The sequence below is a fragment of the Thunnus maccoyii genome, chromosome 1 (genome assembly GCF_910596095.1).
Source record: "Thunnus maccoyii chromosome 1, fThuMac1.1, whole genome shotgun sequence".
In the NCBI taxonomy this organism is placed as follows: domain Eukaryota; kingdom Metazoa; phylum Chordata; class Actinopteri; order Scombriformes; family Scombridae; genus Thunnus; species Thunnus maccoyii.
Window position 1 is genome coordinate 19,505,532 of NC_056533.1, and position 105,831 is coordinate 19,611,362.

The 105,831-nt window shown below is 39.0% G+C and overlaps 5 protein-coding genes and 1 long non-coding RNA gene across 8 annotated transcripts; 2 read left to right on the top strand and 4 right to left on the bottom strand.

The window, feature by feature from the left end:
* Positions 1–9,679: 9,679 nt before the first annotated feature.
* Positions 9,680–16,920, bottom strand: LOC121897974. Its single transcript, XR_006096316.1, has 3 exons — positions 16,697–16,920; positions 16,022–16,213; positions 9,680–12,684 (listed from the first exon to the last, which is right to left on the bottom strand). It is a non-coding gene; the product is annotated as an uncharacterized LOC121897974 (long non-coding RNA).
* An 8,215-nt stretch (positions 16,921–25,135) lies between these two features.
* foxf1 (forkhead box F1) lies at positions 25,136–28,188 on the top strand. The gene is made up of 2 exons (XM_042412805.1): positions 25,136–26,522; positions 27,963–28,188. The coding sequence occupies exons 1-2, from the start codon at positions 25,544–25,546 to the stop codon at positions 28,127–28,129; spliced, it is 1,146 nt and encodes a 381-aa protein (XP_042268739.1). The 5' UTR covers positions 25,136–25,543; the 3' UTR covers positions 28,130–28,188.
* Positions 28,189–32,694: 4,506 nt separating this feature from the next.
* mthfsd (methenyltetrahydrofolate synthetase domain containing) lies at positions 32,695–39,088 on the bottom strand. Of its 3 annotated transcripts, XM_042412774.1 has the most exons (9): positions 38,917–39,088; positions 38,693–38,796; positions 37,829–37,894; positions 37,603–37,716; positions 37,134–37,247; positions 36,922–37,012; positions 35,535–35,647; positions 35,036–35,161; positions 32,695–33,620 (listed from the first exon to the last, which is right to left on the bottom strand). In XM_042412774.1, the coding sequence occupies exons 1-9, from the start codon at positions 38,942–38,944 to the stop codon at positions 32,874–32,876; spliced, it is 1,503 nt and encodes a 500-aa protein (XP_042268708.1). In that variant the 5' UTR covers positions 38,945–39,088; the 3' UTR covers positions 32,695–32,873. The 3 variants fall into 3 exon arrangements, with proteins under 3 accessions (XP_042268708.1, XP_042268724.1, XP_042268716.1); XM_042412790.1 differs by lacking the exon at positions 37,829–37,894; XM_042412782.1 differs by lacking the exon at positions 37,603–37,716 and having other exon boundaries at positions 37,781–37,894.
* A 4,014-nt stretch (positions 39,089–43,102) lies between these two features.
* On the top strand, positions 43,103–61,590 carry dbndd1 (dysbindin domain containing 1). Its single transcript, XM_042406612.1, has 4 exons — positions 43,103–44,097; positions 47,575–47,718; positions 52,878–53,015; positions 60,179–61,590. The coding sequence occupies exons 1-4, from the start codon at positions 44,067–44,069 to the stop codon at positions 60,331–60,333; spliced, it is 468 nt and encodes a 155-aa protein (XP_042262546.1). The 5' UTR covers positions 43,103–44,066; the 3' UTR covers positions 60,334–61,590.
* Positions 61,591–61,844: 254 nt separating this feature from the next.
* LOC121894172 (AFG3-like protein 1) lies at positions 61,845–73,612 on the bottom strand. The gene is made up of 17 exons (XM_042406588.1): positions 73,388–73,612; positions 71,609–71,699; positions 71,416–71,475; positions 71,216–71,334; positions 70,428–70,577; positions 70,241–70,315; positions 69,704–69,828; positions 69,335–69,608; positions 69,073–69,210; positions 68,652–68,805; positions 68,443–68,550; positions 65,475–65,600; positions 65,233–65,343; positions 64,841–64,956; positions 64,507–64,707; positions 64,180–64,374; positions 61,845–63,766 (listed from the first exon to the last, which is right to left on the bottom strand). The coding sequence occupies exons 1-17, from the start codon at positions 73,595–73,597 to the stop codon at positions 63,539–63,541; spliced, it is 2,481 nt and encodes an 826-aa protein (XP_042262522.1). The 5' UTR covers positions 73,598–73,612; the 3' UTR covers positions 61,845–63,538.
* Positions 73,613–75,184: 1,572 nt separating this feature from the next.
* def8 (differentially expressed in FDCP 8 homolog) lies at positions 75,185–92,975 on the bottom strand. Its single transcript, XM_042406600.1, has 12 exons — positions 92,817–92,975; positions 88,444–88,566; positions 81,812–81,906; positions 81,539–81,688; positions 79,859–80,000; positions 79,317–79,481; positions 79,021–79,148; positions 78,292–78,405; positions 78,027–78,107; positions 77,407–77,547; positions 77,084–77,193; positions 75,185–76,831 (listed from the first exon to the last, which is right to left on the bottom strand). Exons 2-12 carry the CDS (start codon positions 88,550–88,552, stop codon positions 76,738–76,740), a joined length of 1,329 nt encoding a protein of 442 aa, XP_042262534.1. The 5' UTR covers positions 88,553–88,566; positions 92,817–92,975; the 3' UTR covers positions 75,185–76,737.
* Positions 92,976–105,831: the final 12,856 nt, after the last annotated feature.

A 105,831-nucleotide genomic window follows, 5' to 3' on the forward strand; every position in this document is an offset into this window, starting at 1 on the left:
GAGTGCACATCAATGTGTGGGTGGGTGGGTGGGTGGGTTGGATGGTTGGTGTAAGCTTGTGTGTGTATACGTTTGCACCCAGACGTTACCATGAGAGTTTGCAATGCCCTTAAAAGTCGTGTTATCCCTCTGAATTAAAGGCTTTCATTGAGCAGCTTGAAATCTGTCATTGTGCTAAATTACATGCTTCCTATAGTCATGTAATATACAGTATACCATAGCTGCTGCAGAGAGTGGAAAATAAATACATTTGAATCTTAGAAAATAGTGGAAAAATGAAATGGTCGACAGAGCGGAGCCTCATTGCGCTATTGTCTTCCTCTTCTCTACATTCACTTTTTCCACATTTAGCATTGGCTGCTTTGATGCATGCTGAAGGAATGCAGGGTGAGTAATCACAGGGGGGAGAGGGAGGAGGGAGCAGAGAAGAGAGAGGTGGATTACACTGATGAACTGAAGAGGTGATGGAGACAATTAAAGAGGCCACAGGGTGAGAAAAGATGGACATTTAAGAAGAAAGAAATAGAGGATAGAGAGAGAGGGAGAGAGAGAGAGAGAGAGAGAGAGACAGAGAGAGAGAGAGAGAGCAGCAAAGAGAAGTGGAAAGAGAGTAAGAGGGGCCTCCCTGGTCGTCGTTACGCCGTGTGCGATCATTTGGGTTGATTTGGATTAATGCTTTAATTGGGAAACAGACACAGACCGTTAACATCTGTATCCCATAGCAGTGGAGGGGCTGCCAAGACAAACCAGTGCTGCGTCACACTGACAGATTCCCCCGGTAACAAGAGCACTAGAGCAAGGGCTGTGTGTGAGAGAGACAGGGGTTTAATGGCAAAATTGTGTGGGCTTAAGACTGCGGAGCTTTAGGTCATTAAACTGGCACTACCAACCCAGAGCTAAGATCACACACACACGCACACATGCACACACGCACACACACACACACACACGCACACACACACACACACACACACACACACACACACACACACACACACACACACACACATGCATTTCTGTAGAAGAGCAGTGAGCAAGAGAATTACAGAATTGCATCTGGTTATTTCCATACTTCCTACCTTTTCCTTTGCATACGAAAGGGAAGTGACTCACTGGAATTCTCTGAAATGTTGATAGTTGATTGAACAGATTAAAGTTCAGTGTTTTCAAACGAACACTGTCCAATTTCACATATCCTGTGAAAAACTAGCTGCAACTCTTAATGGTGAGAGTGACGCTGATGAAAAATATGGCATCTCAAAGCTAAGCTAACTGTGCTATCCTGTATCCTAAGTAGAAGTGAAAGTAGACGCTTTGATAGCTTAACTGAAGTAAGACCTGAGGAGCAACATTTTTCTATCTTCATGTTGCCCACCATGGAAGGGAATGAAGAAAAATTTCTGTTTGATGTTTGCATGTGGTTGGTCATCTACTAACAGAAGAAGAAGATACAGTATGCGTATGACAGTTCACTCACACAATTTATTTCATTCTGCAGCTCCATTATGCCTATAAAGAAGAAGCAGTAGAGCCCTAAAAGCTTCATTAGACAGTTTTAGGCCTCTCCCAAAATGCATCTGTTTGAAATGTTACTTTGCAAGTAGTCAAGACTGTATATAGCCCAAAAATCAAAACTCATTGCCTCAAAGTGCTTCCTTTAAAAGCTGTACAGCATACAACACACTCTATCCTTAGACCCTCAGAGGAAAAAACCCTCAGAAGAAGCCTGAGGCAAAGCAACAGCCAAAAGCAAAATATCAAAGTTTCAGAAACAGAATGACACTATGAAGTATATTGCAAACATACAGTATGGGAGGAAAGTACTATTATTTGTTCTTTTCTTTACTGCAAGATGATTTAATGACATTATGTGACAGATCTGTACTTGTCTTTCTGTCTGTAGTCTCATATTGATGTTAAGTTCTAAATATAGTCTACATACACAGTATATCTTTTGTTGGTCCACGTCTAGCTATGTGTTACGACAGAGCTGTAGCACTGTGGCATACATAAGCATAAAATTCATGAGCACACACAGTCTTACAGACAATTGTGAGAAAGTGTTTTCATCGTGACACACCGTCATTCATACGGCCAGGCTGCCTCAGAACAATGTAAGGCTACACACCCTGTCTGTGTGACTCAGTGACCTCTGGGACCCCTGTGCCCCTGAGTGCCTCTCCTACCCAGACTGGATCCCTACAACACCACTCCAGCCCTGACCCCCATTCATTTGGACCGACCCCTCTTATCAGGTCTGCCAGTTTTGGCTGTTGCACAGAGATGCATGTAACCAACCCCTTCTCTCCACCTCCTCCCCCTCTGCTCCGCACTCTCTCTCTCAACCATACACATGTCAAATATCTCTAGTTTTCTTCTCATGCATTCACACACATCTGAAACCGCGTGCTGTGGGAAACCATGCTGACTCGATACACACAGACAGCGCAACGAGCAGATTCGAGTGTCAAGGCCTCAGTTTCAGAGTGCAATTCCAAGAAATCAGACCTTGCGGAGGGTGATTAATACACCAGAAAGCTCCAGCTTAGTAAAAGGCCACAGCATCCAGAGAGCATTCCAGTCAGGCTCGGAGCGACGGTGCTCACACACACAACGACTGCCAAGACGGCTTTCGTGACTGCTTCCTCTGGTCCTTGTACGGTTTCACATTCAACCCACTGCGTTTGATCATGCAAGCCTGCAACATACTCACATCACCATACCTAATTAACAACGAATGGTGAGGCGAGACACATACACGCATGCACACACACACAATACCAAGTACAGTACATTCTCCCCTTCCACAAAAAACACACACACACTCCTGCGCAATCTGACTCTTACTGGTGTATGGATTAACAGTGCTGCCTGTCAGAAACAAACAGTTGCTCTTTGGCTGGGTACCACACACAGTCACCATATTGGCTCAGTAGCACACACTCTCTGCAGGAGAAGATAAGTCCCACAGCACAGTCAAAATTATCAGAGGAAGTGACACATAAACAGAAATGAAAAGAAAAATGAGGGAACTCCAACAAGTTGTGCTTTATACACTGTTTGTGCACTGGAAGAAGATGTTTACAACACATATAATAACTACTGTATACTCAGCCTCTGATTTCATTTCAGGAAACGTTTTGCACCTAATGATCAGTTTCTGTCAAAACAGCAATCTGACTTTGGAAAGAAAAAAATTCCACAGGGTGCGAAAGACAGACGCAGAGCTCTGGCTTCTTCCTGACACTTTAATGACCGCCTGTCTTCACTGTAGCATGTTGTCACATTTCACCTCATCAGACTGTACCTCACTCTGTCTCTAGGCCTCAGGGTTTTTTGGGGTTTTAGCCAACTTCACCTCACTAGTGTGAAAATATAACATGCCTTCACCAAGAGAGCCTTGATCTAATCAGACATCAGAGCACCATGACAGATTTGGCATCATTAGCTCCAATATGTGGAAACTGCCACCACCTCCACCACTGTTCTGAAAGACACAGTCAGAAACTAAAATCCTTCAATTCAACATGTATTGCTCAGGGCCAAGGGCGTGGCTTCTGTTCCCTCTGCGACAACTGGTACTGTCTGATTAGCTCCGTCATCCATCCTCCATTCCTGCATCATCCATTCCCGCCTCACTGCAGGAAATGGAGAAAATATGACGTTGGAGGAGGTCGTAGGAGGATATCTAGCCTCTATGAGTCTGTCAAGCTATCATGACCCCCTCATCATTTCACAGCTGAAAAATAGAGAGACCAGGCAGGACCCAGGGAAGATAAACAAGGGGTGGGCCAAATTATGGGTGCTAAAATGCGGCAGAGAAAGGTGGTTTCTCTGTGCCTATTTACTGTCTAAAAATATGGCAATGCCAACCAAAAGGACTGTGTGCCCACAGTGGTATCCATGCCAGCACATCTTCTCTTAACTTGTGAAGTGTAATGAGCATCCTCAAACATTCAATTACTGATTTTCTACTAACGAGGTAAACATCTTCACAAAAACAAAGCATCAAACGCAGCTCAAAACAAAGCTCTTAATGAGGAGTTTATAGTCAGGTAATAGCGAATGTCTCTGAAGTTACGGGGGTGGAAGGTGTTGACAGTGTTAGTGTTTTCCCTGAGACAGCAGTGCTAGTGTTTTCCAATATTTACGCCAGTATTTATGCATGTGTGTACAGGTCCTTTGAGAGGTTTACATATTGAGGGTAATAGGATAACTCTACTCTACGAGCAGAGAAACAGGTGCTTATCTTGTCAGAGCTGTTGTGCTAAGCCAACCTTTGACCCCTGGTTAAGAGCCAATTGAGAAATTAAAACAAAAAATTTGCACGCCTCCGCCTCTACCCCCTCTGTGCTCTATGCTCTCCTCTCTTACATTTGCGCTCACAGGCACAAAAAACGCATGCATGTGGGAAAGGTCAACAAGAAGATGAATCATTTCACAGCTATTTCCCATTATCCCTCATTGGTGTTCGGCAATCCAGCTTGCTGGAAAGTGCAAGACATAGAGTGCAAAAAAAAGTAAAAGAGGGGTGTACGGAGGGGGTTTTGCCCAGCACTGGACATTCTGCAGTGAGTTTGGGGTTTCTGGCGTAATGTGGAGGAAGGGAAGATCGAGGGGTGTGAGGGGGAGTGGACAGGAAAAGCTCACCGCTGTGTGGGGTCTGTCTCGCGTGCGTTTACCACCGGGGTCTGGGTTATTGATTTTCAGGCATGAAACAGGAATATTGTCCAGGGTTTTACTTTGCTCTGCTTTACCTGCCAAGCTCTTTCTAGCAAGCCTCCTCCAGTTACACATCTCTCTCTGACAGATAGACTGACACTGTCTCTTCAAAAATATAACTGTAAACTGTAATATGACTGATTCCTAAGACTTGGCAACTGTGTTATTTACATCAGTGAGTCTATTTGTTTTACTTTCACAATAAAAAAGTACACTTTAAACCCTATGCAATATGTATCTTCATTAATTGATAATTTTAATTAAGCTACAATAGCTTGCAACATCTCCGTAATGGTTGACAAGTCAGCTGTTTCTCTTTAACTTGTAACTTAAGAAATACATTTTTGACTCAGTTTCAAAACTCTGAGTCACTAGTGAAATAACTTCAGTATGTCTCTACATTACTAATTCTTCCACTAATCATTTGGATGTCCATAACAAATAAATAACATATAACATATTTCAGAACAAGGAAAAGGATAAGGAAAACTGAGTTTTCATAGCATTTTGTTATAGTTTTGGTGAGATCTTAAATAATCAGATTACAGACTCTGCAATCAGATCCAGAATCAATCCATAAATATGGATGCAGTTAACAGGCTGAGAATATGCAAGTGACACAACTGCATCAAAGTTAATCTAGACTATCGCACACACAGACATGCAAACATATAAATACTCTTTGACACATGCACACATGGATGGAAAACAAGCACAGTAGCTTTAAAGAAGTGCTTACACAGTCCAAAAACACAGAAACATGACTGCACTGTAAGATGATAAAATTATATGTGCTTTACTTGGATACCATTTACTTTGGAAATGAAAGCGTTTTAAGATTCATCCTGTATACAATCCAAGAACTGTATATAAAGGAAACACATACACTAGTGCATCAAAATCAAGTGAAATCCAATTAAAATGATTTTATTTAGACAAGTGGCACAGGGTGATTGTTTGGTTGGTGAAAGACATCAATCATGTGCCACCGGTGGGACAGCGGTTCACTTTTTAAGAACCCTCTTATAACGACATGAAAGTTAAATGAAAATAGTCCAGTGTTTTGCCACTCAAAGAGCATGATGAAAAATATGTGGCCATGCGGCAGATACTGGGGGCCAGGAATAACAGCATGAGGTCAAAAAAAAAGCTCTGATATTCATTTATTAACACATCTCCTTGGCCTCAGCTACTGACTGCTTTAAGTTTCCCCTCTAAAAAGCCAGAGTGAGTGAGAGTAACAGCCTGGCTGACAACCTGACAGCTTCAGTAGCCCTGTTGGTCAGGACTCAGTCCAGATCTGTGGCCCCGAAAATGATTCAGCCTTTCACAATTAAGAGATAAATGACAGCGGTACTGATTTGAGGATCTGTTCTCTGCTCTAGTGGTACATAATTCATGATGAGAATAGATATAGGCTGTGTTTACCACATCAGGACAACATACAGATATGAAGCACAAAGAAAATATAGCAAATAAATTTACCCTGAAACCATCTGATCTCAGTGGAACTAAATATAAGTTTAACCCCAAACTACAAATAAAATACCAATTAGATGATGTAAATGTGTTTTTTTTTAATGATCTCAATAAATTATCCCTTTGCCAATTATGTGTCCATACCTCAACTATTCTTCCTTTTGCAGCTGAGTCCTTCCAAACCTCACAGAAAGAAGCTGTCAAGTGTTTGGGTTCATTAAACTGAGCCTGTGTGTTTCCCCAGTAATCTCCAGGCTGCGGAGAGCCGCGGATGGTAGAGAGCAGGCAGCCCTGCTGCGGCCCGAGGGCTCAGGGCAGATCTGGGATTGAGGTTGATAATGAGCAGGGGGATAAACTAGAGTTATGGAGGTCTTATCACCCTGAGCCCCTGGGTCACACGGCACTGCTGGTGGTCACAGACTCCTTAATCATCACAAAAACTCACTCAGCAACCAGGTACTGTATGTTAAAAGAATTTCTTCATAATGACCATTAAAACAATAGAGACCGGAGCCGAAGTATCAAAATTTAACAGATTTTATTTTCTTGTACAACAAGGAGCATTTCGCAGTGCAACACACAGGATGAGGTTACAAAGAAAAAGGCTCCTCGAGGAGCGCCTACAACGAGTTTTTATACAGTATAGGTGAGCATTTCAGTTCTTTTCTTAATATATTAAATACAGACTTATAGATAACGTCATGTCTGTTTTCAGTTCTCCTGTTCAGGAGCCATCCTGCCCAACTAACCCCCAGATGACATGTCTCACCCTGTCTCCAAAGAATTTTATTTTCTACATCTTCCTCTTTACAAATATAATGCTGAACTTCCTTTAATTTCAGCTGATGAATCTGCTGATGTTGCAGAGTTGCAGTACAAGACAGGAACAATTCATCACGATCTATGTAAAATAGTAACGCTTACACAGTGTAATCATAATTACACTGTATTTGTTGTGTCTGAAAGTGTGAGTCTGCTGAGTGCGTTATTAGACTCATTGAAAAGGGTAATAAATCTGTGAGGATTCAAAACAGACAAGCTACAAAACCTTTCACTGAACTGTAAATTTTATATTTTATCCTATCTATTAATTTTACACTATTTGTTTGAAATGTGATTATCTATCTATCTACCTAATTCAGTTTGCAGAGAGTTCTGAGGACAGTCCTGGTCAGTTGCACCCAGAAACAGCCCCGGGGTGATATCTTTGCTGGGTGTTACATCCAGTCACAGTGAGTTGCGTGGAGGTCAGAGAGGGAGACAGAGATGAGTGTGGTGTGTTGTGGGTATAGCCAGACCTCAGGCTGTGATTTGTTGAAGTGCATCAGACGGGAGTCGACCAGAATCTGAATAAATCACCTCTGTGGCACCAGTGACAAAATCTTGATAATGCCCCTATTTTAAGTGCATGTTTGCACTACCAGACAGGCATCAATTATTGGGAGTCAATAAGTGGGCCAATTGTTTAACCACTTCAAGAGAGAAGAAAGTTACACGTTTTATTCTAAGCCAGCCTCTTCATCAAAAAGATACAGAGAAAATTAGAAGAGCCTTCCAGAAAACTTGCAATGTAACACAATAGAAAGCTGAATTTGTGCTGGCACAGCAGGGAATAGGAGGTCAGTTTAACTTGTAGCAGTATCATGCATGATCCCAGCCAGGATGAGACAAGCCAGTATTGTCTTACCATTACTATTCTTACTCCAGGCCGACCGCAGACACAGCAGCTGATGAAAAGATTGATTGGAGGAGGTTAAAAAGCTATTTGATACTGCTGAGTTTAATTTAATGACGTGTTTTAGAATTAAAACAGTATCAGCAGCAACAGGCCAGCAAGCTATCAGAACAGCAGTGGGTGACAAGGAACAGAGCTGCTCTCTGCTAATCACTATTATTCCACTTGTTAGGTAACTGTCTACTTTCTTAAATAAAAAAAACAGTTAATATTTTACACAACAAATGTCCGCACAGATATTTAAGACTAGCAGCAGTAGTTCATCAGCATTTCCATGGCAACAGCGGTGAAAACAGGAGCAGGCCTCCACTTCTTCCCTCATGTCAGTATGTATCCCATTATGGTTGTACTGTGTGGACAGAGGAGCTCTGCCTGCTCGCCACAGCTTTATTTATTTTACTGTCTTTCATCTGCAAACCACTACCAATCTGCATCAGAGGGAAATCCACTCTGTGTATTCCATAGGTGTCATTTAGGATTGATTCCCTGGAATTAGCAGACGTCAAAGTGGAACCATGTGGCTGTCTGTCTGTCCATCTGTCTGTCCTTCCCAACACCTGCGATAAAGCTCTTTGGACGCTAAGAATCTCACTTCTCATCTCACATTAATTATGGTCACCAGGGATGCACTGCAGTTTATCTATTCGATGTTCAGATAAATGCTTCAGGGGCTCTCAAGTTTAAGCCAGATTAACAATTTTCCCCTCGCTAAAACATTCTCTAATGAAGCTTATCCACTTACCAAAAAGACACAACATTTGAGAATACTATATTGCCTTGATTCAGTTTTAATTTTTTTTCCATCTCAGTGGTACAAAACCAATAAAATGTCCAGATGCTGCCATAAGAGACAGCAGTGTAAACACACTGATCAGCTTCACTCTGGGAAAATTCAGAAGGAGATTTTTTTAAGCATATTTGAGCCACACTGGTTCATATGACCCCTCCAAAAGAACTGATAAACCAACGTGATCCCAGGTCAAACAGAGATAATGGGGGCTCCAGCATTTAAGACCATCATAGATCACCCACTGTGATCATTGCTGATTAAGTAAAACATCATTCAGAAGTAGGGTCTACTTATTTAGATAAGTAAACTGTATGAACGATCCATAATGGTTTGATTGGTGCAGTAAACTAATAACGCTGCAGTAAACAACAGGACCACCAACCGCTTCAATATTGCAGAATTTTTTCCATGTTTACCTTATGAGTCTCAGCCCCACTACAGAAAAACAGGGAATTTATCATAACGTCCTTCAGTGTTTTTTACTTAAATTTGGCAAAGAGCAAGACTCTGAAGCTAAATTTAACTCTAACAAAGTGGTTTCACGCGTAAAAGAATTTGTATAAAGAACATTGATGAAAAAAGACTTTTAATTCAGTCCTTTTCCTCCGCATATTATTTTTAGTCTGCTTGTTTAGCGTCATCTTCATTTTTACCCAAAAAGTCTATTTGATATTGTCCTGTTTAAAGTTGTTATTTTTTCAGTGTTCATCTGTTAGAGCCTTGTGCCACATATTCATTTCTTACTTTTAGATCTGACAAAACTGTTGAGGAAATGGAATCAGCATGCCAAGTGACCACCACATCAAACTGTATAAAACATGTTAGAATGAGTGCAGAAGACATGTGGGTTACATAAACAGGCGCCACCAACAGTTTCAACTTGTATTAAGTGGAATTTTATTGATGAAAATGTGAAAACAAACACTAAATTCAAGATTACCATTTGGCAAAAATAGCAGCAGAACTTAATAACTTAAAACAATGTGAAATATGTTATGAACAAGGTAAAAGTCATTCAAAAAACTAAATGTACAGTATGCAATATATAACAAGGAATGGAAGGGATACAGTATGATAGTAATATACCTTTTACAATTATTGCACTTCAACAGGTGGCTTTAATAACATACAAATATCTGGATGTGATATGAAAATCTGTACATTTTTCCATGTCACATATTTTTGTATTTATGTTTGTGGATAGAAATTAATTTATTTGAATGTAAAGAACACAAACATTTATGTAATTGTGTTACTCAAAGTCTTGCCTGTGTGAACACAATAAGTGCAGATTATTACAGGCACAGGTGGATTGTTTATATGTACAGAAAAGTACAGCAACATCCTCTCTGGCTGACACTCTGGAAGGACATACAGTCTGGAGGTACAAAGGACAGCCTACAGTACACAGTGCTAAAAATAAAGTATGATGATGAATTATGATTGATTTGGGATCAATTAGTTTGTTTATACAGTTCCTAAAACTGTCCATTTTTGTCAGTGTAAGGTTTTAGCACAGTGTGGCATCACTGATGTTTTTGACTGCACAGAGTTACATTTGATTGCTACAAGCAGTTTTACAAGCAACTCTTCCTTCATTTGGTTCAGAAAGAAACAGCAAGACAGAGTTGACTGATCCAACATGAAACATCTGCCACCTGATTGATTCCTGAATTAAATTGTCCATAGCAACAGCTCGAGCTCGGGCTTTTAGAAGAGCTATTTCACCCTAATACATGGCCCATTACCAAATGGCCATTCATCACATTAACCCTACCTCTAGAGAGCTGACAGTGTCTCAGTCAGTACAGTGCCACAGTGCTCTCTGTCTCCAGTCAGGACACACTCAGCAGCATGTCCACTTTGCCATGACTGTGTTTACCTCACGAATACACAAACGCAGCCTGCCGCAGGCTCTATTAACGAAGCGAGAAGAAACCTCTGCTGATACAAAGAACATAGACTGATTGGCTCTCTCATTTTATATACACAGAAACTGTATATAGGCCTACTTTAATGGTCATTTTGCAGGTTTTTGCCATAATGTAAAACATACAGTATCTACAGAATCTTCATGTAATAAGAGGAAAGATTTTTACAGTCTGCATACAGACGATGCATCTTTCTGATGAAGATACATGCCACTAAAAGTTGCTACTAAATGTTCCAGAGAGGATACAAATGCAACAATCAGCACACTCTCATAAAAACACAGACAACTATATTTTAAAAATTCACAAAAATAAACACTTTCACCAAACCTTTAATTAGCATGAAGCCGTGTGCTTTAGCTGGAATTAAGGAGCTTCAGGCCCAGCTGCGGTGAGCCTGATTACTTAATAATATGGTGATAAACACAACTATCAATCAAAGCCCCTGACAGGACTTACAATTCAGGAGAGATCAGCCAAAATAAGAGCTGCTGACTCTCTCATTGTGGCTGTGCGTGTGTGTGTACGGGGGTGTGTAACAGGATACTCGCTACAGTCAGCGATGAAGTTACTTGCACCAATGTAATGACGGAAAGAAATAAAGTGTCACTTATATTTACAGAGCATAGCTGCAGTAACTACAGCTGTCTCTTGAAAACAACAGTTGTGCAATCGTAAATCTAAAGTCACTCAGCACGGAGGACAACAATGACACTGTGTTTGAAACACTGGTCTTAGCCACAGTAAACACACCTCACTGTACTGAACATAAAGTCCTCCAGAGCACAACGCAATACATGTCCAGCGTGGTTCATATATCAATGATAAGTTCAGCCATTCACACATATCATATCAAACATACTGTTGCACCTTAATTTTCATATAAAAAGACTGGAAAAGACAGCATGATCCAAGTGCCATATCTACCTCTTTAAATATGGACTCAGTTCAAAATCAACCAAAATTACAGTGAATTTGAGATTTCTAAAAACTTTCACTTTTATAAAATATTTGTAATGAACACAGAGATCACTGGGGATGTTAGGTGACTTGCTTTCTTAAAATTACTTGAATTTTATATAATGTAATATATAAATATTACACATAATTCAGATAAAATATCATGGCCTTTGAGCTTTGAGGCAGACATTAAAAGGTTGTGCAATAATTTGTTAGGCTTTAGTTAGGCATTTAAATTGAATGATGATAATTTGGCATTTTTTTGTGGAAAGTCACTGTCAGGAAAATTAATTTTGTGATTAAATTGAAATTATTTTATCTTGTATATTACATATGTATATCTTTTCTGAGAAAAACTAATTTCTGTAACACTGACAAAACAAATCTACATCAAAATGCATAATTATTAAGCTGAGAAAAAAATATGTTTTGGTACAGTTTTGGGGAGATGTGTGTGTTTTACCTGTCTGGATGTGATCAACACTGTTGATGATGTGAAAATCAAAATTTATGGTATGTTTTTTAAATTCAGTTTATACATGTCCTCTCAGTTGATGAATCCTACTGCTTACTTTTGGTGTTTATCTCTTCATATTATCAGTATGGAGGCAATTAAAGCAGTTCTCAGTAACTACCACTTGTTTTGGCCTCAGCTGCAATCACAGTCGCCTTTTCCTCGACAACAGTCTACTGCGCTGCTAATGTTGCTGTTTTCTGTTGGTTGAAAGTCTTTGCGGCAGAGATGACGTGAAATAAATTCTGGCTTTGAGAGGTAAATCTCTGCAGCGCTGGGGGACTGCAGCTATTCTCTCTCACCTCGCCACTTTTAGCAGACCGTGGCTGATTTCCTTCCTTGCGTGACTCCGGAGTGTAAACACACAGCCAGAGTGACTCATCACTATTTCTCACTTCCATGGTCTGATATAAACACATGAATGGGTCAGGGGTCATTTTGGGGTGGTGAGTGGGTGGGTGGGGGGCCAGTATGTCTCCCCATAAGACATCTTCCATTCTCCAAAGAATTCACAGCTTCCTGTGGCCAAAGCCACACGCCTGCCCACTCCAGCCTAGAGGAAGGAGAAAGAGAAACACAGTTAGAAATAGAGAAAGAGAAGGACAGACAATTTGGGTGATAGATGACCTTCTTTGCTAAATGGAAAGAATGCAGTCGTGATGAGCCTGTATCTCTTTTCATCCAACAGAGCACCCAGACATGACAAGAAAAATAGTGATGGCTGGAGACAAGACGGAGGGGATAATGTTGTGTTCAATTGTGTGACATAAATTCACTTCATTCAGTGGCAAATTGATTTATAAGTCATGAAAACTCTGTTTATATGTGCCTGCCAACTTGTCTTTGGGGCTGATTGGCACTATGTTAAAATGGGATGTCTAAGAAAGTCCTGATCAGCACTTTGCCCTCTTGAGCCCTCCGTTATTGCAGGGTAGTGGAGGTGGAAGGGAGGGATAGCTACTTCCTTTCAGGCCCCAATCTGAAAAAGGGCCAAATACAGTCCAACATCAATCACTGTGCACTCCACAGCTTTCCCAGTACCATTGTTATAGAGCAGACCAACGGAAAGAGGCCGGTAGCAGGTGGAAATAAAAAGCCCTTTGACAACTATAGGGTAAGATTCCTCCCAGGATCATCACAACATTTACACAAGCCAAAGAGAGCAACGTCTGGCTGCCAGCACCAGTCTGGACACACACACACACACAAATACACACACAAATATTTAGTCAGCAACATTTTCATGTGCACTGATACATGATAACATGCAGCCATGGAGAGTCATAACAGGCACACAATGCTAAAGATAGAGACACAATATTTTAATCTGCGCACACACATGATGCAGTCATTGACATAAATATGGAGACATGCACAGAAAAGCAAAGACAGACAGATGGACACACACTCTCACATCAATATAATATCCCTCCTTCTGATATCATCACAAACACACAAAATTAGAAGTATGGTGTTGAGATAAAAAAGTACACAATAATATTTGCAGGATTACTATTATTGAAATTACAAAATGACAAATTGTGGATTATTGCAATCAAATCTGCAACATTCCTTTGCAGACTGAAACATATAATACTTTTAAATATAAATAGAAAATATAACATAGTATATAATACATTTTTTTCATCAGGGATATAAAAAAATATCAATATAAACAGATTATGCGCTCTGAATAGATACAAACAGCATCCAAATTTCCAGCATCCACCATCAACTCACAATAATAAAAAGTCATTCCTTATCACTCCTGACCTTAGCTCTTAGTGTGAACAGGAACTACTACTAGCTAAAGCAGCATGACTTTTCATTCTCAATAACTTTTTCTCATTTTTCACCATATTTTTTTTGTGCAGTGCAGGAAGAGCTTGTTGCTCAGGTGTTATTTTTACCTCATGATCCATATGATTCCATATTGAAGCCTGGCACCTTGCACGACTTAAAAAAGACAAACTGAGGTTACTGATTGTCTTAAAAGTCAAGAGAGCCTTTTGTCGATAGATTTCTCATTTTTCAATCACAGAAACTTCAAACCAACTTTATTTTGTTCTGAGCCTCCTCCCATAATCACCAGTTTTAAAGAAAAATCATGCAATATGGCCCAGTGAAATTATGACTTATATTTTCCCACTGTTAAAACCTCCTGTTCTATTTCCCATATCCGGACCAGACCGTTAACAGTCAACCGACCATTAACAGTTACACAGCTTTTATCTAGACTCAGTTTAGACTTACATGAACCAAATATGAATCATGCTTTATTGTTTGATTAATTTAACTACGTGTTTAAGATATTGTTATTTTGTATATTTTGTGAGCAGCTAAACTTATTCATAAGGGGTATAAATGGCCATGTAAAAACAATTTAAAACAGAAAATGAAGCTGTGTAGATACAGATACAGATTTGTGCTTTGTGTTACATTGCAATTTTTTATTTTTCCTCTTCTTCATCCTTTGACTAGCCCTTCTTTCAAAGGTTGCATTGTAAATACTAGATGAGTACACTCAGTAGAGTGCAGATCTCTGCCAGGTGTGTACAGTCAAGATGGTGGAGAACTGGGTGATTTAACACATACGGGAATTTATTCATGTTGTATTGCGCCAAACTTTAGTGGATCATAACGCATCAGGTGTGGAATTATGTGCTCCTCTGGTTAAAGGTGAGACGAAATTTTTCCATGGATGTCAGTTTTTGAGCCACGAAGGCCAAAATGTGGCCTGCAACAGAATATGTAAGCCTTGTTTTTAGCCTAGCCGATTGCCGGAAATACCTTTTGCTGTGTCATAACATATATCGTAAAATGGCGGGGACTGCTGAAAAGATGCAAGTCTAAGCTTTACAACAAGCTTATAAGGAATGGCTTTATAAAATAGATTTTTCAAAAATTGTGAATCACCGCAACCACGAGAGGTCCTTGAGCACACTGTCATAAATGTGCACAAAAAATATTAGCTGCAGACAGATATAAAGACACAAGGATACACACACACATTGACACGCACACACATGACCAAATGCATGATATCCTCCAGACTAACGCCTGGAGAGAGATCATAACAGCTACAGTATTTGTACCTCACTCATCTTCATCCCTGTCTTCTCCTTTCTTTCTCTGGCACTGCCCGCCGCACCCACCACACCTCCCCCTCAGCTGCACTCCTCCCCACTCTTCTCTCCACTTGGGATCGTAGGCTGAAACCTGGCAGAATAACTGTCACATGATGCCCATGCATGTGATGCTTCGCTGGGACCCCCCTCCACTCAGGAAATGCTCTCGGCCTTTTTCCCACCCTAGTGTTCCGCTGTGGAGAGCCGGGCATTACAACCGAATCCAGTTACCATCCCAAAGCATTCCTGACTGATTCCAACCACTGCTTGGCTATGGGTTCCCACAGACAACGAGAATATGCCCTAATTTCAAACCGGCTGAAGCACTGGGTATCAAGTTGTGAACTACCAAAGCTGTTTATGGCAGAACAGAGGAGTTTGAGCTCCACAATAGGCAATTACAATGCCCACTCATCCCCCTCCCCTTCATTCAATTTGTGGTTTGTCTGTAGGTGGGTTTGGTTGTGCGCAGATTAAAAATAGCCAACCCATTCCAGACAAAAACTGCGAGGGACATGGAACACACATTGCACAAATGATATCTCCCATTGTGGTGTACTGTTTGGGAATTCTTAATTGCTTTTTCCGAAGCAGCTTGCCACAGGAAAATCCCCCTTCAGAGTAAAGAAAAAAAGAGTTGGTGGGCTATGCGTAAACACCATAGATATTATGTAAACACGCATGTAAACACGTATGTATAAACCCATGTCGCCCCATCTGCACCCATCAAACTGCCATCAAGTCAGTATCAAAGGAGCTAACCTGCAGCAGAGCCAGTTGTGGCCTGCGCCTGCCCTCCCTCTCTCTTTTGTGTTCTCGACTGTGGTTTCTGCTTCAGCTCTTATTATTGATGTCTCTCCCTGCATCAGACAGACCATGATGGACTGGCCCTGGGAGGTGTTCAGGGTTGCAGGGTGGGGCACCAAACAGGCTCCCACTCACTGTGTGGGATGTCTGAAATCTCCCAAGAAAGGCAAAAGTAGAGCAGAGAGGAGTGGTGAAGCACAGTGCCAAGAAATCGTCTAAAGAAAAGTTTTTTGATATGTGTTTTCCAGTCTGTTTGTGTAAATAAAGGAGTGGATAGGAATATGCGCTGTTTTTGATTGTTATTAGTGAATGATAAAAGGTGGTCAGAGGTGTAGAAACCATGCCTGCTTTATACAATAATACAAAAACTGAATTCTCTATGAAACAGAAATGTACAGGATTCATTTGATTTAGAGTATTATCAGAGAATTTTACAATAAACTCGTGTGGAGAAATAAAAATATATGGAAAGAGTTCAAAATGATCCAAAATTAAAACATTAGTAACACAGTAATTTAACAATTCAATAGTCTCAGCTCAGTATCACAGCAGTATGTGAAATAGTCATGAAATTTAATCTATAGATTCGTATACATGGACACGAATTTTCCATTTTTTCGTGACACTCACGACTTTCAAAGAACCAAATTTCCATATTCAGAGGTGGCGGGTTGGGCGGTTGGTTAGATCCTAACTTGCAAAGAGCGGACGCAGTAGACTTGGAGACTGCTGTTCACTTCCTGCTTCCAACCACTGACTGTATACAAATATGGACAACGTGTGTCCACTTCCTACTGCTGTGCAAAACTGAAGTCAAAATGTCTCATTCTGAGAGCTGCCATCTTGTTTGTGTGACGTCATTTGGAGCCAGAATCTGCGCAGTAGATTCAGGCGGCAGGATGATGGACCAACGGGACACGCCCCCTCAGCCGTCCCGCAGCCTGATGGAGGTTTGAGAATGGCTGTCACAGCTGTCAATCATGATGTCACACCCCCTTTTTTATACTGTCAAATAACTAATTAAAAACAAACATCAGCGTGATAAGAACGACATAAAATGACAGGAATCATCTTCATGAAAAATTTATTTGATGTGTACTTTGATTTTTTAGTTTGGCTCATGTCCCATCTGCTAACATTGAGGGGGCCAGTCAGCCATCAGGGGGCGATCAAGATGTTTTGGCTTCCTCTTTCGGGAGATGTCACGACATCCATTTTTATATACAGTCAATGCTTCTGACGCAAGTGTCACGTCTCCAACCGTGAGTCAGGACAGTTTTATTAAGAACTGTAACTACGATTGTCGTGGTGTTTACTGTTGACATGACTACGAAGGTTGTCTAACTTTAAGGAAATAGTAACCCACACCACGTTTCAAGTGATTACTTTAACCCAAACCATGACCTTTCCCAAGTGGTTTTTGTATCTAAACCTAAAAAACATGGTGCAAGCACTAAAGATACTCCCAGTTGAAATACATTAGTTTGAAAGTCGTGCTGAGTGTCAAGAACAAAATGGAAAATTCGTGTCCATGTAGGGTTAATTCAGGTTTCTGGGACATCAGGTAAATTGGGACAGCATAAAAAGACAGCATTGTACTTCTGACCGGTAAGTGTAAGTCAAATCAACTGGTGCTGAGACCTTGCTGTGGAAACATATGACCAAAGTCACATGACATAATTCCTGTGACATCACGTAGGGGTGTGTGGTCAGCATCAAACAGAAAGTTGAAAAATTTGAATGACTATTACAAAGAATATTGTAGATGTAAATGATATACGAACATATATGATGTAATAGTGAACTAAAATAAATATATATTGTTTTGAAATTATGTTTACAATGTTTAAATCAGGACATTTTCTTGGCAGCATGTTTCAGATAAATTGGGACAATGTTAAAAGGCTATTGAAATGAAGTGTAGCACTAGTGTATTCATATAACCTGATAAAAATAGAGACCCACATCTATGTCAACACAGAACCACAGAGATGTAGCCTACAGCCAACTTTTAAGCAGATGGAGTAAGACTTTTAATGATTTATGAATGGACTTCAAATTGATGCTAATCCCCCAAACTGTTTGTAATAGTAGGCCTTATAATTTGGTCAAATTAGCCTTTCCCAATAATTTTCTCTGACAATGGCGAGCAATAAAGCTTAATCCAAATGTTGCTTAGTATGTTTAGTGTGCAAGTTGTGGCGTAACAAGGAATTTAGTCTAATCAAGCAGCAATGTGGGAGCCTGCAGATAAAGGTGTAGCCTACAGAGCTCTTGATCACTTTGTTTAATCCATGATGAATTTAAGGCCTATTGCAGAATAGAACAACACCCAGGAAACAGGCAGCCAGATCGAGGGAGGGAGTGCAAGGAACTGATGAACTGATGAAAAGATTATTTACTTCTACAAAATTATATTTTAAATAAATGTTTTTGAAAACGTTGGATTCTTTAATCACTTTAACACATTAGCCTAGCCTGTGGGGCCTAAGCCTATCTGTTGATTTAACAATCCATTAAGCTATCATGACGCATCATAATAGGCTAATGCATAATATCAAGTAACCTTAGACATACAGTATATTTAAGGTTAAGAAAAACAAGAAATCAGTTTAAAATATTCTTTGAAATATGTCATTAGGGTTGAAAGCAAAGGCCTACACTAATGAAACTGTGTCCCAAATGACCAAACATGTCACTGAAAAATAATTTTGTGTCAACTACAAGAAAATGGTGAGCCATGCTTTGTAAAAATATTATACACACTCCATTTCTTCACATAAAGAAAGTAATTCAGAAATGTATCATATGTTGGGTTATTTTTAAATTGCTGACAAGAGAATTACAAAACTGTCCCAATACAGCTGAATTCACCAACACAAATCTATAGATTGAATTTTGTGACTATTTCATGAACTGCGTGATACTGAGCTAATGTTCAATGTTAAGCTTAAATTAATTGAACTTTAAAAAAGAGATTTGCTCTGTGCTTTTTTCAATTATTTTGAAAACTACATACTAACACAAAATTGGGACAAACAGAAGCCTAAAAATTACTTGGTATCAATTAACTTGATGATCAAACACCTGGGACAGCAATGAAAATAAGTCCAGGACTTTATTGTTCTGTCTCTGACAAAGTCTGATATGTTCTATTTTTACAGATATTTTAATAAACCAAATATCCTAAAAATCCATTTGCAGCCATGCCATTGTAAAACTTAAAAATATTCAAAAAGATTGTTGTAATTTCTAATCTAAGATAATGAATATTTTTGTTAAATTGAGGTTGAATACAAAGACAAACCCTCTATGACCACATTTATAACAACCTGCACTAACCTCACATTCAAGTCTGAACCTTAAAGTTCAAAGACACAATTTGCTCATATTTTTGTTGTTTTAACATTTGTCTCCTTTGGGTGTATTTTGTCCTATTTTATACAGAAAACAGTTTGCCAACTTGCTGAAATACCAATTTGCTACGAACAGGTATTTAAAATTATGGAACATTTCCCTGTAAGTGCTAACCACATTTGGACAGTTTGGTATTTGTGAAACCTCTGGACCTGCCAAATCCTCCCCACTGCTGTCCTTCAAGTCAAATTATGTGGTACTGCCTATGATCACAAAATAAACCAGAAAGAATTTAACATATGCCTTTATTCTCTTTTTTAATTTCTTTATTATTTTTTCATTGTCTGAAAGGCACGTTTTCTTTTCAATAACAGAACAAGAACCCAATCTACTATAACATGTAACAAATAAGTGAACACTGAAATAAGAATATGGCAATCTGACGATTTGAGTGGGCTATCTTTAATTTGACAATACAACACACAGGGGACTGTTGCGGGAAGGCATGTGAAGTTTTACGGAGGAGGCCAGGGTTCTCACAATAACGTCTACAGCAATGACTCATGTATTTTGGCAAGACGCTGGTTGTTTTTTAACAAAAATTAAACACTTTGTGTCAAATGATTCCAGATACAAACGGATGTAACTGCAGTGGATCTGGAGGATTTAAAGCAGAGATTTTCTGAGTGGCAAGTTAGACACTGTTATCTCACTAAATATTCGATTAAAGTCACTATCAAATCAGCCAAGGCACCACCATGAATTCATTATTATTAATAGTCTGCAATATCCAAACATCACTGAAGACTCTCAGTTGTAATTTTATATTGTCCCAGTTAACGCAGGTGTGCAGGTGAGCCAAACAGGTGGGCGTACCTCCTTAATATATTACGACACGTGTAACCAACCAATGACAAACACCAACGTAACTCCAGCCAACTATTTACTTATTATACTTACATCTGTGTCAACATTATCAATATCAAAGTAAAGATACAGCAACGTATGAAAGAGTGTTCGGCTACATGTAGTAAATAAATAAAAACCTTGGTCCAATTTTGTTTCTGGAAAACCAAACCTAAAAAAACATAATTATGAGAGGTTGTTGAGGCTGTGTAACGAAGGTCCTGATTAAACTTGGATCATGTCATGTGAGGCTTTTTAAACCCACGCGTCCAACGATAACAGCACTGGAGTGAATGTCTGAGATCAGATTAATAAACGCCTTGCACAGATCAGCGGATCAGTACTTTCGATCTGTAATATGATTCGTTTCGGTGAATTAAAGTCTGTTGAGTCAGACAACATGGTCCATAGTGCTCATATAGCTGCAGCGTCAGGCTCAAGGACACTTCGGCAGGACGTGCGCTTGCAGACACTCGACTTGTCAGGGTATTCAATTTGAAGATGTTCTCATATTTCCACAGTGAGCATGGACATCGCTTTGAAATTGTTGTGAAAAGTAGCATTTACATATAAACATTACTGTAAGGGATGCTGTGCAGAGGAACTACTTTCCTTTGCGCCTTTACGCACAACAAGGCACGGGGCTGATATCTCGCCAAGAAATTAAAAAGCCATAGAGCGCACTTCTCCTGCAGCTGATTACTTGAGAGGGTGGTGCCCATCAAATACACTTCAAATCCATGCAGCGACTCAATGCGCGCAATCAGCGGTCTGCTAGCAATCCCGTCCTTTCTCGTTCACATAAACACCACTTAAACGAAAATATACACGGCCACCTACAGCGCAGGGAAAGTGATGAGGGGGTGCCCACCTCGACATCACACTGTTTTCAATTAAAGCGACAATGCTAAGTGAAATATAGGCGACACTGCAGAGACAAAGAGCCAGAAAACCAATTAAGATGTTCCTGTAATATGACAAAAAACTGTCTCCAAACTTGTTTACTCTCAAAATTTGTAATCATTTTGATTTAATAGTCTGTGCGGATGAGATCAATATTTTTCATCATTAAATTTGTAATAAATAGCTTTATTAAAACCAGAGTAAAAATATATCCCTTCTTGTCTAGAATCCAATTAATATAAAGATAAACCAGCAGGTTTTCTTTTCTACTTTATTTTTTCCTGCGCAATATTGACGGTAAATCTGTGCATCAAAGAGTTGTTTAGGTTGCTTGCATGGTTGCTATCCACGCTTTCAATCCTACATAACAAAGACAATACATAAATAAAATAAAATCTTTGTATTATTATTTAAAAACTATATTTCTATCAAAATCCAAACCTTTGCATTGCAGGCCCTTTGATTAAGACCATTTGCAATTCCTTAATCCGCAATGTCTTAGAGTTTAAAAAAGTTACTCCTACTCACTAATAATAATAATAATAATAATAATAATAATAATAATAATTAAACTTTCAATCTAGACTTTCTCTCTCCATATTATCAGTTTAAGTTAAAGGTTTTAACAAATGGCGTTAAATAATAAAAAGGAATTATAATTGTGAAAAAAGGGGAAGCTGATTGCTCTACTTTAAATTACTCTTTTCATATAATATAATAATCTTATCATTAAGATACAAGACTTGTATAAGATATAAGACTTGATAAAAGACTTGACGGAGAGTTTACTTCAAAACCTGATTCAAGTTCAAGTGGGATCGTCTCAGGGCCAGTTGATCGATAACTCTGTCCCACTGTCCTCTAAACAAAGTCCCTGCGGCCTTTAGGTGACCCTCTGCGGCCCTCTCTCAGCACCAGTGAGGGAAAATAGTTTATTTCACAGAGATGTTCGTTTGTAACGAAAACTTAATCCAAGTTTAATATCATTAAAATTCTCTACAACATTTTGTACGGAACATTTTGTATCTCTCTAACAGTTTAATCTGCTGTGTGGCTAAATCAGATACTACTGACCGCTGTTGGATCTATATTACGCAGGGTGTAGCTACTATTTGCCTATAATTGATCGTGACGTGACTTGTATTGTGCAAATATGTAACTAAATAACCCTAGAATAGAATTAGCTACAAGGCTGAAGGCTGAAGTTAAAACTCCAGATTCAAATAGTCTGTCTGACAATAATGTCCAGTTGGCCTAAATTTTTGGATTTCTTGGCCTTGTGATGTAATGTGTCATTGTACAAGAGTTCAAGTTCACTGAAGTGTGAATGTAACCAATAAGAAAACACATTCTGTGTACAGCTCTCCAAAACTTTGCTGCAACATGATTTGAGGGAGCAAAAATTGGTTTCAGCTCACTAAATAACGGTAAGACAGTCCGGAAAGCCTGTCAGGGCTGTTGCACTCTGCAGTGTACCTCCACCTAAGTGGCCGAGCATTCCTGAGGATGCAGCGCTGTCAAATATTTCATGATGGGACGTCATGGAAAAGTGCATGACTTCGTCTGCGATGGAGCAACTGGGAAGCTCTGACCTCGGGACTCAAGCCTCAGTAATGACGAACATAATCTGCCAACGACACTCTCATGGCAACTATTTCCTGCTTTTACGTAGGACTAAAATATTTTTAAAATCTGGAATAATCAATTTAAAGGGACTTTAGATAATGCAGGTAGTTTATGATGTTATGGGAACAGTTGTATTTCCGTATATTTCGTATAATGTTGATCATGAAAACTTCCATTTTATGTGTTGTAATAAAATATAACTGATTTTACTCCTTATTGGGGACAGAAGAATGCAGCAGGGAGTAGCGCATCACCATCCAGCACCGATGGTTTGCGTAAACATTAACCACGGGTGGACTTTGGATGGACTTGTAAGTGAAATATATATAGGCCTATATTATAACAAAGAAAGAATAACATGACATGGGGCGAATGAGTGTGTGAGAAAAAAAAAGCGCCTTAATGGAATGAAGTCATCAGCCGTAATTAAATGCAGTGGGCAGAGAGACGACGGGAGCGCGCCTGCCCCTGGTGCGCGCTGGGTGGTCTGCTCCGCTGATAAATGTGTGGCCCTCACTCCAGGCGAGTGGCCGAGCAGGCACCGGTTAAAACAATACTTACATTCATTTATCCATGGGTTTAAATCTTCACTGCAACAGCAAAAACTAACAGTGGCACGTCTGTCACCTTTGGGTTGACAATGAAAATTTGACAATGAATTGTTTTCTCGTTTCCAGCCTGAAACAAAAAAAGTTGTTTTGGACTGAACAGTTATGGTAAACATCAATAATCCATTCTATATTTGAGTTATAGTTAATATAATTAATTATAATTGAATTTAAATACTCCTCCTAAAATTGAACACAAACATGCTGCCACATTGTTTTGCAGAAAATAATATCATAAGAGTTACTGACAACCTTTACGCACAGGCAAGAAAGTCGCCATTCTCTAGTTTTACGCACAAGCATAAGCTGTGAAATTACAAAAAAATGTCCATCCACTACCTTCTCCAGTATTATATTCCATTATGTCAAAACTACGAGTGATCATAAGCATCTACTAGAAACAGTAACACCGGTAGAGATCAGAAGCACAACAGGCTTAACTAACTGAGCCCACGGAGAGGCAAAAGGTTGCAGGCTGCAGCTATCGAGATCTCCAGGGAACAATAAGAAACCTACTGTCAACAGTTTCAGGTTATGGACTGATCGTCTTTCAGTAGCCCTACACGGCTGTATAAAAGGAAGTAAATCTAACTATAATTAAGCCCTTCGACTTAGAAAACACAGACAGATAAACAAACTGATGCGCATCTTCTTTTGACTGAATTACAACTCATGAAAAACGTCCTGTAAAGCTTAAGGCATAATTCATTCTTCGTTTTTCTAATTATCCTGTAAGGTCCCATAACAGAAACTAAACATGCCAGGTTTTCCAATATGGCACTAAATTAAAGTACCGACAATTCTGCTGATAATATTCTGACTGTAAACTGAAAGTCTTACTTTCATTCTTGGATCATTCTGATGGTAAACTGCTGGCAGGAGTCGATCTCAAGTCCCCGTCCGAGTTTCTGTGCTCACAGCTCGGCAGAGCCTCCACCTCACTCCTCCAGCGTCCCTGCGTAAATATTATGACTGCATTACACAAACAATATTCTTGTGTAAAAACGTCCAACATCCACACAAGACGCCGCGAACACACGGGCATATCGCATCAGATTGAGTATTAGCTGATCTAACGGGGCTTTTGCTTGATTTTTTATTTAAAGAAGGCCAGGGAAAATGTTTACATTTTGCTGTATAAACATCCTGCCCATGTTCCTGTCTATCTTTTACAGAAATCAGGAGGGTGGTTTTGAATATGAGGGCATGTTCTTTGGCAAATGCTTTTCACACACTAAAATGTTTTATAAAATATTTCACAAGTTTAATAACAATGGACACATTGCCTAAGCTGTTTGTCGTGGTGGTGCACCCACCATATGGCTTGAAATGGAGAAATATTGCATTGCATTGAAGGTTTATGAATCTACACAGTTTATAACTCAGGCTCTAACACTTTATTCTCTGTTACATGTTCTAAAATAGAATAAAGTCATAGCCTATTTGAAAACAAAGTTATGAAAATCTAAAGGCTCAAGGCCCTGACCTGGATCAGTGGCGTGTGATCACATTTTCAGCTATTTGATTTTTACTGTGAAGCACATAATAAAGCTTTACATGTTATTACAGGCTATATGGGAGATATATTCCCTATTTCAATGTAAAGAAGAGAAAAAAACATTTCCCTGAAAAGTGAACGCACACAGATGTGCATGCTTACAGCCCACCACTGGAGTAGGAGGGAACTGGGCGGGTCCCAACATTAGGATGGCCAAGACATCCAGCTTCCAATGCGCTGATGGCAACAGATAAGTAAAAAGTGAGCTCCTCGGACGCACGACAACACACCAACTGAAGTGGAAAGCGGCTCCTGTTCTGCTCCTCATCCCATTTCGGACGCTGCGTACAAGGCGACCCGGCTTCACACTGCTGCAGGACTCAATCAGAAGGAAGAAGTCAAGAGTTAGGACTGTCTCGCCTTTGGCTTGTGCGTTAAGTTTGCCGACAGAAATAACGGGTAATTTTTTTTTGGCTCTTTTATGTCAGTGAGTTACTATCGTCCCTTGTACTAGTCTTTATAAGTGGAAAGGTGGAAAGCAACATTTTTATTTGCCATTACGAAGACTAAATTTAACTAATGACGGCAGAGGTCCAGCAGCCCCCAGCGCAGACTCCTGCCCAGAGCAGCCCGATGTCTGCTCCGGAGAAGCCGCACGGACAGACGGCGGTGATGGAAACCGCCTCATCCACTACGAAAACCAAAAAGACAAACGCAGGGATCCGTCGACCAGAGAAACCCCCTTATTCATACATAGCTCTGATAGTCATGGCTATCCAGAGCTCTCCAACGAAGCGCCTGACGCTCAGTGAAATATACCAGTTCCTGCAGAGCCGCTTCCCGTTTTTCAGGGGTTCATACCAGGGATGGAAGAACTCCGTGCGTCACAACTTGTCCCTGAACGAGTGCTTCATCAAGCTGCCCAAGGGCCTGGGCCGGCCAGGGAAGGGCCATTACTGGACTATCGACCCAGCTAGTGAGTTCATGTTTGAGGAAGGCTCCTTCAGAAGGAGACCCAGAGGTTTCAGGCGCAAGTGCCAGGCGCTGAAGCCCATGTACAGCATGATGAACGGCTTGGGATTCAACCACATCCCCGAGTCCTACAACTTCCAGGGGAGCGGCGGGGGTCTATCCTGTCCGCCCAACAGCTTGTCTCTGGACAGTGGGATTGGGATGATGAATGGACACTTGGCAGGTAACATGGAGGGGATGGGTCTGTCCGGGCACTCCATGTCACACTTGTCGGCCAACAGTGGACATTCCTACATGGGAAGTTGTACAGGATCCACTGGGGGTGATTATCCCCACCACGACAATTCCGCATCCCCTCTGCTCGCCAGCGGGGGAGTAATGGAACCTCACCCCGTGTACTCGAGTCCAGCCTCGGCGTGGGCTCCGGCCCCCTCGGCCTCGCTGAATAACGGTGCATCCTACATAAAGCAGCAGCCTCTGTCTCCTTGCAATCCGGGAGCCAACCCGCTGCAGCCGAGTTTGCCCACGCATTCACTAGACCAACCTTACCTGCACCAGAACGGCCACAGTACCACAGATTTACAAGGTAGGCTCAATACTTTACAAAACTGTAACATGTTGAGTAAAACTGCACCAGTAGAAAAAGTGAAATCAGAGGGGGGAAATATCATACAAGAATATTTACAACATTTAATTATCAGAAGATCTAAACTATATTTTCTACGGGCTCACGTTTAGTGGTTGACAGGTTTTATGGATTAATGCCAAGCGTGGGCCTAATGGAAATACTGAGCAGCCTCAGAGTAGCTACATAACCTTATTTGAATTATGATGCTGTCACTAAACACATGCTTATCTCTCTTTTACGAAACGGAAGAAGAATTCAAATGTTGGCTATTGGTGAAAATGATGCAACTAAAAGAAACCACGTAGCATATTTTCTCCCACGAATATTCAGCTTCGTCACAGCCCTGCTCCCAATTAAATTGAAAACAATGCGCCAAATGAAACCAAGATATCAGGGGTATTAAACTCGCACGAGTTCAGGGTCTGAAAGTGGTAAAGGGAGGCACGAGAGGACGCGTCTGCCGGGACAGTTTAGAGCCGTGCCAATCTCAGGGCAAGAAAAAAAAAACAGAAAAAAAACAGAAAAACAAGAGCGGTTATGGCCAGCATGCCTGCCTTGCCCCGAGGCCCTGAGTCCTCCGGGACTGGCGTGCAAGAGGGCCACTGTCAATTAGCCCTGCAAGCCCGCCTCCCATTTTGACTATCTTAATCGTGCTTGCTAAATGGACTTCAGGTCTATGAGGAATACACGCATCCATTCGAGTTAGTAGAGCAGAGTGAAGCGCTATATCCGGCCCCTAGAATTTAATTTATCTTAAAGTTTGGTAAATTATAAAATTCAATTTTCCAGAAAATGTTTGTTGTAGGGGCCTCATGCTACAAAAATATGCTGCAGGTGTGAGGAAAACAGGAGCATTTATTTAATTGTATTTTTTAACTATTATTATTATTATTATTATTATTATTATCGTCAATATTATGATGATTATTATTATGATGATGCTTATTATTATTATTGTTATCATCATCATCATCGTTGTTGTTGTTATTGTTATTATTATTGTTATTGTTATTATTATTATTATTATTATTATTATTATTATTATTATTATTAGTTGTAGTAGTAGTGGTACATGTTCAGGTGTATTTTAGGGCGACTGTTATTACGCATGGACCCAAAAAATCAAACCAAAGTCAAGACTATGGCTGCTTTAAGAGGAAATGTCTAAATATTAAATATAAATCATATTAAAACATATGTAATATATATTAAATATTTAAACATATATGATATTTAAAGCATTTAAATTTGTTTATTAAATCACTACACAACAATCGTAGACTATAAATAAAAAAATAGGGCCATATTTATTGCTGAATTTCTTTATGTCCTCCATCCTGCCTGTATATGACACAACCGACTTTAACTCTAGCTATATTTTTTCATACCTTGTTGCAGGTACTATTCCTCGGTACCATTCCCAGTCTCCCAGCATGTGTGACCGAAAGGAGTTCGTCTTCTCGTTCAACGCCATGACGTCCTCGGCGATGCACTCACCGAGCAGCGGCTCATACTACCACCACCAACAGGTCTCCTACCAGGACATCAAGCCCTGCGTCATGTGATGCCACCGCGGAACAAGCTGCAGGCAAGAGGACGCTGTCACAGACTTGAGCCGATTGAACTGAAATGCAATGAGAACAAAATAAGTAAATAAATAACCACTGAGAGACATGAAGGCTTGCCGCGGCCCTGGAGAGCGCTCACTGCTTCAAGTAGACCGGACTACTTCTATACTGTTTTACGCACGGAGACTGACAGGCCAATCACAAAGCAACCACATAATAATAATATATAATAATACAAACTTTTTTCATGCCGTCAACATCGACCAGCGGGGTAAAGACTGGGTGTATGAAACCCTGCTGCTGTTTGGTACTTAGTCCTGCAGAGCGGATGACTACCACTTCACACTTTTGTTAATGTTTATTCTTCTTGTTAATGTAGGCCAATGTAAAAATGCACACTTCCATTTTCTCCGTCTGAAGTTTTTTCTTTTCTTTGACAAATTAGACTGAGGCTCTTTTTTTTTTTTGGACTTACATACCAGCGTTGATTTTTGAATTGAACAATTATGGACATTACATATATATGTCCATATATACTGTATAAAAATGATGAAGGCACTTTTTGAATAGCCTATAAGCGCAACTTGTTTATTTATTCATTAGGCCTACATATTTTAATTTCAGGCGAATTGGCCAAGGAGGTATATGCTTTATTGGCAATATTTGTCAGATCGCTTATTATTTGTTTTAAAATGAAATTTTAGGATATATTATAAGCACTGTTATGTCGTTTGTGTTAGATATGTAGACCATTAATTTCAGCACTGTATACTTATATATTGTTAGGAAATTTAGGGTCCATCAGTGAGGGCTATAGGCTATCACAACAAGTCATTTGTAAGAAATAAAATATATCTGTTGGGCTGTTGAAGCCTAAATCCTCAAAAAAGAGAGACCTATTTCATTTTCATCACACACTCATCATTTCTGGTAAAATATTTGGGAAACTACAAACAAATAAGCCACCAAAACTTTTTTTTTTTTTTTAAATTTTTAAGTCGGTAATAATTACTACACAGTCATGTGTACTTTTTCCTGAAACATCAGGATATTTTCAACAACAACAGGATTTTGAACAGTTGCTTAGTTACTGCCTAATTGTACAGACTTGCAATTACGTAATTAATTACTTAACCAAATTGATCAAACTGAAACGGTGGGTGAAGTGAGTTCACTTGGGTTTGATATACTAAATGTCTGGTGATACTGAAGCCAAACAAAAAGCTCAACGCGCACATAAGGTCCACAGTATTACTACCACAGTAGTACTACCACAGTATCTTACAGTAATATCATAGTGGTGTCTTAGTTGAGGCCAGACTATGATCATTTACCCAACCAGTCTGTTGTTTTCGCTACAGGTCTACAGGTCATGCCTGGTAAATTGGCATTAAATGGACAAATACGATTTTCTATGAAACAACGATTAATTGATATCAATTTAAAATAAATTATTTTAAAAGTCAGTCGCCGCCCACCCTCTATAAGAGTGTGCGCAGAATGAAAACAAATCAAAGGCAGAGATCTCACACGCGTTTGGCTACATTGTGAAACCTGCAGCATTATCACTGCTCTGTAAGATTAACATTTTTTTTTGTCCTAATAAGCATTTTGTCCAAAGCGTATTTCTGCACAATATAGTAGGTGGATATAAAATAAGCGGTGCTGGACAAAATTAATATTTAACCTCTGACATGCATATACATTTGACAATCTAAAGTAGTAAAAATATTACAAAATTTAAGCTTAAATCTTGTAAAGAAGAGAGAAAAGGTTTTCGATAAATGGGTTTGAGATTAAAGTGTGTTGTAGCTTTGTTTCTCCTCTTGAAGTCTCTCTTACAAAAGACATCTTGATCTCAATGAGCCATGAGACTACTTGATTAAATGAAGGCCATAATAAAAAAAATTCAGAATTATCAAACTCAACATGTGTAGAGGCACAGTGGAATACGTGCCACTAGTTATAGCAAGACATAAAAGGCACATCAGCCAATTTTCCTTAATGATCTGTATTGGAATCTTTATTACTAATTGATTGTGGCAGTTGCAAGATTCACAATTTTGTGTTTTTATCAGCTTCCTAAATGGCAGAATATACTATGGCCTACTGTAAAAGGCTACAGAAAATTATATTAATTTGCACAAATGAGAAAAAAGTAACTTGTCTTAGAGGATTTGAAATTCTTTCAGTTTCAGCCTATAGTTTCAAAAGTAAAACCAGGGGTTCCTACTGTAGAAAAACACGCCAGCAGTTTGTGTTGTCAGCATCAAATGATTCACTCAGAATAATCACTGTGCTTCTGATCATAAATGACAAAATATTTAGTTAAGTAACCAAACTGTAATTCAAAATGTGCTCTCCTTAATTCTATTTTGTATGTCATGCCGTTGAGGCTTGTGCGCATACATACATACATCTGTACATCAGTCTGTAACATGGTGTGTTTAGATATTTGTGTAGCTTTGCAATCTCGCAACATGACCACTGACTGAACTCCAGAGAAATGAGCATGCCATCGAGCACAGGGGTAGCAAGCTCAACAGCAGTGGATCCACGCATTAACAAACTGATGACATTTGCCGAGCTTCAGTGCTCTGGCAGGGCTGAGGGAGTGAGACAGGGCTCCACAGCTGTTCCCTCGCCAGGCCTGGATGACAGCTCCATAAAAAGCCTGAAGCCTGCTCTGTGCAGACAGACATGCTGTGTGCTTGTTTCTTAACACAAGCAAGACTTCAAGGAAAACAGGACACTTCTTTGGCACTGCAGTCTAACATGAGAGTAAGTTACCAGGTAATGCCTGTGTAGAAACACAGAAACATTAAGTGGGGAGGGGGGCGTACAGGTTATTAAGATACAGGTTATTGGGTGCTGAAGTGTGGATAAGTGGAGTGCATGTGTATGATGTGATGTGGTATTTCTGTATGTTTAACTCATCAGTTTGGGTTAAGTTTGAATACCACTGCACATAGTCACTTTCATAACAAGGCAACACTACTAATGTTGCCCTCCCTGAATGATGTGTGAGGAAAATTGAGAAAACAGTAGCTGGATGCATAATCGATTCATTTTACTCAAAATCTATTGTGTAGAAGTTATGGCAAGTCAAAGTTTAAAAATCAATCTTCACTTAGTGTATATTACATCTATAAGTGTGTGAGATGCATCATCCCTCTGAGTTTTGTGAAAATCCTACCAGTGGTCTGAGATATCTTGTTGAACTTTTAACATAACTTTAACCACTGAATCTGTTTTTATTTGTGAGGACAGTTTGATGAGTAACAGCTTTTCTGTCAACTGAAGTTGAAGTGTATGAGTTGGATTTTCAAAGTTTGCAACTTCAGTTCCAAAAGCACAATCAGTGTAAATTCTTAAATGCTGCAAAACAATGTGAAGATGGATCATTCCTGAAATATCTGCCAGAAACAAAGTAACATACTGCACACATTTGTCGAAAAAGAAGAAACTGAACCAGTTCAGTCAAACGCTTTAGTAGAGAATGTTATAATGCATTACAAACAGATGCTTTAACACTAGAGCAGTTCACTCAGGCATGGTAACGTCGCTCATTTGCTGAATGGTGAGGCTGGCATCATACTTGAACCTGAACTAACGAACAACAGAATGCCATGAATAAGTCATTTTAATCAATAAGAGTACAATATTAGTGTTTAAAGATGCAATGTCTATTTCTAAAATATATTTCTAAAAGGAGCATAGCTTCAACAAGGTTTAACAAACAAAAGAATACTGTAATACATTCTGCATCTCTAGATCCAAATCTTTATCAAAATGCACTGACAGACAATCATGCTGATATTTGGAGAATGCTTAAATTGGAGGAATTGTACAAGTAGGAATTTAACAAATTTTCAACTAAGTCAGACTCACACACAGCCTCTTAATTGTGGCAATTCAAATGCATCATGCTGCTGTAGTCTGTAATCAAATTGCCATTAAATTTAGCTAATTTGTTTATATATCTTATAAATTTGGTTGAAACTGCATCTTATGAAAACTTGATAAGATATCAGTTCAATAATTATGGCAATATTGTCAAACAGGCCACTCATATTTGACAATTTGGAAAAGTTGCATAAAATCGATAAAAGGATTCTTTGCAGAAAAAAACCCAAAACAAATGAAAAACAACAACAACAAACCAAAAAAAGGAAAACGGATACGTACATGTTGGACCAAGGCATTTTGAACTTGAACACCTCGCAGTTCAGGAGTTTTATAAATGGCCACATGGCGGCGTTATCTGCACCAAAAACTAACCAGTTTTTCTTTGGCCCATGGCCTTTGTAAAATGTTTTTGAGATAAGCATCAAGCAGACAAATACAGCTGAACACATAACTTTTTTTGGAGGAGGTTAAAATGATTGCTGGCTGTGGAAATAAAATGTGATGAACATTTTTAGTTTACTTAACACTCAAAGTTTAAAAAATAGACTGTAAATACTGTGTGGTTTGAAAGAGAAACAGAAACAACACTCAACTATTTCTAAGAATCACTCAAAAGGAAGGAATGAAGACTGAGGAACACTCAGGACACAGACCAGGAGATGTGTGCATACTTTATTTGTATTTTGTTACGCTCATTAGCATCAACTATCACTTTAGATGTCTGAGGTCCTTTTGTAATAAATCCAAATATATTAAAAAGAAGAAAAAAAAGTAAGGCATTCCAGGTTGTTCCACAAGTAACACTTCTTGGGACTTTTACTGCTTATTGCTATTACTGCTCAGTCTTTTCATGGGTGTCATCCTTATTATCTGATGGTGCTATTTTAGATTTTGGAGCTGTTGAGGGTCTTGGTCTCCTATTAGACATACCAGACCTCTTGCCTCCCCGCTGACTCTTGGCCAGCTCAGCCTGCAGATTGTGATCATTCAGACAGAGACCCTGCAGAGCCTCCAGGGCCTGCTCTGCCGCCTGTGGGTCACTGTAGTCCAGGAAGGCCCTGTGCTGAGCTCCCTGCCAGGTGAGCCTCAGTGGCACAGCCTCCCTCTCTCGTAGGGCCATTTTCAGCTCGCTAACGCGCAGCCCGGCGGGGATTCCACCCAAGTAAACTGTGGTGACACTCTGAGGGAGCTTACGCTGAGACATAACTTCAGCTCTACTCTCCTCTAGGCTCTTCTCCTGCATGTGCCTTTCACTTTTTCCTCTCTCACTGATTTCTCCCTCACTGCCTCCCCTGCCATCTCCTCTGCTTTCCTTCCTTACTCTAGCTGGGCGCTGTCTAGCTCTCTGTTCTGTCTCTGCCCTTTTATCCTGTTTGGAGTCCTGTTTGGATTCTCCCTCAGCATCCCGCTGTGTGTTCTGTCTCGGCCTCCGGCTGGTTTGCCTTTTGGGTTGACCAGACTGCAAAACAGGCTCTGCTGCAGCAGGCGCCGCCCCCAGTGTAACATCCTTTCCTGCCTGCTCCTCCAGAGCACGCAGCTTCTTCAGGATGGGGATCTTCTCCAGCTTTTCTGTGTCCAGCTGAGGACACAAAACTGGGCAATCTCAGTGAGACTGAAAGGGGAGGAGTATCACACACAGCAAACAAATAGCTCTGCTTTGAGCCAATGCAAGCGTACCTACGGATGAATTATGTTAATACCAAGGTGAAAGCTGACAAATTAATTGGTGTTAGTCCATCCTGCCAGAGCCCATGCTATAGTAATAAGTATCTTTATAGCGGCACGACATTTCACTTCCCAAGCAGTTAAAAATAAAGGCTGTTCTGTTGATTTGTTGGTACTTCAAGTGTCTTGGCAGCCTTTGATGCTAACCAGTCCTGTAAAGGATATACAGGGCTATTGTTTTTACAGTGGCCTGTTTGACCCGTCGTTCCCCTGCCCCTGCAGAGCCAAGCTGGCTGGGCAGAGGAGCCTTTGATGATCAGACATGGCCTTCCTGCCTGAGAGGTCACTGGGTCCTGTTTACTTATATGCGTGTCTTAAGGAACCCAGGGGTTACACACAAACTCTCCACACGTTAAGAAAAATGTCCCTATCGTGTCTAATCATAAACAAATTATCAGGTGGGAAAAAAAGAACACAACATCTGCTAGAAGCAGTTTAAAGTCCGTACACACACATTTAAATATAGGCAAAAAAAGTATATGGGCACAGTTTATTAATTTTTTTCTTTTTTCTTTTTCTGAAGAACAAAATATTTTGTTCGGTTCTCAGGATAAATCATCTCTGTACAAGCCTACTGTACAAGATTATATCTGATGTAGTTAAAGGGTCATAAAGATATGTAGCCCTTCATCAGCTTGGGTGTGCAAGAAGTAGGTTACAGCAAACACTTACATCATAGAAGGAGTGCAGTCTATAAACAAAATGGTCTGGTGTTTGTAACCAATGTTGGTTTAATTGGGATGACTTTTGTTTCACTGTTCAATGCAAAATTGTGTTAATTATAAATACATTTAACATTAAAATTTGAAATTATGTTAAAAAGTAACAAAAATGCACGTTGTCCTATAGAAGAGTGAAGCTCTAATATTTTTGTGTAATGTAAATCTGAGTGCTGGTCTTATTATTTACATCACTTTTTACCTCATGCGCTGGTTAAGCAACAATTTGAACTATCATATCATGTATGCCAAATGCTTATTTCCTCATTCTGACATATATACGTATCATATGTACCTTCCTGCCTCTGGACTGTTTTTCTCATCAAGATTATGCAAATTCTAAAACAGATCAATTTTAAGAATAAAACATTAAATTGCTGAATCAATAATAGGTTGCCTTTACTAACTTTATTTTACGAAAATAGTTGCAGTGATGTTGCCCCACCACTTTCTCTTGTTTCAAATACACCTGAAACTTAACTGAAGTGTTACTATTTTGTGGATTTGCAGTGACAACACAGACAGCAAAGAAGAGTTCTTTTAATTTTACCTTCGTCCAGATGATTCCCTGTGGCTTCGGGGATTGGCAATTTGTTTTAATAACTCTGGTAGGAGTGAGGACGTAGTCCACAGTCAGGTCATGACTTTCAATGAGCTCCTCTGGAATGTCTACCACCTGAAAGAAAAATACCTCAATTAGCAATGAAACAACTATTATTTGATGATGATTTAAAATCATTTTAATAATTGATTAATAATTAATTTAGTAATTGCTTTTAAAAGCAAAAAATAGGTAGTGTGGTAGTTATAGCCTCTACATAATACGAGGACATGACTGTTGCTTTTCACAAGTGTAAATCGAAAGCCTTTTGGAATTTGACATTACTTTTGACATTTTAAAGACTACGTGACATATAGCAGGCCTCACTTTTTACTGTGGTGTGTCAGATTATTATTTGAACAGTAATTTCAACTATACTGGTCAAGAAAGAGAGTAAATAACCCATTTCCATGAGAAAAACGTGGCTCTGATAAATAAATAAACTAACCTGGCAGTCATGGACAACAGTAACCACCACAGTAGACTCATTCACAGCTCCCATTGAGGCCATCATGCCATACTCCATGTCAGCAAACCCCTCTCCTTTTCCAATACGCAAGCCTGCAGGAGGAGGCAGAAGCCATGAGACATGAGAATATCTTTAAATGGTAGGTTTTTCACAGGAATATAACATAACAGATCCACTGTGTATACATCAGAAATAACTAACATTTGCACTACATTCAAGATTTTAAAAAATAGTGCAAAAACAGAAGATCTCAATCTCAAAAATTGAAAAAAAAAAAAAAACCTAAATTATAAACACACTGACTTACATGTTGAGGCTGTGGCTGTGTTTTCATTTCATAAAAATAACTTAATTGACTGTAGTCTGATGGGAACCTGGATGAACCCTGTACAACAAACGCTTTATGAAAACCATGTGGCTGTGTACACTTAGAGCCATTTGGACTTGTATGCATTATGGTAAGCATGTCAGTTTCACCGCAGCACTGCAACAGTTATCACAGGCGTTTGGAAAATGAGAATCAAAATGCATTGTGAGTGATGGGACAATTTACATGGAGGGCAGAACGCAGCAGAACCCACAGTGAGCGAAATGGATTTGATTACACACATCTGCCCCCCTTCTCATTTCTGTTCTTCTTCAAACCTCCCTGACAGGGTGTCCTGGTACCTCAGTGGGCTACAACATGTGCAATGATCACAGCACATTATTTTGTAAGACTCAAGGCCTTTGTCACATGACATGTTGTCTCTTTCTCCTGTAATTTTCCACAGCATATTAAACCTTTAAGGAATATCATTCCTAATCTTCAAAGTAACAAGTTAGCAGTGTCAGTATTAAATAAATTGACTTAGCCTTTGGTCACTGAAAGAGTCCAGCTTTTGCAAAACAAAATTAAATTCTTCCCCGATAGACAGCGATGTTTTTACACTGCACAATACACAAGTGTTGGATCCAATAACATACTGATGGTTTTGCTGTTTTAGAGCCTTACAAGTCATTAGTACTTGAATTAGAATAAATAAAGTGGGAGTTCTCTAAACCAGCAACAGCACAGCCCACACACGTAGCTTTAACTATTTATTTTTGGAGTGCTGAGTTTTTTTTAACTGGTTATATTAGATTTGATATGATTTGATATACTTTATTGTGCTTGTGAAAGAACTGGCCTTAGGCACCTCCCAGCACTGATCTACTGTAATTATAAAACACCATAAAGCTCGAGAGATTCATAGATAAGTGATTAGGCATATGTTTAAACTAATTAATCACCTGTTAGTAGGGTACATTTGCAATATCTTAAGACTCCCAGTATTTAACAAAGCTGGACTGGTGAAGTGGTGGCACCTTGTGGGAAGTGTCTCACCTTTCTCTGACACTGCCACAGAGCCAACCACAACCAGGTCCACCTTCACTTTGGCGTCCAGGCCAACAGGCACACTGAACTCCTTCACACCCTGAAAGACGAAAGAGGAGAAAACAAATAAGGAAGAGGTTAAATGTTGGCTTTAAGTATGAATGGAAGGAAATTATGGGTGAAAATGTCTATGACAATATATGAAATCAGTAAGTTCAAACCTGAGAGGAAGAGCATATGCGTAGCTGTTCTTTGGTGGCCCCCTGGGGGGGAGTGATCTTATTGAAAAGACCAGTGCGAAGACGAGGAGTTGGGACCAATAAAGTTTTTTGTGCCTGTAAAGATCCAGAAATTATCCATCTGGCATTTGTAGTTAATTTAACATGGTTGCAGGTAAATATTGTATTGTAACAAAGTCAATGAGTGATGAAGAAAATAACATATTGTATCAATTTTAATTCAGCTTGTGAATGCACTGATATGTCTGAAATGTCAATTTATTCAGAAGTGAACCAGAGGTTGTAGAAACTCACAGTCTTCAGTAAAGTCTTAAAATCTCTTAAGATCTAATTCTTAAATGTCTACATTTCTGACATTTTGAATTTCAAAATCAAGCCCTAGCTCACTTTGCCATAGTTACATGACACATAAGAGATATCCATTTGTGCTTTTTCCACAGTGCAGTGCTACCTGAAGCACCCCCAGCCGGGCACCCTCCAGAGGTTTATCAGGATCCACCTTCACCTCAGCTGTCTGGGTGAACACCTGCAGCTCAGACACCTTGGCACAGGCTGTGAAAGCACCCTGGTTGGAAAACAGAGGAGGGCACAAAAGGCTGTAGAAAGGGTTTTTTTCAGTACCAACTTACTTCCAATGTGATAAAGCGGGCCTGCTGCTGGGGTCTGTCTGGGTTTACTTTGACTGTCTGGCTGGAGTTGAACTCCTGCAGGACTGCAAGCCTGTCGCACGCTTGAATTGCACCCTGACCAGTAAATACACAGTAAAAGAGATGCAAGCAAGCACAAACAGAACATCAATTAATCTTTCAAAGTTCAAGAACATCAGCTAAAAGCTGCTATGCAAATCTGATGCCATCACTTTAGCAATGATTTTTCCTATACAGGCATAAACTTAGATGATTGGTATCTACAATTACATAAACATGTTCACTAACTTTCCTAACATAAACAACACATCACAGTAACTTGTACGAATGTAAAGGTTGCCCTCAGTGTCAGAGGAGACTGCCACAGTTTTCTATTTTTAAACTGCAAATGTCATACATATATTATTCTTCAAGATTGATTTGTTCTGGGGGATCCTAATGTAAAAAAGCTTTATAATTTTGCTTACTGTTAATGAAAGTGGATCCCTTTTACTAACAAGTCTTCCACATGCTGTACTGCACCTGTATACAAGTGATTTCACACCATATAAGCCCTGTAATTTTATAACTTTTTGCTATGAATACGCATTTATAATTTGGCTTATTATTATTATCTCTGTTCTGCATGTCTGTTTTCTTATCTTGTTTGTTCTCAGATTTGTCATAGAAATATCCCTGCCATTACTGTCCTGTCCTCCATAAAAAGGGAGTAAACCACTTATGGATAAAATGAATGAATAAAAAAGTAGACAAATGATAGAGACCAGAACAGCTTATGCAACCTTGTAACGACATTAGTTGACACAGTATGTTTAGAGTAAACAGTTAAGATGCAAATGCAAACTGAGAGGATTATACAATAGCTGCTTTTATAGTTAAATTGGTTTAACCTGCCTTGAAATTGGGGATTCTGTTGTGAACAGGCCTCGGGAAGTTGGCCAGATTGTTTTCTTCGATGTAGTCCCAAACTTTTTGACGAATGTCCCATTTTGTTGCTCCTGGTGAGACAAAACAGACCCAAAGTGAAGTAAGACAATATTAGCCTCTTTACAGCTGCTCCACATGGCCATGCGTCGAGATTCATTTTAGCTAGAAACCGTCATGAACATTTAACCTACCTGGGTTTATTTTTAGAACAGGCTCCATTATGTTATCGGTGATACTAGTCTCTTCTACAGCACTCGGCTTTAAACAGTAAAATTTTACACGTGAGCTCTGTAATATAATACTATGTGAACAGCTGCTTGTCAATGTTTATCATTTCTACGGCGAGCCTGGAGGGTCAAACTTCACAAAACGCGAAACCGCAAGTGACACCATTTGTACCAACCACACACGTACAGAAGTACACGTTTGAAATACTTGTACTTTAAGTGAATATTAATTAGTTTTCTTAAACACATACTTTTAGGCTGCATGCATATTTTTCAGAAGTTAGTCCTTACTTGTTGCTAAATATTTGGACCAAGCTAACAGTACAAAACAGTAGCAGTCTATATATCTGGCCAATTTACAACATAAAAATCATGCAAGTTAACGCATGTTTACCACAGAAACTACTGGATACAGAACTTTTACTTTCCTTAAGCACAGCTTGACCTGATAAATTCAACTATATTCTTATATCAACATTCATTCGCATAAAAATGAAAAACAATGCATTTGTTAAAACAGACACAAGCAGTACTTATTTACTGAAGCTGAAGCCAACTTACGATGGTCTTAAGATAGATAGTCTGTAACAGTCAAATCTGATAGCTTACAAGTCAAACTGGTTTAGCCAAGTGGCCAGGTGTTTGTGGGTGCAAGATTTTCTGTTCAGCTGAGGCAGCGCCAAGCAGCTATAGTGATGGGATGACATGTGAAGGACAAAGACAGAGTTGCCAAAGTGGTGTGTCGGCCAAAATCCTTCTATATCTGGGCATCCAGCCATTGAACTTTTTATATTTATATGAAGTTATTATTTAGGCTTCTCAGTGACGACTGTAAATTGAAAGCAACATTAGAATCTGAATATTTGGATTAATAAAAGTCCCAGTTATGTTTAATGGTTTTAGATGAAGATTTGACATCCATCTTCAGGTTTTAATGCTCAGTCCAGTTGCATTTGTAGTCATTATACACAACCTCAACTATATATTGTTGCATTTAGAAACAGCCATTTAAAATTTCTGTTCAGTGTCATAACACACTGGTGTCATCCTTTATTTGAGGAAGTAGATAGAAGGAAGGCAGTGCATGTACTAGTTTACTAGTACTGGATTATTTGACAACGTCTGCTTAGAATTAAGATAATTTTCTATTTATCAGGATCACTAAGCTATACAGACATGCACACACACACACTTCAGTCTCTTTCTTAAATTTTGCATTTAAACTGGAGCACCACCTGCAGGCCTTCAGGTATCGTGTGCTGTTCAGCCCCGTATTGAAGTGAAGAGAATTACCATAAAAATGATGTCTGCTCATTTTCTGTTATCTGTATATCAACCATCTTAGACCTCGATGGCTTCCATCTTCACCCGAGTGTTTCAGGCTGTCCACAGGTATGAATTATGAATATCTTCATCATGCTGTGTGTATGATTTTGACATTGCATTCCCATAGTTTCATGAGCGAACATGCCATTTCTACACAGTGTACATTACCTCCCTGAAATAACCACATCAAAACTCTGTATATGAGCCCTCATGATGCTCGAGTTGTGTTTCCCACAGCCGTACTGGTCAGGACCTTGTGGTGAAATTCCAGTGGATGGTTGTGTTTGAGGCGGTTTTGAAGTAGTTGCAGATGGCCTGAAATATTCCAGTGAAGACAGAGGGCTTGGAGAACAAGAACTGTTTGACATTCTTCCTCTGGTGATGAGAAAAGAAGTCTTCCTCTGCTTCTATACAAGGAGCTATCAGAAGGGAAGAGATGAGGGGAAAATATACTTGTCAACTTATAAGGATCTTTGTAACACTAACACTTTAATACATAACCCTCTACCCTCACAAGCCTGCCAAGGCCTGCTGCAGAGAAGCATCCCTACAGCATGATGCTGCCACCACCATTGCTTCACACTGGGGATGCTATGTTTATGATGATGTGCAGTGTTTGGCATCCACCCAATTTTATGTTCAGGCTGATGACCAAGAAGCTCAATTTTGGTCTAATCAGACCATAAAAACGTCCTCCAGCTGACTTCAGAGTCTTCCACACTTCACTTGTCTGCTTCTTGCACGCTCACTCAGTTCTTGAGAACAACCTGCTCTTGGCAGATTTACAGCTTTGCCATAATCCTTCTGTCGTAATGATTTATTTTACTCTACCCTGAGGGATGTTTGGTGACTTGGAAATGTTCTTGTATCCATCTTTACCATCACGTTTTTGCTGAGTTGCTTGGAGTGTACCTTTTGTCTTCATGGTCTATGTTTTACCATAATATTGATTCATCAAAAGTCTGATCCTCCTGATACAGGTGTATTTATACTACAATCAAATGAAAATCCATGACTACACACAGGTGATCTACATTTAACTAACTATGTGACTTCTAAAACCAACTGGCAGCACCAGTTTTGGTTTAGGTGTTAAATGAGATGCATATTTATGTAAAAAAAAAAAAAAAAAAAGTGTATTGTAGTTCCTATTTATAATTAAATTAGATCACTTTGTATAAATCTGCTTTCATTTAGGTGCTTTTTACTGTTGATCAGAGTCAACAACTCAGATTAAGTCCTTTTTATTTCCATTTTTTTATTTCACTAGTTTCTATCTTTCTGGCCAGCAAATCTAATCAACATCAATTGTGAGTAAGTGATTTGATTATAGTTATAATCTATTTGTGGTTATAATCAAATTTTAGTTTATTTCATTACAGGAAGCTTTTAGCTTTTAAGAGAAATTACACAATGAAACATTTGTTTTGATTCTACTGCCATTATTTCTTGCTTTTTCGAGGTAATAGTCAAGTAAATAGAACCAATTTGGAGCTCATGCAGTAGCCCATACAGTTCAATTGAATCTTTCCAGTGTCAGTGTTTCTTTTCTTTTCTTTTGATGAAGGCTCCAGGAAGTCGAAGTCTGCATTTTAAACCATTATCCCCAACTAAATAAAGGCTTTTATTATAACTTGTCTTGCTTCATTGTTCTGCCTGAGAGTGCTTGAAGAATGTTTTCTTTATTTTTTATATTTATTTGCATTGTCTTATTTCATTATAAACTCCTCTGCTGTTTGGGTCATGGGAGAGGATAACTTGTTTTGAGTAATACTATAGGGCTGTATTTCAAAGTTAGCCGAAATGATACCAAGACTTGTATATTTTGTACATGTTCAATAAAACGTCATTATTATTACTGATGGTAGTTTACAGCATTAACCAACCATAACCTGGTGTAATGTGTAAAATATCACAACACCCTTCTGTCTTTACCATCTTTGAAACAAAATCTATGTTTCAGTCCTAACTATGATGAGCACATGGGCAAAGCACCACACATGAACATGATTCAGGGCTCTGGGATCTCTCCGTTTTAAAAGAAACCCATAAACCCACGATCAACCTCTAAAAACTAGTTTTAAATGTATAAACTGTGAATGAATAGGCAATTTTGGAGGAAAGAATTCAAACCATAATTAAGTTCGAAGGTCATCCCCTGTTTAGTGTTTTAGTTGTTTAAAAAGTGCGTTGAGTGAAGTCTTACTGATCCAAGACGCTTCACAGTACAATAAACTTTTTTGTGGCCACAGCTGTAAATGTTTTACAGCTATTCAGTTATTCAGCTATTCATTTTTAAAGTTTCATCTCATACTTATTTCCTATTTTATAGCTCCCCCTTTTTTAGGTGCATCACATGTATTTGGCCTTTTAAGCCTATTTATTAACTGACTGATTGTATTTTGTTTTTTAGTTTAGTTACTTGGCTGCCTCCTGAGCGACACTAATGTCCTCTTGGAATATGTGTTAATTTGTGTTACTGTTCGGCTACTACTAAGCTACAACTTACTACCACTGGCTCATGTCATTTGTATGTTGTCTGCTGTGACCTGTCTGACCAAACTATTTTTCCCTCTGGAGATTAATAAAGTTATCTAATTAATCTATAGCATTTATTTCAAGGGCTTTTGATAATATTTTCAAACTAGAAAATAATTTTTGTTATAGTTGTTTCTGTTTTCTTGTACAGCTATTAGTAGTGGACTCTCATTAAAGTGGACAGTGTGCTGTGAGTCCACTCAGCTGATGGAGTTTAATTTTGTGTTTTTACATGATTACCTGAAGAGTCAGATCCTGCCACCAGAGGGCGAGCTCTACTAACAGATTCTCCTCAGAAGAAAGAGGCACCATTTCCTGCTTTTCTGAACGGGTGGGATTCAGAGTTTTATCAAATATCATAGGCAAGTAAGTCCATGATACGTATATTCCTGACCTGTCATGACTTTTCAAAATAGCACACACCAATGTAAGTCCTTGAGGAGCAAAACTGTGTAAACTGACACAAATCCCTTCATCATGAACCTAGACATGAGCTGTGTATATTTGACATGAACTGACCCATCATCTAGTTCAATAACTTGCCTACAAGTATATCCACACATTGTTATGCTACACGCATGCACACACACATTACTCTCTCTCTCTCTCTCTCTCTCACACACACACACACACACACACAAACGAACACACAATTTCCTCCCTCCAGTGATCCATAACCCTCCCTGATACCCCATTCTCTGTCTCTCAGTCTGGGCAGGGTGCCAGCTGCCTCCCTCCCTTTCTGTCTCTCTCTCTCCCTCTTTTGCTGTGGATCTCTCTCTGTGTGTATTCTGTACATACCAAGCCAAGTCACAATGCTGCGCTTACTAAACCAAGTGGCTTAGACATATTCAGTGATGCCGCTATTCCCAGACCTCCCTCTCTGTGGTGGACTCGCTCTGTGAGGCAGTGCAGCTCTCAGACAGCTCTGATGGCAGAGCAGGGCAGGTGGACGGTTCGAGCTGAGAAATCAACATCACTTGGTTTGGAAATCTAGAACAACGAAGGACAAAAAGAGAAGGAGGAGCAGAGTCTTTGGAGAGCTGAGGTCTCGCTCTGTCTACCCACTCCCCCTCCCTTCTTCTCTCTCTCTCTCTCTCTCTCTCTCTCTTTCTCTGCACACACCCCACACACACAGTCTCACACACAGACACACTCTCCCTTTGCCTCTCCCTTCTTCCCTCCCTGTTTGTCTCCTCCACTCTCCGATGCTGGTGTGGTGAACAGCAGGACACTCTCGGCTGAGCTGCATGGAGGCACAGGGAGGGGCAGGGAGCCCAGGTAAGACCCATTTATTGTTCTGTCTTTTCTCTTTGCTATGGTGTATGTTACATTACATGGGCATGGCTTTTGTAGAGTACCTTTGTCTTGTGCTGTGAATTTCCTGTCTTTTTTAATATATTCATGGTGTGAATAACTGGATAGACACTTTCTATATGGCTGGACTACAGCTTCCCTGAATACTGTTTGTCAGAGGAGCTTTTGATTCATGTCACTACCTTTTTATAAAGGTCTAGTCAAGAGTTAGTCACTGATATATGTTTGGATTACATATAGCAGTGCACCAGTACACTATCTGTGATCATTGTCCTCATTCTGGATCCAGTTGCTGAGGTTTCATTCCCAAAGATGCAAGTTTCTTGTTTAATCTATTGCTTAGCAGTACAAGTCTTTTTATGTCCACACATAATAGGTCAGTCATGTAAAATCTGAACTGATGAAATACAAATTGCAGTACAATAGTGGACACATGGCCTTTGTGTAAAGGCCATCCAGAGAAGCCTGCAGTATGGTGGCATCACACAATGCCACCATTGCACTGCAACATCTAAACATTATTGAGATCACAGGGGTGATACACAAAGTATTGTTAGGTTTCATGCCGATATAGGAGAGATTATAAAAGCATCTGTGATTTATAAAAATAATATGCATTACGTAAAGTGAGATAAAGTAGTAAAGTGTACTTTAGTATGTATATTAACATTAGTTTCCTCTACATCTACAGTCAACCCACTATTAAAACAGTTTTTTTACTGCATAGTACACTGGGGTAAAACAATGGCTCTGCAGCCTCTGCAAGCTGCGCTGTCAGCAAATACTCAGACTAATAGTCTTTTTTAATGGGGAAATTTTTATCTTGCCCATGACAAATTGAGATATTATTTGTTTCCCAAGATGAAATTAAATTAGACCAAACATCATTATCTATCATGGGACTGAGTCAAAAAGTGTGACTTTGAGATAGCAGTGTTGGCACTGTGGCAGAAACAGCAACCAGTCTTAATCAACAGACATCCTGAAATAAGAAACTAGCAGTAGATGGATCATTTCCAGCTGTACCTGTGGCCATTGTAATTAATACTGATAGAGAATGCAGCAAAAACACTGTAAACATATGGGAAAGTTAATTCAGGGGTCAACATGGGGTCTTGACTGAACCTTATTTTCATAATTTTTGATGCTGTTTCTGGAGAACTACATATATAAACCTCTCATAGCAGAGAAACTGTAAAATAAAACAAAAACATTGCTATTAAGGACACAAGACATAGAGAAATGATCTAGCACAATGACCTGATGAAAAGGGTGTTGAGAGAGCATATTAATTCCTCCTGCCTGCACTAGATAGTCAAACGATGATTGATTTATTCAACTGAGACACTTAGTTTGAGTCCACTTTTAGTATAGTCCTTCATTTTCAGACACCCCCCCCCCCCCCCCCCCCCCCCCGCCCCCTCCCTCCTCGCTTTATCTCTCTCCATCTGTCTTCTAGGTTTAGTTGATTCACAGAAAGTCATGGCTGACAGCTCCAGACAGGGTCAGCCATCACCTGAAATTGCCATATTTGTGATAGCTGACTGTCTTTTACCAGCAGTAACTCACATTCTAGTTGTTTACTCATGCTTCTTCACCGCTGTTTTGGCAGGTGGTGGCTACATCATCCCATCTGTGTAAACTTGTCTCCCTTTACATGCAGATAATACTGTGACTTTTTTGGAAAGCTCTTCTCTTCTGTCACTGATTAACATCCTGACTGAGAGCCAGACTCATCTTCCACCAAAATACTAAACATATGAACATACATGATTGCACAAAATAGTCAGAGCAGCAAAAATCAGTATAGCAGATGATCCTGAGAGATGCATTTTAGGTTTATGTCTGACTCAAGTCTAGTATCATGAACATGTCTTGGACGGTACATACAGTATATCTGTTTATGAGTCACTGAAACCAGTCATTTCTTTATATGACATACAGTAAAGCCCTTACCCATAGAACAAAAATAGCTCATTAAAAAACGTGGAAAATCTGTTTGATGAATCTGAACATAGTGCAACTCCAACAGCCAACTCTTGTGTAGAGATTAGGCTGGAAAAAAACTAATTGGGATAAGAATAGAGCTTGAATGGATGGATGCATATGCTGTTATGTTAAACTGCTTCATAGTGATGGTGGAAAGATCAGGAACAGTTATTCAGGATGATTTCCAGAATGAGGGTTTGCCGATGGAAATGGAAACCAAAGCTGCTGGCAGACAGTCTAAATATTGAACAAACATTTCATTATAACAGCAGAGGTAACGCTATAGTCTTTCCGTTTGTGCGGCTTCTCTGTGGAGCAATCAGTCAATAGTCAGCAATGAACACTTGGCTTCTCGTGGTGAAATCAGAATCCATCATGTTCTGGCCTGGCCTTTGCTGTAACACACATTTCATCTGATAGGAGAAATTCAACTGTCTAGGAGCATACTGCGAGTAGAAATGGTACCAGCCATCTGGTGAGGCCCATCAGGAAGCTGCCACTCCCACACTCCCTATCTATCAGCTCCGCATGCTGTCATTAAAAAGCCATCCTGCTGTAATTTTTGATAAATGTTGCTCAGATAACACAAGTGTGGTTTTTGCATGGATTTTCTTTTTTCTGTGATTTTTCCCTGGAAAAAAAAGTATCATTTTTTTTTGGGAGGGGGGAGTTTGTACTAGTCCACAACATCCCTGATGTATAGCAACAGAATAGTTTGTAATCATATCACTTCAGCCTCATGCAATTTGGAAATTAGTGTTCGGAAAGTAATTTATATTGCAATTTATATTTTTCTATATTCTTTCAACTAAATTTTGTACTTCTTGTACTCTTGTCCTTTCCACTCAGCCTCATCACATACTCAGGCAGACATTTAACCTTCATCAGGTTTAACCAATTTAGAGTTTGTGCAAACTGTATTTGAGGGTGTGCTATTTTAAGTATCTTCTATTTCCAGAGTTGTTAACAGCCTGTGTGAACTTGTTTTCTATTTTGAATGGATGTTTGAGATGTATTTCAGCTAGCTTGAATAAGGAGCATGACCAGGCTGTAACACATTGAATTAGATGTCTTCACATGGCCAAGTAGACTAATTTCAAGGAATCACAAATCTGTAATACTTTTCAATCCTATTTCTAACAGACAGAAGACTGGCTGTGAAGACATGTATAGCCTTATCAGTGGTGTACAGAATGTGTAGTAGACAGTTGAGTTATTAAAACATTACAGTGGACAGGTGATGCAGTTACCTACTGTAGGGAAAACACAGTTGTGGTTATACATGGAGTATAATCACTGTACATAACTGTAGACTTGTTATTTTGCACTGTTTTGATGCCTTTAACTGTCTTGTGTTAATCTTTCAATAAAAATACAAAAACCTATTATAAATAAATCTATCTTTTTATCCTTTTACTCCCTTTAACTCTCTGTGTCTGTATGTGTTAATAGAGCCCAATAAAGATATCCAGAAGCTGCTGAAGCCCTCCAGCTCAACCGACCTATCCAAGGAGTTGTTCCAGCACACAGCAGGGGAGGAGGAGGGCGGCCTGTCAGGGCACACAGCTAGTCTGCTGCACATCACTGAGAAGAGACGTAAGTATCGGGTGGGGGAGGAAGTAAAGAAAAGAAAGCTATTAAGAATGTGAAGTAGTGATGAATATTAATTGGTGGTGAAAAGGGGATACAGGTTAATAATAGTTGGAAAATGCCATAAGAAAGATGCCTGATCAATAGTAAGTGCCTCTAAAGGACCATTAATATCTTACTTACACACACACATTGCACACATATAATTCTGGACCAGACAGTATCTGGTACAGTTCAGGTTTATCTGCAGATTCTACACTGAATGATCATCGCCTATTTTAGGTATTCTGATCCCACATTCTCAAAGATCGCTGCACCACAGCCTCGGCTGAAAGGACTCTTTGTGCATCAGTCCCATACAGAGGCTTCCCTGTACGTGCCAGACTCAGAGCCCAGGGCACATAAACACACAGAGACGGATACTGGGGCTACATGAGTGACAAGGCCGCCTTTATCTGCTTCACTAACTAAACAGTTTTTCAGAGAGACAGCTCATCCAGAGGCTAATGTCTGTGTTTCTGTGCTTTAATGTGAACCGCTAACTAGTCATGCCACCTGGCTAGAGCTATAAAGGTAGATGAATAGAGAGCAAGACCAACACACAGAAAGAGAGTTAAAGTTGTAAATATTTACAACATGCTTTTAAAATCCCATCCTGAAAAAACATGATTTCAACATAATGATCAATGCTCTTTTTTACATTAATTGTCAGCCATATCATCAAGAAATCAGGGGTCATATTCAATACTCTACCTGTTTTTTGCATTTTATGGAGACTATTTATTTAAGGTTTTATCTCAGAGCCACGCTGCAGCTTTATCCTTAATGGCACAGCAACAAACTTCCTTCCTAGTGCTGCAGTTTTATCTCCTAAAGGTGGACCATAATGGCTCCTGAGTCATCTGCAACATTTATTTTTTAGAAGCCTGGAGCCAACAGCCTACTCTAAAAAACAAAAATCTTATCCCAGAAAAGAGCAGGTTGTCAGTTTTGTCATGGAAGATGAATCACTTAAAAAAAAGAACATGCAGTACAGATATGCGCACATATACAGTATACAAACTCATATCTACTGCAGTACAAACCCATATCTACTGCAGTGTAGAGAAATTTAATTTGTTATTCTGATAGGGTGGATCTTCAGGAATTTAAGATAAGAAATGTGGGGTAAAATGTAGAGTAGTGTGAAAAAGTGTGAAATCTGTTTGTATTGATCTTGAATTGCAGAAACCAGGAAGAAAAGAGAAATTAGGGATGCAAAAAAACTTAAGTATGGCTCATTTCCTGTCAGCTGTTTGGTGATTAGTAAAGAATGCAACAGGAAATAATTGCACCCAATTAGAATGTTTATGATTAAAACTGTGAAATGGTGTGTGAAGTGCCTGTGTGCTTAATCACTGTGGGGAAAAAAACACTTACAGAGAGTTAATTTTATAGTTTAGTTGAGATATTTTTTTGGCATTACGTGTTTAACATCCTACCTCAATGGCTTAGCCTTGTCTCACCCATCCTCATTCAACCACAGCTCACTCATCATTGCCAGCTGTTCAGGCCGGACTGATGACCTCAGGGTAGAGAAGAAAGGGGATTACCCAGATCCAGCATGCAAGGCACATCCCCTCTCCTCTCTTATCCCTTCTCCCAAATGTGAACTCCTCCCTTATACCCATCCTCCCTATTCTACTCTTTTTGTTCCTCCAGTTGAATCCGTCTTTCTCACATGCTGAGAGAGGAAAGGAAAGAAAAAAATAACAGGATTTTTTCAATAGAACATAAAATTTACAATATGCAAACAATTATTTTTCTCACTGTAATTTTCTGAATGAAAGGAAACATCACATTACTTTCAGTGAATTAAAGGGAGCTTTATTTCACACACATTAACTACAAAGGCATGAATATAAAGTGTGAGATTAAGGGCATGTTGACAAAAATTAGAATATGTCAAGAAGGAGTCAAATGGATCAACACACACAAATTACACTTTACAGGCTGTCAAGCTGCATGCTTCTGCAAGAAGAGGTAGTGGTCTTTTACATCATCTTTCTGCTTTAGGCGCAAAATCCTCTGGTTTTTCTTTTCTTTTTGAGAGTCTCAGTGTGAATTCTCTATTGCCAGCCCTCCCTACCAGCGTCTCGCAGCTCCTGTGATTGGCCTTTGAGATGGAGGCAGTTGTTTCAGTCTGTCTGCCTGGGAGAGAAAACGCACTGATCAATTATTCAAGGAGAAAGGGTGTGGGAGAGAAAAAAAAAGAGATGGGGGGAAGGTGGATTAAAAAACAAGCACAGCAGAATGGGAAACCAGTTGAAAATAATGGCAGAATATAATGTAGAGAGTGTTTTGTTTTACACAATGCGCTTATGTCATTCCTCAATCTTACATTGTTTCATTTCTTCTATTTTCTTTTCTTTCATCCTCATCTCCTTCTCCATTATTTCCAACGTCGCTGTTTCACTTTCTCGAGTTTTTTTCACTCCCCCTAAAAAGGGATTTTAAAAATACTGAAAGGCTCTAAGGAAGCACCTTCCAGACTGTGGGATATGTTAACTGTATTTACAAGCAAAGAAACAATCTGAAGTGATGGGAAATATGAAATTAATTTTTTTTTAAACTATTTCTATTTTCTCTTGCCAAGCAATGTTTGCATATTGCAGTATTTACTTTTTCCAACAAATATAAACAACCACAGTCACTATCAGACAGCAGACATTGGCCAAAGCTTTGGGTGTGAAATAGTTCTCACTGCTTACTGCTGATCCTGCCCATTTCCTGTGCTGCCGTTTAATTACATGTGGTGAAGTGGTCAATGATGTGAGGATGGAACCTGGTTAGCTAGTTTAACCCTTTATTGAAGCTATGTGTAGCTCTAGAGTCTCCAATGATATAATACTATACATCCTTTGTGATTTAAACAGTGATATTATGTCATTTTCCAAGGCAGATCTTTCCATATACAGAACTTGGATATCTGCAATGTATCAGGGTGACAAAATTAACTGTGACTGATCAGTAAAATCACAAAATCATTCTATATCAAACTGGTGACTAGAGTTGAACCTGGAAGATTTGGTTTCTTTGTTTCAAAAAATGGTTCAAATCTTGTTTAACTGCTGGACTCTAAATCACATGTGACTGAAACAGTGATAGATTGGTAGAGATAGATAGATAAAGAGTCCAAATCCCCAAATTTAAACAAGAACATGTAATAACATGGATGATGACATAAAAAAACATCTTTTGGTTTCATGCCAACAGCTTTATGTTGAAGAACAGACAATCAAGATTCCAGGACCTGAAGGAGAAATAGAGTAAATACTGATTTGTTTTCAAGATGTTCTTAGACATCCAACATTTGATGTCTGCAAGGCAATTCTTAAATGTACATGGTTTCATTTTAATGTGGAATTTAGCGGAAAACAACATATATACAAGTGTATATTTGTTTGCAATAACATTTCCAAGTTGGAACATCTAGGGGCACAAAAGGATGGGACCTGAAGTAGAGCCCTGAGGAATCCCACAGTTCAGTTACCTGCAATCTTTTCATTTTTGCCTCCTCAGTTTTCTTGGTCTTCTTTCACATCTTTGCTGTCATCTCTGTCACTATGTTTCTCTCTTTCCATATGAATGACAATATATGTAAATTTAATAGCCTGTCCATTATATTTGTAACTTTTATGCTGGGCCACTGTCTTTGTAAATATTCATGCTTGTCACGGGTCAGGGCGAGTGTGTGACCCAGTCTTGGTTTTGAACATGACAGTAAAAATAAACAGTAGGTTTTTAGTAGAGCAGATGGTTTTGGGGTGAAATAGAGGAGAGGTGAAATGAATCTTTTTGTTTTTCCTGATCACTTTCATCTAAAGGTGGTTCATCAGGACATCAAGCTACAGCAACACTTTGGTCCAGTTTTAATGGTTCTTATCTGTATTCTCACATAGTCACTGCTTCCTTATTTCTCATTCCTTGTGTCTCCCGGCATTCCTGGTGTTGAATCTATCTATCTTAAACATAGCACCATTACCAGCCGCTGATGATTACTCTTCTTTAAATCAATGATGCAGACAATTAAATGTAACAGCAGACAAAGAGCAGTAAGGGAGTGAGCTCTACTTCAGCCTGAAGCTTTGTCTTAAACAGCCTGGAAACTGGCACGCAAATGGGGTAATAATAGCCTTCAACATGTCTTGCAACCCACTGTTTTTTTCACAAAGTCACGCCCACAAACAGCAAGTGAAGTGTTTCTTTCAGACTTGACGTTGCATGGCAGGAAGACATCCACTGATTCATAAGGAAATACAAACACACTTCTGTCTGCCTCGGTACGGTCTCTAAACATTTTTCTCACTGTAATGGTAGATTAGTTCAGCTCTATTACACAGAATCGGTTCCTAACTTGCATGATGCTGAGTCAAGCAGATATACTTGGATTCTAGTTTTTGAATAAATTTCACTTTACATATATTACATAAAACATTTCAGATTTGGAGGCAGCCTGACTAGAATGCTGAACCTGGCACGTTGATGCCCAGCGCATGTGAACGTGACCCTGTGCAGCAGTAGTGACTCCTGCTGAGGAATCAGAGGCTTGTGCAGAAATGAACAGGTGCTACACACTCAGGAGAAAAATGGGGATCACAATGTATCAGGGAACTCGCTATATATCCTATTTTCATCCTCACACTTGAGCTCTTGTTTCATTTTTTCAGTCACTGCCCGTGTTAACACACATGTGTCACGTGAAAAAGAGACACTCAGTGACTACAGCGTCAAGCTTAGAGGGAGATTAAAGAAACCCACCGTGTCTGAAATATTTCTGAAGTAGACAGCACTTGGATTTACAAGAGATGTACAGATAAAACTGGATAAAAGAGTAAATTGGTTCTTCGTTGAAATCGATTTTACAATAGAACTGCAAGAGCCAGCTATTGATCTGCTTGAGTACAATGGAGATTCAAGAGCAGCATTACACGATGGGCTGAGGAGCTTTGTGTTCACACCATATGCAGTTTATCCTTCACTTCTTTTAAAAGAGCAACTGCTCTTCTGCAATGTCAGCAAATATGAGTGGATCATTTTAATCTCTCAACTTCTCCCCCAGACTGAAAAGCATGCTCTCTCTCTCTCTCTCTCTCTCTCTCTCTCTCTCTCTCTCTGCCACCTAGAACCCCTGAGTAGTGTGTCTTCTTTGGAAGTGCACTTTGACCTCCTGGATCTGACTGAGCTGACTGACATGTCTGACCAGGAGCTCGCTGAGGTTTTTGCTGACTCTGATGAGGAGAACCACAACGAGTCCCCAGCAGGTAAGTTCTGCTAAAAATGAAATGCATATGTTTACAATAAGCAAGAATAACTGGAAAATAAAGGAAAGGGGGACGTCTTTCATTGCAAAAACAACATCTAGATTCACTTGAGGTTTGTGCAAAAAATATAACATTGAAACTTTAAGATAAAATTGTATTTTACATTCTTAGTGACTTTGGACTTGTACAGTAAGCCATCAGTCACAAAGATATAAACAATGTGTACGCATAGACCAGTAAACTTCACATGTAAAGTGTGTTGTAAAAAGAGTACACCACTGATTTAGAATTGCACTCCTATAACATTCAATGGTCAGATTTTATTCCATGCATCCTTCTTCCTTGTCAAAACCTGGCTCCTACATTATTCACAATGCAATTTGACTTGACTCACCCAACTGCACAGATTCGGGTGTGTTATGCTAGTAACAGCTAATGGAACCTAGAACCACTGGCCTCAAGCACAGATGAGGAACGGGTTACAGAGGTCTGGTAAACCTCACTTCTTACTAACTTCACACCCCCAGATTTTTTTCATTTTCAAACTTGTAGTCTTAAGCATCAACTGATGTTGCCTCAAGTGACATCAATTGATTGATTCATTCATTTTCATAAAATTCATTTATCAGACTTCACACATCTTCCTCTGGAGCAACAAAACATATACAACTTTCCTCAAATATGCAGTATGATGTGTAAAATTGGAGGAGTTCCCCTTTTAAGATGTGCAGACAGATGTGCTGTTCCATGGCCCATGTGTAGATTTTCATTTATCTGACTGCAAACAGGAATAATAAGAAACAATTTCTTTTTCTTGCATGATATTTTCTTGGCAATCCTCTGCCCTTTAGCTTCATTTGAATAAGCCTGGCAGAGTCAGTATGTTACACAAACTATTCGGTTGTTGAGGGATGCATTTCTCAAATTTAATTTTGCCCCTGCCGCCCATCAACTCAACTCAGTGATTTTTTTAGAAATTAAAATGTCTTGTCTGCAAATGAAAACATGTAACAATAATTCTGAATTTGGTAACGCTCATTATCCTGAGGGGAGTAGAATATTTCTCCCAGTCTGTATCTACATACAGTACACTGTATAAACTCAAGGTTCACATGATGCTTTTCTTGTTTACTGTATTTGTTTTTAAGTGTGTGTGTACATTTAGGAGAGAGTTTCGAATCATTGTAACCCAGCAGGGTTCTTAGAGGGCCTGCTGAACCATAATGATATGATACATCATGTGACTCCTTTAGAGATTCATCAAAGACATATTTCAGTGTCAGTGTTAAACTGCCCTTTTCATTTTCATACTGCTCAAATTTGACACTGTTAAGATTCTTATGAGAAACTATCTTATATACATAAAAGTACTAACTCTGAGAACTGGGAATTCTTTCAATCTGAAAAGTAGAAATGAAAGGAAACAATGTTGTGTTCATCTGATAGCACTGGACTAGTCGCATGCAATCCAAATTAATCAAATGCAGTTGCATATATGCATATTAAAAGGTGAGACAGTTCACCCTGCATGTGTGTCACAGCAGAGGTACAGGATAAAGGCCAGTCCATCTTTCTCCCTGTTTGCTAAAGGAAGCAAGAAATCTTTCCCATGTTTTATTTATGACCTGGGTGCCTCATCCTGCATGCAGACAGTGAACTCTCTCCTGCAACAATCCTGCCTCTCAGCAGGCACACAGGGTTTCATGCCAGCTCACAGTTTAGATAATGTCTTACAAATAATAGTAAATTCTGTGCATTGGTAGTGCTGGTCGAAATATTTAAAACATCAATTTTTTTCTTGACAAAAATGTCAGACTTTCAGTTGTGATACTTTTGTTAACTGGGGGTTTAACCAATTCACATAATTGTTTAGCTGAGAATACGTAATAGGTTCAAAACAGATGTAGTGGTACCATGGTGACAGTGACTTCACAGAGATACAAATGGTGAAGGTTGACGTGTATATGCAGGCATGAAAAACAGACTCCACTGTTTAAATCCATTGAAACAGACCATGCTGGACAAAGCAGATTTTGTGTAGTCAGACATACTTACAACTCCAATGAGAGACAGCCAGGACCTCCGTTTAAAACATTATAAAACAGGGTTTTTCCTCTTTCTTTCTACATGTTGCTTTCACTCTTTTTCTCCCAGATTTCATATTATATCATTACCCTGTTCTTCAACAACATCTTTCCCCTCCCTTCCTTCTTTTTACTGTCTATTACTAATGTTTCATATCATGGCACAGCCTGTTAAGTGTGAGTTATTGTCCCAGTGGGCCATCTGTGCTACAGCTGCTGTCTGCAACTCTACAGCCAATTCTTTAAATTGAAGATGTTGTGCAGCATTTACTGCAGAGGACAATCATGTGTGCAAAAAATTAAACTTTTTCTTTGTTTCTTAGTGAAAAGAGGTGCATTGTCTAGAGCACCAACTGAGCTACACCAAGGCACTAGCACAAAGACTTTTTCAAGGCAAAACCTACGCCTTCAAACAACAGATCAGAAAATGTCTCTATTGTACAACATCACCTTAGTCTGTGTCTTTTTACCTCTTCACTCTCACTCTACTCCCCCTCATAATATAAATCCATCTTCCCACAACTGTGCAGAATAGTCAACTTGTCCCCCTCTTCCATTCTCATCAACACCAAAACACCAAGTTTTTCCAGCCTTTATCAATCACAGGCCACAGCTGCATTTCAGTAGCCAGAAAGTACAGGTGCAGGAGATGCAACAGCCAAGAGACTTCCAGTCCAACATCTCACATCCGCTGCTCTGCTCTCTTCCAATCAAGATAAAGTCCTGCTGTCAAGGAATGGACAGCTGTATAACACTCTTATGATATTCAATGATTTAATTTGCACAGCCGAAGATCTGTGAGAAAAATAAAAACCAAACAATGATTAAATGTTTGTTTATTCAGAATGACATATTCAGATGAGTGATCTGTTTTTATTGTTAATTTATGCAATTGGCAACCTCACAAAGATCAGTGTGTCATTCACTCTTGTATTCTTATCTGTATGTATATAAATCATGAATAAAAATAGATCAGCCATCTGAGAATGCGGCAAACATTTTTTCTTTGTTGAAAGTCCTTAACCGTTAGACTTAAGATGTATAACTTTGTGCAGTATCTTTCTTCATCTTGCCTCCAAATACCTCTCATTTTACCACACAGAACCATTAAGCACCTCTCCTTCTATCTGCATCTCTCTGCTTGCCTTTATCCTTTATTGCCAATGTCTGCCTCAGATATGGTGTGTACAAAAAAAGGATAATATTCCAAGATAGATGCAGTCACAGATGGCTGAAGGTGCTTTTAAGCAGAAGCATGCAGACACTAAAACAACTGCAAAGTGTTCTGCATGTAAAGCTGCACAGGATTTTACAGAAAATAGACTGAAAGACTAGAAACTTAGCTGTCTGTACATGTTTCCTAGTGCTTATAATTATTGAGGCTGAGCAGGAAGGGCAAGCTGTTTTTGTTGTGAGACCCAGCAAAAACAGTGCAGCTAAGGTGGTGTCAACACATACTGTGAACTTGACAGATGCCAAATGTTCGTGAATGTCGCCAGGACTGCCTGCAAGACTGCCAGGGTCAGTGCTTTGAATACCGCTGGGGCTGAATGTGCAAACAATGCATGGAGTTTTAGTGCTGTAAGTCATTTCTGGATAAAAGAGTCTATCAGACATCATTTTAATAGTGTGCAGATGAGACAGTAACATCTGTTTACTTAATTTGTTTTCCACCTTACGGCCCTTTTTGGTTGCCAGATTTGTGTCTCCAGCACATCTTTCTTTTTGTCATTTGTGAATGACAGTGGTGTGTGTGTGTGTGTGTGTGTGTGTGTGTGTGTGTGTGTGTGTGTGTGTGTGTGTGCAAAAAAGGATTTATGCAAACATCGACTTATTGCACAAATCTCAGCTGTGAGGACCAGCTGTTCTGTTGCATCTGGATTCCCTAAAACCTTCCTCATCATTCAACCCTCAGATTTCATGCAGGGCAATTATTGATAACTCTTAAACAACTCTGATAAAGCTATTAGCTATACTGACATACTGCAAACTGTGTGACAAAGGCAATATAAAGACAGTAAGCTGGTAACAGAACAAAGATGGGAAGGGTTGGGTGTGTTCATAAAGTCATCAGTGAGTTCAGGGTGAGGGAGAAAGAGAAGGACAGAAATATAATTAATTTGTGCCAAAGTTAGCATAGCAAATGTGGGTCAGCTAGTATTGAGCTGTGTGAGCATAAGACTTGGTGGGAAACTGCTGAGTGTGTGCCAGTGTGTGGAGGGCATGTAAGAGTTGAGGGAGAGGTTAAAGCAAGCAAAGAGGAGAGAGGAGAGGGGAGAAGAAGGTGGGTGAGTGAGTTCATGCTAAATGTAGGTTTCTGAATAATTCAGTTTTCCCTGCTGGAAACAAGGCCTGTTCTTTCAAAAGCCATTTAAACAGTTATCATAATCTGAGTAACTACACTAACACATTATTTATAGATCCTTATGTCTCGTTTGTTTTGTTTACTCTGCTGTCTCTCTTTTCCCGTTTCCATTCTTCTATTCCCATGTTCTTCTTTTTCACTTCCTGCTCTTCGGTAGCTTAAAGCCATATTTACACGGATAGTTCTACCAAAATTAGCGAACGTTGTTCAATTGTTCTTCATAGCTTTAATCCAGAGAGCCGAGAACATACAGCAATTAGTGTTTCGTCATGCGTCTCTTTCTAGAGCAGCTACAGAGATACAGAACAAAAGGCTGACTTTGTCGAATTGGTTTGCTCTTTGTTTTACTCTCAAATGAGCTTGATGAACCATAAAGTTTACCCACATCCCTGAAAAACTACCACAGGCATAGCTTTGGCCTTCTATTCTTTCATTGGAGTCAGTAACAGGATTTTAACTGATGACATTGCAGTACAACCTATCGTGTTTTTTTCTTGTTTACTTTTTTCATGTCCATGTAATATGAGTCGTGTTTTAGAGAAGATATTTGTTAGATTTGTTGACTTGGCTAAAGATTTCTTTAGTAGACGTATGGAGGGATGAAGTGACACAGAAAATAGGAAGCAGGAATAGACAGAACAATTACATTTTAAAGAAAGCTCATTAAATTAATTGTCCGTCCATAGTTTTTTCCCCATAGCATTATATTTGTCACTCTCAAATCATTTGATGATATTGTTTAATTGCCTTATATAGACCCGTGAGACATGTAGGTCCCATCTCTGACAAGTTATGTTTCATGTCACAAACTGCAACAAAACTTCACAACAAACAAGTAAAAATGCAGAGGGCTACCCTCAACAGTGATGTCTAAGCAGGTGTTTCCTGTTTGCTGTCATTGATACAACACCTGCAGTGACATCACTGCTTGGGATGTGGCTGTACTTGAAACATGATGTAAAATTTCAGCCCATAGAGAGCAGTGCTGCAAGAACTTCATGATTTACCCCTTAGGAACAGGAGAACACATTCATATATCCACTATAAAAGCTCTGTTGAATGTAAAAGGTCAGATTCCAGCTCAATTCAGTTCCTTCAGGGCAGCTCCAGACTCTGCATCACACTACAGGTTATCTTTAAAAAATACTCACCCCAGTTCACAGTGACTGATTGAGCTGTGCTAGGATTATCATGCATAGATGAACTGGGTATTGTTTCCCTTGAATGGAGTGAAAGAAAAGGGTGTCATCACATATGTGTTTGCCTTTACAGTACATGTGCACATATAAACACACATTTGGTGTTCTGCAACAGTTTTCCTTGTGCCTTCACAGGTTTTCTGTAGGAGAGTTTTGTGTTTCAGGAGCAGTAAGTTATGCAGCAACACGCTGACTGAAGAATCTAATGGCTGCTAGCCAGCAGCACAGAAGGACTACTGCACAATACCCCATAGCTCAGGGTATGCTATGTGACAGCAAGAGAGAGGGAGACAAAGGGGAGGAGAAAGAAAGAAAGGGGAAAATCTATTTATGTTGTGCAGAGGTATGTAATTACTTTATGTGACCTCTCAGGTGTGCAGACATTCCTATGAGTGTGTTTCAATTCATGTTCATCAGTCTTTTAATCAGATATCAGGGCAGAAACAGGTCAACAGACATCTGAACAATGCACACAAGGAATGGAAAAAAAGATGCCCATTATGCACACACTCACACATTCATGTAAATGGAGTATGTACACATTGCGGGTACACATTTATATAACTACATTTAAAGCAGTTGGGTGTTTGTGGCGCTTTCTGCAGCAGACTCTTCCCAGCATATTGCCGTCCTACTCATTAAAATCCAGCAGAGACACCATCAATCTTCTGAGATCAATATGTCTTTTCTCCCACCGCCATTTCTCTCTCTCTCTCTGTCTCTAATGTGTCTGAGAAAATGGATGTAGCTTTGGGGAGATTTATAAGCCAGGTACTGAGTATGACGTTCACTTAAGAGCCCTAACATGAGAGTGATATGGGCAGTGAAAGGTCAGAGTGAGTTGTCAGCTCTCTATCAGTCATTCCTTCTGCTGCCTTGTTGTCTTCCTGATAGGTTGGACATCACCACCAAGTGGTGTGAAGCGGCAGTGGCTACAAAACTGGAAAACTCTTTCTCTGTATGGCTAAAATATAACAGAAGAAAGAGTTGATGTTGGCAAAGTTGCGGCAGTGAGAGTATTTATGAATGGATGTTTACTGGTTTAAACAAAGAGGTTTGTGTGAGGAATATTCCTTCTGTGGATCATTTCAGATGCCTAAAATAAGACTTATCAAATAAGATAAGACAGTTTCTTACCCCACCCAAGCAGATCACTTTCCCTCTTCCATTCTTCAAAAAATACCTAAAAGTGTGAGTAAATGGTCTTAATGGACAGAATAAAGGCAGGCAGCAACTGCCTCTGTTGCATTTTAACAGCTGAGTGAGTTCTGGAGATTTAAATAGTATAGAATAGTTTATAAACTATAAACTATAAATAGTTTAGAATTGTGCATACCGAAGCCAATAAACATTAAGACATTTGTATTTCCAAGCCCTAGTTCTGCGTGTGACAGGGATGCAAAGTGATTCTTCTGGGTCTGTTTCCTTATGACATAAAAACACTGCATCTGTACTCATATCTGCAAAAACTTTGGACTCCTGTGGATCATAAATCATTGTGTTTCTGGTGCCTAGGTTCCCATCAGCCTGTGCTGCCCAGAGGTGGGTACATGCGCTCCCCCTCCTGGACACGCTGCAGCAAGGTTGAGCCCCCACGAGAGAGAAAGCACCACAGCGATTCAGACACCGCAGAGCCCTTAATGAAGCTGGAAAGGCCGAAGCAGCCATGATATCTGATGTGAAACAGCCAGACCGCAGAGAGAGAAAACCCAGAGCCGACAGACACAGCCAGAGTGAGAACACAAAGCGGACCAAGAGGCCCCAATTTGCCACCTTGCACGCACATAATGTTTCATGGTGCTGAATAGACGAGTTCAGGTTGAACTCTGGACACTGTGCTTTAACTTAAGATGTGCAATACACACACCCTCCTTCTCTCTCCCTCTCCTCTCTTTCTCTCTCTCTCTCTCTCTCTCTCTCACACACACAAACACACACACAATGATTGTGTTTTTCAAGCAAGGGGTTCTTAATGCACTCTGGGCTGCCAGAAGATTTTAAGCTTTGTTTTTGAATGACAGACAGGGTATGAGGTCAGCAGAATAACAGCACCTCCATCTGTACAGCCTCTCAGGGTGGGAAATAGCCTGGAAAGTAAGATTAGCACTAAAAATTGTGTCCACTGCGCGTGAGCAGAACTTCCACATGAAGTTCAGACACTGAGATTTACATCAAAATGCCGGGACATGACGTGAAACATAAATCAATGGAGCGGTTCAAAACAAAATATCACGCTGAGGCTATTACTTAATGTGTTGCTTGAAAATGTGACAGGGTTTTCCATTGCTTGCAAATAACTTCAGCAGTGGAAGTGGGTTTTGGTGAGGCGATGCTCCATCCATCACACATTCTCCATCCCAATGAAGAATGTGTGGTGTAATGACAATTGCCTAAATAAAAATACTGCACTTCTCTCACTGAATATTTACGGTGCCCTCCAGAATTATTGGCATTGGGTGAGATGACTGGAAAGATAAATAGACCAAGTAGCAAGCTAGATACAACACACTTTTCTATTCTTAAATACTTTGCTTTTTCAAAATTTGTTTCAATAGATGTTTATTTTCCATTTTCCTTATCATTCTGAAAATGATGACTGCCACAATTTCTGCTGCTAAGATAATTAAAGTTGATAATCCAAAGTCAGTTCAAATTCCATTCACAGAGATGCATTAACTAGATGGGTACTGACAGTAGAAAATTACACCATAGTCTGGTGTTTGCATGAATACCAAAAATACAATGAAGTGCCAACAATTTTGTAACCATCTTATAAAAGATGAATTTAACTACTGATTTTCAAGCAAAATAGCTCATTACTTGATTTATTTATCTCATGTTTAGCTTGTCTGTACCAGGAGAGCCAATGATTCTGAATGCTGTGATGATCAAAAGTGACACTGGGATGGTAGGAGAATAAATAAGTCTTGAAAAGGTGTTTTATTGTGTGGTTTGTTTACTTTTTTAGAAAAGGGGCCTTCTTTAATTTTCAGTGGTGATTTCATTCAACTTTGGTGATACCCTGATGTTTCTTCTTTTCAATAACTAAAACAAAGATTGACAGTAGAGAATTCTGACATTCACAGAAATGATATTATCCCTTAAGAGAAGCTGGGATGACGCACCAAAATGAAAATACAGGAAATAAAATGACAGACAAGTGGGATATAAAATCTGTTTAATGTGTGTGTGAGCCACAACAGCCTCACATTTTAGATGTTTCTTTTGTCTTCATATCACAATGTAAAATCAATAATCCTCACTGACATGTACAAAGAAATATTCATTAAGCAAAAACAGCTTTCATCCACACTGACATAGCATCAGTCTGCTCATTATTTATTTGTTTTTCTGAAATTTGGATGATTGTGTCATGCTGGTTGGTATCCTGGTGGAAAATCTGATAAAAATGTTAAAAAGGGCACACACTGCTCATAATGCAAGCCAGGAATTCAGGTATTTTTTTATAGAGTAAACCTGTAAAGCTGTTTACTCTGTGCAGAAGCAACTGGCTTTATTATTAAGACACTTAACGTCATGATAACAGTGTGTAAGGAGTTGTTCTCAAATAGACTGTATGACAATTATAACTTGTGTCTTCTAAAATAAGCCACAAATGACTGAAATAATTATTACCTGAATAACAGCAATTTGTTGTCATGTTAATAGATGCTGGAGGAGGGTATATGTGTATTGAGAGGGAGAAAACCCCCCCAAATCCATCCATGGAAAAACCAATTTGTCCTCACTTTAGATTACTATCTAGACTTACTATCTTGTTTTAATCACACCGACTAAACATTAACAAGACATGAGAAGCATAACCTCACTGTAGTATGACTATTGTGACCAATGAATTATCCAGAGTATAATGTTATTTTTAGAGGCCGCTACAAATACGGAGACTGTGAGGTAGTGTGAGCGCTGAAGAGTTAAACATCTGTTTTAGAGAAAAAAAAATTGCAGCATCTTACTCAGCTCAGCTGTTCCCGGTGCTAAAGTGACCATCAACCAAGAGTCATCGAGGTCTACATTAGAGCTGACTCCCTGAGGACACCACTGAAGAGGAGAAAACAACCTACAGTACTTGCGATCCAATAACATTTGTAACATCTGTCAGAAGTGCAAAAAGTAAAACCTGCAAATACTGAGTCCTAACAGCTGCTTTGACTGATAAATGAATGAAAAAAATCTGCCAATATAGTGAAGTGGTGGATGAGACAATACTCTACCCACCCTCATACAGATTCATGGGAATCATTACCATTATTTATCAGTAAGAAATAAACACCCGTTATGCTGAAACGGAGTAAGGTTAATTAAGAGTAATGAGCCTCAGAGTAAAATTTAATTCCAGCACAGATATGTCAGATATGTTAATGTACCCACCACCATGTCAACTCATTCTGAATTTTAAACACAAAATCCCGTTTGAATTCTGTTTTAACTGTAGCGCAATAACTTTCCTGACCTAACTGCAAATTATTTTGTGGTATGTTTGTCAGTGTGAGTGCATCCGAGTGTGGGAGGAAATGTGTAGAAGGTACCTCCAGTGGAAGGTAAGCTACAAATGGGCTTTTTCACAAATGCCTTAGCTTATTGACTTTAAACCGTCGTAACATTAAAATGATATGTATTTTTGGAATTCCTGCTGGAATATAAAAACTACAAAATAATTGCACATTGCATAATCTAGGTCATTAAAGACCTGTGCATCACATCAGCTTCCCTCCCTTTGCAGTTGTCAGTGAGATGAAACAGGTTTTTTTTTCAGAGTCCTGACAGGTTGCAGTCTAGAGGAGATGTTGTTGCACTTATATTCACTAATATTCACCCGAATCCAGTGGAATATTTGCCCTGAGCCTGCGTGTCCAACTACAAGTAAACAGCTGATTTGTTTTGCCCACTCTGCAGGTGTTTTTCATCCCCTTTGTTTCTGTTCCAGTGCTTCAGCCCTTCAGGGAGGGAAGTGTCCTCCTCAAGTTCCCCAAGCCCTTCTACAAACTCCTCATATGATGACTTCTCTTGAAAGGGACGAGGTCCCAACAGTTCCACCATGTCGGCTTTGTCTAGAATCTCTCTTTCTAGAAGACGTTTCGCCACCTGCAACACATGTTCAATAATAGTAAGCAACAAACAGCTTAAACAATATCAGTTAAGGTTAATTCCACCATCAATAAAGGTGATAGAAATAGATTTTCATCTACACTACACACACAACAGGCAGTGGAGCAGCAGTAGTAGCAGTATTTAATACTTATAGTAGTAATAATGGTAATAATAATGATAGTATCATATCACAACTAGCTATTTAACTTGATATAGTTAAAGTTGGCCATCTTACTCACAATTCTTCCAAACTGTTTTTGAAAATGCTAATTTAAGCAAACCACAAAGCTATCAGTTGCTGCATTGTACTGTTCACTGAGCTGCTTTAGAAGAAGACACTTTATCTTTATCTCTTTCTATCCTTTCCAATCTTTCATATCAGTCTACACAGTGAAAAGACTTCTCACCTTTTCCACCAGTCCTTTTTTATCGGTGACAAGCTGAAGTGTCCGCTGGAAGGCAGCATCTATGAGTAAGCGGACCTCCTGGTCTATAAGCTGGGCTGTAGGTTCACTGAAGGGCTTCTCAGTTATGAAGTTACCCTGCTGAGGGAGGTCAAAAGACACCTGACCCACCGCCTCACTCATTCCAAACTGTACAACCTAAAATATGAAGGGAAATAAGAGCTTTGAGATATATTGATTAAACTAAACCTCTTTGTATGCAGGATCACATACCATAGTTTACATTCTTGTCCAGCTGTGGACATGCTTGTTGTAAAATGTGGAGATTACCTGTGCATAGGCAGACTGTGTGACTTTCCTGAGGTCATCCTGTGCCCCGGTGGTGACTCGACTAAAAAAAACCTGCTCAGCCACTCGACCCCCCAGCATCATGCACATTCTGTCAAACAGCTGCTCCCGGGTGAACAGGTACTGTTCCTTAGGAAGATACTGAGCATAACCTAAACCTTTTCCTCTGGGAACGATGGACACCTGGGTGAGGAGAGTTGACAATGTGATCATTTGGTCAAAGTTTGTTTGACTGTAGAGGACAAAAAGAAGTAATATCATGCAAAGGATGCACAAGAATTCAGAAAAAGAAGTAGTGGTGCAACAGTCTGTTTACCTTAAGTAGGGGGTCTGCATGTTCTAGGAACCAGCCGGCCACAGCATGTCCGGCCTCATGATACGCCACAGTAGTCCTCTCTGGAAGCTGCAGTACCTGTGTTTTTTTTTCAAGACCTGAGAGCAAAGTTAATGTTTTATTAAACTGAACTGCATGTTTTTTGTGCAAGCAGTAATGTTGTGTAGCAGAACATGAGCAAGGAAATGTATAATTCGAAATTTGAGTAATGTATAAATTCACATTGAAAGCACTGCAGGATCAAATCCATGCAGTGACGTCTCACTTAGATAAATTAAGATATATGTTACTACATTAACAACCTGAAAAAATATCTCAAAATACAAGTTAAATATAAAAGATGCATAAGTGCATAAATGTGGTTGTTAACTTACCTCCAATGACTCTCTCGACTGCCTGTTCAAAGTGCTTGGTATCAACATGCTGGTTCATGTGACGTGCTGCTATTAGAGCAGCCTCGTTACACACGTTAGCAATATCAGCCCCTGAGACACAAAAGACACTGTAACCCGTTTACACTGTGACAAAAAAAATTACAGATACAAAAGACAAAAGGTTTGACTCTTAATCGAGAGACTGAGCTGTGTGCACATGTGGACACATTTCCTGTTCTTACCAGTAAAACCTGGAGTTAGTGCAGCTAGCTTCCTGGCTAAAGCCTCTACTTCTATACTGGAGTCCAACTTCAAAGGTCTCAAATGCACCTTAAAGATGGATGCCCTGCCTTTTATATCTGGTGGGCCTGGAGAAAAAGAAAACAAACACATCATGAATTTTATAAATCACATGCTTTTCAGACATCCTGTTTTTTGGGGGGGCAAAACAATGATAAAACCCTTAACAAAATGAGATAAAAATGTCATTGCAGAGGTCACATCAACACATGTTTATGTCACTGATGCAGAGGCAGCACAATTCTTCTCTTTAACTATTCAGCATGGGAACACAACTGTAAGAGATAATGCATCAAACTTTGTCAAAGTGTTTTGAATACATGGGTGTGTTGACTCTGCCTTAGATTTTGCATCCCATAACTATGTAACATTTACAGACATTACAGAATCCCCTTCAACTGGTCCTCACAACTAATTTGCTCTTTTCCTGTATTATAGGTGCACATGTCATACGGGTCATTCTGTGTCGAATCAGATAAGGTAAGATTTTGTTCCAACCTTGTCTATATCATGAATGGGTCCCAAAACCAAGGCCTGGAAAATATTTCTGTTCAAATCCTATGTTTTCTTATTTTTAAGCCCTTGATATTTCATTTTTATAGCCTCAAAAATGCCTTATCTGGGAAGCCATGTTTGGGCATTAATATCTTGATAAGTGTTGTTCCTAGCCTCACCAAACTTCGGAAGATGGAAGACAAACACGTGTTCTGTTTGCCAAAACCATAAAAAAGTCTGTACTGCATGCCAGTTTATTTTTATAAGGCACTAGATTTGGAAGAAAGTGCAAAATTCCTAAACAAGAGTGATAGATATTATATGAGGATATTATAAACCCATTTTTTGGACCCATATGGTATCAAACATTATTTTTTCTTCAAATGGTCTTTTAATGGTTACTCAGAACGTGTCTGTCTTCCATCTTACAAAGTTTGGCGAGGCTAGGAATAATACTTTTCAAGATATTAATGCCCAAACATGGCTTCCCAGATAAGGCTTTTTGAGGGTGTAAAACTTAAAAAATATCAAAAAAAAAACACATTAGAATTTAACAAAAATATTTTACAGGCCTTAGTTTTGAGACCCAAACATTTTATAGACAAACTCTGAACAAAATCTGAGACGGTACTCCAACCACTTTCCTGGATCCTGTCTGATTTGACACAGAATGACCCATACAGCTCATTCTCAATATATCACTGACAAATGTTTAACAACCAACACACAGCTTTAGACACCGAGCTTGTCTATGCAGTTTGGACAACTTCAAGTCAAACTATAGCAGCATAAAAGAGGTCGAAAAGGATGTCAGCTGCAAACAACCGCAAGGTGAAACCAATTCTGTTGAGCTGTGCATCAAGCTGAGCAGCTAAGTTCAACATCGAAGGACTCAGAAAATACTATGACAGCAATGTATTGCTGTGAAGCTCCCTGTACAGCTGCAGCGGCAAATAGCTCTTACTAAGGGAGAACTATTTTCCTTTATTCAAGCAAAGTCATGAGGTCAATGGCACTCATCTTGAAGACAGCCTCTCTAAAATGTGAATATACTGGAGCTTATAAGTCTATTCTTAAACTAACAGCTGAGAGTGACACAAGGATTGGAGAGAAGTTGTGAAGGAGTATTTAAAGGGCACTTACTACTAATGGTTTAAAGGACCATTAGATCTGAGTCTTGAATCAATGGCTAAACTTGGGGCCTAATAGCATTATTCAAGTAGGCTTAGCCCACACTTATTTTTGTTTTGTGTGACATAATGATGTAACAAGTTAGTCAGATGTCAATTAGTAACTTGACCTTTTTTTAAACTTCATCTGACCAACACTGTTTAAATGTAGCAACAGAAAGACTAAAGGGAAAGGGAACAGAGCAACTCAATAACACAGAGAGGAGTGGTGTGTCCCTTCCCTCACGTTGGCCTCCAATTTTCTAATCCTTCTTTTATAGAAAGCCAGCTCTCTCATTTTGACCCAGTTTTCTTTGTCAGAGAGAAAAATGCCCTGCCCACCATTGTCCAGCACTGTTGGCGTAGAGTAAATTACATCTTAGCAGGCAGAAAAAGATCAACCATTTTAACCTCAAAGATAAAAGCACACAGAATGCAGCATGCACTTTCAATGACATAACAAGTGAACAGGCGCAAAAAAAGAGCTCTGGCAAATCTAATAGGCTTGACACTAATTTTTTATGGAAACCATGAATGCATACCATGAACGTCAGTAAGGTCACGCTTAGTACCTCATTTGAAGGAGACAACTAGAGGCGAAATCTTGGTTTGCATTAGTACCAATGACTTGCATTTGTTGCATAGTGCCCAGTGTGCAGCAGTAGATTACTGAGATGGTGTGGTAAAACATTCCTGCATGCACAGAAAATTATTAAATACCTTACTAGTAACAGAACAAGAGGAAAGAAGAATAAAACTACAAGTTTTTGTCTAAATCTAGAAGACTTTCCAAGGACTAAAAACCACATCAGGGCACACAGCATTATTTCTTAAAAGTCATTTTATGGGCAAAATGTGCAAATCAAAAACCTGCAGATTACTTTTCAACTGCAATAAATGGTCAGATATAAGCAAATGGAGGGTCAATGAGGCTAGGAGATCAGTTGGTCAAGGAAAGCAACAAAGGAAATAATCAAGCTGTTCAGCTGATTGTGAAAAGGAATGATACTTTCTCTCAAGTAATTTGGAAATGACAGATTTACAAGAACTGTTGAAAACGAACTACACAAACTGAACGGGGAGAAATCACAATGCAGAGAAAGAGTTTAGACTATGTGTAAAAAAAATGAATATCATTAATTGAAACCAGTTCTCATAGGAAATTTAGGTGAGTGCATGAAATTATACAACTAGAGAGGATGCAGCTAAAATGGAACTGAGACATTAGACATGTACGATAATTTACCTATATATATGTGTCGATCAAAGCGTCCAGGCCTCATCAGAGCTGGATCCAGGATATCAACTCTATTGGTGCCAGCCAAAACAACCACATTGGTGCTACTATTGAACCCTGTAATGAAAAAAACATATATCATACAAAGATGTCATGAAATATTGCACAGACGATGGAAGAAACTTCCAAACACTGAGAAAGGTAATTTAACTGCTTACCATCCATTTCCACAAGTAACTGGTTGAGCGTGTTTTCTTGCTCGCTCTGGTCACCGAAGTTCCCTCTGCCTCTCTTCCTGCCCACTGCGTCAATCTCGTCAATGAAAAGGATGCAAGGGGCATTTTTTCGAGCCATGGCAAACATATCCCTTATCTAATATAGGACAGAGCAAAGAGACATTTGTTAAGTCCTGCAGTGATTGATAAATTGGAACTGATTTACTAATCAGAATTCATTACAACACAAGTTTCCCACAGTGCAATTATTCAATGATAAAGAGCAAAGCAAAGACTGTCATATATAATTGTATCTTTGACATAGCAATGAAAGGAAATATTGAGTTTACAGATGATGCAGCCAAGTGGAAGCAAAACCTCAGATGACTCCTTGGCAGAGTCTAGCTTTCGGCCCAGTACTGACCCTTGCTGGGCCCACGCCAACAAACATTTCCTGGAACTCTGAGCCACTGACAGTGATGAAGGGGACGTTAGCCTCTCCTGCAGTGGCCTTAGCTAGCAAGGTCTTCCCTGTTCCTGGTGGACCGGATAGCACTGCACCCTGAGGAATAATACTTGATGATCAATGTGAATGACTTGCAGACAGTTCTCACTTTAAAATGTATCTTTTAGCCCATACTCTTATACTCTCCAATACAGCTATCAGTTATGGACCAATGGCATACCTTAGGGATCTTAGCTCCCAGATCCTTGTACTGCCGAGGGTTCTTCAGGAAGTTGACAAACTCCAAAATCTCCAGTTTGGCTTCCTCACAGCCTGCAACATCCGTGAATCGAACACTGATGTTGTCCTTTATGATCTTGGCTTTGGATTTACTCATACTGAAGGGGTTTCCTCGCCCCCTGTTTCCACGAGATTGTGCCATCGGTCCGTGCCGTGTGGCAAAAACTAAGAAGCCAACCAGAAGTAAGGCTGGGAGAATGCTAAATAGTAATGTCCTACAGATAAAGAGAAAGCAGCTCAATTAGGTTGGCACGAGCACATCCGAAATGCTTAAAAGTCACATAAATATTTAGGAGACCAAATTTCTCACCCATCACTTTCACTGCTGTAGTAAACAGGGACTTTGTGTGTGGAGTCAAAACCCATATCCTGCTGAGCTAACTCCAGGTTGTGCTCAAATGAGTCGACACTGCCTATGTTGAACCACAAATAGCTCTGAAATACATAGACAACAGAAAACATTTAACATATAGTATACTGTATGCTTATATACTTTAATATATATGGTATACTATAAGCTATTATGACTATGTGAGAGAGAGGAAGAGACAATTCAGTTTATTGAGTCAGTTTCCATGCATTGGTATTAATCTATTTTTATGGTGATCAGTGCCCATCAACAGGTGGGCATTTCATAAACTACAGGTTTTTGGGGAAGCCATGACAACAGATAAGAATCAATTAGAATCTGGTCTCTGACATAGAAGTCAAGTTTTTTAGCCCACAACCACATTGAGAACATTTTTAAAAACGTATGGGACCCACCATTTAAGGACTGACCGAGAGACTGGCCAATTCAAGCTGCTCTTGTCTCGACAAAAGGACATAACATTTTCATGCTACTAACCACTTCGGATGTGTTCACTCCATGGACAGGAATTACTTTGACGTATTGTTTGTTGACAACTTCCAGGTGATCCACCTGCGTAGAAAGCACAACATACCTATTAGCTCACAGGTTTGCGAACACAAACATGGAGATAAGAGACATCCTCATCAGGAGGAAACCAAAACTAAAATTTTCTCCCTCTTACCAAGCCTCTGTTCAAGTAGTGATGCACAAAGTCCTTCCAGGAGATCTGGACCCCCGTCTCTCGGAAGTAGAAGTACAGAAAAGCTGAGGCCATGCCTGCTGCAGCAAATGCAAGGTAACGTAATGCTTTTTCATCCAAGGGAAAATCATCCTGTTAGTTAAGGAAATGTTGTAAGAGAGAAGAGATGGAAGGATTAATTGATTATAGGAGACATTGTCAGCATGCCAATGAAAAATAAAATACTATTCTCACCCTGTAGCTACACCATGCTGCCTCACAAAACAACTACAAGCACTCTTTTAATGGGAGAGCTCGATTGGTGCCATATTATATATCAATAATATTGATTTAAACTTTTGAAAATCTGATAAACAATATATCGGCCAATATTAATTTTTAACATAAACATTTCTGACAAGGACCCCTTGAATTAAGAATGATTAGAATTATACCCAAGATATGAAGGGAGTGGGGCATTTTACAGTGGAAAGGAGTGAAAAGAGAACTAGATTTAATGTTTGCAGCCATAAGTATAGTTGTATAAGAATATCACACACTTAACTAGCCATTTATGTGACAAGGATGTCAAATTATGGCAAATGCAACTTAAAACTTGTATCAGTGAGTAAAATGTTTATAAAATCAGGGTTGGATTTGACTTTTTAAGATCTCAGATGCCAGCATTTTAGTATAAATCTTCCATGTTATGTTTAAACACATACTGATAAAATGAATCATCAACCTGAAGAGAAGACGGTTATCGATCAAAACAGGACAAAGATCCACACCTGAAGACGCGTCCACCAGTGTGATTCTTCCTTTTTTCCTCCTCTTTGTCCATCATCCCCTTCTTCATTTGCGTCCCGTCCCTCCCTCTCAAGAGATTCTTCCTCTTTGGTATTTTCATCTTAAGAATAACAGAGAGCTAATCACAGACTGCACAAGACACACAAATACTGCTTCACATTAGGATTCACTCCTCACTCACTTTCATTGGATTTGTTGACACCGGGATTCTCCTCACTCTTTGGGAAAAACTTTTCAAAACCTAAATCAATAGCAAACACCAAAAACAAAATAATTAACTGCAAATATCTCACACTGACCTAAAAGCATTTACGTCATTCTGTGCATTCACTTAGGTTCATTATGCAATATAACAGCATTAGGAGGTACGTTACCTCTTGGCGGTTTGTTTGAGCTAAGTAACCGAGCAAGTGGGAAACTGTGTTGATATAATCTTCCACATTTCCTTTGGATCAGTGGCGTCTTCTGAAATAAAGATAGTGTATGATGAATATGTTAGCAGTGAAGGCAGGGCCACAAAAAGGCCCGTGGAAAAGAAATGTACAGCAGAGGCATTGATTCAACATGCTATATACACAGCATGTAACAGATGTTGTAACAGATGTAAAATGGTAGACAGAAAATGAAACATGATCTTCCACACTGATATCAGCTGTTATGACCCGGCTATGCAGGCTAGCTTCGTGTTAATAGGAGAAATCTACTCTGCTATAAGGTTTTGTTTGCCAAACAACCACAAACAACATTGTTTAAAGGATTACAGAAATCTCATTGTGACCAGGCTATACTGGACTGCGTCACCTAATTTAATTAAGTTGTTACCACACTGTGACATTGAACAGTTGCTACGAAGCTCACACGATGTGTACTCAGGTATCTGTCAACTGTGCATATCACACAGATTTATTAATTGCATATGGTTAAAATAGGTGCTTCTTCCACACAACTGCAAAATGTTTCAATGATTTGCTATTAGAGCTCGACGGACGATTACTGATACTTAAGAATAATAAAAATACAACAAAACAGCTATTTTTTGGCTGATATTCTTTTTTTCCACATACACACATGACATAGACTGTTTGTTTAGACATGAAGATGTCTCAGTAAAGCCATTTAAGCTGTTTTACAGTTAAGCAATAAAGTTAATTATCACAGATGACAGTAACAGTAAATTTAATATAAGAGTAAACTTCAAATTTCTTTTTAATAATACCTATAAATTAAAACACATAAAAGAAAACTTCATTTAACTCACACTGAGAAAACCTAATGACAAATATAAATAGAATTGCTGGCAATAAGACATTTATTGTTCAGTTTAGAGCCTCATGGAAAATATTCACTTCATCACCTCATGTAACACCAACAAGGCAATTTACTGTATCTCAACATCTCCATTTAGGAAACATGGAGAGGAACACAATGTTCAGTTGTGTTGACACTCTTCATCTGATAAGAATTAAAAAAAAAAAAAAAAAAAAACAGTCTGAGCTTTACCTTTCTTTGGTCAGGTTGTGCTACTGACTTCAATAGAGAAACGTTGTAAGATTATAAGATCCTCATTTTGCAGGAGAGGCAATGAAAAACTTCAGTCATTAAGAAATTCAACTTCCCATTCAATCAATTTCACCACTTTTAGGTGCTGAGCTGATTTGTGCAACTGCAAAACTGGTTTGCATGTGTGAAATATTTGCTTTACCCATAAAAAAAGCAAATTCAACTGGCTGAATAACTGACTGTTTTTTTTTTTTTAAAGAAAATTTAGCATGGGCAAAACGCGCCCCCTCCACACGCCCCCGTCAAACAAAATATTACGTGACTGAGGAAATAGACTTATACACAAAAACATTATCACACAGCAATTTCGTGTGAGCACAAACAAAAGAGGAATGATACATAAACACTGCTACAGTGTGTTTGTTTAGAGGTTTTTGGGGTGTGCACGGAGGAACATTATGTTCTTTCCCACCACAGCCCTCAAAAACTGACAACCTCCAACCTTTCACCGCAGTCCGAAACGCACCTCCACACACAGTTATACAACACATATGCAAGTAGCTGTTGCAAAACACAAAGTTTGCATTCATCCATTTTGAAAAAACGTAGAAAGTTTACACAAAGACAAGAACAACAACAACATGTCAACATACCGCCGCAACTGCACCGCTGTGGCGAAAAGTAGCTGAAATTACGGATAAGTCTCGGCTCCACGTCCGGACCGTCCGCACTCGGTTCCGAAAGGGCCCGACACTCACAGAGAACAACCCCATCATGTCAGCCACTTTCTGCAGGCTCTGATCTCCAGCAGAGCCATCAACTACTGTGCGTCTTGATCCCGTGCCAACAACTCCCGTAGTCATCTCGCGAGATTTCAGTTACAAAACAACTGCGTGAGATTTTACATGTGGGACTGAGACATTTTTGCCATGACTTTAGTCCCAGTGGCTGAGTATCCTCTCACACTGTGGTCTGAATTCCGTGTGGACTGAAAGAGTCTGTTGGGACTTGAGCACGTTCATTCTGACCAAGAAAGATGATATAAATTTGTTTTTTTGCTTTCAGAGCCAATACACGTGACCATAATACATGATCATTGGGTTCAGCAGTTTATTCTTGTTTATCACAGTACGATCATTTTCCATAGGGTGTATTATGTATTTATATATAGTGTATTTGGTATTCATTGCATTGCATGGCCATTTGAATTTTCAGCCTATTTTTGGGTTTAATTACATAGGACACAATGTACATGTAATGTTGCATAAGGACTGGTGGAAATCCAAGTCCTGACCACCCCACATGAGCATTTGCTTTCCCACGTGAAGTCAAAGTGGGCGTGGTTGACCCAAATGTTGCCACAACCCATTTTTTGACTACATAACCTGTGGTGGAAAGAACAGTACATCCACTACAGATCACTCAAGTACAATTTTAGGTTTTTGTACTCAAGTTCAGTATTTAAATATTCTGCTACCCTATACTTCTACTGCACTGCATTACAGAAAGAAATATCAGTTTCAGGAGGAGTAGGCACTACTTTTTACTTCACTACATTTATGTGACAGATTACTTTGCAGATTCAGATTTTACACATAAAACTTGATGATATATGTATTGTTATAAGATAAACTACCCAGCAATTTAAAGTTTGTTTAGTTTAAATTAGCTCTCTATATACATTAACTAATGAAAATGTCTTTTTTTTAATTAATTAAAAAAGTTTCCCATCAAGTCATATTTGAAATTTTATTCATGTTGTTGTCTTGTTTACAAATATTACAAATGTAAACAAACCTTTCTCTGCATCACAATGAAAAAGGTTGTTTTAGATGTTGTTTGGTGTTAGTCCCTCCTGTCAGGTAAAGGTTAGGCATCTGCCAAGCTTGCGTTGTGGAGCTAAGTTTGTTTAAAGTAGAATCACAAATGACACTTTTTAACATAAAACATGCATGGATGGATTATCTGAGTGGACTATGCAGCACAGACCTAGGGGCCCAAGGGGACCAAGGGGTCAGGAGTCCAGGAGGCCCCTGAGGCAGACTCTGTGTCTTAAGGGAGGGTTATGAAAATTTGTTTTGGAAAATCACACAGCTTAGTCACAACTAGGGCTGCCACAGTCAGTTTTGTTGTTCTTCTAAACTTGATTCAAGTGCTGTAATGTTGAGTATCTGCCAATACAAGGTGCAATCTGATATTTAGTTTTATTATAATTTTTCTGCTGCTAGTTAAATAGGAAGCTTTTTAAGCAACCTGGTGGCCAATCATCATCTGCAACGTCCCTGGTCCACGTCCAGCTGGAGATCTACAGTATGTTGCATGTCATCCTCATCTGGTCTGGATCATTTTCTGGACTTCTCTTCACCTCATAAAATATATATTTGAGAAAAGAAAGTGGGCCTTCTGCACAAGCTGAAAGTTGATAGTAACTTTAACAAAACACTGCAGCCTTCAAGTGTTTTATTACTTTATTCATGCACCACTACTCCACATGATTTTACAACAGAGCAGGATTTTTATCAACACCATTAACATCAGTTTGAAAAGAAAATATACAGTACATCATGCTGAAAGATAACACAGCCAACACTCATTATTTTAAAACAAATACTTTAGGTCAACATTTACACATTATCAAAGGTGTCACTTAACATCTTTGTCATCTCTTGATAAAATGTGCCATGGATACTTTAAGACTGAAACCATTAACATGATGGTAAGTGTATTAAGATGTTTGGATAACAGCTGTATGTAACCTGACGATCCTAGGCGCACAATGTTTATGAGTATTCACATCTACTGTGTTTGCTACACACTGCACTAAACTGAACTGCATTAAATACAGATCAAACTTGTCTGAAATGAATTCACAGTTTTGAATAAAAGGACACATTTAACTCCCATATTCCTTTTCTTTTGCAGTTAAAACATGTCTTGTCACTAGAGAATGTACTGGTGATGCATGCTTTGATTATGGTTTTATGTTCACTATGTTTATTGTCAAACAATTATAAGCCATGGATTTTAATTTCCTAGAATATCCAAGGTGGCATATTGACTATTAACAAACTGAAAGCAGGCCTTCACTGCATGGTAAGGTGCAAAAAGAAGGCTAAAAAGAAATCGCTTTACACCAGGAAATAAGTTGATTTTTTTTTTTTTAAAGACCTAATGAAATGTTGAACATATCGACGAAATATCCAGTGGTGGAAGTCAACAACTGATGATGGAGTGAGTCAGAGAGGGACGATAAAAAAAAAGCCATGATGAAGCATGACACCATGTATTTTGAGTTATGTCATACTATCTGATGTGACTGAATAAACTGCTGCTTGTAGAAATCAGCTCAGTGTGACGTTAATTACTTAACTACCTAACATGTTTACAGGATTTTTTTTTAAAGATAAAAACAGACAGCTGACTTAAAGGCAATTTTCTGGTTAATATAATTAGGTGTTTGTGTCTTTGGAAGCTAAAGTAATCTTTAAAATTCGAAACCAGTTTTCATTTATGGCAACTTTTAAGTTTAGGTATAGGTTAAAGCAGTTGAGGCTTGTAATGGTTAATATAACAATAACTCTGGCATGCAAATCACCTACTGATGAGGAGGTTTTTCTCTATAGGGCATTTATTTTGTACATTTATACAAGCAGACACACACACACACACACACACACACACACACACACACACACACACACACACACAAATGCGTATCACACACACACACAAACACATACACAGTGTTCAGTACATCCAATTTCAGTATGAATTAAAAAGTTGGATAAAAATATATATTATTTTCCAGATGGGGTTTCTAAGTACCCTGCTTCATTATGTAGTGCACAGGAAGATAAAGACACTACAGTATCAACATAAGCACAAAACCAAAGACAAAGACAAACGGCTAGTTTGAACACCTCTGTCAGGCTTTCTTGATCGAGAAAAACACAACGTTAGGCAAAGTGCAACATCCAGTAACATCAGGTGGTCCTCTACAGAGTTATGCGTCTTTCACATCTGACTCCTCGTCCTGCTTGCGCTCAGTCATCCGGGCACATCGTGGACAAGTTGTGGAGTTGTCATAGTAACAATCTCTAAAGAGACACATAACAATCACCCACAAATTTTGTTTAACACGTTGATTGTAGTTCAGTGTTTGGATAATTGTACTGTATTCTTATCTACACTGAGTGGGACAAACTTAAGTATCAATGGCTTTCTTTGTTTATAGTTTGAAGGTATGTTAACTGGTGCTTTTAGCCTAGATTAGCCCAATGACTTGACTAAGTCTTTGGGATGCTATTTTTTCTTCACAAAAGTACAATCAAACTCCAAAAGTGACTAACCTGTGGAAGACAGCAGAGCAGTCATGGCAAACTGAGGTGTGACTGTCAAAAGGGAACAGGATGTCTCCCTCCTTACACAGCTCACACACAAATCCTTTGGCCTGACAACGCTGCACATAAAAAAACACAGCACACACACAAAATGCGACAGAAAGTCAGGGTTTCAGGAAGGTACTGTTTTCTACTCTTTTTTCTACTCTTTTTGCCTAATAGTGAATACTAAGTCAAGTTATAAGTGATATAAATGCAGGCAGTAGGCTGCCGGTACAGAGAAGTCAACAGTGTCATCACTATTGTTCTTTGTGCTTTTTGTTTGAGCTCACCTCACAGTCTAGTTTGATATGCTTGGCAAATGTGGTGTGGATTTCTGTTAGGGAACAGCTGAGTCGGCCACTGGAGATGTCAATCAAATCCTGTAGTGAGTACATGTCGTCATTCTCCACAAAGTGCTGGCGATCTTGTAGCTGTGAAATACAAATACAGCAGGAGATTGTTAATGAGAATGTGTCATTGCATCACAAAAAAATATATGCAGGCTGTCTGCATACATTCTTGTCAGGTGGGCGTTGTTAGAGGTAAGCCTGTGACCAAACTGACTAAACAGGGGGATTGAGATTTTTTTCAAAACATTTGTGTACAAATAATTTTTGATTTGAAACATTTTTTTTTTAACAATTTGACATCTAAATGCACAAGTTAACAAGTTTGGAAATACTTTGAGGACAACTTCTAAAATGTTTCTGAGCTGATCAACTTGTACAGAGAATAGTCAAGTTAATATGTATGGACTAATCACATGCTGTACAATGTCTCAATAGGTTTTACATCAGCAACCCTTCTATGCTTTTCCACCACATGGTGGTGCTGTTGTAAAACAATACTTATTGGTTATGTATCATGCCGGTTATGTGTGGTGAACATACTGTATATTTTTAAGTCTTACCTGTAGTAGTAGCCGAGCTTCCATGGCCTCCTTACAGGTAATGAAATAGGGTTTCATCAACAGAATATCTTGGCGTAGTTTCTGTAAATAGGAACCCACACACAAAACACACTGATGTAACGGAGATACATACAGTATCATTTCCTGCAGGATATTTTCAGTCTCTGTGAGAAAAGTGAGAACAGGATTTTGTTTTATCTACACTGAGAATATTTTCATTCAAACTAAAATTTCACACAGGGTCCGTGTTGTCTCCCCTACCCACCCTGATCTCGACAAGTTCCTCCACGAAGTTGAATAGCAGCGGGTTGATTTCTTTCAGCTTCAGCACAGGCCGTGGCATCATCAGGGCCAGGTAGCGCAATGAGGAGCGACAAACCTGGAAGGGAGACACACTGTCAGAAGACAGACTGGCCAAATACGCCTGCATTAACACACAAATACTCCTTTCATACAGACACAGTGATGTGGGTTACATCTGCACTTGGGGACAGCCTGACCCTTGTCAATGCACATCATCTGACCTGGCTTCACAGTTCCCCTCCTGGCCTGGACTGAACTTGAAAGTTTGTCATATACTGCCTGGCTTTTGCAAAGAGGTGGTTAAGATCTGGGAATGTAACTGAATGTTATTGATATTTTACCAGATTTGACTCCCTTTGACTTGACAAAGCTCCTGCAGAGCCACAGAAGACATGTTTTCACAGGCTGTGTAGTACCACTCATAACTAGTAAATTGACTTTTACATGTAAAATCGGTCCCTAAAGTTTATTTGATAATTCCGTATATAATTCTGTGTATTTCTGACATTTAGCTGTAAAATATATAAAACTACAGTTGCAGATCTGAGTTCTTTCCAACAGCGACGACCAGAAAATAATGTGACAGCAGTCTCATTAAGTAACATGACAGGAAGTCTTATAGACTGATATCTAAAAGATGAATGGATATTTTCACATGTTGACTATATTTTGTGGTGGCTTTTAAAGGTACCTTGCGCGGTTCAAACTCCCAATTGTGGATGACACGAGCCGGGATGATCGCTGTGTCATTCCAGTGGCATGTGCTGCAGTAATACTGGCCTGTGTAGTCACACTGTCTCGCCTCACTAGGCACACCCCCTACAAGATTAACATGGCACATTGCAATCAAACTATGAAACCAAAGATAACAGGATGTACTTATCATTTAAATCATCTGATTAAATATGTAGTATTTTGATACATAGGTATATAGTTTTTCTATTTCAATCTGCCAAACATAAACCAAAACAGTAAATTCAAACTCACTCAGTGAAATAGGTGTGCGACATTCTGCACAACGGTAGTCTTGCCGGTCTAGTCCGATCTCAGGGCAGATGCTGAGCTCATACTCCGACTGATGACTGACCTTCGACCTCACACAGGGCTTAGTGATCAGGTTCATACACTTACTATGGCAACGGTAATAGCAACCTGGGGATGAGAAAGGTAAAATCACTTGGCATGACAAATGTATTTACTGCAACAACATTACAACTACAGTCACCATTATACCCACTGGGTTTGGTATGTATGACTGGTTAACAGATTCAGTGAGCTGGTTGGTGAAGCTCCCAGTGAGTCCACTATTCAGGAAAGAAATCGTAAGAAAATTGAATAGGAAACTGAAAATATGGAATGAAGTCTGAGAAATCTGAAATTGAGGCACATTATACTGTAACACTACATGCTGTGCAAATGTGAGAATGTTCAGATAGAGTAAGTATAACACTGCATGGATGCTGCATTGTAACACATACCAAATATAAAGTTACACATAGTATAAGTTACTATACTAGACTGTGTCTCACCTGTGCAGGTATACCAGGTCTGTATAAGGCCCCAGATGATAGTGCTACACTTGTCACAGGTCTGTTTCACACTCTTGCTCTTTTCCTTTGAGAAGCGGTGCTCTAGTAGCATTCTCAGATTAGGCTCATCCTCCTCGGGGTCCTTTAAATGGACAAAGTGGGGGGAAAAAATGACCAACAACACCCATATACAGTGGTAATAACAGTTAGAACATTGATTACTGGCCAAAATGAGTACAATAACAATTTGTGTACACTCATACCACCCTTAAAACAAGACTTAATGTACAGGCAACATTAATGTTTTATATTGATTGTTTCACATTTTAACATGCATGATACCATGAGTATATCGCCTACAAATTGTGATTTGATACAAACTTGATGAAATAAATAGAAATAAGTTGTATTTGAACTTTTCAAATTCCTTCTGTCCTTGCTGTATGATCCCTCCTGAAGCATAACAGACACAATTCAATATCCAGATGCAACAGGCCAATAGTCTGTTCAACTTGCATCATATGGCAATTTAACATAAGCTGCATTATGAGAAAACAGAAAGTGCTCTAGGACATTTAGCAGCTTCACATGATATGTTTCAAGAAGGCAGAATATCAATAAAAAAGAGGAGGTGGACATTAAGAAACAAGCTAACTAACGTACATTTAGTGACATCATTCAACAGGTGCGGCCTAATTAATGAAAGTGTTCCCTCTGTGTATCACTGTTACCGTAACTTCTGATGTAACATCTTTTGTTTGCTTAGTTATCAGGCTCAAATGTTGTCAGCAGGCCAACTTGACCGTTTTATCAGTGATATCAGAGGTTTTACAAAGGTGGAAAAATAGTGGGCTATAAAAGTGTGGGAGGATGCCCTTTAATAAAAATACAGACCATCAGTCTGAGACTGGCAGCAGCTACTGGAGGAAAGCCACAATACAGCAAAACTTTGTATCTGATACAGCTGATACAGAAAATCAGTAACATTCTAGTTTTTGAGAAAAAATAAACAAAACTTTAAATAATAAGTGAACTCTGAAGTAATACTTTCTATAAGAAAATCCTCATACACAGAAACTGTGCTATTTTAAACATGAGGACTTTTTTGCAGGTAGTTGCTGATCTCCACAAACTTGTTTAACACCTTATCAGTTTCCAAGAATGCCTGTAATGCCTGCTCTCATTTATCTCATATAAGGGGCCATAAGTGATGCAATGAAAGATGAAGAAAGCCTTTATTTGAAATATAACACACTAATCATGTTGTCAGCACACAGTAATCACCTCAAAACATTAATGGCCCAGCAGGATTTCTTCCGGTCTTTCCAAATACCTTTCTGACACCGCTCTCCTACCCCTCCATCGCCTTCTTAGCAATAAAATTGGGACCCATTGTTTTAGGATATTTTTATACCCTTAACTCATAATAGTAATGCTTTCAATTGCATTAAAATGCAGCAGTAATTTCAGTAAATGCCTCTCCAAAAATGGAAAGGCAAGACTTCAATAAAACACTCCTGTATACATTCTGTGTGCAGCTGTGCATTCCACAAATATGGAAAATACCCAAGTAAAATTAGTTCATTATACAATTTTGAAGTCCTACTATATTACTCTACAAGATTTCCCTCTTGGGGAACATCATGTTCTCCACTTCTCTGTTCTCTACGTAGTACCAACCTTAAGCTCTTGTAGTTTGAGGCGAAGGTGGATAAGTTTCACCACCGTGTCCTTCTGTCTCTCTGAATGTTCTGGCAGTTCCAAGATCAGCTTCTTACACTCCTCTATGGCCAGTTTCAGCTGTTCAATGTCAGATGCCACAAACGAACCCTGTGACAGGTGAAAAAGCAAAAGCATGTCCAGATATACAGTAAATAGAATATGAAGTTCTGTATGTAAGCACTCTCAGGTTTACAATGTGAAATTGTTTTAATTACTATTTGCTTTGCTTACCATCGGTCTTGAGAAGTGGTCCTCAGCTAGACCAAGGTCCATAGTCCGATCTGAACTGTGGATTCTGGTCCCAGAAAACAGCTCAGGTCTTGTTTCTAAAAAGAGAGCAATGTGCCATGAGGCGCTGTTTTTCGTGTAAGCATACACACTGTGGTTTAATAAGTGCATTCAGTCATGCATGATAATTTCTCACACATGACTGTGACCACTCAAGACAATCCCTACACTCTGACTCACAACTCAAGAAGTTTAAGAGAAGGACAACAGCACAAAATGAGCAACTGAAGGATTCTCAGGTCATAGTCTTATCAGTTCTGGTAATGTGTAACCAAACCAGTTAACAAGAACGACTCCTATTTTGTCATTAAAACTGCTGCTAACCAAGATGTATTAACTTTGACATAAAGACTGCTTTGTAACTTTCACATGTTTACAATCAATCTGTTACATACTCACTCATATGATATGGTTCTAAATCAATTGGCTACTGTGCTAACATTCCTCTTTTATATATGGACAACTATGGCTGCTACTATACATGTATACTTTATATGTAAAGTATGGCTTCTTTTGTTATCTATATGTCTTACTCTAGAAAAGTCCTGACAAATGTAAAATTGTTATTATTCTTATCAGTCAAGTCTTAAACAACTGACCTGGTTTTGATCACATTACCCTAAGTGAGATAACAACATATCTGTAATATTCTAGGAGATGCATAGAGTGGTCACTGAATTCCTTACTGGGATCATCAGAAAGCACAAGTGAGCTTGTGAGCTTGATGAATTAAACCATATTAGCGGCCCTCATGTGATTTTTTTTTTTTACTTGGGAGCAGTGTAACAAGCTACAAACACAGCATCTGACATAACCTTAAAAAGTTGTTATTGCGAGCATGGTCGCAAACAGTTGCCTGCTTGTGCTTGCTCTTTGATTTCCACCAACTCCTGCTCCTCAGCTTGCCAGATGTTCACCAGCTAGTGACTAACTTTGTTAGCTCTTTGTTTGTTCTGTCTGCAATTTGTGCCAGTCAAGTAGCAGAAAGGGTTTATGCCAAGCTAAAACAAGACATCTGCTACAGCTGGAAACAGGGTTGAAGAGAGCAGAATATGCAAGCAGGAAAACCAAAACATGGTGTAAAAGAGGCTAAAAAGCTCTGTAGAGCGGAGGGGAACTGTTGGGTTGGGTGATAGTTCTCTGTAGGTTCATCACTACAAGTGATATCTTTCACATTACACACAGTGATTTGGTCCATAGTTAATATAAAAATTTTGACTACAGAAACTTTAATATAATGTTGGACTACAGCATGGGTCTCAATGTCGCGGCCCGTGGGCCAATTGCGGCTTTTATGAATGGCACGTTGTGTTGTGTGTGGAAGGTCCCTTTATTACACAAGCTGGAGCTGAGCGAACCTGCCAATCACAGGGATATATGGCTGTTTCACAACAACTATGCTATTTATACAGGAAGAATGTGCGCTGAGAATGTGCGCACCTCATGCTAGATTGTGTTGTTATTTTTGCTACACAGCTTTCAGTAGAATCCAAAGGTGAATTATTAAACCTTATTAAAGCATCATTCTGTTTATTTCAGCATGATCTCTCTGTTAACGATCACTTCATTTTGTTTTGAAGCACTTTGTAAAGTCCGTTTCAACACGAGCTCTATCAATAAATCATGTATCATTCTTCTGATGTTTAATAATGATGACTGACACTTTACAGTGGTGACCGTTTGCAGAAAAATGTGGTAAAGTCGTTTCAAATATCAACAGCAGCCGTGCGTAATGATCATCTGTTGGAGAGCCTGTGCGTAATTCTCACTGAGGTCTGATGAGCAGAACGGACACAACTGTTGACGTGCAAACGGAGGTTTAAAGACCTTTACATCCATTTTTGGCTCACTGTGACAGCAAATGAGGCTCGTGTGTGACATTAAAAAAACAGAACCAGGTGTATCTGCGTCTTTATAAGTCTGGCAGATAATAATGTATGTGCATATTTCTGTCACATAATGCTACGTTGTGGAGTGAATTAAAAGTTAATATATACGTTTTCATGAACACACTTATGTTTATCCGATAGAGATCATAAATACAGAGTGTAACAAAACACCGTACAGCTGATGCTGCTGTGCCACACGTCATATTTGATTTGACAACGCCGCTAGCTTCGCAGCGCCCGCTGCCTCCATGGAGTTAGTATAGAAAATAAAAGCCAATAAATAACGCCTCGATGGCTGCATCCCATGGTTTGCTGCCATGGAGGTGCAAACCATGGGATGATGGTGTCCCACTGTCCCGGCTTCATGTTCTCCACATTTACTCTGCAATGATGTGACATTCACGGACAAATTATTTGAAAAAATCTTTTGGGTGAATGGAATGCACTGAATCATTTGCAGAAAGAGATTTATTCCTCAAAACATTTTACTCTATAGTTAATGCCTTGCACAATAAACATTATAAAGATATTTCTTTATGATGCCATTTGTTTCACTTGTTTCTATGACGATGTTTACAACAACAAAAGCACAGCGGGTAATGAACAACCTGGTAGTAGTCGCCTTTTTTGCGCCTGCTATCCTAGCCTGCACCTGCTAAGCTTTTTTTGTGGAATACCTGATGTGGCCCGGCCTCACTCAGACTCTGCCTCCAGCGGCCCCCAGGTCATTTGAGTTTGAGACCCCTGGACTACAAGCTTGATTCAGACATGAAGTGTGTTTTGTACAAGGAGAACAACCTAATGCAATCAAATAAAATAAAGACTCAACCCTCTGATCTTAACTCCATTTGTAGTGTCAAAACTGGGATTTACTTACCTGGGTGTTAAAATCACCCCCACTATTAACAAAATTATCCAAGCAAACTATACAACCTCCTCATAGAGGCAGTTACACAGCTTATAAATAGATGGACAAAATTAACCCATATCCTAGGTTGGACACATTAATGTTTTAAAAACAACAATTTTGCCTAAATCCTTTTACCTCTTCCAACCAATTCCACTTTCCCCACATTCTTCCCTTTTTCAATTGTTAAACAAAACCTTTTCAAACTTACTTTGGAACAATAAACGTCCAAGACTTAGGCTTTCCTTGTTATATTTGCCATATGACAGAGGTGCACAACAATTACCAAATCTTATGTTAATTCTGGGCTGCTCAAATTAGAGCAGGTATATTTTACTTTGTTAAGGACCATCCCCCAGCATGTGTCATAACTGAATCCCAGATAGTCCCTATAAACTTGTGTATGCACCCGGCAGATAAGAAAAAGTTAATTAAACAGACAAATCCCCTTCCTGAAAAACACAATAATGGTTTTGGCACAGTGCTCTCACATGTTTGGGTGAGACACAACAGTTATCTCAATTTTCGCCAGTTTTTGGTAATGATAACTTTCAGCCAGGCAGAGCAGACTCAGGCTTTAAACTCTGGTCTACCAAAGGTAAAGCTCAGGTGTCTGACCTTTATAATGGAAATAAATTTATGTCATATGAACAACTTAAAAACACATACATAATTCCTACAAAGCACTTCTTCACATATCTTCAGCTCTGAACTTTTATTATGTCCAGGCAGCGCAAAGGTTTGGAGCTTCCCCCTCTATCTACCTTACAGACATCACTTTAAAGCGTCTAGAAGCCAGGGGGAATGTGATTTTACAATCTGTTTGTAAACAAGTGCAAAGAATCTTCAAACAATATCCTGCAGGCATGGAAATAGATTTGAAAGAGGAGGAGTGGTCAGAGGCTTGCTCCTTAGTTCAAATCCCCACAGTAAACACACATAAATTACTACAATATAAATGTCTAAGCAGGCACGACATCACTCAGGCTAGGTTGCATCACTTAAATCCTAATGTTCCCGACACATTAAATGAAACCACCAGAAGGGGTCTCTGTTTCATTGTATATGGGAGTGCCCGCAGATAATCTGCTTTTGGAAAAAGGCGTTGGATCTGGTAGTTCAGATTATTGGTAAAGAGGTGCCTCTTAATCCTAAATTATGTATTCTGAATATTTACTCAGATGATTTTGTAACTTCAATGTAAGGTCCCTGCTCAATGTTTGTTTTTTGGAAGCTAAATGGTGCATCACCTGCTCATGGAAGAAACAAACAACCTTTGGAATTTCCCAATGGCTGAAAGGAATGACTTTTCACTTTGCTCTTGAAAAGATAAACTATTTCACCAAAAACAAACTTGCTAAGTTCTGGAAAATTGAATGTTTTTTTTTTTACAATTTCCTGGAATATAATGACAAAGAAAATGATGGTTGGCATGATGAACTGATCTGACTGCTAATAGGAGCTGTGCTTTTTTTTCTTCTTTTACTTTTATGTGTGTGTTAATCGCAATGCTCTGCATTGTAATTGTTCCGATTATGTTTGTTTGTCGGTGTTATTCATCTCATTGTCCTTTTTTGTAAAAGACAATAAAGAGATGTTTCAAAACAAAAAAACAAAAAAACACTGCAATAAATATTACCTTAGTCTGAAGTACAGCTTTTGTTGAGACCATGTAAAGAATGCATGATTCAACTGTACGGTCAGGCTTCAGGTTCAGGCTGTATATGGCTGTATACTGTATTTCAAGGCTTATAATATTGTGAGCAGTTTGTGTTTTGCAGTCCTCCCCTAACATTATGTTGTACAGAGGTCAATGTTGATGTGTCCACTCCTTGTGTATATGCGAGAGTTTAAAATTAAAATTAAACCTATAGGCTGGCAACACTTTCCAAAACACAAAGTCTGATCAACCTCCATTCTTTAACTAATTTCAATAAGTTTTAAGTTTCACTTTTTGTACATTTTTTGAGGTTTTGATAGTCTGTGAAAATATTAAAATGGAAAAAAGAAAGGACAATGAAATGATGATTACTGGCATTTTAATTCTGAAAATTTTAAATAAAAACAAAGATCTGATAGAATCCATAAATTTAGCAAAATTGAACACAGGAATCTTAAAATGAGGGAGAAAATGAAACAAAATTTGAAAAGAGAAACAGGTCTTAAATAGTCCGTGAAGATACCAAAACTGCAACGCGCAAAGCAACCAGGCTAATCACATTTTTTTTCTTACAGGAAAAATAAAAACAAATGCTCTTGTTACCTGCATACACCTCAGAATAAAGCATGTTGAGTGAATTCAGCTTCTCAGCGCCAGACAGGGAGAGGACAATGAATCAGAAAACACAGAGGACACCAGAGGAATCAGCTCAGCTAACAGTGTGTCTGGGTTGCCCGTCAAAATAATAGTGATAAAAGAAAAACCCAACTTATTTTCCCAAATCCTCAAATACAGGAAGTGTTACCAATGCAATGCTTACACTTATGTTTTTCATTTCCTCTGGTTCAGCAACAGTATTTCCTACTTCCTTTTCCATAAGCTCAGAGTTACTCACAACACTCCAGTGTGCGTGTATGTGTCCTAGACTAACGGAAAACTGCTTAATCTGCACAAGAGGAATTAATCTGTCAAAATAAGTTTAATGAGGAGTAATTGCCCTATCCTGACTATACTGATCTCAGGTTGTGGTAGTTTCACTGTACTCAGCACTGTAAGGGGGAAAAGTTTACATCTACACATACTGTACTGTGCCATTTAGAAAAGTAGAAACCATGTTCTCAGTAATCACCTCCCACTACAGCACCCATCTGTTTAGTGAGGAAAATATGAAGAAAATCTGTATATTACACAGCTTACTACACCCCTTTCCACCACTGAGATCAATAAAATATTTTTATCCTGCTGTTCCTGCAGCAAACAACTCAAGGAGAGCTGAGTATTTGATCCTCCTCATGACAGACCACAGGCAGGGAACATATATTGACCATCTATCGACACACTCCATATACTTTCCAGCCAAAGTCTAAATTTGCATCATCAAGATAGTGGCTAAGAGGCGTTAATTTCTCACCTACACAGTTTTATTGGCCGTACCTGAAGTGAAACAGAGTTGTGTTGTGCTGGTGTCCCACTTCATGTATTTTGGAAGTTCCTTTTACTGAAATGTATCATATGACACATGAGGATCCAGTTCCAATCTTGACTAATGATGCTCAAAACCTTTTTCTTTTTCATGAGCTTTTTGAGACCATCAGATTAAATAAATAAAACCATAAGGTTTAGGAAAGCATAGTTTGACTTGCAGTCACAATAATAAAGTTTATTATTATTTATTATTATATTAGTCATGAAAAACTATTTAATGAACAAGTTAAGGCGCCGGCGTGAGCAACAAGTTAAGCCCCCCCCCCCCAGTTGGGGAAGGGGCGGTCCATCAATTTCTGTAACTTCCAACACTGAAAATCCGACATTCACACCCACTTCATGCAGCAATCGTCCAGGCATGTGGAGGTGAGAAAGTAAACTAGATTTGAGCTTCAGTCTCTAGCTCTTTTTCATTTGTTATACAAATATTTCTCAAACTTTTTGTGTGTACAACCGAGTACAAAACTATGAATGCCTTCCAGGAGAGACTATCTGAAAACACCTTGAATTAACTGGTTGTTTTCTAGCATAACACGGCCCTTACCTGACAGTTCATAATGGAATATGATTTTTGGCTTTGGTCTAGACCGAATAATGTCATGATTTGGCTGTAGAGAACTGTGGTAAACATTACCATGCTGTGGGGGCGTCTTGCCTCCTTGGGGACCATCTTCTTCCTCTCCACGATCAAATGGATTGAGGCGGGTTTGGCGGAAAAGTGCAAGTCTCTCATCATACTCCATTTCATCGGCTACATCTATGGAAGACAAAATACATTACAGTCGCACTTATACCAAATTTCTCTTCTGTTGTGTTTATGGATTGAGGCGAGAAGGAGAACCTCTGCTGTCTTTTAAGGGAAGACGGTCAAATAATGTGTCTGCTTGGATTTTCTTATTATGCAGTGTGTTTTCAGTTAGATCCCAAAGACAATTGTGCTGCTCTTTAGTGATTCAATGACAATAAAACCCCTCATGAAGGCCACAAATAAAAGTACACAATACATGTTGTTTGTAAAGCTGCGACTTATTTTGAGGTTGGTCCTAAGAATCTGATATGTTAAAATGTCATTGTGTAGCTGGGGCTGCTTCTAAACCTACAAGAAATACCATAATCAGATCAGGCCTGATCAAAATCAGTATGTCTTAAAGAGGAATTCAGCAATTGGTATTACACTTAAAGTTGGGAGGCTTACAACAGGCAGATTTTAAAAAAAATATCATCAAAGCTGATGCAGCAGAAACTGAGAGAGATTCTGATTGTAGTCAAGAGATGAAAAGATGAGTCGATTAATCGATCGATAGAAAAATAATCAGAAACTATTGTGATAATTGATTAATCGGTTCAGTCATTTTTTAAAGGACAAATCCAAAAAAAAAACAAAAAAAAAATCACTGGTTCCAGATAGTGAATTCATGATCTTTGGGTTTTAGACTGACAAAACAAACAATTTGTAGATGCCATCTTAGGTTTCAAAGTGAAATTTGTGATTGCCATTTTTCAAATTTCAAATATTTTACACTAAATGATATAAATTAATCAATTAATCAAGAAAATAATTAGCAGATTAATCAATAATGAGAAGTTTCTTAGTCGCAGCCCTACTTTAGTATCTATTCGAGCCGCAACCAAACATTATTTTCATTATCGATTAATCTGCTGATTATTTTCTCAATTAATCTACTAGTCGTTTGGTCTATAAAACATTTGAAAATAGTGGAAAATGTCCATCATAATTTCCTAAAGTCAAAGGTGATGTCTTCAAATTTCCTGTTTTTTTCGACCAACAGTTCAAAATCCAAAAATATTCAGTTTCAACTAAGAAAACCAACAATTCCTTACAAATGACTGGCTGGCACTGGGGAATGTATGACATTTTTGTTTTAGAATGACTGAAACGATTAATCGATTATCAAAGTAGTTGCTGATTATTTTTTGTCAATCGACTAATCGTTGCAGCTGTAGTATCTATATGTGTCAGGAAACACTGGATCCCACATTCCCCTGAGTGCAATTCAATAGCATCTTTTCTTAGACCCTCCCTGCCTGGTAAACACCCACATCTTTCAAACTACAAACCTTCAGGTTATAACACGAACTTTCTGTTAAAACTTTGTAGCCTCCAACCCCAAGCTGAGCTAACCCTAATGATACTCATATGGGTTGTTTTCTCAGACTTTACAAAGCTCAGCCAGAACCACAGAAGACATTGCTGTTTTTCTCAGTTGCTTTGGTACATTTCTCAGATCAGAATTGAAATTTCAAAACTGCTTGTTCAACCTCCACATCATCTAATCACTTGTGCACATCATAAAAAGCAATTTCTCATTCTTTTGAACAAATTGTAAATGCTTTAGCACATTCATTAAAATGATTATGTACAACTGTTTACTGTTTCCTACGTTATCAACTGCTTATATTGATCAAAATGTATTATACTGGTTCTCTGTTGAATAGTCTTACCCCCCCAAATATCTAGACATTAGTTCATTGCAAGTCATTACATGCAAAATGGTTGAACCAGTTGTCATAATCTGTCAAGGATAATTTCTATACATTTCTAAGACTTTTTTTGTAAATGTGTCCTGAATCGATGAATTGCTCTCAAGTGAATCTTGACTTTCACTAATGAAGGGGAATATGTGAAGTGTTAGATCAATCAATGATCAAACAGTTCTCTAAAATAGCTCAGAGGTGCATCTTAAAAACCTTAAATTGGCAAGCACATATAGACAGAGCACAACACAGTGTTACAATTTCTGTCAATGGAAGAGCAACAAGGAAATGAACATGGTCAACAGCTGGGAAGAAGAAGAGGAGTAAGGCTGCGTGGAGAAGGGTAGGGAGGCAAAACAGAGGAAGAGGCAGAAGAGGCCGAGGACATAGGCACATTCCAGATGAAATAAGGACCACAATTGTGGACCCTGTTCTCAATCATGGCCTTACAATGACAGAGGCCAGTCGAAGGGTGCAGCCGAATGTTACAGTACATATACTGTAACACACATATACACATACACAATGTCATATTTTTTGAAATCTTACTCAATTTTGTGTTTTGCATTACTGTATTTATCCCACATAGGACTGCAGGCCTACTTCACATAGGTGGCAGAGGGCAACTTTTCAAACTTTAACAGGTGGAGGCTATTTGCACCATGGTCATAGCAAATAATACCATTAGAGTATGGGAGATACAGAGTGCCGTTATAGAGGACAACAGTGTCTTTGAAAGCATCCAATCTGTTAGCATCTCAACTATGGACAGGGTGCTGAAAAGACACCAGATGAACATGACACAGCTCTATCATGTACCATTTGAAAGGATTGGTGACACAGTGAATGTATAATGTATAATATAATGTATAATGTATAAAAACTCATTTTATAAAAATAATTTTGTATCTTCTGGGATATAGTGTGTAATGGAACTGGAGTCAAGTGAACCACCTCACAACTTCATATACCTGGATGAGGCTGACTTCAACTTGGCCAAAGGCAGAACGCATGGTCGAAATATCATTGGCCACAGAGCTACTGTCAATGTGCCTGGCCAGCGGGGAGGGAACATCACTTTATGTGCTGCTATTTCAGAGCACGGTGTGCTAACTATTATACTATCCCATTATAGGGCCATACAACCAACAGCATCTCCCCACCTTCCTAGACATCCTCTACAGGGATCTCCTCCCTGATGATGAGAGGTGTCTGTTTCGAGATGATTTACCAAAGTATGTGGTAATTTGGGATAATGTGAATTTCCATCACTCCAACACCATCAGGCAATGGTTTGCGACCCACTACAGGAAACTGATGGAATTCCTCCCACCCTATTCCCCATTCCTTAACCACGTTCTACTCAACATGGAAGTGGAAGGTTTACGATCGCCAGCCACATACTCAGATGACCCTGCTGGTTGCCATGGTTGCAGCACGTGAGGACATCACAGCAGATGCATGAAAGGGCTGGATAAGACATTCCAAAAGATTCTTTCCATGCTGCATAGCAATGGATGCACTGACACGTTCGTTGACGTAAATATTTACTTTTGAGAGATAAACTAAGGATTTTGAGCAAGTTAAGGGCTTTTAAAGGAAATCCATTGTGTGGTGCTGTTTGTACATATTGTTTCAAGAAATGCACTTACTGTTTTGCAAATGTTAAGGATGATTCGAGAAATGTACCAAAGCGACTGAGAAAAACTGTAAACAACTAATTTCATAGGCTTGGAATATAAAAAGAGAACAATGAAAAATCGGTGGTGTGTTAATTCTTCCTGGCATCTCTTTTTTGGTACAGAGGTTCAAATTAAATGCAGTGTTGTCAAGAGGTTTTGATAGAGTAGTCCACAGTTCTTATAAAAATTAAAATAGCATGTCAAAAACGTAGACTGCAGGTAGTTTCCATAAAGCATTATCAATGAAAAGTGGTCTGCAATCTCATCAGAAATAGCTAAATGATAAAAGGGAACCTCAAGACAAGTGTATACTTCAACTTGAACTTTTTAGCTTTACTATATGAAAATGGCAAATCAAAATGGTTTTGAAATGAAAACCACGTCACTTCTGCTCTATTCAGATGGACAATTACATCACTGTCACTGAGCAGGCTGCAAAGCTGGTAACAGGAAGTCTTTTCTAATTGTTTATCAGAATTTTGAGGGGCGACATTTATCATCAAGCTCAACATATGGGGATCATACAAGGAAACATGGCAACGCCTGAGGAGCGTTATAACGCAGGCTGAAATCCCCTCAGCAATTACAACCAATCAGAGTTGTTGTTGACAGTCCTCCCCTGTAAAGCGGTAACCTTGATTATGTTGCGAGTATTGCTGCTGAACACGTAGGATACGTAATAAAATAAATTACAGCTATGTTACAACTACAACACTGCAAATCAACATCAAAACACAGATGTCAAGCTAAAGCTAGCTTAGCTAACTACTGCTAAACAAACCACTCATGTTTTGATGCTAATATCTTAGCTGATTTAACGGAAGCTTACCCCGTTGTTGACTTTACTTATCATCAATGAATCGACAGTTATAAACTGTCTTTAACTGTCGACGCTTTTGGTCAAATGTGAGCGGTTGTGCCCGTGTTGTTTTTTCGTCTCTGTCATCGGCAACATCACAAGGCTAGAAGTGTCAAGTCATCCGTTGCTAAAAGCTACGTTTCCGGAATGTATTTTCAAAATAAATCCCTCCATCGCAACCATGCAGAAGTAATTATGTGATTAAAACGGGGAATCAAAGTGAAAATGAGGAATACTTTTGAGAAATTACCTTTACTAGAGAAAAAAATGAAATAAAAACATAATGCTTCTGCATCTTGTCTAAATGTAGCATCTTGAGCAACACTGGCCAATACGGAAGCAATGGTTGATATTTTTACTTTGAAAGTTAACTTGTCTGATGTCCGATCTCCCATTCCCCTCAAGTGGAAGAGTAGGTACCTCTCAAAATACTGTTACTCATCATGAATATGGTCCCATTTAATGGGGGTCAGTCATGATCTCTTTAGTATAGGCTACATGCCATGGTGGGACATTTTCTCTTAATGCAAGGCAGCTAGTTCTGCTCAACATAACATAATAATCAATAATTTCATTAAAAATTATCTCATACCGTCAGGGTATTCAGAAGTTGTTATCACATTTTCATGCACAGTATATCAAGAAATTCAGTTAAAGAACAGGGGATCTTCTGAACCTTGTGTATATAGTTGGTTACGTGGTATTTCATACATAAACATTTCATAAACATTTCAGTGAGTATAGCAAAATAACAAGCTGTGACCTTTCTTGGGGCTCCATGTTATGTTTTGTGTCCTATAATATCCTCATCAGCAGCTGACACTAACAGCATACAATGATTGGTGGTTTTTCACAGAAATGAGTTCTGACCACTAATGTGGTCAAAGCTTTTTTTAAAAGATAAATACAAACAGACATTATAATTTACAACAGTTTGGTAGATTCTGGAAGTGGTGATCATGTGGGATGCACATTGGAATTTATATTTAGAGCATATTTAGAGCATTACATCTAGTACGAAGACAACTCTTAAACCAGTCATCTGTACAGACCAATGAGAAGGAATTCCTCTGCTAAAGAGGAACCTTTGAGACAAAATGTTGCAGAGCAATGAACAGGCAATAAATATATACTGTAATTTTGATTTTCTTCAAAATACAAAGAGAAAGGAACAAACCAATCAACTTGTTACAAGAGTGACAATAAGTGAATGGATTTTTTTTTCCATTGCAAGATGGAAGAACCCTCATTGGTATCAGACTCTGTGGTAGGTGCATTTTCAAATAGCAAAGAAGTACTGCATTATGTAGAGATACATAGTGAAGCATAAAACAGATAGATTTTTAATTTCCTCATGCTTCATGAACCAAAAAATGTCTTTCCTCAGGAGAGAGATGCTGTGCAAAGGATGCTGTGTTCTCCTTAATAAAGAGATCTTCTGTTTAAAGCTGTTTTCTGTCACGAAATGCTGTTTTGGCTGAAGCATGTGACCAACCTCAGACACAATATTTTGTATCACTTTTTAACAGGGTTTACCCTGTCAGTCACAGAAACTGAGACTGAGAAACTACACTTCCACCCAGTCCAGCCCATTTCAACTTAATCCACTGAAATTCCTCATTTAAAATAGGGAAAATAAAAACCTGGTGGTAAAGCATGTGTGTCCCAGTCTTTAGTAGGCCCTAAGCAAAATATGGCTGAATGTGTTGAACATCTAACAGAAATATATTTTACTCACATGTTAACAAAAACAAAAGGGCTTCGCCACCACCCTTTCTGTCCAAGTTGGTTTTAACATGGAGCCACGTCTCTTTTCCTTGAGAGAAAAATACATCTCAGAAAAGAGGACTGTAAACATGAAAGAGGATAAAGATGGAATACAGATACTGTGATGATTTGTTTTGAGTACAAATTGTTGTCTTGAGATAAGAATTAAGAAATTAAGGGGTGATCGTGACATGACGGATTGATAAGCCTCTATATAATTAGGATATTAAACAATCAAAATAGCAGTCACAAAATAGTAACGGACATCATAAAAACAGCAACATCACGGGCTCAGGATAACTAGTCAAATAAAGATAAGCACTCAGTTTCAATATTTTTGTAGGCCACATCTATGTCTGGGGATTTTTTATATATTTTGTATCAAAATGAGTTTTTGTTTTATATTTTATTTGTGTCCATGCCTGAGGGTCCATCCCTGATGGTCGGAGCCTTGGTTTCTGGTCATATGGATAACCCTGATCATTATAGCTTGTGTGTTTGTTGTTTGGGTGGCAGCTGTGGAGATTTTTCTTTGCTGTGAACAGAGCTGCTTTGTGTGGCTAAATGAAGGAAGAAGTCATAACTCTAACCCTAACTGTAAACATGCTGCTCCCTACAAATTATAAAGTCACACTTTGGTCATTCTTTTGGGCTAATCAGCGATAATTACAGTCAAGTGGCCTGGCTATGTCCCGGCTATGTCTGCTTGGTATGTTATGTATGTTATGTTATATTTATTGTCACATTGATGATGATGGAAACCCTTCAAGAGTGTTTATAAAGGACTTCTATCTGTTTGTAGTGCACGTCACTTACAATGCTAAACTTATTGTTGAGGTTGTTGAGCAAAGATGGCTGGATATCTACAATAAGGCCCATAACCAATATGGTTTGTTATGAAAGCATCACAAGTTTGTCAGAGGATGTTTGCCCACAGAGTAATGCAATCAAGGTCATGTCAGGTAGTTGTCTCTCTTCTGATTATCTCCCAGGACATCATGTGATCAATCAGCCAGCTGTCAGATCAATTCTCTGTACTTTTGACTTGGAGAAAGTCCTCCGCCCTTGATTATTGCAATTCATTATATTTTGGTATCACTCGGTCTTGTTTATCTCGTCTCCAACTAGTTCAAAATGCAGCAGCAAGAATTTTGAGAGGGCCAAAAAAGCATAGAAAAAAAAGCAAGAATGGGAGCATATTACTCCCATTCTTGCCTCCCTACATTGGCTGCCTTTTAGATACAGAATTGATTTTAAAAGCCTGGTGTTTGTTTACAAGGTCTTAAATGGCTTTGCCCCCTCTTACATTATAGAACTCCTGTCTCCATATCACACTATCAGAGAACTGAGATCGTCTGACCAAAAACTTCTGTCTGTCCCAAGATCCAGGACATAGTGTTATGGGGACAGGGTTTTCTCTATCGCTGCCCCAAAACTATGTAATTTGTTTCCTCTCACTATCTGATCCCCTCTCACTATTGAGATTCTCAAGCATCATCTTAAAACATATTTCTACTCATTTAACTGTGACTAACTTAATCCAGTTCAGATATTTCTTCTGAAGTCTCTGTAGGTCTGTGTTGCCACTATGGGCTCAGTATTTTGTTATTTATTTATTTTTGTCTTCCTCGCTGTGTGCTGTGAAGCACTTTGGATCAACTATGTTGTGTGTAAATAAAGTTGATTTGATTTGATAGAGCTCAGATAAGCAGCCGATCAGAGTTCTCCTTCACGTCCTTTATAAAGGACTAAATCTGACTTATTTTGATGATTTATAAGATCAAGTTATAAATAAAAATGGTCAAATTGAGAAGAAAATACAAATAATAATAATAAATAAATGATACCAAAAGAAAGACAAAATTATGAATTTTGTTGTGCATTTGATTTATTTATTAATTTATTTTAAATGTATTTCAAAATGCAGTTAATCAGTTATTTATACATTTACAATATTTATTTCCTAACAAGTCGGGTTTCGTCCTTAACACCATCCTAAATTGTATCTTTTACCTTTCTAAATATATTTATCATGAAAAACAATTTCAAAAATGATTTGGGGAACACTAATATCAATACCAATTGCCACATTTATCATATGGTAACTTATTAGTTGTTGATATGCCCCTCAAAAACACATGGCTTCCTTAAATGTATATATATGCATCATTAATAACCATTTTATTGATCTTTGCTTATTCCAAATGAGATCTGATGGAAAAACAAACGGGTTAATCAGGTCAATCAGTATAACTTTGTCTTGCTTAAACTCAGTAACAAGATCTTTCTGTCTTCAGAATGGGGTCTGAGATGGCCTTTTAAGGACAGATGGAATACAAAAACATTTTTTTAAAAGCTATGGGGAAAACTCCCTGCAGAAATTACCATCTAGAAATTATGATTTGGTCGGGTGACCAATTATTTTTAGGCACAGATCATCAATTATCACACTGAAGTGCTCCTCATTATTTTTAGTTTCATTTTTCATGCCCTTCACAGTCCTTTGAAACAACATCCATGCCAAAAAAGTAACAAATAACACATTTGGGCTTCCAAGAGACTTCCATCCTCAGCTCTGTTTCCTGCCACCATGGAACTATTTAATACACAATTTCTCACTGATAAATCCTTCCTTATACATCACAACATCTTGGACAAGGGGCTTAATTTGATGTGCCTAACTGAAACCTGGCATAAGCCGGGGGACTACTCTGCTTAATAAGGCCTGCCCTCCTGGCCATAGTTACATGGAAAAAGCCTGCAGCTCTTCCATTGAATGCCTTGCTCTAAAATGTAAACCTCCATACTCTATGACGGTGCTTCTCATCTACCGCACCCCCAAACCAAACTCATCTTTCTTCCCTGAGATACACAAGCTCCTAACCTCACTCTGCTCCATGTCAACAAATGACACAAGTCATTGTTGTTGATATGAATATACATGTTGACAACCCCTCCTGTCATTTTGCAGTGGAGTCTGATTGAGTGTCTTGGCCTGAAGCAGCATGTTGATGTCCCTACTCACATCAGGGGGCACACACTCGACCTGGTCATCAGTGACTCCGCCCCCATCAATAACCTACAGGTCTATAATCTGGGTGTGTCGGACCACAATGAGGTCTCAGAACTGGAAAAGCACTGACCCGGCCATCATGACTATGGACCTCCAGCACATCACCTGCACAGCTCCTGCATCAGTGGATGAACTAGTGGAGCTCTACAATACATCTCTGAACTTCATGACCCTGTCAAGATGCCTGAGGTCAATTTTTCACACTCTGCTTAATGGTTCACTCATGATCTGTGGAAAATAAAAAAAAGCTGGATGTGTCTTGTAACAACGCTTCAGACACTCTGGGCTCGCTATCCATAAACTGAGTTTCCGTGAACATCAAAGGACTTACTCAAAGTCCCTTAAAGATGTTTGGTCATAGTTCTACTCCAACCTAATTAATAATAATCCTGGCAACCCTAAGCATATTTTTTCCACCATAAATCATCTCCTGAAGTTACAATCATCTTCCCCAATTGAGGCTACAGAAGAGTGATGTAACAGTTTCATTGATGTTTCAGAGCGAACATCTGCCCTCTGATGTCCAGCTCTTCCTCTCTGCCTCCTCCTGTCATCAACACTCTGTCATGGAGCTCACCATCTCTACTCCATTTCACTGGTGGCAGGCAGAACCACATTGAGGAAATCCTCAGGAAGACAAAACCATGTACTTTTGCCCTGGACCCCTTCCTGCAGCTCTGCTCAAATCATACATGCCCATTCTCAGCCCCCTGATCACCCAAACTGTCAAATTCTCCCTTCAAACCAGTAGTGTTCCATCTGCCCTCAAGGTTGCAGTCATCTACCCCCTCTTCAAGAAGCCCACCCTGGACCCAGAAGTTCTTGCCAGCTACAGACCTATTTCCAACCTCCCTTTCCTGTCCAAGGTGTTGGAGAAGGTAGTTGCTTCTGAGCTTCAGGATCGACTTAAACACAACAACCTTTTGAAAAATTTCAGTCAGGTTTTCGTTTAGCACACAGCACTGAAACAGCTTTGCTAAGGGTTCTGAATGACCTACTGATGGCAGCTGATGCAGGGTCCCCTTCTCTCCTGATTCTCCTTGACCTGAGCGCTGCATTTGACACTGTGGATCACACTATCCTCTTAGAGCACCTCCACACCACCATTGGACTGTCAGACTCCACACTTAAGAATATGTCTCACTAAGAGGATGCAGGTCTAGATCGGTTCCTGTCACCTGTGGTGTTCCGCAAGGATTAGTTCTCATCCTGTTTACCCTCTACATGTTCCCCTTGGACATGTCATCAGCAGACATAAGATGTCTTTTCATTGCTATGCTGATGATACCCAGTTGTACATCAAAACTGCCCCAAGCCTTTCTGCAGCCATGTCACACCTCAGCACCTGTCTTGAGATAAAGGCCTGGATGAGCACAAATTTCCTCCAGTTAAACAGCAGCAAAACTGAAACTCTCCTTATTGGCTCTCCACACCAGATTCAGTCACCTCCCATACCTAATCTCACCTTTGATGGCCAGGACATCCCCCTTTCCCTCTAAGTCACTTATCTGGGTGTTAGGTTTGACCCTAAGCTGACTTTTGATGACCATATAAAGACATCTATGCGAAACGTCTTTCTACCAATTTAAAAAACATCTCTAAATTCTGCCCCTCTCTAACCCTGTCAGATTCAGAGAAACTTGTCTATGCCTTTATCTCCTCAAGATTGGACTACTGCAATACGCTCTTTACAGGGATCCCTGGCAGGAGCCTCCAGAAGCTCCAGTACACTCAGAACAGCACTGCCAGGATCCTGATGAGAGTGTGAAAACACAAATATATAACACCAATTGTGTTTTCATTGCACTGGCTCCCTGTCTCCTTCAAGATTGACTAAAGTCCTGCTACTTGTTACTCACATACAAATCCATCAATGGTCATGTGCCTACTTACAGGAACTGATCATACCACAAACCTCCACCCGCACCCTCAGATCTGCCAGCAGCTCGCTCCTCTGGGCCCCCGGTACTAAGTGCCACACCACGGGGGAACGAGCCTTCTGCTCTGCTGCATCAGCAGCAGCCTACCTAACCATCTGTGGGCAGCGCAGACCCTCGTCTCTTTTTAAAAAAGGCCCAAAAACCTTTCTACTCAGGAAGGCTTTTTCATCTTAACTCTTATTACTATTATCTTTATGTTGTGTGTCCTATGTCATTAATACTGTAGCATCTTGAGTTTCACTATGAATGAAAAGTGTGGTACAAATAATATGTATTTTTATTATTATTTATTAAATAAAACAGAATTAAATAAAACAAAATTATGGTGATAAAACAAATGTACCATTGCAATCACTACAAATATTTGAGAAAAAGTAGAGTGGGAGTTAGCAATACAATAAAAAATGGTCTTGCAACTTTCAAGGGCATATCCCAAAAATTCAGGAACACATTTGTTTCGAAAATTTTATTTGATTTTCACTCACTTAAAATACTAAAACTGTGAGATGATATATTTTATTTAATTTTTCCAAAATTATACCCATGTGGACAGGATAAACCCAGGAATTTATGGAATGATTTAAAACAATTAAGATTTTTAATTTCTTCCTTGAGGACAGGATGAGGATTTATATTTGTTCCAGTTGGAATTTCCCGTCTCTTCAATGCTGTTATTTACGGCACAGCAACTGAACTTGATCATGAGTTTAAAAACAGAGCATTTCATAAAATGCCTCTGTTGTGTTATATATCAATGGTGCTTCTGTCTGCTGAGAGCCAGTGTTGTATTGCATAATTTTTTTTAATGAAGCAGAACTAAGTATCCATGTTGCATGTAAATGTGTGTTTAAGTTCCAGGATATGTAGCGTGAGCAAATAAGATTTTGCCAAATACACCTGTGTTAGGTGTAGTGATTTGGCCGTGAACATCTGAAACCATGAACAGCTGCCATAATTTCATAACCTATACTATATATCTATCTCCTTATATAGTATCTCTTACACATCCCATGGTGCTACAAAGCAATTTTCTAGAAAAATTTCAAACTCTCATCTTATTTCCATGCGCATGACTCTTGTTTGAATTTTTGGTCTTCACCCAACCAACCTGCTAACCCGGCATACTGTACATAATAACACAGAGAAAAATGATGGAAATACGCAGAAGGGGTCACTGAGTTCATAACAATGCTTCAGATTTGTTATTAATGTACCACAAGGTCTTGTTGTTTTGGCCTCCTTAATTGAGACAAATAGACAACGTGTAAACAATTTCAAGGCTTACATATAACACATGTACTGTTCCTCCTAACTATACGACACAGTCTTGTTTTGCTCAATTTTAAGTCAAAATGGGATGCAGACTGCAGCTTTTTAGTTATACCCACTGCACTTACAAATTTGTAGTGAATCAGGTTTACTTTAAGGCGATATTCGAAAGCACTGAATACCGTAGCCTCTATATTTACCTTTATTAGAAATACATTTAACCAGACAAACATATTCACAATCCTCTGAAATAACTTCTGTGTGAAAAAGAGACAAATAAAGATAATAAAGTTACAGTAATGAAAAAATCATATTCAATGAAAAATACAAAAATCTAAATAAAATGTAAAGTGAATTAGAAAGAAGCAACAGAATAAAAAATACACTGGAAAATATAATGGATTTCATATTCAGCAAATACATATTTTCAAAATAGTTGGGATTTTACAGTTGAATACTCAGCAGCAAATACACTGGCAGAGTTGTTCAAGTCATACAGTGTGCAACATACATTACTGTCAATATTCACATACACAATTCACACTGCATAGCCACCATCTAACCAGTAAAGTTGAATTATTTTTGTCCTGGTAGAGTCTGATCATTGTATATCTCGCCCTTCATTTGGAAACAACTCTGAAATCTGCCCAAAGCCATTGTACTCCAGCACTTAATAAAATAAGCATTTTGTGGGGGGAAAAAACGTCATGGCTCAAATTAATGCCATATAGCATAGCTTCATTTCAGTTTTTTTGAAAGGGAAAACGGTGAGCTAGACTTTCAAATATAAGTCCTATTTACAGTGAATCCTTAGGATCAATAAACAATAAGAAAAAGAAACTAAAAAATACTAAAAAAAAAAAACAAACAAAACTTAATTCTACGAGCAATAGGTGTTTTATCAGAATTAATGTCAATTAGGCCTAAATGACAAGTAATTTCATCTACGTAGTCGTAGTATCTAGGCTGCTTGAATTGGCTGTTTCAACATTTTTGGACTTGTGCATGTGCGCCACTTACATAGACATAAAGTGTAAACGGTTTTATTGTGTTAACAACTTATATATTTTACATAAAACTTCCTCACAATACAACTGCAGGCCAAATGTCTTTCTTGTTTGACGTACAATTGAAATCTTACTACTTATTACTTTGATATGCCCTCTTCTATAATACTGGAAACATATTCACAGATTTGAACTTCCCTGATCAATAACTCACAAGCGAAACGTTGTTAAGACACAAACTACGCCTCTTTCCTACCATAATGAGGTAAACAACGAGCTACAACCTAATTTTCACTAAAAAGAGCCGTCGTCCGAGCTGGACTAATAAAGCCGGCTGAGACGTGTAGGGACCGTCTAAAAAGTGCAACACCGAAAAGAGATACTACAGAAATGTTCAATAACTTTACTCTTATACAGTGTAGTTCCCCCCAAATCACTTCACACATCAATGGTCTCCTGTTGATTATACTATAACACACAATTCTTTTGTATAATTTTGGGGATTTGAATTTTGTTGAATTTTCATATGGTTATCAATAGATCATCTCATGGCTGCCTCATGGCCACTGCCTTTAAACCAATCAAATGACGGATGCATAGGGTGACTAAAGCCCCTTTTACACAGCGTTTTCAAGGTGGGAATGCTGCACCTTTATTCCACCCCGCTTTTCTGTATAAAAGGTACGGACACAGAGTTGGGGGGCAGAGTTGCTCTGCCAATAAGCCGGCTATGGAGGTGGTCACAGAGCCGGATCAACATCTGTGTAAAAGGGACAGCCGTCACGGCAGGACAAGGAACTGATGGGGAGTTGACGCTGTTGTGTTACATGTTATATGTTACATGTCACACCTCTGAATTCCGAACGCTGGCATGCTATGTAAAAGCACAAACAGGGGCAGCATGATGCCGGCTTTATTTTGTTCAGTGTAAAAAAACAAAGGCGGCTTAATGACAGATCTTTTTTACGGCTATAATGCAGGATCTCTGTATAAAAGAGCCATAAGGCACTAGCCAATCAGGAGCAACTTTCAGTAAAGCTCTACCTGCAGTGATCATATTTCAGTCTTTACTGCAAAAGCACTATGATGGGGAAAGATATCTTTCAATACTTAATGTGATTGGATTCCTTTGAAAATTTGCCTCCAGTCCTGTTCCATGGTTATATGAAAATAATCTTTTGTTTTTATTGTCTTTTCATTGTAGTTATTAACATAGTTAGTTGAGCTACGGTTGTATACCTGTTCAGAAATTTAAATTTGAGCTAGATCTTGTGCATATTTGACTAACTGAAATGTGACTGAATTTAAGCTCCAAACAAATGTCTTACTTTTTCAATATGTATATCATAAATAAATACAACAAAGACAAAGACACATGATGTACCTAACCTATCATTAACCATGTGTTGAAATATTACTCAAATTAGAAATTAAGGAAATTGATTTATGTAAAACTAGAAATGTGATTTTTACTTGTTCTTTTAGTTAATATGTTTAAGTACTGTTTGTTTAAAGTACCAGATGTAGCTTTACATATCGGGCCTCCTTTTTTTTTTACTGTCAAAAGAGTTTACTACACAAACTGACTTTGACTCTGACTCTTGACAAAAGGTTCTAGTTTTGCCTGTCCCCCTTTCCCTAGGTTAGAAGCAATTTGAAGACAATGGGAAGAGTTAGAGTTAGAGAGGCATGTACTCAAGACAGAGGGACAGAGGACCTGCCTCTGAGCATGATTCACAATACTGAACCAGTATCAGATGAGGACACAGAAGAGAATGAGGCAGAAGATGAACAACAGAAGATGTCACTGCAGAGTGGAGTTCAACCTGAACATGGAAATACATTCAACAAAAAACAATGGAGAAAGTTGCCAGTGGTATGAAAGAGGTTCACAATTAAAGTGAATATAAAAAATGGCAAACCAGGGACCAACGTGTTGTACAACAGTTTCTGAAAGAAAAATCCCTGTTGTACCATAGCCTTCAAGAGCCAGCATATCAAAACTCCTCACAACCAGAAAATTCATGATCATGTTTTCATGGAGATATACCTCACTCAAAATATCATGAAGGAATGTGACTTCAAACTTCGCAAGATGCCTTGGTACATACAACACTTTCCAGTTGACCCCTTTGGTGTACAAATGTATAATGAAACAGGAATAAGCATAGTTGTACAACACTTGAGAAAGAAGACCCCACTGACCTGATACCTAGATACTACAGCTAATGTTGCATCCAAAGTTCCCAGTCAGACCAAAAGACCCCTTTACTACTCTCTCACTCCTCCCGAAGGTCGTCAGAATGCACCTCCTCTCCAAGTTTGTGAAATGCTGACAAATGAACACTCTATGCCACCAATCATATTCTGGCTAATGCGGTTCCTAAAACTGTCACAGTACACAAAATTAAGACTACATCAGGTTGAAACAGATTACAGCTGGGCACTACTCCAAAGTGCTCTTCTGTCATTCAACAGGGAGAGCATTGTCAGCTACTTGGACAGGCCTTTTGCCATTTCTTCAAAACTGAAGACACAGAAGGATATCAGAATGTTTACAACATTAAACATTAAAACAGAAGACGATGGTTTGAAAGATTTTGCAACATTTGCATTTGCCAAGTTGCAAAACACTTCCTAAATGACCACAGCACTCAACATCTTCGGCTCACTGTGCACTGTATTAATTGGCAAACACAACACCAATACTGCCAATCTGGAGGCCATGCAGGACTTAATAAATGAATGCAAGTTTCCCGACATGGGAGAAACAGAAAAATTAGAAGATAGTCCCTTAGCTCAGGAGGAAGATGATGAAGAAAGAAGAAATGCCGACACAATTGTTGGCAGATCTCCCTTCACATATGAATTCAATAAGGTGAAAAAAAGGATGCCAAGACCTCACATGATGAGGAAAATCCATACTTCTGCCCAGGCATTGTTGATGTCCTTTTTGAGAACTACCTAGGCATTTTAACCCTTTCTGTTGGGGAATTTGAAAAGGTATGCATCTGACAAAGAAGAAGACACCTTTGACTCAAGTAAAACAAGGGACATAAACTGCCATGTGGAGAGATAGTTTGGAATTGTTAAACAGTTAATTCTGAAAAAGCAGAGGCAACTGAGGCCAGGGACCTTTGTCAGGAAAATGTATGGCTCTCTACAGAGAGCACATCATGTCTCATAACTTCTCTGAGCAGTAACTCCTTAAACCCATGCTACCAAAAGGCATCACTCAATCTCGAGAGGGTTGGGCAAAGAGAGACGGAGCAAAGCCCCACACTGCCAGCTCCAAATTTTACACTGCTCCAACCACTGCTCCAAAGAGAGCAGAGTCAACTCTGAACAATGACCTCACAAATAAAGGGTCCAAGCCCGCAACAGAGGTGCTTTTTTGCTGATCACTAAAATAAAATGCAATCGGTTTAAAATGCACTAAACTGGTTAAAATCAAATCATTGTAATTTATAGAGCCTGGAACCACTAAACACTTTCCAGAGCTATAAAAACATGGTTAAGCAAGCATTAAGAAACATTAAGCATCAGTGAAGCATCTGTATTCACACCCAGGGTCTGTTCACCCCAGGGCACAGTTCTGCTTGAGTACATCGTCCATAAAATACTCATAAAATCACAAAACACAACAATTTTAATAATGTGAGAAATATTCATGAATACAAAATGAGGCGGACTAGTTCAATAACAGCATTCTGTACCAGCACAGTAGAATGTGCAGCCAGAGTATTGAAAAATTTAAAATGGAATGAGTTTGCAAATGCTGTATGAAGTGATTACAGTTTTATTGCTCATATACTTGAAGGTTGATGCCCTTCCGACATGCAAACCAACTAAAGTTGCTGTGGCTGTTGTAAAACATGCTGAACAGAAGCTGAATTTCACCCTGCACCACAGCGAATTTCAGAGTTTGA

Bases quoted from the DNA above. Each gene is read 5' to 3' on its own strand.
- foxf1 (XM_042412805.1), top strand. From the start codon at position 25,544: ATGACGGCAGAGGTCCAGCAGCCCCCAGCGCAGACTCCTGCCCAGAGC. The intron at 26,523-27,962 runs GTAGGCTCAATA...ACCTTGTTGCAG, and splicing joins CAGTACCACAGATTTACAAG to GTACTATTCCTCGGTACCAT.
- mthfsd (XM_042412774.1), bottom strand. From the start codon at position 38,944: ATGGAGCCTGTTCTAAAAATAAACCCAG. The intron at 38,797-38,916 runs GTAGGTTAAATG...TTGTCTCACCAG, and splicing joins TGTTCTAAAAATAAACCCAG to GAGCAACAAAATGGGACATT. The intron at 37,248-37,602 runs GTAGCACTGCAC...GGATCTTTACAG, and splicing joins CCCGGCTGGGGGTGCTTCAG to GCACAAAAAACTTTATTGGT.
- dbndd1 (XM_042406612.1), top strand. From the start codon at position 44,067: ATGGAGGCACAGGGAGGGGCAGGGAGCCCAG. The intron at 44,098-47,574 runs GTAAGACCCATT...ATGTGTTAATAG, and splicing joins GGGAGGGGCAGGGAGCCCAG to AGCCCAATAAAGATATCCAG. The intron at 53,016-60,178 runs GTAAGTTCTGCT...TCTGGTGCCTAG, and splicing joins CCACAACGAGTCCCCAGCAG to GTTCCCATCAGCCTGTGCTG.
- LOC121894172 (XM_042406588.1), bottom strand. From the start codon at position 73,597: ATGACTACGGGAGTTGTTGGCACGGGATCAAGACGCACAGTAGTTGAT. The intron at 65,601-68,442 runs GTAAATTATCGT...CTTTTTCTCCAG, and splicing joins TGATCGACACATATATATAG to GCCCACCAGATATAAAAGGC. The intron at 64,375-64,506 runs GTAATCTCCACA...TTCATATTTTAG, and splicing joins CACAGTCTGCCTATGCACAG to GTTGTACAGTTTGGAATGAG.
- def8 (XM_042406600.1), bottom strand. From the start codon at position 88,552: ATGGAGTATGATGAGAGACTTGCACTTTTCCGCCAAACCCGCCTCAAT. The intron at 79,149-79,316 runs GTGAGTTTGAAT...TTAATCTTGTAG, and splicing joins TCGCACACCTATTTCACTGA to GGGGTGTGCCTAGTGAGGCG. The intron at 77,194-77,406 runs GTGAGCTCAAAC...TTTTATGTGCAG, and splicing joins ATATCAAACTAGACTGTGAG to CGTTGTCAGGCCAAAGGATT.